At 39.6% G+C, this 144179-nt stretch overlaps 5 protein-coding genes across 9 annotated transcripts in view; all 5 read left to right on the top strand.

Annotated features, from left to right (window-relative positions):
* ssh1a (slingshot protein phosphatase 1a) overlaps positions 1–32199 on the top strand; it is a 65067-nt gene extending 32868 nt beyond the window's left edge. The window contains exons 3-15 of one of the 2 annotated variants that reach the window (XM_036597916.1): positions 4928–5028; positions 13252–13316; positions 14681–14802; positions 17037–17105; positions 18769–18834; positions 21709–21903; positions 22009–22102; positions 22968–23096; positions 23229–23275; positions 23640–23786; positions 24096–24296; positions 25625–26285; positions 26523–32199. In XM_036597916.1, coding sequence (XP_036453809.1) covers positions 4928–5028; positions 13252–13316; positions 14681–14802; positions 17037–17105; positions 18769–18834; positions 21709–21903; positions 22009–22102; positions 22968–23096; positions 23229–23275; positions 23640–23786; positions 24096–24296; positions 25625–26285; positions 26523–27551 — 2926 coding nt within the window. In that variant the 3' untranslated portion in view covers positions 27552–32199. The remainder of the gene's footprint in view (positions 1–4927; positions 5029–13251; positions 13317–14680; positions 14803–17036; positions 17106–18768; positions 18835–21708; positions 21904–22008; positions 22103–22967; positions 23097–23228; positions 23276–23639; positions 23787–24095; positions 24297–25624; positions 26286–26522) is intronic. The other variant, XM_036597917.1, reaches the window with a different exon arrangement.
* A 20553-nt stretch (positions 32200–52752) lies between these two features.
* Positions 52753–58820, top strand: si:ch211-108c6.2 (uncharacterized protein LOC559375 homolog). Its single transcript, XM_036599128.1, has 2 exons — positions 52753–55150; positions 58798–58820. The coding sequence occupies exons 1-2, from the start codon at positions 52894–52896 to the stop codon at positions 58818–58820; spliced, it is 2280 nt and encodes a 759-aa protein (XP_036455021.1). The 5' UTR covers positions 52753–52893.
* coro1ca (coronin, actin binding protein, 1Ca) lies at positions 56797–125182 on the top strand. 2 transcript variants are annotated; one of them, XM_036597933.1, is made up of 11 exons: positions 56797–56946; positions 80951–81150; positions 106362–106484; positions 110550–110679; positions 112165–112346; positions 114382–114501; positions 115942–116046; positions 116699–116844; positions 117380–117437; positions 118361–118609; positions 121336–125182. In XM_036597933.1, exons 2-11 carry the CDS (start codon positions 80953–80955, stop codon positions 121453–121455), a joined length of 1431 nt encoding a protein of 476 aa, XP_036453826.1. In that variant the 5' UTR covers positions 56797–56946; positions 80951–80952; the 3' UTR covers positions 121456–125182. The 2 variants fall into 2 exon arrangements, with proteins under 2 accessions (XP_036453826.1, XP_036453825.1); XM_036597932.1 differs by lacking the exon at positions 56797–56946 and adding an exon at positions 80158–80234.
* Positions 125183–125358: 176 nt separating this feature from the next.
* On the top strand, positions 125359–131622 carry selplg (selectin P ligand). 2 transcript variants are annotated; one of them, XM_036597957.1, is made up of 2 exons: positions 125359–125491; positions 126000–131622. In XM_036597957.1, the coding sequence occupies exon 2, from the start codon at positions 126000–126002 to the stop codon at positions 126930–126932; it is 933 nt and encodes a 310-aa protein (XP_036453850.1). In that variant the 5' UTR covers positions 125359–125491; the 3' UTR covers positions 126933–131622. The 2 variants fall into 2 exon arrangements, with proteins under 2 accessions (XP_036453850.1, XP_036453849.1); XM_036597956.1 differs by having other exon boundaries at positions 125359–125495.
* Positions 131623–134213: 2591 nt separating this feature from the next.
* Positions 134214–142207, top strand: tmem119a (transmembrane protein 119a). 2 transcript variants are annotated; one of them, XM_036597968.1, is made up of 2 exons: positions 134214–134779; positions 141303–142207. In XM_036597968.1, the coding sequence occupies exon 2, from the start codon at positions 141318–141320 to the stop codon at positions 142005–142007; it is 690 nt and encodes a 229-aa protein (XP_036453861.1). In that variant the 5' UTR covers positions 134214–134779; positions 141303–141317; the 3' UTR covers positions 142008–142207. The 2 variants fall into 2 exon arrangements, with proteins under 2 accessions (XP_036453861.1, XP_036453860.1); XM_036597967.1 differs by having other exon boundaries at positions 134227–134779; positions 141309–142207.
* Positions 142208–144179: the final 1972 nt, after the last annotated feature.

The following is a 144179-nucleotide window of genomic DNA, read 5'->3' as shown; positions in this document are numbered from 1 at the left end:
AGCCTGATAAAATTGAGTCTGAGTTTTACTGTAGCCTCACAAATTCTGTCTGAACTCATCTGTAGCCCAACAGTATTCTGTCCAAATATGACTTTTTCCATGGTCAACCTATAGTGACGGGCTGACTTTGACTAATTGTTGCATCACTAGATTGGTGCATATTGAAAAAAAACTGTGTAGTCTACAATTTCTGCTACTTCAAGCCAAGGCAGATAGTGACTGAAAAAAGCCTAGAGCATGAGAAAGAAAGACTGAAAGGAACCAAAGCTCAAAAGGGGAACTCCTCTGGACTGCACTAAATAGTGACATTATGATACAAATAGCACAAGTTTACAATTAAGATTTAACAGAGGCACTGGTATCATTCAGAAGAAAGATCTGTGATGATCAGAAATCTGATTGTGTACCTGCAGGATGTTAGATATGAGAATATGGCGAGTGAGGAGTTCAACACAAGTGTAAGGCAGGATTACAACTTTCAGAAAAAGATTGAGTTCACGCAGGGGTGGGTCAGTCATGAACCTTATCACAAATCATCACAGAAATTGAACAGTGATGTGATGCTGCATGACTCTGTTACTCTCTGGAGCGTCCAGGTGGGACTTTTCATCACAGCAGGAGGTTGAATGACATGCAAATGGCTCCAAGGTGGTCAAGCAGGTTTAGGGGGCAGGAGAACCATAGCAGAAACACTGGTTGTTCATGTATGCTTCAGGTCCCAACAGAAGGCTTACTGACAACACTCACACAAAACAACAGATGCATACCCCTCACCTAGAGGAAAAAATATCTGTCTGTGACCGTATTAACTCTTCAAACCATACCAAGCATAAACTATGGCTGTGCAAAACTTGCCCATTTGAAGATTTCCCAACTACTCCAGAGTGAACAGGGATGGATGGAATACTGCCACAGCTCTCTCTGTAATGGAAAGCCTCATCTGGACGCTTTAGAAAATAACAAATACAAATCAAAAAGCTGATTTATGATGACCATAATGGCCTCCAACCACTCCATGAATCCATTTATTCAAGTTGTAAAGCTGTCTTACACTTATTCTAGAGTCGTATTCATCATGCTTTCATAGCTAATAGGGATGAGTCCAAACTTGACATTTTTAAAATAAAGTCAAATAGTAAATTAGGCTTTTTGACAACCAAATGATCTCCTTGCTGACGTTCATCATTCTGCAACAGGACTCATTCTAAACTGACTTTGCTCTTGACTGCACCCGGAGCATGTCCACATGTTACCCAGGGTTTATTGATATGTTTGCTTTAATAAAATATTTGTAGTCTTATGAAAAAGAGTTATAGGCAATAAGTATTGTAACTGCACTGTACAGTCACTCAGTTCCTTCCATTGTGGTCTGTAGACTCACCTCTTCAGGTTATGCCTAGGTTAAAACCTTATTGCGCTCATTCATACTTCATTTCTGAATCACGTGTCACTTCTCTCCAGTCCTCTGCACTTTACCTCTGTGTTTTAGAGTTCACTTAATTCATTATCCTCCGTGTCTACACTGTATTTATTCATCTAGATTAAGGTTTTTGTGTTTTTGGTAATAGATTTCTGCAGTGGCTTGAGGTACTTTGTACAGAGGGGGTTCGGTAACATTTTTCAAGAAAAAAAGAAAAAAAAGGCCAAAAATTGTTTTCTGTTCCTACAGCACAGGCACTCTAGAATTCAGCCATAGTTGCCTTTTGGAATCTAATAAATATTGCATTCAAAATTTTACAACTTTTAAAGGTGTAACCTACAATTTTTTCTTGTATTTTATTTATTTCTTTCCTTGAGGTCTACTTATGACATAATTAATTCCAAATGACCATTTTCCAACTTCTCTAAACAGGCTGTGCTGATGTATGTTAATAAGCTCTGTTCCTATTGGCTGCCCTCATATATAGGCAGTCCAGGCTCCTTATAACTTCGGCCTGAATGGGTGGAGATTAACTACTGTGGGGATACAAGGTTTTCTTCCGACAGCAGTGATATTCATTTTGCTGCTTCGCTAGTAAAAACTCGACTGACCGTTTTTTAGCAGGTTGACATCAGATGCCTCAACTACCATCTACGTCAGGGGTGTCCAGTCTTATCCGCAAAGGGCCGATGTGGCTGCAGGTTTTCACTCCAACAAGGTGGTGCACACCTGACGTCACTTGTTTAATCAGTTGGTCTTAGTCTTAAAATGCTTCATCAGGTGACCTCCTGCTTTGTTGGAGTGAAAGTCTGGAGCCATACCGGCCCTTTACACATAAGATTGGACACCCCGAGTGATTACTAAAGGGTAGAATATGTATGCTTGCTATGCTTTCTGTTAGTGAACTCGGAGCTAATCCTGGGGGCTCACTGCAGACAAAAGCCCCTTTCACTCATACTGTTGCTTCCGTAAGCCTCGCTACGAAACCCCACACCTCAGGATGTGTGCAGTCTGTTTGATTTACCTCTCTCTCTTTTTTCTCTCTCTTCTGTGGTTTCTCCTCATATTCATCACTCACTTTCTTTCTTTTGTTCTCAGATAGACACCTTTACCCCTTAGGCCTGGGGTAGATTGCTGGCAGGGTGGACAGAGAGAAAGAAAGAGAGTGAAAGAGGGAGAGAGAAATAGAAGAAAAGAGAAGTGAAACAAAAGCCCATGTAATCTGCAGACACCCCCGCATCCTTTACACAGCTTAACTTTGTCTTTGGAGCAGAAGACAGAGAGAGAGGCGGGGGGTGAGAGAGATAGGGACAGAGAGGGGGTGAGAGAGAAAGAGGGAGAGAAAGTGAGATGTAGATAAAGAGAGAAGGAGTGGGGGGACAGAGAAGAGAGAGAGGAGGAAGGACAAAGCCACTTCTGTTGTTGTCTCTTTATCGTTTTCTGGTGGGTGTGGCCTTGAGTTCCTCAGGACACTGGACACAGGAAGTCCAGTCAGAGCGAGACAATGCCCTAAAAATTGAGTCAGCACAGGGTCATGACCCCAGCTGGGCAAGAAAAAAACGCAACCCTGAAGTTTTTCAGCTACTTCTTTGCCTTTCCTCCTTCTCTTCTTCTGCAAGGCAGCTTGAGTCATGTGTGCTGTCACATGTTCTGGTCACATGGTGTGTTGTTACTTTTTACTTTTTTATAAATACATTCCAGTTACTTTTTAAGATTTGTGCATAATTCAATGGTTGAGATATAAATTAACGTCATTCAGAGTTGTTTGATATGAAATGTTGTGTTTCTATCACCACCATTTTGAAAATTGTTTGAAATTGTGGAGATAGAAACCAGACGTCTGACGAGTTTAATGCGTGTAAAAACTCCCTCACAAAACATAAAACATGACATGGTTACATATACAGCACCTGACGTCCGAGACATTATTTGACATTATATGCTGGACAGAATAGTACTCAAAAACCCCTTTTTTAGACTATTATCAACATTATGAACAAAAACTCAAAACATGCATGTAGATTCACTGGTGGTTTTAAATAGTCAATAAAATGGCTGTTTTTGCATTGTAGACATTGTAACTCCTGGTTCCTGTCACCACCACTGTAAAGAAATCTGTTAGTTTCTCTGTAATTTGCCATTTCACATTAAACCACTCTTAGTGACATTGTTTCCATTTTGATAATTGTTTTCCTCATTGAGATACATTGTGGTAATGAGTTATAGCAGTTGTTACCAATCCTCCTCTTGGAGATCCTCCTGCACATTTCACCTCCGGTCGAAATCCTAGCAAAGTTGATTCAGTCGAAGTCACACACTTCACATTGGTTGGATCAGGTGTGGTGGATAAGGTTTGGAGCTAAAACCTGCAAGAAGGAGTTTGATTGGTGACCACTGGATTAAGGAATCCTCTATATGTTAGTGTTCAAATCATCGTCTTTGATAAAATGGAATTTAGGGTTCTGATGGTTGGTTTTAATTTTCCTCCTTTTGTTTTGCTTTGTTCACTGTGAGCTAATGGCTCAAATGATTAAAGAGCACATTATTTCTGAGAACTTTCCGAGAAAACGAATGAGGCCTTGTTGCTTAGTTTGAAGTCCATTGAGCTTGACATGATTGGCCATTACCCCACCTGTTTTTGTTTTTGTTAGAGAGTCAAACGTTGTTGGAAATTAACAACGTCATCCTACTTGAACACAGAAGCCCAGAGAAGCTGTCATGAGCACGCAGAACAGCGCAGGTGAGACAGCTTGCGTAACCATCCCCAAGCCTCACGGCCACTCTGGCTCCTGAGACTGGCTCCTGTTCAGGATCACTCTCCCAAACCAGCATGGCTTACAGGAGACAATTAAACTCAGCTCAGAGTGCTCACCAAACACTGAGTCACAGCACAGGATTTTCCCCATCTCAAGGTTTGGTAAGCAAGTTTGTAGGAGACTAACAGGATTCATCCTTCTGTTTAGCATATTGGACCTTTTTGAGAGTGACTAGAGCCGGTGTGGTGCTTTTGTATGTTGGACTTTTTTGCCAGTTACAGCAACTGGTGTTTTGCTGTGTGTGTTGGATTTTTTTCACCATTTACTGAAACTTGTGTGGTGCTTACATGCATTGGATCTTTTTGGCATTCATTGGAGCAGTTATGGAGTTGATGTTGTGTAATATGCATTGGACCTTTTCCAAGTCAAGGAAGCTGTTGCTGTGCTATGTGTGTTGGATCTTTTTGCCAGTTACTGGAACTGGTGTGGTGGTATGTGTGTTGGACTGTTTTACCAGTTACTTTAGCTGGTGTTGTGCTGTGTGCATTGGACCTTTTTGCCAGTTGTTTTAGCCGGTGTTGTGCTGTGTGCATTGGACCTTTTTGCTGGTTTTGTCCCCAGGGAGGTGCTGGTTCTTAGCAGTGCTGATCTAGCGTGAATGGCACTCTGATAAGAAAATAATCAGAAATATTTGATATTTGACAAGACGGTGCCAAAATACTGAATCTCTCTCTTTCTCTCTCTGTTGCAGTCTGAGTGAGAGCTTTTTAATGGTGAAGGGGGCGGCGTTGTTCCTACAGCAGGGCAGCAGTGCACAGGGTCAGAAGCCACACCCCCATCACAAACATGCAGGTGAGTGCATGCGCACAAAACACAAACTAGAGCGTAGTTTGAGTGTGGAGTTTATCCCCACCACAAACGTGCAGGTGAGAATTTACTCACCTCATGACTCACCCTCTTTTACACTAAGCGTTCCTGTCTGTCTGTGTCTTTTAAAGAAAAATATGTCTGAATCGCATCATCATAATGAAAATTATACAAGTGATTCAGTTTTTTTTTCAGTTTTAGAATATTTTAGATTTGTTTGTTATTTATTACGTTAGTTGTACATTTTTCAGTGTCAGAAAAAAGCAACAAATGGATATTTAATTAAAAATGACCCAAAAGCCTAGGTATAAAATATAAGCAGTATAAAATCAAATCTATCAGTATTTAATTTGTCCAGTCTTTACTTTTGCCACTTCTTTTATCATTCCAATCTTAAACCCAACCAGTTCCAGCTGTGTCCTCCCAACAAAAGCTGCTCCCAAAGAGCTCATTGACATGATGTTTCCTTTCAAACAGACATGAACATTCACACAACAGCTACCCAAAGTCACCTCAGCTGCCTTCACATTTCTTTCCTGTGTGTTTCTACAATTGAGATATTCCTGAGGACATTAGATATAAGATAAACCATTTGCATAAAGAAGGAGAAAGCTGAAAGAAAATAAGTGAAAAAAACAGATTTCAGAACTGGAGATCAACAAAGGATTAAATCTCTTAGAGAAAATGCAACTCCTAACAACGGCGCAAGATCCAGTAGACCACCAAAATTGTCCCCATCAGGTAAACACTACTTAAAGCTTTGAGACAGAGGAGATGAATGAAGCTTCACTGTTGCTTCAAATCTCCAAAAAAGTCCACAGGTGTTTCTGTCCATCCTTCTACTGTGAGAAGACTCAGTGCTATGGTTCTGAAATGATGTGTTGCTGTTAAGAAGACTTTACCAAGAAAAGGAAGTAGACATGAAGAAAATTTGCACTAGAACCCTGAAGCTAGACATCTGAGTAAGGTTTTATAGACTGATGAGTCTAAACTTGCTTGAATGCTGATAAGCAGAAAATGCAACCAACTTCTAAGACTGATCTTTGGAGGTGTGGAAAAATATCTGTGCAGATTTCTTAGAAAAACTGAAAGTAAGCGTCAAGAAAAGAATGGAAGCCGTAATAAGGGCAAAAGGTGGATACACTAAATACTGAAAAAAATGATATTATATAATTTTCTGTTAAATGTTTTTTTCCAGACATGAAAAACTGCTTTGACAGGCAAATAAATACATGAAGGGAGGTCTCTGACTTTTGCACAGTATTGTATGTGTGAAAATATAAGTCTCTGGTGATTTTTACATGTAAAAGTTCCTGCATTATTTTTTTATTTATTACCTATATTCCACCCCTGTGTCAGTAGTTCTTCCAGTCACATTAATGTCTTTTTTCACGTTTGTCTTTGCTCTTTCTGCTTGCATAATTCCTCACTTCACATTTTCTCCATAAATCTCCCAGTCAACCTCACCGCGCACTCCCTTTTTTCTGCCTGTGCTCTGCCTCCGATGCTCTGCCAGTAACCTTCAGCTGGTGCTGTAGAAGTATGTATGTGTTCTGGGGCAGTGTGAGGACAGCAGATGCTGCACAGCACCTGCAAAGACTCAGAACACTCTCAGGGCCTGCACTGAACGTCAACACACACTGCACACTGCTGGTTAAGCGTGTCCCAGACAAGTGCGGCCTGTGAGCGTGTGTGTGTTTATGTGGATTAGCCGGATTAGCGGTTTAGTGCAGCATATTAGAGATGTGAGCGCAGCACTTCTGCTCTGATGTGCAGGTGAGGTGTAGGACAGGGGATAGTACAAGTTCTATAGAACTGTAACTAACCACATTGTATTCTACAAACTTGGTAGAAACCACCTCCTGTGTACTTCCACTCACTGACCGCTTTATAAACTCCACCTATCTTGTAAGTCCACTATATAGGTGTACAGTTGCAGACTGTAGCCAGTCTGTTTGCTGCACAGTGTATCTGCTCCGCTCTACCCCATTTGTCATTGGTCAGTTTCTGACCACAGGACTGCTTTTGTCCAGATATTGTTTGGGTGTTGGATCATTCTCTAAGTGACACTGACAGTACCTGGGACGATTGTCCCACTGACAAAGTGGCCAGTAAGTTAATGTTTTGTATCTCTAGTTACCTTCATTTTGGGTTGTTTCATTGGACCACACTGGACTGTATTTGTCATCCTCTAGTTGTTCTTCAGTGGTCAGTTTGTAACCACAGAGCTGCTCTTGGCTGGCAGGTGGACTGTAGAGTGCAGTGCAAAAATCAGAGAGCACCCTTCATTTATTTCATTTCTGTTTAATACGGCCATAAAGTACAAACTATTCATTTAACTTCCAGGAAACATAGAACAGAAAATTACACAGAAACCTCAACAACTAAATAATATTTTTTTTTCCAGCTTTTAATGTGTCCACTATTTACCTTTATTACAGCTTTCATTCTTTTCTGGACACTTGCTTTCAGTTCAAGAAATCTGCAGGGATATTTTTTACACACCTCCAAAGTTTGGTCTTAAAAGTTGGCTTGTCATCTTCTGCTTCTGATGATTTGTATTCCTAAACGCTTCCAATGATGTTGAAGTCTGGACTCTGGGATGGCCAGTCCACTATTCAGAGAACTCATGGTCTCAGTAAGGGCTACATGTGAGCTTCACATTCTTTCAGACTCATAGTGTTGAGTTGTCTTCTTACAGTGGAAGGATGGACAGAAAAACCTGTGGATTTTTTCAGATCTGAAGCAAGAGTGGGGCTTGATTTTCTCCTCTGTCTCAAAGATGAAACCTTTAAGTACTGTTTATTTGATAGGGAGAGTTTCGGTGGTCTACCAAGTCTTGCACAGTTGCTAGGAATCCCATTTTCTCTTTATCATTTTTTGAAGTTGTTTTCGCACTTATTTTTCTTTGACTTTCTCCTTCCTTATGCAATAAGATTATCTTGTATCTAATCTTCTGAAAAGTATGTATACTTTGTAATGTGTAAAAGGATAACTTGTACTCAATGGCCGTTTTGACTGGAAATGAAATAAATGAAGGCTGGTCTGTACTTTTAATGTTTTCTTGCAACTGGTTCTCTGAGCTGACTGAAGCTGCTTGCTCTCACTGCTCCGTTCACAAGCCCAAGTACATGTGCTAACGTTGTTCCACCACCCAGAGGTGTGAATAATGAGGTAAATTAAGAGATCCTGAATGGCATGTTCTTGTTTAAACAAATAGCATTAGGTTGCCTGTTGTTCTACTTGCAATCAATACGACTTGAACTGCACAGTGACAGTAGAGTCTGTCTGCTTGGGGTAAATAAACTCCCACTTCTCTTTGGAAGGCCCATCCCACCGTTTGGCATCAAATTTGTTCTACTTTTTTTGTTAAATGTTCTTCTCTTTTTTAACCCACTTAGCTCATCTGATGTTATCTCAGTGCTGTTGTTTCAGCTGCTCTTGGTCATGCTGTTGACGACTTGCGGGATGTTAAGTTTCGATTTTACATGTTGTTTTTGAATACATCATCAAGTCTGAGAACACAGAGATGTCTCCCTTTTTGTCAGAGTTCAGTGGCAGGGTGTGAGATGGCAAGAGATAGAGAGAGTTGTGTGTAAAGGATGTCAAAAGAATGATTGTGTATTTCTTTAAGAGAATATTCAGCCAACTTGTGCTGGGTGTTCCTGTACACATGCATGTTAATACCACTCTTTTATCTCTAAACTCTTGTCTTTCTGTGGTTGTCACAACTTGCAACCATGATTCATTCCATTGTTGGAACAAGCAGGTTGGCAATTGGACATTAACTACATCACCGTATTACACTGGAGGTATTGTGAAAATACTTATTATTTATGTATTATTTTGTGATGTGGCTTTTTGTAAGTCCGTGTTAGCCAAAGAAAAGTCACAATAGTTATCTAATTTTTTATCAGTTTATAATATGTTCACAATATTGCATTCATTTTTCAAATGTTTGTAATGTCATTAGCACACAAAGAGCACCCCCATGTTTTGTTGATCTTCTAAGTGAAAATAAGTCCTTTACAGAGAACACATTGAAATATTATTCGTACATTTTAGTGTACAATTTCTATTCATTTGCTGAATTTAACATAGTGGAAAAAAAACATTAAATCGTAAACCTTTGCCCTGGCCAAAATATGTTTTATATTTCTCCAAAATGTTTAATTCAGCAAATAAACATAATTGTAGAGTCACTGTAGAGAGTATGTTAACTTATTTTCCCTCAGAAAATCAACTTATTTGACCATGAAGGTCCAAACATTTGCATATGACTGTGGATCTGAATGTCATTTTTAAATAACATTATATGTGTGCAATGTTTATAATAAAAAACTGCCCACATAATGGCACACACTGGGTTCAATTCTACATGGCTGAAGTCTACACACAGATTTTGGGCAAACAAACCTTGTAACAGACATTCAGGGATTTTTATTTATTTTTTTTTATTCTTTGTATGTTCCAGTTTTACAGTAAATTATTCCATAAATATTAAAATTTAAGGCCTAACTCTGAATATTACTGAATTCGTCTGTTAGCCCATTAGCAGTCTGCCAAGCTGCATATTAAGCAAAACCAGATGTTAGAATGTCCACAAATAAAGTACCATGTATGTTAAATCTCACAGCGCATCGAATTACCAAATGGTAGCACGTCAATTTGGGATGATACAAATATTATGATCACTTCATATAAACTCTGTATAAACACTGTCCTAAACAACTCCATATAAATGCCCATGGTTTTGAAATGGAATGTCCAACAAGCTCATATAGGTGTGATGGTTGTGTGTCCACATACTTTTGGTCATATAATTTATCATATTGCAGGTTGAGAAGGGTCGGTCTGAAAAGCGTGATCATAGATCATTATAAATTACGAGTTAGATAGACGTCAGTGCCGTCTCTGTAGTGTTGATGGAAGCTAACTAGTGAGGTATGTTGTCAAGAAATTGGATCTTTCTGTGAAACATGCGTGTACAGTTGTGTCTATATCTATATGAGGGGCCCAACAAAGATTTTAGGGAGCCCAGTTGTTGTGGGTCCCCCTGCACCATGGGCTCCAGTGCATTTGCCCTAGTAGTTACGCCACCGTGTGGGTGCAAATGCAGCTTTCTCAGCAGCTGCTGCTGAGTGCTGCCCTTTGGCACTGACCTGAGGTCAGTTTCTCTCCTGGAGGGTTAGTGAAGGGTAGGTGGGACTGAGGTTGCGCCTGTTTTCTTCACACAGGGAAATGCAGTGCGGTATAGCAACTCAAGCATGCTTTTTTAAAGGTCAAAGAAAGTTCAACCGAAAGTGGATACAGACTTGAGAGTACTGATCTAGGATCAGCTTCCCTCTTGCGTGCATAATTTGTTAAGGTGCACAGGAGCAATAACTGAACCTGGAACAACATTCTTATTTTGAAAGTAGACCAGTGTCATCAAAAACCTGAAACTAGACAAAATAGATGGGTTTGTTCTTTCACATAAATCCTGTTTCCAGACAGGTTTTATTCAGATGTGGGCCTTAGTCAACCCCCTTTTCCGATCACCATGCCAACCATGGGGGGTGACTCACGATTGATGGATGGAACACTAGTTATCTGCAATGTTGCCAAAAAAGTACAGAAAATCTTAACAAGAACAGTAATGTCCCAGCATCTTTGGTGCTTGGACCCCCTTGAAAATGAAAAAGAGCCAGACAGGCTGGGTGTAAAATGGCATCTGATCGGAACCCAAACTGTTATTTAAGGCTGATGATGGTTGAGATTTATGAGCTTGTCTGGCTGCCACGTGATATTCACCCTGTGTTGCTGAGAATGCACAGAGTCATGCCAGGCCGGCCTGGGAATGAGATGCATACAAATGAGCGTACAGTTTGTCTTTGTCTGGAGAACTGGTTTTCTGGTGCAAGGTTTTGTTTCACAGGTCCTGAAGACTCAGTGTTTGTAGGGGAGTGTGTAATTTTTTTAACTGACCCCAGATCTGATTGGTAGTTTATCAGTTCAAGCTCACTTGCTGACCAAACACAGCTGACGCTCTGCTCATACGTACACAAAGCATCAGAAGTTTGACTTTCAAGGCTAAACTCAGCTGAAGTTCACCTTGAAAACTATGTAGAAAACATGACAGGATATGATCATTTCAATGCAGGGACATATGCATCTTGTCCACAAAGGGCAGGTTGTTTGACTGAAACCAACTGATTGAACCAGTAGGCGTAAAAGTGCTTCAGCTTGTGTGGAATGAAAATGATTCATTTTGCATGGAAGGTGACGAGCTAGGAAGCATTATGTCCTTGGGACATCACTGTAGGGAGGAAACCCAAGAACTAGCCTATGTCATTGTAATTACCAGTGAGAAAATTCAGTTTTGAACAAACACAATTAATGAACTCACAGTTATTAAAGGTGGCATGATTATTAGAGCATTCAACATTATAAGAGCAATATTTGAAATGAATTTGAAATTCGTTAGTGTGCAGATCTAATGCTCTAGACACAAGCTGATATGTTAACTCCAAGCTCACATACGAACCACAAGCTAATAAGCTAGGTACAATACAACTTTGACCACCCTGTAGCTACACCTTTGGGGCTATGAGGAGTCATACAGTACCAGTTGTGTGTTTGGACACATCTAATTGTATGTTTTTCATAATCTTAGGCATTTTTTGAAACATTCTGAAAGACTTGTGCTTAAATGCTTGTGGTTAGTTTATAAGACCAAGTGTTTAATTTAAAAATAAATGCCTCATTTAGACCTTGTTGGCTGCTGAAAACAAGTTGTTCAGCAGCCAACAAGGTCTCAGAAATTGTGGAGCTTCTTAAGACAGTTGGCTCTCAGGTGGTTCCTCATGTGGCTTCTTGAGAGAATGCCAAGAGTGGGGGCTACTTTAACAAACCTACATATAAAATGATTGTTTAATGTTTTTCTTAATCACTAAAAACTGTTCATGCTAATTTAAATCCCAGATAACCATAAAAGGAGAGTACCAAGTTATATGATGCCACAATGGGAATGCATTTGGACATCAGTTGTGGCCAAACCTGAAAGGGAAGTTGTTTTGGGTGGGATCTCACTTCACACCTCATCATGCCAAAGAATAGGAGTCTTAGGTGACAAGAAGCGAAGACATTTTTTGCGTTATTACACTACACTAGCACAGTGTCAGGTGTAGCTCAGAAGAGGATAGTTTTCCCTTTTGAGTGTTTGTTCCTCTCAGTGTTTCTTGCCCATGCTCTTAGAGAGTTTCTTCTTTTGAGTCTTTGGTTTCTTCCTCATGCTCTAGGGAAGTTTTCCTGCCGCTGTCTCCATCAGTGATACTTATTAGTGGCCTAGGCATAGATTTTTTTGAAAGCTGCTTTGGGACAATGATTGTTATGAAAATTGCTTTTTCAAATACAGTTGAATTGAAGAGAGAACAGAATAACTAGTGGATAGTGCTACCAACAAGCTGTTACAGTGTATAAATCCAGTCGCATTAGATTGTCTTGCTATTTTCCTTGCAAAAAATAAGGGTATTAGGTGGTTCTAGGTCAACAAACAGCTAATGATAGCAAACTTTGTGGTTTGTGAGTGACAAGTGACTGATTTTTTTAATACGATGTGAAGCACCACATGGAGCTAGTTCATGACTAACTCACTTGCATTTAGCAGCCTGAAGATTCGCCTCAAGAAGTCACTATTAGTTAAGTAGCTTTTTGGTGCTTCTGAAGAGTGGTGCTTCACATCAGTGATACTGTTATCAGAAAGAAGAGACCACAGCAGGCTTTGTTTTCTATTAGCTCACACAATGTTCGCAAATTTGTAGCATAAAGTTTACCTAATTCAGTTTGTGTGTATGTATGTGTTTGTGTGTGGCTAAAGTCACTGCTAGTATAAGGCAGTAAATTGAACATGAGGTGTGTTGCAAGTACTTTTCAAAAGTTTGGGTGCCAGGCCAGCACCCCAGACATGGTTGTTTTTTTTTTCCCCCCCCCAAATGTTAGCCTGTTGCCTTCTCACTCATCAAGGTGTGAATCATTCATGCCTGTCTTTTCCTGTTTGGCCTCACCTCTGTAAATCCTGTTTTTCATTTTTTATTGCTGCTGTGTTGGTCTAATATACAGAGTATGTCATGCTGTTGAGCAATGCTGCTGTGTTAAAGAGGTTGAGTTGTCAATGTCTTGTTTCGTTTTAACAGTGTGTTTTTTCTCTCGCTCTCTGTGTCTCTGTAGGAGATTTACCTCAGCACTTGCAGGTAATGATCAACATTCTTCGCTCGGAGGACCGAATCAAATTGGTGAGCACACCCTCAAACACCCATACTCACTCATGCCTGGCCGCATTTTATTGCCTGCCAGAGGCTATGTGTGTTTCGTTGTGTTCATTAACGGATGAGAACATGCTTCGGTGTACATGCGTTATTGTGGAGTGTTTCCATGTGCAAGTATGAGGCGCTGAGTGAAATTGGAACTGTGGCCAAATCCACTTGCCAAATGCACTTGTCTGCACCCTGTGTTCAGTGGGCAAATTTTCACAAGTTCACATGTCTCCCACATCACTCTTATGTCACTTTATTTGATCAATGTAAAGGAATGATTTGGCTAAAACGACGCCCCAGTTGTAGTTGATTTTGATCTAGTTTTCTCCCCATTTAATTGCCAGTCCGACCTAATAACTAGATCTCCCCCAGTCACACAGTGCTACCAAGCTAGGAGGGTGAAGGCTAGTCTTGTGGGGCCAGATGTGATCTTGTGACAAGTACGTCTAGGGACAACATCTGAAATTTGGGGCTAAATGTGGATGAGGTAGACTCATTAGAGAGGAAACAAAATGAGTGTGAAATTTCTAAACCAATCGTGAAGGTGGAACTCAAAGTTGGGCACCTATTAACATTGTCTAATGACCAACAAACCTGTCATTAACCCCTGAATTTAATGTTAGCCTGGCTGAAAAGTCCCCCCCCAAAAATCAATATGCAATAAGTATGTAGATGTTTGATGCTTGAGCAGGAAAGAACATTTTGTTTGCTAATGTTTCCCTAGCTAGCTTGCTATGTTTGTGTTATTGCTTGCTCATTAAAAGAGCACAGACTAGAGGAATTTGGGAGTTTTACAGGGGCTGTAAATTAAAAGACCTTAAATGACCAGGGCCCACTGACCAGTCCACATTTTTACTCTAACCTATGAAGAATTCATCCAGTTTGCATTGTAGTCCAGGTATACTCTTAAAAATTGCTTCTTTAAACGTTCTTTAGAAAGAAAATAGTTCTGTATAGAACCATGAACACTCAAAGAGAATTAAATGATTAAAGGGTTCTTTGCATCATGGAATGGTGCTTCAGACTGATGGAGAATGTGTTGCATCTGTTTCTATGTAGAACCTTTTTGAAATGGGTTCTATATAACACCAAAGAGGGTTCTTCTACTGTTATGATGTCAAGCTTGAATCAATAGAAAAACTCTTTTTGGTGCTATATAGAGCGCTTTTCTAAAAGGATATAGAACTATATATAGCACATTCTTCATCAAGCTGAAGAACCCTTTCATGATGCAAAGAACGCTTTAATCATGCAAAGGGTTCTTTGAGTGTTCATGGTTCTATAGTGTTTTGAGTGTTCATGGTTCTGATCATTAGTATTGGTTATTTATGTGTGTTTATCAGGCAGTGCGGTTGGAGAGTGCTTGGTCAGACCGAGTACGGTACATGGTGGTTGTTTACACCAGCGGCAGACAGGACACAGAGGAGAACATTTTGCTGGGGATGGACTTTAGCAACAAAGACAGGTGAGCTCACTTGCACATCAATTTAGAGTCACGCTTCAGGAAAGATAGCATGAGCAGTTAATTTCTAGCTGCTTGAGCATTTTTGCTAGTTCTGTGAAAACTGTAATTTACACAGGTTTGTACTGGAGCTATGAGGCTAATGTAACTAACAAGTAATAGACTTTAAACACTGCTAGTTATGCTGTGGCAATACACAACAGGTCTCGTTTATTTTCTATGGGAAGTGTTACATTCGTCATAAGTGTTCTGATTGCTGTCAAGACAATGACTGCAGTCTTTTAAGTCACTGTTAGCTCTTAGACAAGCCTTTCGTTCTTAGATAGCGCTGCTGCTACCACAGCAAGACTGACCACCTGAGCTTTGCTACAGTACATTAATCCCTGTGGTTATGTGGTCATCAAATGCACGCTGTCTGACACTGTGGTTGAACACACTCAGACAGTCTTAGTCAGCATGGTGAGAACGTTGATCTGGAACAGCTGCAATAACAGACCAGTAGCAGCACTTCATTTGAAGTGATTCACTTCAGATGAAGTTGTAGGAGTCATCACTGATTTGGATGTGCATTACTTTGATATGCCTTTTCGTTACCATGACTGGATTTGGCACTAATTCTCTGTGATGGGAGTATCACTATCAACTAGGGAGATTCTCACAAAAAAAAGGTTTTCTTCCTGAGATTTGAGTCTTTATTCTCTAAACTTGCGTCAGTGAAGCTTCACGTTGCTAAAATTGAGCTTGTGTGATGGGGTTTGAAACTATAGCAGGCTAAGCTACTGCTACCTGTAAAAACAAACAAAAAAAAAAACCTTAGATGGAGCAGAAACAAAAATGAACTCCCGCTGTAACATTAATAATCAGAAAATGAACTAGGGAGATTTTCATTTTATCAACAATTAATCCATTAATTGAACAGTGCCAAGGAAAGTACAGTGGAGCTAATTATGCTTGTGCTAGCTTAGCAGTCTCATAGCTCAACACACCGAAGAAAAGTGTACGTTCTGTCTTTCACTTCACTGTGACTCCAGTACTACTTGCTCAGATTTGAGGCTTTATGCTCCAAGACTTGCCAAGTGAGCATCTGAGAGCCAAAATTGAACCTGTTTTGTGGGGTGTGAAGCTGTTATAGCTAGCCCACTAAGCTAACTCTCCAGCTTCTACCCTGCTGAAAAAAAACAGCACAGACTAGCATGTATTCCATGCTGTTTTTTCTGGCAGGGTAGTACTAACTAGGAAGGATAGTGGAGCATGACTAGCTTAGATGACAGCTCCTCACACAAAACAAACAACGATTTGCTCCCTCAGATTTGAGTCTTTGTCCTCTAAACTTGCATCAGGGAAGCTTCACTGAGCTGGAATCAAACTTGGGCGTAAGGGTTTGACACTGTAGCATGCTAAGCTACTGCTACCTGCTCCTAGAATAGCTCTACACATGGAATTTCAGTGTATTAGAAAAATGTGTAAGAAATTTGACAGAATTGGTTTCCTGTCGCCACATGTTTAATCCTTTCAGTAGCATATTTTAGTATGTTGGACCAGTTTATGTGTAACGTACAAAAACAAAGCTACATAGTGCCTCACAAATTGTTTTTTTAAACCAAATTACTGAGAAGGCCTGTGCTTTCAGTGGAAAAATGTGAACTCTGGGCTATGGCAACACATTTGACACAAATATCAACCTGTATAATCATAATAAGCCATCCAAAAAAACACATTTTTGAGTGCATATAATGTTAATAAAGAGCACATAATACATAATAATAAAAGGGCATCTGGTGCTTTAAAATGGTGGTTATAAAATTAAAACAAGCTTTGATTGCAACAACAGTTTCATAGTATCAATGTAAAATGATATGTTGCAAAAGACATTTTACATTTTGATACTTAATATTTGCCTGTGGTTTTATTATTTTGTTTTAAAAATTTAGCACAGCATTAACTCCATAGGAACGAGATCAGTTGAGTCAAAGTGTGAAAAAAAAACAAGGTGGAAAATTGCACTTTGCCTCAGCAATAATGGTTGCTGGAAGAAAACATCTGATTAGCTCTCGAAATCTATTCCTCCAAGCCAAATTCCAGTAGTGTCACTATTCGTCCAGGCAGTATGGTGGCCTGGCAAGATTCTTAAAAGTGTGCTAAGTTTAGGAGGGAATATTTGGAGAGTGAAATCAGGATCTCTGCTCTTTATCACTGATTTAACCTCTTTTGTAACTGTGTGACGTTTTTCTCCACAGTAAGAGCTGCTCTATAGGGATGGTACTGCCTCTCTGGAGCGACACGAAGATCCATTTGGATGGAGACGGGTGAGTGAGCTCTGTTGTATTGCCCCCTAATGGTCAAAGACAGCAAATGCAGCTTCAGGGTGTCAGAACATTCTAGCATCTCAGAGGACTATATAGACTGTACATCAACCCTGAGGCTGATATTTTTGTATTGGAAACACTTTAAAGGAATGATTCATCAATAAAATCAAATGTACACTGTTTTGTAACTCGCTCCAAATGTAGTTGATAAGCCAAGACATTTTTAGCGTCTGAAGTTACAAGGAGCTACAAGGCTAATGTAGCTAACAAACTCCATTTGGGTGACATTTTATATTAACCTTGTAGCTCAGTGCAGAACTAAAGAAGCAAACTTCAGACACCATAGATGTCTTTGCTGATTGACTACGAAGGGTAACCGTTATGCCGTAACATTAATATATGTGATATATGAATAATATATCACATATATTACACTATAAATTAGACATTGGTAGGCAATATGATATGTGATGACATCACAGTATGTCTTTCTGAGTATATTATGGGTATGTCAGTACTTCTAAAACCCTAAACAACTGCATGCATCATAAAAAGACATATTTAGAGCAATTAAAAAAAGTGTTAACAAACATGGAGGAGAACACTCTGAAATTCTGTTAGGTCCCAAAAACTATACAGCTGGATCGTTTGAGGCTGGACTGATAGCCAGTAGGAAAAGCAGAGTCAATTTTTCAAAGCCAAAGTTTCTGATACATTGTACCATGGAATAACAGCCATAGAGAGCCCATAAACAACAACAAACTGCATTACCTGCATAGTAACAAAGAGCTCGTTGCATGTTGGCCAGTTTCATTTGTTTTATTTTTACCAGTTTTGGTGTTTTTCCCCTCCTTTTCCCTTGTAAATTGTTATTTCATGAACATTGAGTTAAAAAGAAATGTACTTTTAGCCATATTTAAATGTGGCACTACTCTTTTGCTTGTTTTAACTTGTTTGCAGACTTTAATACTGTAATACATATGTTTCATTTTGAAAATATGTTCAAGTATTATGATTAGGGCTGGGTACTCAAATTTGATGCATTTATGGTACCCTCTGAATTACTTCAATGCTACGGAGTACAAAAAAAAAAAACTGAATTCAAGTTGCTGGTCTTAGCATTTGTGACCCATCTAGACTGCTGATTGGCTGCTGGTCGGCAGTTCAGTATATTCTGTATGCATGTTATTGACATCAGTGCCTCTTGATTAGTCTGCGGTCCATTCCGATTAATATACCTTCCTGCACATTACACTCATTTCTGGTTTAAGCCACACCCACTTTTGGTTTATATTTAAAAAGAGGGTAATGAATGAAGTAACTATCAGGAACTGGTATTGAACTGAAGGTATCAGTATTGGTTATTAAATATTTAACGATACCCAGTCGTATTCATGATATTGTATTTCTGCCATATTACCCATTTATAAATTAAATTGATTTATATGTAGCATTCAAGTTGGATATGAGGTACAATAGGATGTAGAAGACTACATAAACAATGACATGAGCTCATAAAATCAGAAATGTTTCTTACATTGTTTAGAAGCCTTTTGTCCTGATAATTAGCAGGGAAACAAGCTTAATGGCGGTGTAATGAATGTCTTAATTTGAACCGTGGGGTGGAGATGACCTAGGTTGACCTCTCTGTTCTTTTCTCCAGGGGTTTCAGCGTGAACACAGCAGGTCGCACACACATCTTTAAACCTGTGTCTGTACAGGCCATGTGGTAAGAGAGCTAAACACACCACACACACACGTGTGTATATATATATATATATATATATACACACATACACTGCAACTCAATAATGTCTTCTGGGTTTGTCAGACACTAGAGGGGGTCCAAGATGAATGGGTTCCTATGGAGCTTTTGTGCAAAATTGTAGTTTATAAAGCTCAATTTTACAGAAAAATGCACCAACTTTCTAAACACATCAGTATTTTAACTCTGCTTTTATGTTTTTTGAGTGATTTTGAACTCCAGATATAGGGCTGTCTGACAGTGTCTCATGTACGTTCATGATGTCCACCACTCAGCCAATGAGCTGATCAGCTCACCAACCAATCAGCACTCAGTAGCAGTAATGTTGACCAATCAGCACTCAGTACTCAGTAGTAGTAATGCTGCCTTCATACTGGCCAAAACCTGTTAGCAGTAGAAAAACGTAAAGATTCTGGTAGGTTTTTTGTCAGTTTCTTTAAAGAATACATCCTTCTACTTTCCAGAATCCACATCTCCCTTAAAAAGTTCCGTAAGAGTAAAAAGTTAAACTTTGGGTTGGTCACTTAAATACATTTCTAATTTTCTGTCAAATTTAATGGCCTCACATGAGGTGACTGTCTTCTTTTCTACATTTCATCATGTTCATCATTAGTTTGCTCCCCCTTAAGTAAACTGTAAATCTGCCCAGCCTGAACTCACAACGTACAACCAAACCATATTGCTCCGGTTTTAAACTGGAAAAGCTTAAAGCTTGAGTGCATTTCAAACTGCTGAGGAACTTTAGATACCTTTGACTTTTAGTTAGTAGTTCACCTTGTAGACCCTCCCTAAGGCCTCTACCGCAATTCAAACCTTGGATGGCCCTCCCTCTCCTTCATTGCTTAGCACAGCGCCAGCGGACGTCTGTTAGGTGACATAATTCTTCTCCAAGCGCATTGAGTTGTCCAGTGCTGTTGCGTTAGCGGCAGTTTAAAAAAGATGCAGCGTCTCAGAGGAAAGCTCATGCTAGCCTTCACCTTTCCAGTAATAAAATATATCTTCTGCTTACAAAAACAAATGTTTCAGTGAGCTATGAGTACTTGTGCATACAATGAATACATTTGATTTCGTAAGGCTAAAACAGGTAGAAACCAGACCTAGATTAGCATTCATGTTTCATAGAGGCCTATGTGTTCATGCTCAGATTGAATGTGGTTTTATTTATTACAACATGAAAGGCAAAACCTCTTCTTAGCACAGCTTTCTCACTCAGAGGAGCTTGGGTTTCATGTTTGTCTGTCTCTGTCGCTCTCTGTTTGGCCAAACAGTGAGGGGTTTCATTTGAACATAAAGAGGCAAACAATAATAGTAGATGAGAAGCAAAATTGCTTTCATACAAGTTATTGTGCTCGTTCAGAAGCCTTTGTTTGGGTGGCTGGGTGTGCCTGTGTCCTCTGAGCTTTATTTGCGAATGAATGGCAAACTGAAGCTCCTCTGGGGTCTGGAGTGGTGTGAACACACTGTTGTTCAAATGCTGTGAGGACCTGTGGGAGACTGGCTGAGAATGATGAACCTAGTTTTTCTGCTGCCATCTGCTGGTGAAGTTGTGTAATTGCTGTTTTGTATAAATGTAAAGGCCTTTGCTCCTTATGTGCTTTTCTTGGTCCTATTTGGCATTCATCATCTGAGCGGGAAAAAAACTAATTTTTTTCCTGAGAAAGGACAATCTTTGCAAATAGCCAGTGGCAGTAGTTGTAGTCAAAGGGGAATTCCACTGATTTTTAAAAATTTGCATGATTGAATGGTTAAGATGTAAACAAAGTCATCCATAGTGGTTTGACGTGAAATGTGGCGTTGTGGAAAATTATTCACAGTGGTGGTGATGGGAACCCAACATCTGAAGTGCTTAATGCCTCTTAAAACTCCCACAGAAAGTTATTACTTATTAAATGCCTACTAATACGCTGCCTAATGACTGAGTCAGTGGCGGAGGAGAGAATGTCTTTTCAAATTTCACACTATCTTACCATCATCAGCATTACATGTAACTCAGAAGACAAAAGTTTGCATGCCCCTGGTGAAATGATATGTTTTGTTCATTTTCTAAGTGAACATAAATAGAATAAATTTTGCACATTTAAATGCAGAATTACTGCTTATTTGCCGAGTGTAACATGGGAGAAAAAACATGTTATGGGCCATTTTATATTTTTTGTTTCATGTTTTCCAATAAATAATTCCAATAAATGTAGGTTCTTCTCTAAAAATGGCGTATATTATGTCGTCTTCTTTGAGTCCACCCACCGTGGAAGTATGCTTTAGGATGAGTAGGTTTAGGTTTTTAACTTTACTTTAAACTTAACTTTTTGTTTTTTCCTTGTATTTGCACACCTCAGCTGAGATTTTATCTCAGTGATGTCTTCTTCATGGGTTTGTCAGTGTGCCTTGCTTTATAGTAAAGGGTGTTGCAGGGTTGGTTGGGTGTATCCAGTATTCTGGTTGATTGCTATTGTTTTTTTATCACCGCAGAGTGGAAGTGTTGGAATAGGTAGGGTGATGAATGCACTTGTCAGGTGAAGATATTAGCTTGCTGTAATTACACTGCAGCACATTAGCACATTTAGTAATTGAAAAAAGTAATTGAAGAAAAAATTGGTCTGAAGCACATCTGACATTGCAGAATGTTCAAAATGTTTAGTGCAAATACACATTTTCACCAGAGAAGTCTTCAAATCCCCCAAATCTTATATAGTGCAACTTTAACCTTAAATATGAGCAAAACAGTCACACTTATTATCATTATCGTATTATTATTCAGTCATCAGTTTTGAAGGGTATTATTTGGTAATTACTATACATTATTATAGTTAAACCTGAGCTGATGTCCTCTTTCCTCAGGTCGGCCCTGCAGGTGCTGCACAAGGCATGTGAGGTTTCACGCAGATATAACTATTTCCCTGGCGGGATGTCTCTGACCTGGACAGGCTACTATGAGAGCTGCATCTCCTCAGAGCAGAGCTGCATCAATGAGTGGAACGCCATGCAGGACCTTGAAACAATGCGACCAGACTCACCTGCCATGTTCAATGACAAGTTAGTTCTCTTCTCTTCTCTTCTCTTCTCTTCTCATTTAGGGAAAATCCCACTCGTCCTGTGTGTTTTAACTGCTCTCTGGTGTTCTCCATGTTCCTCCTCCAGGCCCACAGAAAGAGAGCGAACTGAATGCCTCATTAAAACCAAACTCAGAAGTATCATGATGTTCCAGGACCTGGAGAACGTGACATCCAAAGAGGTGAACAAAAACACCCACATTGTAAAAAAAAACAACATATGTAACCACATTTCTGGCGTTAACTTCATAAAATCTGGATTAATTCACATATCATCTGCATTTCATACATTAACAATTGTCATCAACAGTGTCAGTAATGAATTGTGTTGTAACTAATTGTTATCTAATTACCAAAATATGTTGATAAAAAGATTTACTATAATAACTACTTTGTAGATATAATATGTACAATAATAACAATAAAAAACAATAAGTATATTATTCATAATGTGTGCATTTTAAAGTAATATTTTAGTAAAGTTATATTTTATACTATATTTTATACAGTATTATAGTTTTCACCATATTATTTAACACTAAATAATACAGTAAATACATAGTAATAGTAATAATAGTAATAAGAATTCATTATTCTTATTTTTTCATGCTTCTACTATAATAATAGTAATGATAATAATAATGATTGTTATTATTATTATCATTATACAGTGCACTTATTCCCAAGCTATTAATTAACTAATTAATTCACATAATTTTAAAGAAATAAATACATTTAATTTATCTATTTATCTGTCTATCTTTCATGTTGTTATTGTTATTAATAAGAAGAATTGATCAGATCTAATGCTTAATTTAATGCTCAGTTTACTTTGAAATGCGCATTATATCATGTACTACTATCTAGAATAGTAAGCATATATTTCACATATTATAGTAACCAGTTAATATTAGAAATGTTGTTATTATATTAATATCTTGTCTGCCAGTTGTTGCAAATCCTGAGTGGAGTTTGGAGTCTGGTTGGAGTGTTGATGATGTATCTGAAGTGTTGTGCACTGTGTGGTGTTCTTTTTTTCTCTGTTAGATCCGTAATGAGTTAGAGCAGCACATGAACTGCAACCTGAAAGAGTACAAAGAGTTCATTGACAATGAGATGCTGCTGATTTTGGGGCAGATGGATAAAGCCACGCTTATATTCGACCACCTCTACCTGGTCAGTGGATGCATATTTAAGCTCTTTTTGCTTGTCAATAATTGTTACTAAACCTGTGAAACTGTGAGACTTAATTTTGATGATTTTAATGTGTTTAACTGATGAAATCCAAAATATTTGTAATTCCTTTAGGGCTCTGAATGGAACGCTTCCAATCTAGAGGAGCTGCAGGAGACCGGGTGAGGTTCCATTACATCTGTAAAGAGGAAAAGTCTCTTATTAATATGTCACTTCCAATATGTCATCTTTCTAAATTTAAATTTCAGTTCTTTCCTCAAATGCAACAGTTTATATATTTGCTCAAACATAATTTAAGGTCAGTATAAAAGTGGTTTGCATCTTGTTTAAACAGAATATTCTAGTAAGGTTAATCAAGCCTGTAACAGCAAAACATTCAGGTTAACATACATTACCAGTAGTACTTTTGGCCAGTAATGAAACAAATACATACAAGTGTTCTCTTTTCTAGTTCTGCCATGCTCATAAATTGCTAAGAAGCCCCCTTAGATAAGGTGAACATACTTCATTTTGCTTTATTTTTAGGGTGGGCTACATCCTAAACGTTACACGAGAAATCGACAACTTTTTCCCTGGGACATTTTGCTACCACAACGTCCGAGTATATGACGACGAAACCACGGATCTGTTGGCCCACTGGAATGACACGTACAACTTCATTGTCAAAGCAAAGTAAGGGACACGCTCAGAGGAGTTAGAACTACGTTCAGCATGCTTTCATTTTTTGGAACACAGCTTATACAGTTGTATGTAAAAGTTACACAGGCTATATTACATGTTTTACTTCTTTTTGGTTAAATTCAGCAAATAAACCATAATTGTGCATTTAAATGTGCAGAAGTTTGTTATCTGTAATGTAATTTGAGCAGGTTACCCAAAATCTATCTTTTTATCTATCTATCTATCTATCTATCTATCTATTAATCTATCTATTACAATAAAACTTGTTTTTTTTTCACATCCTTCTCTCTGATTTCACAGGAAGAACCAGTCAAAATGTCTGGTCCACTGTAAGATGGGCGTGAGCCGTTCAGCGTCCACAGTCATTGCCTATGCTATGAAAGAGTATGGCTGGTCTCTGGAGAAGGCCTACAACTTTGTCAAACAGAAACGCAGCATCACGCGGCCCAACGACAACTTCATGCGACAGCTGGCTGAATATGAGGGCATTCTGGATGCCAGGTGACCACTTGCTCCTTTGAAGGAGAGAATTATTTCAGTGTAGAGGGAATCGGTGCATTCACTCACAATTAAAAGACATGTACTGGGTTTTACTGGTGTTTTATTGAAACTTACTATGCATTACAAATGTCTGCGTATGTTTGATAGCCTGTTTTGTAGTGTTGTAGTCAAGACCAAGACCTGGACACATCAAGTCCGAGTCAAAACCTTTGTATTAGTCGAGACTGAGGCCAGATTAAATTTTTTCAGTATAGAAAAATAAAGAGAAGAAAGGGAGAAAATCTGAAATTAGTTTGTGGTCCATTGTAAATTCCTTATTATTTATTATCTGTGATATATAATAATAAATAGTATTATATTTTACAGTATATTTTGTAAAACATAAAAATCCATAATATGTTGCCTAAAACATTATTAATTATTATTACATTGTAATCTTAGGCCAGCTATACATTGTAGCTTTTGGAAGTAAATGATAGTGAGGCTGTTCTCTGTATCTTCTAATCTAATACTTATTCAGAATCATCACCTAAAGTCAACTAAACATAAACCAAAAATATGTATTCAGTTTGCTTAGTTTATTAATAAATGAAAGCATAGTTATAAAAACATTCTGATTTGCCCTCAGAGGATGTTTGAGCTTTGGAACCAATGAACATTAACAAACAACTGTTCCAGTTAGGCTATCATGGAATGATCAGTTAGATCCTCACCTGGCAGTGAACAGATTTAAACATGTAGAGAAAGGATGGTTTTATTTTGTTTAAAGGTATTGATCATATTCAATAGTAGTGGAAAAAACATCTTTTTAAAAGTTTTCAGTTGCTTACAGTGGCTGATCTCAAGAGCAGTTTCTGAGTCCACCTTACCTCAACACCGAGACAAGACCAAGCCCAAATTATGTTGACATTGAGACAAGACCGAGACCGGACTCAGTAACAGTAACAGTAGTAATACCCAGCACTGACACAGATTGATACAGTTTACCTGACAATGACATACTGTTATCTAAGAAAAAGTACTTTGCAAAGTATTAGCATTGTATGTTTGTCCACTTTCAGATACGCAATGCTTTGCGCAACATAATTGATGGAGTGTAAGCGTCCATTACATCATCAGCCTCGTAGCTCCAGTGCAAAAGTAAAGAAGTTAACTTCAGAGGTTGACCATGTCTCAAATACCTTTAGGGTCAGGGGAAAATTGTGTAAATTAGATTTTTTACCAAAATATCGCTTTAACCAATCCAAATGTGAAATGTTGTAAAAAAAAAACAAAAATGTGTGTCTGTGTTTTGTAGCTGAACTGTGCACTCTGCATTTCTTCTTTAGCAAGCAGCGTCACAACCGCCTGTGGCGCCCAGACGCTGAGTGTGACCACCCAGACTGCCAGCAGGCTGCCGCGTCCTGCTGCAGCGACCCTGAGGGCGTGACCCCCGGCACAACCCCATGTTGCGAGGCTGCAGCCCACTCTTCCCCACTCGCCCTGGAGCTGGACCCCGCTAACCCCCAAAACTACAACTACTACTTCCGCCGGCTGTCTGACTCTGCACTGGACAGTGATCCCTCCACTCCGGTCCGTGCTCCTCCACTTCTGGACGTGGATCGTGTCTTTATTGAAATTGAAGATGTTGAGCGGGACGCCCTCCTGGATGATGAGACATTTGAAGGGCGGGATGGCCTCCCCCTGCCTCGCTTCGCTGTACCCGGGGAGGGCACAGCGGCCCAGACCTGCTCGCGGGGAGCAGAGCCTCTGGAGGAGCTTCGGCTGCGTCTGGAGTTCAGTACGGTGGAGGAGGAGGATGAAGAGGAGGCACAGAAAGAGCAGGAGGAGATGGAGGCGTTGGCCGAGGGGGGGAGGAGAGGTGGAGTAGGAGCAAAAGAGAAGGAGGAAGAGTGTGAGGAGAGCGGAATTGATCTGGGAACCATGAATCACCTCTGCAATGAAAACTCCAACAACAACAATCACCTCAGAACACGGAACAGTCTTGCTGTGAGTTCAGCAATCATTTACCTCTAAAGTGTTTTATTTACTTGTTAAAGTTGTTGAACTCTGGCTTTTTTATGTCCTGAAGTTCAGTCTTAGCAGTTTAGCAGTTAGATGGGACAATCAGGTCAAATATGTTTAGAAACAAATTTTAGGGCTATTTTTAATTTAATGAAAATATAGAAGTGCACTGTGACTGTGTTTACTCTTGATTGATCTTTCTGTTCTCCTGTTCCTTTTTAGGAAAGTATCCTTAAGAAGCAGATGGGCAAACCCAGCTCCCTCCCCACTCCTAAGCCCAGCCAGAGCACTCTCTCTGATTCTGGTGGACAAGTCCTTGCTCCTTCACCCCTCCGGAATGTGCCCAGCATCTCTGTTGAGGTGCCAGCCTGTGTCAATGTGCCAGTCATGCCTGTAGTGCCCAGTCTGCTGAGGGCTTGTGGCCCTTGCTGTGACTGTGCTAAGTGCAGCAAGGCAGCCTCCAATCCGTGCCTTGATTCGGCCATCCTGGACATTCAAGAGAGCCAATCACAAAAGCTTCACCAGGGGGGAGAGGACAGAGCATTGCAGCAGGCAGTCGAGGGGACTGAAGGTTTAAAAGTGAGAGACAGGGCTGGGGAGAGGTCCACAGGCATAGCCAGAGATGGGGGCTCGACCCTGGGGTCAGAGAGGGTGACAGTACCCAGCCACCCACCACAGCAGGAGGCTCTAGCACACCTCCAGAAGTCCGGCCTGGTCCGTCGGCGAGCTGAGCGCTTGGAGAAACTCTCGGGTCTGTTTCAGGATCGCTCAAGAGATCACCCTTTGATGAGACCAGATCATCCTTACGCCGAACCTTTCGGGGCACAAGCGGATTTATCCACAGATGGCGCAGCTGTCCCACTCACGAACGAGGCCTTGTTAGCTGTCCTGGGATCAGGAGGCTTGACACCGGTGTCTTCACCGCACGGCTCCACGCTCACACGCAGTTCCAGCAGCGACAGTATCCGGAGCGTGCGGGGCAAGCCGGGCCTAGTGCGTCAGCGGGCCCTGGAGATTGAGGCTCGCATACGGCTTGCCGGTCTCACGGTACCCTCGCGCCTCAAGCGCTCCAACTCACTGGCCAAGCTGGGCAGCCTCACCTTCTCTTCAGAGGATTTATGCTCTTCAGCATGCTCCTCGGATGCCGGGACCCTGCTGCTCCTCTCACTGTCGCCAGAGCCAGGGCACGCCATGAGCCCGGACTGGCTCTTCAGTCCAGGGGGGACAGGCCTGGCTGAGCCCAGAAGCTGACTACAAGGCTTAAGGATTCCTGTGAGATGATGCCTGGGGAGAGTTTTGCAGCACAAGGATTTCCTTTATGGAACATTTTCCTCTGAAAAGTCCTCAGAGGGAACATGTTCTCACAGCTGTGGGAGGAGGACGGTACTGTACATGAACTGAAAAATACAAAAAGACGTTTAAAAATGCTATGAATATGCTATTCAAAGAAAAAAAAGAAATAGCCAAATATTTCGAGAGCGCCCTCTTGGTTGCAAGCGGTGGTTCCTCTGGTCCTGGAGGACCCCTGTGCTGCATATTTTGGGGAATTCTCTGTTGTAATACCCCATATTCAACTAATCCACCAATTACCAAACTCGCCCTGAGCTGGCGAAGGAGGAAAATGCTGAAATACGCAGAGCAGAGGTACTCCCAGACCAGCATTGGGAACCACTGGATCAAAGGCTTTTGTTGCATGGAGCAGAAGCTGAATGTGTGTGACAAAAAAATATGTAGAGCACTTGCCGCTCATTGGCCAAACCCCCAAGGAGATCATCGCTTTGGCTCAACCCCGCTTCCCTTCCTACTAAAACTGATCTGCCATGTCTGAGGCAGAACCAAGCAGCCATATTTCCCAAGGCCACTGCCCGATGAGGCAGGAGAGATTGTTACCTGTTTTTTCCATTCATCCACCCATCTATGTCCTGTCTCAGTGTGGATCACATATTCCTGCTGACTTTGAACAACAACTTTGAATCACACTCCTTCCGGACAGCCAAAGGAAAAGGACGTCCGGATCATTGCCGGTCACTCTTTCTGTGCTGTGAGGCTTCTAGAATGTTGGGGAGGGAAAAATAGACAATTCTGTTTCAATCTCTGTGCTGTTCTCTCAGTCTGCCCGGTACATCCGCAGAAGTCGCTGGAGATGCTTGGCTGTATTTTGCTCTGGTCTGCAACCCATAGTCCATTTAGTACTGAATTTTAACACTGCACGCACGATAATGGTTAGGCTTTATTGGAATATTATGTCAAAAACACTAGGGTGGGTAAGTGTGTCTGTGTGTGAAGATTTACAACCTTCCTCAAGATGTTTTGGAGAGCCGTTGATTGACTTGGACCCTTTGTTTTGGTTCCTCGTGGTGCTCTTATTTGCTTCAATGTGAAAAACCATCGCTGGGGATGTGTTTCCCAAAACAAGAAACATAGCACAAAGATCTTTATTAGCTAACAGTACATTTCACTTCACAACTAATGATGAGAAATAAGGTAATCTGAACACTATACTTTGAGGCTAGAGCTTTGAGGCTCTGGCAAGCAAAGAATCCAGAAACATTCTCCGCTCATTATTTGGCAACAGTTCTCCGTTTTCTTTGGAGAGAGAGATTACAGCCATAGAAAGCCATACTCCAGTTAGCCATTAATTTCAAGGCTGGTTCTCGAACATGATGGATGACTGGTTCCGTTGTCTCATTTGATATTTATGCATTGGTATAGTTGGAAAGAGCTGAAGGAGAACCAACTTTCTTCCGTTGACCAGGAACGTTAGTTGGGTTTTAGGGTATACTCATTAGCTTCCATATTGAATTTCACGTTAAAGCTGATTCAAATCTTGGAATAAAGAGAGAGGTTGATTCTCGAAAGAGTTACTTCAAGGAAGATTTAGACTTTTTCAAGTGAAAGCTGAAAAAGTCTGGTGCACAAACACTGTTAAGTTTGTGACCTTGGTAGTGTCCCTCCATTTCACCTCTCTTGTCCCTTTCACGACCCACATTTGTCAAGTGGTTTAAAAGAAAGAAATAGTTTAGCAAAAATTCCAATTTACACCATTTGTCCCTCGTAAAATTATGATGTAGTTGATCAGCCGAGACGTGCCTGGTGTCCAAATTTTTCTTTTTTTAAGTTTAGTGCTGGAGTTAGGAGGTTAAAATTGCCAAATAACAACAAATCTTTGCAAATACATCCCCAACATTTTGCTCAACTCACTCCAACTGCATGAAGGTCTTCATTAAGGTAGGATGGACTTGTCAACATGGTTTAGGACACAGTGTAACTTAATCTGAACTATAAAAAATGAACAAAACTTCACCGTGTAACTGAACACATGCATTTTAAACAATGGATGTTGACTACTCTTCGCGTGCAAGCACGTCATGCAAGCATATGGACCTTAGATTATGTTGTGTCTGTTAATAAACATATTTTTTTTATTTTTAAAATGATAATCAGTGATTAGTAAAAAAGAAAGAAAAATACATGATTTGCATGCATGTAAAGGGAAATCAGACCTCTAAAATGGCTGCGTTCAGTTACGTGATAAAATTTCATTCAGTTTTATAGTTCACAGTAAGGCACACTGTGTCCTAAACCACAGACAGGTCTGCGAAAACTTACTGACATTTTGTATGCAGTTTGAATGTGTTGAGATGTTGAGGATGTGTTGATGAGTTGTAGGAATATATTTGCAGAAAAGACTTAGGTGACTATTGACTTCTAAAGCTTTAGCCTCATAGCTGTAGCACTAAAGTAAAGAAGCACAATTTAGACAAAACATATCTTAACCGATCCACTACATCTGGGATAAGTGGAAAATTGTGTAGATTTTTTGCCAAACCATTCCTTTAACAGTAGTGGTGTCTTACCGCAGAGTTCCATTTATCCGGGAATGAGTTTGGAAGTTGTTGATGTTGGTCAAGATCACACATGACCTGGATCCATCATGTGCTTGCGTGGGTATGTGTGCATATCCTGAGGGTCCCATCTCTGAAGGTCTGCCGCTTATCACCCCCCTCTACAGTATAGTAATGCATTTTCTCACTCCCACTAACGTATGCATTACCAATCTATATTATGCTGGTTCTTTCAAGTGAATTCAGCAGGTTCGTTCCCTTTATTTCCAGATCAGTCGGCCAATTGCGACTCACGTTGAATTACTTGAGGTTGTTTTTTATTATGCAACACGTTTCAACTTTTACTTACTTTTTTTAAACTCTTATTTTGTACATTCAACTATGCTGTTACTGTGTCAGCCGTGTGCTTCTGAAATGTGAACTGTGTGTGCGTGTCTTGTATACAAGTGTGCATATGAGCGTGAGCGGCATCTGTGCGATTACTGTGAAATATTTATGAGAAATCGAGGAAAAAGTCCTTCAGAGTGTGTGAGTGCGCTAGTATTTAGCGATGAGGTCATGAGCAGGCTCATAGAACACAAACATCCTCCACTGTAATGCACACGCATGGCAATGCACTGTACATAAAGAATAGAGATATATGTATACAGTCCTCTTTAAAAGTTAAAACATCTAACTTGTCTTTAATATATGAGTATGTTTTCTTTGTAGGGTTGTATTAACGTAGTGTAGACTAAGCAAGTATACTATGAGGAAAAGAATATCATATATGCAAATATGCAAAAAAATTACTGTATAGGCTCAGCCATCTAAGCATTGACCCTATTATCAGGAGATAATGAGTTTGATCCCTTGTGATGCCACAGCCATCTGTAGTCAGGAAACCAATAGAGCCTAACTGGCCTCGCTTTCTCTGGGTGGGTAGAATGGTACTCCTTCTCTCCCCATCACTCAGTGTGATGCTAGCAATGCGAGCGTCTGTTAGCTGATGTAATTCTTATTTAGCACTCTCCTTGGTCCAATGATAGTTTGAAAAGATGCAGCAGCACTTTTTGTGTCTCTCAGCAGGTATGTGCTAGCCTTCACCCTACCAGCTTGGTAGTACCATGTGAGGGAGAGACCTAGCTAGCTGGTGGAACTGGCTACAAGTAAACTTGGTAGAAAATTTAGGTTAAAAAAAGACTATATAAAGCAGTGGAGCAGTTTTTTAGTTATTATATATCAGAAATATTTTTGGGATGATTATCATTTTTTTTAAATTCGAGTAGTCATGAAAGATTAAAAAAAAGTAATAGTAAATTAGGATTTTTAACACGCAAATTAGCTTTTCTCCAACATTATATGTTGTCTTGTTAACAAAGTATGATATGCCTCTATATTCCACCAGAGGGCAGTGTAGCGCCGTTCTAATCTGTTTCGTCCACAGACGGAAGCATAGAAAGACTACTGCAGATGTCTAAAGGCTACCACACACTGTATCTCTGGTGCTTGGTAGCAGACAGTACAAAGCACAGCTTCAGCACACCGGAAGTGGTGTGGAAAAGCACCGAAAAACAAGAAGCTCAAGCTCACTTTACACTCATAGATTTAACGTAATAAAACTCGCATTCTTTACAGAATTTATCATGTTTGATATCAGCAAACTAACTTTTCACAAACTAAGTTTTCAGGCTAAAAGTTATGGAGTGGCCAGGCTAGTGATGCTGTCTGAGGTAACAGGTAGTTTGCATTTGTCTGTTTTAATACAGGTGTCTTAAAGACTTTAGCTTGACACCTTTCTTGTCAAGTCACCTACATTGGATTTGTGGTCTGAGTTTTAAAAAGTACAGCAATCTAATTTTGATTGAACTGCCCTTCACTGGGATATTTATACATGATATTAATGTCTTCAAAGCAAATATGTTTAGTCTTTAATAAGTAAATTTATTACAAACTGACAAAGAAAACATGCTCATTTATTAACAAGTTAGGAAAAGCTAAACTTTTGATGAGTGTAGGTTCCGAAATGGCAGAGGTCAACTGACAATACCTGTGTCCTGATGACGACTTCAAAACAGGAGGCATTTGGATTCCCTCAGTATTCAGCTGAGTCGGGTCACCTCTTGACTTGAATTAACTCCTCTTCATGTTTGCTGATGTGTCCATACATATCATGCGCTCTCTGGCCTGAAGAAGCGCTACTGTACGCCTGTATGGTGATTTAATTGAATCTTCCTACTGGTCCCCAAAAAGACATTAAGGAGCAGTGTTGTATGTTTTCTTTGGGGCAGCAGTTCACACACTGTTTTTGGGCAGGTAACGACAGATTATCACCAGAATTCTGGTTGACACTACAAAGCTAATTCTTTTGTTTCCACACAACGTCTGAGAAATCTGTTGTCGGTTGGAGTTTACAAGTTTTCTTTTCCATGCTCACGATGTGGAATTGTGTTTTGGGCATTTGGGCATTTTGGTGATTTTTTTTTTTCCCCCCTAAAAGTGCACTGACTCCTAATGTAATCAAGGACACGCAGCTGATCGATGAGTTTACCTGTTGTTTACAGTTTTGCATGCTATAGGATCACAGAAGACTCTTGACAAAAGCTGTTATAAATGCTTCCACTAAGAATGAATGAGTTCTGACTGATGAGAAGAATAAGCCCTTACTTTCTTTCCGTAGACCAGTGGTTCTCAAACCAGTCCTCAGGGACCCCCGTACAGTACACATTTTTGCTCTATGCATACATGTTGTAAGTTAGGTTGAAGGAGAAATCTGGAACATCCCGCCGGGGGGGGGAGTCCCTGAGGTCCATTTTCAGAACCACTGCCATAGACCCCTCGGCAAGTCAAGTCCATGACACATAACCATGTTTAGCTGTCTTTCAGGGGTCCTTCAGGAGTAAAAAGAGAAGAGTTCTCTTTATACACTCACCAGCCACTTTATTAGAAACCCGTACCTTACAGGTTCATCTAGCTGGTGTACACTTAAGGCATTTATCCACAGGGCAGTGCAATACGGTACAATACAGTCATTAATCTATCCATACTGTCCGTACCCTGATCAGATACTTGTGTCTGTTTCCTTTCATACAAGAGAACCATGAAAGTAGGCAAGATTCTACGGTGGTTGTGTCCAGAGGTCACTTGATTCTCACACGACGCTAGTGCAAACAGTAAACACAAACAATAGCAACGGAGCTTCAAGTTCCATTGAAAGATTTACCTTTTACTCTGCACTTGTTTTCAAGTGCACAGTCACAGACAGCAATTCTGGCAAGTTAATATTTTTAGAAATGGTAGTCGTCTCAGTTTTCCTCCTGTGATGATGTAACAACTCTGTGATGATTGCGTTTGACCAATTGAAAGGTCTCCATTATTTCTAGCTCCACAGGTTCTGGCTTGTTACCCTGCCTTATACCAAGAAGGGTAACTACGGGTATTCAGGTACAGTATGGGTCACCGGGCAGTGGACGACAAAGGCTGTGATCACAGATTGTAATGTGCAACACTGCCCAGTGAGGCCTCGCACAATATGTGTTCCTCATATGTGACCCTTCATCAGTGGTCAGTACTGGTCCTGTGGTCAGAAACTCACCAGTGATGAATAGGGTAGAGGAGGTCAACAGATGTGCTACAGTCTGTACTTATGTACCTATATAGTGGACATATGAGGTAGGTGGACCTCATAGTGTAAGTGCAAGGCAGATGTTTCTAACAAAGTGGATGTTGAGTCTAGATTCAAAAGTGGTCAGTTAAAAACTGTCTGAAACACTGTGCATTGTGCACCTTCATAAGATGGACTGTTGGTTGGAACAAGTACGTGAGGGCTTTTGGTTGGAATCAAGTCTGACTTTGAGGCTGTTGTCACTGGTTGATGCGTAGTTTTCAGTATGTAGCTGGATGTCCTGGGGCAAGCCTGGGCCATTGCTGCCTGGACAGCTGTGCTGCCCCCTAGTGCTCAAACGTTTGTGTTTTAATGTGCTTGCCAATCCCGTTCCACTGAGCTTTAGTTCACGCCAAGAGCATTTTCAAGTGTTGTGTCCCTGAACTCCCTCCTCCCCTCCGACCGGACCTTTGCCGTCTTGCCTGTGTTGCCACGTCAAGGTCCATAGGTCATACAGAGAGAGAGTAGCTGGTCCAGGTCAGCTGTGTTTCGTGTCACGTTATCAGTGTAAAAGTGCCTTACCCAAAGACACTAGAGGCAGTTTCCTACACATCTTCCCTCCGATCACGTTGCCAAGCAGGCCAAGAGAGAGAGATGATGGTTAGACAGGCAGTTTCGTTATATAAAGCTGGCAGACATTTTACGTCTCGGCTGCCCCAGTTCGATATCGCTGTGCTCTTAAATTCAACTTAGTTTTTTATACCTCTTAGATTAGCTTGAAGGAGAATCCAAGTGTTTGACTTTTGAGAAATTTGCGAGGAGGGGAGGGACCAGTATGCTTCAAATAGACATTATAGAGTTGCCAAGTTTTTGTGTTGACTTCTTCATTCCAAAAAAAAGAAAAGAGGCTTTTTAAGTAGAGTGTGGCTCGGCCATGACCAAAGTCATACTTTAAAGAAAAACGTTAAAACGCCACAGTATAGAATTTGTTTCCTGAGTAACCACTGTCGCTCCCACGTTCTTTAGCTGATGCCACTTTTATTGCACCTTTAGGAAGGATGGTTACAGTGACCGAGAGAGAGGTCTTCACATTATTAATCTGACACCAGGCTACAGCAGGCCTGGGCCTAAATCAGTGACCGATAAAGCAGCCATATTAGCAGAGGTCATAACGTGACAAAGTTCACTCTGACAAGCAATTCTCTCGATTCACCTCTCTCTTCCTCTCTGTCACCACTGTTACCATTTTTGTTCTGTTTTTGTTTGTTTTATATTTAAGTATGCAGTAATTTTGTCTTTTGTACTGCGAAGTTGCTGTAGTTTTCGATGCATATTGCACTTTGTACATTTTGTGGAAATGATGTACTGTGTGTATATTATGGGAATAAACTTTTTTTTTCATTCAGTTCCATTCAGGTTTCTTTTTTTTAGTTCATTCAAATGACAAAATAGACAAATTAATAAATAAAAGTAAAAATGAAGTTGGTTACAACTGTCGTGAGCTGATGTCCTTAACATCAGGAATAAAATGCTTGTACTTTTACTCAATTACATTTCCAATTCATTAGACCTTCAAAGTACTCGCTATGAATCTCTAAGATCTGTAGCCAACTGCACCAGCTAAACGTAAGTTCCATCATTTGTTAGGGTGCAAAGCCTAAACCAGTTAAAAACTAGTGATGTACGGAATTTCCCAGAATTTCGGATGCAGGATGTTTAAAGTGCAACATAACAAGTACCGCAAGTGACTTTAGATTAAAGCATCTACTAATGGTTTAAGTTATAACTTAAGCATATGTTAAAACTGCTAATTGCAGCTGTTTAATTTTTAGTAAATATAGTAGTAATATGTTTGTAGCACTGCCTGGGCTACCCCGGGTACAGAAGGGACACTGGAGGCCGGAGAAATGTCTGCAGCAGCCATTTCTTTATTTCCTCTCCAAACAAACAAAACACAAATGAAACTGAAACAAAACCAAAGCTGGCCACTTTTCAGTGGCTTCAAAGCCAGAGTTTTCAGTCCTTTCTCACTTGAGCTTTTAAGCTGTTCAAACTAGGCTGCCACTGAAGCTTTTTCTCTTATTCTCTTGCCAAACAGTTGAGTTTTTTGAGTGTTTTTATTAAAACATCCGATCAAATTCATATCAGTGTAAAACGCAATTTCCTACAAATGTGCTAATTCATCTTGGTGCTAGAACCACAACCACCAATTACTCGCCCCACGACACTCCCCACAAAGACAACTTCAAAACATTAACACGTATTTACTTTTCTATACGTAAGTATGTTTAATTGGTGATACTTTTTGACTTTCAATCACACATTTTTTGCTCCATGCTTCCATTTTTACAAAGTACTTATACCTCACTTAAGTGTATTGGTATATAGAAGAAATTCATAATCGACAGTCAACCCAAAAAGTAATGGATTATTTTCTATATCAAGACTTAATTATTTTTTTTATTTATTGCATCACAACAAATAGAAATGAAGCTAAAGTTTACAGTGAAGGAAAACAGGTATTCACACACTTTTGTTTTTGTTATTTAATATACTTCCAGTGTATATATCCAATTCAAATTAACACGCATGATGTATTTTGACTTTGTACTTATACAAACAAAAAAGTATATATTCAGAGGTATAATCAAAGATGCATTTAAAAACTAAACTGATACGAAAAACAGAATTCAGGCACTAAAAATATATACACAATCTAGGCATTTCATTATGACAACCTCTTTGTTTCTACACTTATTGTCCATTTTATCAGCTCCACTTACTATATAGGTGCACTTGTAGTTCAACTATTTGAGACTATTGTCCATCTCTTTCTCTGCATACTTTGTTAGCCAACGTTCACCCCGTTCATCAACGGTCATGACCCCAACACAACCACCACAGAGCAGGTATTATTTGGGTGGTGAATTGTTCTCAGCACTGCAGTGACACTGACGTGGTGGTGTGTTAGTGTGTGTTGCACTGGTGCGAGTAGATCAGACACCACAGAATTCTTTCTGTGGTGAAGAAAAACCTCTTCACAACATCTAAGCAAGTCAAGGACATTTTAGAGGTTAGTGTATCATTGTGAAAGTCTCCAATGAAGAGATGCCTTCATGAATGTAAATATGGAGGGTTTACCTCAAGATGCAAACCACTGGTAACACTGAAGAACAGAAAGGCCAGATTTGACTTTGCAAAAAAAAACCATAAAAAAGCCTGTCCAGGTCTGGAACAAGATTCTTTGGACATATGAAACCAAGATTAACTTGTAGCAGGATGATGGGAAGAGATGAGCATAGAGAAGGAAAGGAAGGGCTCATGATTTGAAGCATACCACATTATCTGTCAAACATGGTGGAGAGTTTTATTGCATGGGCATGTACAGCTGTCAATGGAACTGGGTCACCTGACCTCAACCCAATTGGGCATGATTTTCACTTACCGAAGACAAAACTGAGGGCAGAAAGATAAACAGCAACTGAAGGTGACTGGCAAAGCATCTCAAGGGAGGAAACTCAGCATTTGGTGATATCCATGGGTTCCAGACTTCAGGCAGTCATTACTGCAAAGGACTTGAACCAAATATTAAAAATAACTCTTGTATTTATAATTGTTATTTTGTCTAATTACTTTTGAGCCTGTGAAAATGGAGGGCGATGTAAAAAAATGTTGTAAACAATTATGCCTAAACAATTAATGCAATATTTTTGTTAAACTACTTGAATTAAAGCTAATCGCTTCATTTCAAATCCATTGTGGTGTAGTATTCTACACAGAGTATTCTATATAGTATTGCTGCAAAAATAAAATGCAGCTGTGCAAATTGCCTGGTGTCATTATAAAAGATGTTGCTATTTTTGCGTAGACTTCATGCAACAAAAAGTCATCATGGTGAAGGTGAAGGAGCTTCCTGAAGTTCTCAGGGACAGTTCTCTGTATTAACCCTCTATTGCACAATGTTGCCTCAGAGCAACAAACTCATTTTCCTCACTTTACAATAACATTATACATATTAAAAGACAATGATAGGGTTAACAATAAAGGGAGAAGTTTGAGTAAGTCAATACAAAGCATGTATTTTGTCACACTGGGCACATTTAAAACCATTTAAATAATTTTTCAACATTCAGTATAGAATTTGCAGAAATATGTTTGGACCCCCGCACACATTTTTTAAAATATGTTTTTAATTTAATAATCAGGTCAGAAAAAATAAATCAAGGACCTTTTTATGCAAGAAAAGTGAATTAAACATATATATATTTTTAATTCCTCTCATAATGCGTGCAGTAGAGGGTTAAACAACACGCAAATGGAAAAATCCCGAAGATCTTAAACATCTCTGTCAGTACAACTGGTCTAATCATATTCAAGATTTCTCTCAGACTAATGATAAGCAAAGTAAGAGAGAAGCCAGCGGTCGACCTGAGAACGACCTAATAGCAGCAGGAAAAACAGTTACACAGAGAACAATAAGCTCTGTTCCTACACGTCACACATCAAACCTCGGCGAAAAAGAAGCAAACAAGCATTTAGACAAATCAGAACTCTAGTGAAACAATGTATTCCAATCAGTTGGAACAAAAACTCTTTGGCAATAATTCACCTTGTCATCTTGTGAGAAAATGTTTGTGTGTATGATCCCAAAAACAGCCACAGTGAAGTATGGTGGTGTGAGCATCACGAAATGTGGCTGTTTCTATGGGAAACATGGATAAAGCATTGTACTGTAACATGTTAGAGCAGTGTTTCTTAACCTGATGCAACTAATCAGCTCATTAACAGCCCACTGTTGAGTTAAAATGGCTGTGTTAAAGCGGGAAAAGCACTAAAACGTGCAAGACGGTGGAGAAACACTGTATTAGAGGATGATTTAGTCTCATTGGCCAAGGAACTGAATCTGGAGAAAAGATGGATGTTTCAACAAAACTCTAAACATACAGTCAAATTAACTCAAGAATGGCTTCTGAAAAAGGTGAAGGTGCTTGCATGGCTTAGCCAATATCCTGACTTTAATCCCATTGAACATTTATAGAAGATTTTAAGATTTTTAATTGCAATTTCACCAGAGGCACCCTCATAACCTTGGAAAACTGAAGATGGTTTTCCAAGACGAATGGGCCAAGATTGATCCACATTGCTGCAAAAATTTAATTACTTCTTACTGTAGATGTCTCAAAGCTGTAAATGTCAACAGCTTTACAACAAAGTACAATCATTATTCATTTTTTCCCTTATTATTTTCTTCTTTTAAACAGGTCTTTGTTTATACTTTTTTTTCATATTTATGAGTACAAAGACATCATGTGTGTAAATTTGGAGTGGATATATACACTGGATTTTTATTAACAACAACACCAAAAGTGTCTGAATACTTGTTTGCCCTCAGTGTATATAGAGAACTCTGCAAGTACCTGCCTGGCTACATGTAACCTGTTCTCGGCTCTGATTGGCTGGCTGCATCTTTATTGACGTCATCCAGCAGCTGTGACATCATGGGGTTCCATCTGCCTGCTTTGGCAAGGCGGGACAGTTAGAGCAGATTATACAACCGCTGGACACTCACGCCAACATCTGGCCTGACTTCAGCATAGAAGAGCTGTTCATTCAGCTTAGTGCTGCCTTAAAGTCAGATTAATGATCAACGACTTCTTAGATGGAATGATGGACGACAGTCTTTTAGTTACACTAATATGTGCCTTACAGTGAGGAGCAGTTGGGGTCGGGGTCAGCCTCAGGTGGTGTCACAGCATCCTGCAAAAATAGCTCATATGAAAATGAAAATGATAAATTATAGTCATGTAATAAATGTTATTTAATAAAATTAAATTAATTAAATTTTGCACAGACAATATAATTGTTTTAGATAATAGGCTGCACATTTTTTATACATTTTCATAAATATATATCAATAAAAACATTATAATTAAATCATTTAATTCTGTAATATTATAAGACATAAAACTATGTAAAAATGAAACTACACTAGATGTGGAGACCGTGGAAGAGTCTTTTTGAATTTAGTGTGCAATGTGCATTGGTGTGTGTGCAGTGTGATAACACGTCAAGAGACCATCAGTGTGTTCTGCTTCCGTGATGATGAGAGAATCCACCAGAAAACAGGAAATAAAGCACTTACTGTTTTTCCTTTTGTCATCTTTGGCACAAGGATATAACTGAACTGTCTCTCTCCTGCATTGTCTCTCTCTATTTCTCGCTCATTCTTTCTTTATTTCTTGGTAACTTTCTCTCTGTCTCTTGCCCAGTATATATATATATAATGATATATATATATATCATTTATCTCTCTCTCTCTCTCTGTCTCTCTGTCTTTCACCCTCTATCTGTCTCTCAGTCAGTCTATCTCTCTCGCTCAGTCTCCCTCTCTCTCAATCTCTCAGTCTCTCTGTCTTTAACTCTTTATTTCTCTCTCCGTCTCTCAATCAGTCTAGCTCTTTCTTGCTCAGTCTCTCTCTCAGTCTTTCAGTCTCTGTCCCGCTCTCTCTGTCTCTTGCTCAGCCTTCATCTCGCTCTATTTCTGTCTTTTTCTCTCTCTCAAACTCTCACTCAGTCCTTCTCTTTCTCACTCTCTCTCTCGCTCTCAGTATCTCGCTCAGTCTTCCACTCTATCTGTTTCTCTCTCACTCTGTCTCTTAGTCCCTCTCTCTCTCTCTCTCTCTCTCTCTCCCTCCCTCCTCCCCCTAATGGACTCTCAAAGTATACTGAGGCTGGTATGCTGTGTGGCTTGTGCATCTCATTACCATGTCATTAAAATGCTTATGAATTAATTAAGCAAGCTGCAGCAATCTATAAAAATTACAGACAGGTGACGAATCAAAGGGAAGCTGATGCATCTGTTATGGTAAATGTGGGTGGGGCTTTGAGTGTGAAAGTGCCAGTACAGAGAGGTATACGGCAGGGTTGTCCCTTGTCGGCTCAGTTATACAGCGTTGTGATTGAACCCTTACTATGTAGGCTGAGACGAGACCTACCTGTAATGAGAGACCCCCATGAGAGTTGTGTTTCTCTGTCTGCTCACGCGGACGATGTTTTGGTTACTGCTCAGGGAGGTTTGGAGATTTATGAAAAAGCATCTTCTGCAAAAGTGAATTGGGCTTAATGTGAAGGATACCTGATTGGTCACTGGGCAGACCCAGAAGTTCCTCAGCTTCCAGGAGGGCTAATATGGGGAAGAGATGGCTTGAAGGATTTAGGTGTATTTAAGGGAATAGTTTATTTCAGCAGAAAAACTGGGAGAGTGTGTTGGAGAAGGTATCAGCCTGGTTGTCTACATGGAATTGTCTATTAGCACGGTTGTCGTACAGGGGGAGAGTGCTGGTAGTGAATAACTTAGCTGCCTCCACTTTGTGGCACAGGATGATAGTTTTGGAGCCCCCTGACGAGCTGATTGGAAGGCTACAGAAGAAAATGGTAGATTTTTTTGGAGTGGATGACAATGGACACGGCTGTGCTTTTTCTGCCAGTAGAGGAAGGAGGACAAGGCCTTTTGGACATATAGAGCTGACTGAGGGCCTTTTGGCTGCAATCAGCAAAAAGGCTGCTCTACCAGAGAGATCTACCATGGACTCAGAAAGCCACTAAGATCCTGCATAGAGCAGGGAGTATCTCTCACTGCTTTTTAACGATTACTTCTCCAGGTCTGCAAGATGGTTTGTGAGGTGTCCGGAGATGTCTGTAAAATCAGTCCTTTCTGGGTGTTATAGAGAGCTGGTGGCAAGAGGAGGAATACGAAGACAGCAAACAAGAGGACTTTCTGCTCCAGGCACAGAGGTCAAATTGGCAATTCACATGGAACCAGATGAGAAGAGGTTTCCAGCAGGGACATTGTTACATATTCTTGAGCTGGGACAGTTTCAAGTGGTCTCAAAGAAGGCTTTGTACTATGCCTGTGTCAAAGTAGCACACTAGACTGATCTGAGGCGTCAGAGATTTTTGAGGTGGCTGGAGTTGTTCGGACCAGACTTCCCCCTGAGGCACAAGTGGAGATCCCTGTGTAAACCCCCTATAGAGAAGCGTTCAGCCGATCTACAGTGGAGGATTATTTACAGGGCAATAGCTACAGGCAGACATGTGGCCCACCTGAATCCATCGGTGGGGGGACAGTGTAGATTTTGTGAACAGGAGGAATGGATTGATCATCTGTTTTTGTGCTGTGATAGGTTGAGCAGTTTGTTTTCAGCAGTCAAGGCCCCAATTCAACAAATAACACAAAAAGTATATAGTTTTTCACTCATTTTTGAACTAAGTGATCTAAAATTAAATGTCTTTGTATGTGAACAAATATATGTGAACCTGTGCTTTTAGGAACTGGTACAGCAGCAGTGACTTCAACCAAATGGCTCCTGTAACTGTTGATCAGCCCTGCAGATTGACTTGGAGGAATCTTGGCCCATTTCTCCTTACAGAACTGCTTCAATACTGTTATGTTGGTGGGCTTTTCTTGCATGAACTCTGCATCTTAGGTTTTGCCTCAATATTTCTGTTGAATGAAGGTCTGGACTAAATCATTCCAAAATGCATCATTTCTTCTGCTTCAACCATTTTTTGTAAACTAACCAGTGTTTCTCTTTCAGCAGGACCCACCTTCTGTTGAAGGGTGGATGCCTTTACACTCTTCTGGAGAATTTCTTGATACATTCTAAAATTCATAGCTCCACTATATGATGGCTAGCTGTCCTGGTCCAATGGTGGCAAAGCAGCCCAAAACTGGGATACTGCCACTGCCATGTTTTAAAGTTGGAATTAGGTTCTTATCGCTGTTGTCGGAAGAAAACCTTGTATTTCCATTTTTGATGTTTTTCAGTTTTTTACATAATGTGAAAGTGCATGTTGCCCTTTACAGTGTGTGTAAATTTCATGAAGAATGGACCAAATGAAATGGCCCAAAATGACTTGGAAAAAAGTCTGGTTTCATTGACTTACATTAGAAGTAAAATAGGTTTTTTCCTTCTCCTGTAAAGTTATCATTTTGGAGAGACAAGGTTTTCCTCCGACAACAGCATTATGCTAGAATAATATCTCTCATTTAAGCCTTAAAGATATATTTTTGCCTCATTTATCCACATAACATTTTTCCAGTAGTCTTCTGGCTCATCCAGATGGTATTTAGAAAACTTTAAACAGACAGTCCACCTGGAGAGCCGTGGCTTTCTCCATGCTATCACTGCATACATACTATTTTTGTTGTGTTTACCTCATCATAGACTCATGAACACTGACATTAGCTAGTATAAGAGAGGCCTGCAGATTCTGAGATGTTACCCTGGGGTTTCTTGTGATCATCCAAAATAGTCTGCCCCTTAGTCTTGGAGTCATTTTGTTGAATGACCACTCCTTGGAAGGGTAACAGTTTCCTCCATTTGTACACTGGCTGGCAGTGCATTGGTGAAGTCCAAACTTGTCAGAAGTTGTTGTGGAACCTCTTAAATCTAATGAGCATTGGCAAATAATTTTCTGGGGTCCTCAAAGATCTCATTTGACTGAGGCATGCACTAACAAATGTTTGTGGTAATATCCAGTTAACTGAATATAGGTATGAAGGTAGCCATGTTTCTCTCAGTTGGACAGTGTCCACTCAGCTACCGGTCTCTGACTTGGATGAGGAGGCGTATCCTGTTTGGCCATTACTATGGTGACCAAGAGGAAAAACAGGGTGATTTCACAGCCATTGTTTCAGCCATGCTGCAATTTTCGCAGCTTGTCTCTCTTTCTCTCTCCCTCTCAGTCATCTCTCTCTCTCTCTCTCTCTCTCTCTCTCTCTCCCTTTCTCTCTCACCAGTGTGGCGTGGCAACCATGCTGGACTGTGCTTGTTTCTATCAGATCAACTCTTGCAATAAAAATGACATCATTTCCTGCAAAAGCTGTAGTTGTTTTGGTTTATGGCTAAAAATAGGTGAGTTTTGACATTTTATTGACATATTATTTTTATTATTTATTCTTTCAGTGAAACAGTTCCACAAGAGATCATGTTTTTCTACCATATAGAATTGTTTCCCTATGGGATGGCATACAGAGCAGTTTCCATGTAGAAAGGCTGTAGTCTTTTCTGGAGCTTCTCTGAGCTGAAAAGCAGCAGCATTCCTTTTAAAAATGGTTCTGTCTCCTCCTCAGTCCAGCTACACCTCTCTGCCATGCTGTTGGTGTTTGTGTTTGCTGTAGGAGGCATGTGATCTGTGACACCAAATGTATGCATTTTTTTTTGAAAAATGTTTCCAACAAGGTTTTTGTGCAAATACTGTTTAACCCTAGAGCTGAAACCAATTTGGTCAACATTCATAAAATATTACACAAAAATACAGTTTCTATCAACAAACTTTTAGAAGCATTAAAATGTTTTTTAGGGTTTTTTTGGATGGAAACTCACATTCATTTTCATGCATATGTATTAAAGTTAGTAAGAATGTGTTTGCTAAAGTGCTGCCATATAGTTACCTAACATCATTCCAGATGAAGACTATAAACCTGGGCATATTTTATTCATTTTATATGGGGATAATCAAAAGTTCCAGGCAGCGTGTTTCCCCTTTGTGGTGAACCGTGATTATTAGAGCTAGGCTTGAAATCATGAAAGTAGAGAGTATGTCCTATGAGGGAGTTTCAAATGCATCAGTTGGTGATTAGGATTTTTTATGCCTTAAAAATGTTTCTCCAAGCCACCTCCCAGTCAGCAGCCTCTGCTTCAATTACCAAATCCTTTTCCCATTAACTGCAGCATCATTTAAGGTGCAACAGAAAATTAATTTACATAGTCCCTCCTCCTCCTATTTCACTTCTACCCCCTGTTTATTTACTAGTCTGGAAGACATGTTGCGAGTTTAACATCTAACTTGTCCTTTACTCGTCAAGAGCTGTCTTCAGCGGTGCTAATGTCACCTCTTTTTGTTTGCTGCTGAACATAATTTCTTGCTGGGAGGGGGTGGGCTACTATACAATATTATTTTAACATGCTTGCAATCGTCAGATTCATCCACTTTGGTGAAGGGTCAGAAGCACAACCAACTTTCAAAATGTTCTGCGTGCAATTACACATTTCCACCAGAGAGAACTCCAAATCACCAACATGTACATAGTTAAACTTCAAGCAAAAAGAAATTAAGAACAGTTGTACACTATTGCTGCAGACATTTAGTCATGTACTCAAACCTCTTGCTGCTGTTATTAAACAAATTTCTGTCTGTTACCTCTTAAAAATTGTTATTTTTACAAAATTAGCATGATTTGTAGTTTACTCCAGAGTGTCTGATCTGCAGAGTCGATTTGGAAAGAACTGAAAGAGTCATTGCTTCACTATATACTTCAACAGCCTCAGTGGATTGTTTATTAGTTTTGGTCTAACCATAATAAAATTAGTCATACACCCCAGGGCACGGCTCATGGGTAAATAGATGGATAGCTTTCAAAGGGTGTTTGACCAGGAATAGAAATGCTGTTGATACAGTGAGGCTAATGATTTAGACACTAGATTAGTAATACTGTAGCCCCTGGGCCCAAAAAGGGGTTATGGGCTTTTTGCATTACAGTTTGGTGACATCATATCTTAGCATGGGGCACTGAGAAGGTCATTATACTACACTAGCACAGCAAAGACTGCATACACAGGCTTTTTAACCAAAAAAAAAAATTCAATATAAGCAGTTCGTCCAAAGATTTTTAACATTTCAGGAAAGGAAAGGAAAGGAAATTAAAAACGTTTTTCCAAAAAGCATCACAGACCAGGAATAATTGCTGCATGGCAGAGTATTATTGAAGTAAATGTGAGCAATCTGTCTAACACAGAATATTTGGTATATTGCAAAATATTTGGTACTGAAGGTACTTGGTCTTAGGCCCCATTGAAGGCTTCAATATTAAAGGGTTCATGCAATGGCACTCATTCCCACAAACCCACAAATCATTATCCAAAATGAATGTGGCGTGTTCTTTGTTAGCCATGTTAGCCATGATAGTATTTTTCTATTAATTCCCAACAGCGGGGAACCCATCCTCCTCTGATTGGGTCATTGAGTCTTACATGTAGGGATTCTCTTTTTCGATCCAAAGGATTCACAACAGTGTCATGCATCCCTTCCTGTAATAAACCTGATGCAACTCCTGAAAAGCTTGATAATGAATGAGTTGAATCGTGTGTTTTACAACTGGAAAAGCTAAAAAAACAGTTAATCCTTGTTGTATAGTGATACAGCATAAGAACTACCTCACCATCTAATTCTGCATGCATCCAGCATACTGTGCCTGATACCCTAGTACACACTACCATGCTAGTATCATGTGATTGTCAATGCTTTGCTGTCTCAATGTAAAAGTGTAAATGAGTAATGAGTAAATGAGTAAGTAAAAGTGTCAAAGATACAGTAATTATCCAAATAAGGTAGAGTAGAGTAGAGCAAACTAGACAGTATTTATTACCTTTCTTCAAATACAAACTGATTCAGTAATTCCTAATGACTTAAATTGCACAGACTGTGGAGGAGGCTGGTCGTAGACCAGCGCTTACACTTTGAGACACTGGACGAGGGACTCTTTGCCCTTATCACTGTCCAGCTCTGATCAGCTGTGCAAATTCACAGTGGAAGAGGAGTAACTTATTGCATTAGGCAAATAAGGCTGTGACATCACAGCACAGGAGAGCAATAAAAAGCCCTGCCAATGACACAGTAGAGTAGGAGAAGAACAGTGCAAGAAGCTTCGACTGTCCGTCCAACAAAGAGCCGCCTTGTCCCGGTGGACTGAACAGCTCGGTTTCGGAAATTCCCCAGGATTGCCGGTGAGTGAGAAATACACACACACAGTGACATTTAAAATGCATTGTTACTTCATTGAGGTATCTGTTCTCAAAGCAGGCCTTGACTTCTATAGCGTTTGATTCAAACTCACTTTAACTCTTACAGTCAGAAGAACCATTTCCAGAAGTATGTTGTGTGTGCAGGGGAAAGACAGGCGAGCACAAGGCGATCAAGTGATTCGCCTTAAGCCTGGCTAAAAACAACAGGACAATAAGGCAGTTGTGGCAGGCCCAGGATGGGATGGAGGTCTTGCTGCAGACTGCAGGCTGATCTGGGATTCATTTTGGCCTTTCATGTTTTAACAAATGAAATTACTTGGATTGGGGAGAGCCTTTTTATCACAAGCACTCCTACTATGTGTTGCTTGTAGAAGTTTCTGGGCTGTCCAGGGGCCTTAAAGGGGCTCTGTGGCCATAATTAAAAATGTAACTGTCACTATATCTGTTGTAAATACAGTGATGCTGCAGTAGAGATTGAGTTTTTCAGTTTTAAAGTCTAGAAAAACCACCTTCTGATCGTGCATCTTGAAGGTGGGAAGAGCCTTTGAAAAACTAGAACTGCAGGCTGTAATGCAAAAGGAAAGGTTAGCTGGATAGCTAACCTTACTGCTAGGAAGCTGACTATCTTATTGCAACCGTATACCTTCATATGTCTTCAAATCATCATTGTAGTGGAGAGAACGGATTACTCAGATCACAGAAATGATCAGTTAGGTGACACAAACAAGTCAAAAGCTAAAGTTTTTGGCTTCTTTTCTTTGGCTGACAGGGTAAAGAACTTGTCTCTATGCTGAATAAGGATAAATTGTCTGTTTTCTTTGCAATTGTGTTCCACAAAGCTAAGAGCTGCACTGATGCTAGCTTGGTTGTATTATTAACCTGGAGATCAGTGGCTAAGCTAGCAGGATTGGTTGACATCACAGGGATTCCAAATGCTTATATCATGTATTTATGTTATGTATGCTGGGTATTGCAGTGAAAAAACACTGATGAAGGAAACCACAATGTAAAATCATGAATTCTGTCAAACTAATGAGCTGAGGGATGTAATGCTGAATGCACTACTGAATACTGGTTTAGCATCATAAATAGTGTGTTAAAGACTAATTTTAAGGCATAATGACTGTTTAAAGTAATATTTAACTTCAAAATGTTAGCATACTAGCATTGTTATCAATGAATGAAAGCTAGTAGAGGCCAGTTATGCTGCCTTGAAGTCCACCTTGGAAGTTCCTACTTACGCCTTCAGAGGTCGTAAGTACAACTTGTCTTGTGTTCAAGTGGTTTTGGTTGGAAATAAGTGGAAATAATGTTTTTGGTTTACTTTTATTTTTCTGTTATTATAGAGAGTCTGTGTATATATCATATATCTGTATTTCCATGTGTGGATTTGGCCTGCAGTGTTAATGTTATGGCTGATGAATAACTGAAATACGGCCAGTTTATCAGCAGCTATAACTGGTTTTCTGTTGACACACCCCCCAACTCAGAAACTCGGGACTCATTGAAAAATCAGAGTAAATACTACATTGTGGTGCCGTTCATGTGCATCCATCTTGTAAATATGATATTTCTGACACAATTTGAAGGCAGCATTAGCATGATGCAAACTAGATTGCTGACGTTTACCATTGGCTTGTTTCAAAGATCAAGATTAATGCTAAATTTAGACACCTAGACAAATAAGAAATTTCAGTGATGAACCACCACTGACATAACAATTTAGTCCAGGTCTAGGCGTAAAAGGGAATTCCACGCTTTTTAAATTTCAATATAATTCAGTTGTTGTGTAAACAAAGTCATTCAGAGTGATTTGATGTAAAATTGTGCATAGTAGAGAAAGTTACCAGCCATTTGTTTACAGTGATAGTTATAGGAACCATATAATCACAAGAAAATAGTAATAATAAAATAGTAGTAATTAAAAGAAGTTTTCTTTGGGTACTATTTTTTTCTCACAGTACCCTGTATGGACATCTCCGCCATGAACGAATTTTAATAAATATGTTTTTGTCATCAAAAACATGGCAATATAGCCATTTTGCGTAAAAGTTTTCTGCACTGTAGCTTTTACTTTTACAGATATCAGACATTTGGTTCCTATCACTGGGGCTGTGAACCATTCTGACTTGTTGAGTTTCTCTACAATGGTGCATTTCACATTAAACCACTCTGAATAACTTCCTAACCACTTCATTGTACAGATGTTTTGGAAAATCAGTGGAATTTCCTTTTATGCTCTGGAAACTGGGTCTATATTTTCACTGGGTGGACTATATCATTACATACTATTTTCAATTCAGTCCTACATGAGAAGGACATTGCCTTACTGATGTTGGCTTCCAGGTAAAAACCTGGCTTGACCCTGCCATGTTAGCATTTGTGAGTGAAGTATTCCTTTAAAGGAGATGTTGTCTTGACTTGACAGCAGGTCGCATGGCTTTTCTGAACCTAATTTCTTAGTAACTATTTTTATCCAGTGAATTCAGCCGTAATAGGCAGTGTTCCTGCTGTTTGTCTCTAAGGTAGAGTTGAGATTTCTAGATGTTGCACATACAGTGTAAAAACAGGGATGAACTTGTGAGACTCACGATACAATATTGATTTTTTTTTACCTTTTATGGAAACTCTCATAAGCTTGCCACCCAGAATTGTTCTGAACTGGTTGATATGTGTATAGAGAGAGGCTCAGGGACAGGAAACACATTGCCACTGTAGAACCCTGACTATTGTATGAGTCATTCCCCCTGTAGTCTCTCTCTTTCTCACACATGCATCATATGCACACATACGACTGCTCATTACATGAGTGCATGAAATCTTAACTCAGATTTCAACCAAGAAATGAAACGGTATCTGTTAAAAACATATCGCTACTGATGTGACACCTAGACCCTTAGCACTTGTTAGCATTAATGATCCTTCCTGTAGAAGGGATGACACCGAGATAACACAGATGATGGATGTGTTCCTGTTTCGCAGGTTAGGAGGAGCTGATAAAGAAATTGAAAGACATCATTCAGATGAGTTAGAGTCTTTAGGGATGTGATACCAGCCAGAGAGCAAAGATTTCAAAAGACTGCACAAATAAGATGTGTGGGGGCAGGATTAAAGTCAGTCAGGAAATTAAACTGCCTTTATACATGACTTTTCATCCTCAGGGCAGTTTCTAGCGATACGCTATAAACACTCACTTAGGACCCCAAAGAAGGAGCCTAATCAGTATGTTGTTTATTTGCATTGGGTTTTGCATGTTTTGTTGGTTTTCTGAGTCAAAATAAGTTGGAAATAAATAGAACATTTTTGAACACTCCTTATGGAATTAGATTCATGCCATCAGATGTTTGAATTTAAATGCAAAAATCTGAATTTAAATGTTATTCTGAATCTGTGTCATACCGTCTGAAGTTGAATTCTGAACTAAAATTGAATTTTAAGGTTTATAAGAGAGCAAAATAAAAAATCTGTGACTGAATTTTATGGTTGATGATGTACAATTGAATGTTTGAGTTTCAGTTTCTAAAAAACATTCAGTTTTTCTTTTAATTCACATTTTTAAATTCAAAACAACATCTGGGTGTCTTGCAGGCAAAAGCAGTTGAGCACTGCATCTCGTCAGCGGCGTAATGTAAAAATGCTTGTTTTATAACAGAAGTGGCAGAACAGCCACTGAAAGCAATACATTTTAAAACCAGACTTGAGGGTAAAACGTAACATGAATGTATTTTGTCCAGTAGCAGGCCTGTGAACCCCAGCAATGCAGGTGTGCCTTATACACTCTATTTAGTGTAGCTGCTGCGCTGAGTGGAACATCACCCAGATCGTCTGGTCAGTGGTGGTCCCTTTCCACTGATGGATGCGGTAGAGAGAGAGAGGGGTTTGATAAACTGCAGCGACAGATGCACTACAGTCAGTATTTTCAAATGTACCTATGTTAGGTGTTTCTGATAAAATGTAGGCACAGCGAGGAGTAGGGAGAGTGGGGAAAATATGGGTTGTTCAATTGCTTTTGCCTGCAAGACACTGGGATGTTACTTTCACAGCCAATCTGAAAATGAATAAATAGAAAAATGAATGTTTGTTAGAAGCTGAATTTCAGTTTACATTTCACTTTGCTTTATTACAAACCTTAAAATTCAATTTCAGTTTAGAATTCAACCTCAGATGGTTATGATTTGATTCAAAATAAAAATAACATTCAAATTTAGATTTTTACATTCAAATTCAAATACATGCATTCTTTACAGACAACAGAAAACTTATTGTGCTATTTCTCTTCAAATTTTGATGCACAATTTGTAATTATTTGCTGAAGTTAGCATGGTGGAAAAAATAAAATATAATGTTAAAAGTGCCATAACTTCTGCACGGGCCACAATTTATGTTTTTTGTTTCTTTCCAGTATGTTAAATTTAGCAAATAAACAGTAAATGTGCATTAAATATGCAGAAGTGTGTTCTCTATAGAGGGTGTGTCAACTTATTTTCACTTAGAAAATCAACAAAACATGTCATTTGACCAGGGGTGCCCAAACTTTTACATATGACTGTATATGTATAATATACTGATATTGGCAGGAAAAAGTATTTTATGAAGACATCATTGCTGATTGTTTATAGTAGTTTAAACATACTTGTTTTATTCTGTTTAGTTAACTTTTTTCCTTTTTTCCTGTGAAATTTTCATTCTTTCTTATTTTGTATATTATGTATAATATGATTGGGAAATATAGTAATATTGAGAAATTTCTTTTTATAAGCATTAGTAGAGGCTCGTTGAGAGTCTAGAGCTTTGTGTCTGCAAAAGTAAACTACAATTAAATAAGATGAAATCAAGATTTCAGTTATAAAATTGATCTTATATGACCTGAGCCTGATAGGATCTGACAAAACATCTGGGCCCAGACCAAGTTCAGGCCAATTTTTTACATACAACATTGGCCCCGAGCCCGATGGGCCTGACAAAAGTTGGGTCAGGTATCAAAAGTATGGGTCAGGTTCAGGCTTCAGTTTTATGTCTATACAGACTTACAGTATTTTCTACCTCAGGGATATACAGTACAGAGCACAGGGCAATACAGACCGATAGCAGGCTGTGTACAAGATCCCTGACAAATCCAGTCAGTGTATTAGAAGTCACAAATGGCACGTTCTGAATGGCAGCTGATAGAAAGAGCCCGGAAAACAGTCCCTACACTCTAGTTCTTATATAACACCATGACACCACTTGGCCTGCAGCTGTAGTCAGTGTGTCTGACTGTGTCATTAACAGCTGAAGTGAGGGAATGAGAGAAAGCGATTCACTGGTAAGATCTCCAGCAAAACCTTGTGACTCTAATTCCCGCTTTCCTGCTGATGATGTGGTCCACGTAACGAGAGCAGCATGAACGATCAATGGGTGTTCAGAAATGCCTCAGTCACAAGACACTGAGGGAAAACACACAGTTTTCACAAAAGGTCAAAGTTTGCAACATCACTACTGTTTAGAGGACAACGTACATTTTTACTGGCTTATGGTGAGACGGGAAATAGTTGTGGAGTAAATTAACTATTGGAAAACAAACTGAAGAATAATAAAGAGAGGACAGAGACAGAAAACAGAGTGATAAGGAGCGCTAAAATGAACAACAGCACTATTACGTTACAGCAGGGTCTGTCAATAACTGTGGGAATGATGAACACATCCTAAGAGCAGAGAAGCATGAAATTGATATGGTTAGCAAACGTCACAGAGCTACAGATATGAAGAGAACGGGGAGTGAATATGAAGGAGTGGGGGAAGCTCAGCCTTGTGCAAGATAAGTCCTGGCATTGCCTGCATGCCAGACCCATGGCATCATGCGTAACATGCAGCGGTTGGCCCACTGCCATGGTACTCTAGCAATAACAGAATATTTCTTTCCACAGAATGCAATGGGCCAGAACCAAGGCAGCGTGAGGGAACAGGAGGGCGGTCCAGCAGGCCTGGAGGAAAACGGACCCAGCCCAGAGCCAGGGGGGGCCAAGGAGGAAGGAAACCCCAGCGAGGCAACCTGCGGAGAAGAGGAGGATCAATTGGAAACGGGCAGTGAAAGGCTGGACTTGGTCCCAGGCATGGAGCCAGCATTACCTACCCTGGAGCTGGACACACATTCTCACACAAAACGGAGCCCTCCCAGAGACCGGGTACAGACAGGGTGGGATGGAGAGGGAGAGAGAGGAAGGGAAAAAGGAGGAGGAGAGGGAGGCAGGGCTGGACTTTGGGTTTCACAGCAGCCACATGATATCAGAATCTTTGAGACAGGCACGTTGAGCACTGAGGTAGCCAGCTCTTCAGAACCTTTTCCAGAGTGCACAGCTGTGGCAGAAAGGGACAACAGAATGGACGCAGAGAGTTCAGTGAATGATGATCAGGAATGGATGCCTGTTCCACATCATCAGGAGAACATCCAGGGCCTTGGGAGGGACTCACTTGGCAAGGATGAGGATTTTCAGGAAGCACTGATTATTGAGGAGAAGAATGAGGTCACTCTAAGGGTGAAAATGACCATGGGAATTGACCAGGAACAAACAGACATCCTTAATAAACAAGAAGAAAACACCACAAAGGACTGCATTTTGCCTTCTTCAAACTTCAAGGCCTTCAGAGTGACGGAGGACATCTCTGATACTGATTTTACAGATGGAATGCAAGTGCAGAAGCCTGAGGCATCGTTCAGAGCCCCAGAAAAGAAGGACAACCTAGAACAACTGAAGGCCACATCACCAGGCCAAGATGGACCTGATGCTACAGTAGTGGCTCCTGACCTAGGCTTGTCTGATCCAGAGACAAGGTCTTCAGTTTCCACTAGTTTCAGAGAAAACCTGCCATCAATGTGGACGTCAACCAAATTTAAATCTCAAGAGAAGAGAAGGACTAATGAGATGATGTTACCAAGAAGTCCAGGAGTACAGCAGCAGATTTCAACATTAGAACATGAATACAACACTGAAGTGCCATCTGTTGCCCCAGCAGATAGACCAGAGCTTAAAACAACAGAGCCAGCTACAGAGATGTCTGAAATCCTAAACTCTCTAAAGGGTATCGCCACAGAGGAGAGAGAAACCAGGGAGAACTTTGGAGAAGATAAAGTGCTCCCTAACAGTCACAAACTTCTAACCGAGTCAAGGCTGGAAAAGCATCAGAAAGAGGAGAATCATCCAGCTATATCAGACTTGGACTATCTGAAGGAAAACAGAAAACTTGACACTTCATGCATTAGGTCACCAGCTGGAGGAGTCTGTGAGGAGCGGGAGCCATTTTCAAAGATCTTCGCTCGCTTTCGTGAAACGAAACCCCAGAATATACCCTCGTCTCCACAAATGGAAGAGGCATCTGTTGCAACCTCTGGGTCTGCCAATGATTTTGCACTATGCCAAAACAAACCTACATTGCAAAGCAAAGAAGACAAGAATGATATCATATCCTCTACAAGCGTAACAGACAGCAACCTGTCTCCTAAAAGTCCCGAGAGAAAAGATGAGGATTGCCCTCTAGCAGAAACAGCGAATGTCCAAACTGAGGAGATGCCTGAGAGGTTTGTGGCAGTGGTAAGTGCAAAGCCAGAGATGCTGTCACTCCCTGGCATTGCACATGGCGCTATGGGCGAATTGGATCCCCAGTTGGCCTTATATGCAGTAATGGAATCAAAAGGAACTCCAATCAGGGAGACAGAAATGAGGGATGGAGGTGAGGTTTCTGCCGAAGCATTTGAAGATGCTGGGGACTTGTCAGGCAAGATGCCATCATTACTCAAAGACAAGCCTTTTGGCAAGAACATGGCATTAGACGTGGACCATTTGACATCAGTAGACAGAGTCTTGGACAAGCTAATGTCAAAGAAAGATAGAGACAAACCCTTGGGTGTGATGACATCATCAGAGAGAGACAGAGTGAACCAGTACACTGAGAAAACTATTCTGCAGGAAACATCTGCATCCAGTTCTACCTCTGAGCCCATCCCTGACTCTGGGATCACCACAGGTCATGGAAAGGACAGGCCAGAAAAGAAGCTACTGCCTTCACATGTAGAATCAATGACTGTGGCTTTGGTTACTTCTCTACCTGTGGAAAGACAAATAATGAATGTGACAAATGAGAAGGAAGGCCCTCTAAAAGCATTGAAGGACAGCTGTGAGTCTTCTGAGGCAGCTGGGGTAATGCAGAAACCCAGGACAGCTCTTCTAGATGTGAAAAATTCCCCTCCAGTATGTAATGTACAGCACAAGACAGGACAGAACAAGCCTGCTCCAGAAGCAAGTGGACAGACTTTCACTTCTGACCCTGATATTACAAAGTCTAGCCAAACAGATCAAAACAAAGCAAAGAATGAACAGACTGCTCCAGCTACACAGAGTGGTGTCACAGTAAGGGAAAAGGCACAAAACGCTTCGAAAGGCAGGCCTGTATCTGACCTGATAAAAGAGACCATCCAGCTGCATGAGAAGATGAAGGAGTGGACCAAACCGGCAGAATCCAAAGCTGAGGTGGCTTTAGGCACTGCACAGTCAGTCAAAGTGGCACAGATGAAGGCAGCATTTGACCCGCCGAAAAAATCACCAGATAAAGCGCTTGAGAGGAAGTCATCGACAAGGAAAGGTAAGACATGGCATACAGGGCTGTGCTACGCTGCATTTCCATTAAACTGCAGGCTTTTTCAGCAAATTCAGTTATCTTAAAAGAGAATGTTTAAAACTGAGATGTAAACAAGGTTATTCAGAGTGGTTAGATGTAAAATGTTTTTCAAGCGAAACTTATCAACTCTGATTTCTTAACAGTGGTGGTGATAGAAACCTGGAGTCACAACATCTCTTAATGGTTTAATTATGTCGGCATTAAGTATATTATTCAGCAACCTCTATGAAACTAATATATACATTACTGGAGTGAGGAATTGAAGTGTGGGCCCTTGCAGTTTGAAAGGGCATTCTGGCCTGAAACTAGCATTTAATGTTATTTGTTATGTTATGTAATATTCTGTAATGCGGCACTGCATCCCTCAGGCTCATTACTTTTTGTACATCAATGTTCTCTCAGTACAGTACCCAGCATGAATTTTGCAAATATGTCATTCAATCATTGGGAATCCCTCAATGGCAGCAAATAAATTCTGACTACTAGCATAGCCACTAATGCAGAAGTTAATAAACACAGATGTGGTGTTCTGCTTACAGAAATGTTAGATGTCTGGCTTCCTGCTGCATTAACCAGCTAGAAAGAAAAAAAAACATTTCAAACAGCCCGCTCTCAAATATGTGCCCCATAGTGCTTGTAGTTTTTCAAAAGTTTCTTCTATCTTCAAGATACATCCTCAGAAGGTGGGTTTCCTGGTCTTTAAACTAGAAAATCTCTCTCTAGAGACCCCTGTGACCACTGTTGGAGGAGAGTAGACATGTTTACAGTAGATGTGGTAATAGTAACATTTTTAGTTTTGGCCAGAGTTCCCCTTTAAGGCCTTAAGGAGTTTATTTTTCAAAGTGTTAAAGGCGTTTTTGTCTTGATCTTGACATCAGAGTTGTTCTGTTTGTTATTATAAACTAGCCGCTTTAGTTGGCAGATTCAAAGAGAGGGAGGTATTATTGTGCTAAGTCTGTGGGATACAATTAAACATGTTAAGGCTTTGATGAGAGCTAAATCAAATCAGGGCCAGTATTTGTAATGCATCTGAAGGTAAGACTACTGATCTCGGATCGGTTATAGGCAACCAACTGTCCATAAATCTGAATTATTAGGACATGAGAAGCAGAACCTGATCCTAGTCCAACAGTCTCTGGTATGCAGTCCCTGAACCCTTTCACCTCGGAAACTGCATTATAGTGCCATCTTGTGGGGAAAGAGTCCAACGATCATGTACTTTTCCAAAAAGGAAGCCTAAATATAGACGCCATGAAACAGACGCAATACAAAGAAGAATGTTTAATTGTACTCTTTGTCTGGGTCTAAAATATTGTTTGGAATCCTCAAAAACTTATTTTTTGTTGAAGTTGTCTATATGTATTACCTCCCTGGGTATAACAGAGAAAACCTGAATCTCTAGACCTAAAACCTACGTGGCTATTATTACTAAAATTTGAAGTCTTTTGGCGAGATTGTCTTTATTTACCTGTTTACAATGTTAACGTGGGCGGGGCTCTTGGCAGCACGTCTTATGATTGGTCGGTTCTGCTGCCACTGAACGGTTGACTTTTCCAAATAGGGCTAAAAAAGGCGGAGAGGGGCGTGTCCACCGGCGCCGGTGCCAGAAGGGCTGGGAAGGCGAGTCCGCCTCACTGAGGGCAGCGAACATTCAAAACGCTCTGGGGCCGCTGGATAAAAAAAGAATCTAGCCATACCTCCATATCTTATATTACAAAATTACCCCCGGTCAAAGGATTTTTCCCGCTTTAGCTGAGAAGGTAAGACATGTTCAGATATTGCTCTTTTGCTTTTGGCTTCGTGTGAAGCCTTTCACATTCATAGAACTTCGCTCTGTTTTAAAGGCTGCTATGCGGAATAACGTTAACGTTAGCCAGCTAGCTCGTTGACGTTAGCTATAACTTGCTAACCGGAGGCGCTGCAAACTTAGCTGGCTACTTTCTCTCATATTTTAATGGGTTATAGAGTTTTTTCCAGATTAAAGCGTCTTCATAAGCGAACTGGTCTTCGACAAAACTCAGATTTGCAACCCGGTGGCTGCATTTAAACGACTGAACGGCACAGCAGCGTTCGGCGGGCTCTATGGAGTCATTTCTGAATTTCTGAGGCGTGATCCGCACAAAGTTGTCTGAGCTAACAGCCACAGCTGGGTCAATTGTGACTTTCAAGCAAAAATAAAGTGTACGATGGCATTTCGAGTATCATAGCCGTTCTGAACAGTTAGTTTTAACCGAAATGATTCCGTTTCATTTGCAGTGGTTCAAAACGTTTGGCTCCAAATTCGGCCGTATTTACCGAAATCCCGGACCAAATCTCCAGCGGACTGCGCAAATCGTTAGCTTTAGGTTAGCATTCATTCATAGGCCAGTGCTGAACAGCTGGATAAATGTTTTTTATATATCTTATGAACCCCAATAACTTACTAATTTTGATTATAGGCAGTAAGTTAGTTAAGAATAACGTTTTGTGAACGTTATTTTTAAATAGTAACGATAGTGCTTTTGCTTCTTATGCAACCGAACATGAAGAAACATGTACTAGTTTTTCCAGTTGGTGTAGTTAAGGGGCGGAGGAGCAGCTGCTATTCCCTTTTTTTTTGCTCTATCCGCATATTCGTGCTCTTGTAGTCTTATTTGAATGTTCGTTGACTGTAATATTCACCCTTAGATATGTCGGTGCAGTCAGCTGTAAGATCGCTGTGTCCCGGTGCTCTAAAAGAGTCTACGTTTTGAATATCAAAGCCTTGGGTAACATTCAGTTAAAACCCTTATAATGGAAAAATGGAAGCTTGTTTTTTTTAAATAAAAGAGTAAAATGTATTATGTAAACATGGTAAAGGTACAAGACATGCATTTCGCTCTCCAATATATGCAGTCATTATATGGAAACTGCTGTAAAAAAGCCATCTAAATCACAGAAAATCGCTTTTTCTCTGGAACTGATCGACTTGAGCAGACGTTGTAAAAATAGCCTTACATAATTGGCTGGAAAGCCAGAGGTTCCTCGTTTCGCTGCTGAGGCTCGTGTACTGCCTTCGATTGAAGAATAGGAGACTGATCACGAATGAATGGAGCGTTTAATGTAGGGTGATAATGGGGCACTCACTGCATGGTGGACTGTGGAGGGAAGTGAATGAGAAAGGGAGACAAATTGATAGGAGAAAGGGGGAAAGGGAGAAAGAGTGCGAGTGGGGGACAAGGCTTGCATCTGAATAGTTAAGTTACATTTCCTTTCCTGTCTGTTTTCCTTGATTTTTGCCTGATCTAGTAGCCATGTGGATCCTGATGCTAGTCAGCTCAGCCGGAAAATTTACAGATAGGAAAGGAAGTTTTTAATCAACTGGGTTAATTGGAGAGATGAAGATAATTTCTGCACCTCATTTTCCAGTATTATCATTGCACTTAAATACAAGGGTTTGCAAGGTAGTCCACACTCCAGCACAGGTTCATGTGTTCCTGACCCAACGTCTCTTTTTGATTTTGAGCTGACTAGAAAAGTCCATTGGTTTGTAACAGTAAAAACAAGGTATATTGACTGCATTATAGAGTTTGATTTTTGCAGTATCAACTGTGTTTGTGACCTGGTGTGTATGATCTCTGTTCTGATTTCAGCCTTGCTGGCTGCTGCACCCTGACTCCGGAGGTGTGTGTGCACGTCTTAATACGCTAGCTTAGGTCTTTCTTGTCAGTGTGGTTGCAAGTAAGGGGTCACAGTGTGTGGGTTAAGAGGTGAGGAGGTAATGAAACGTGTTGATATGAAACAGGTTGTTCATACCAAGCTGATGTCTCAATGTGTCAGAGTGGAATGGAATGGGCTTGAAATAAATGGCTTGCTATGTGCATTAGACCTGGGAGATATCTAAAAAGATAAAGTTTTGTCAGCATTATTGTCATGGGTGGGTTTCTTTTCTTTTAATTACACACACAAAAGTACTTGTTCATAGCTCCACCTTATGGAGAGACTTCAGGCTGCTAAACATGCATGAGTAAATAAGGAAACCGTGTCCATGTGCTATACATATTTAGAAAACAAGGCATTTTCCATTATTGTAGCAATTTGGAATTCAGCTATAGATGCTTGTAGGAAACTATGAATCATTTTGTTTTCATGATTTCACAACTGAAAAGTTAACATGCTGAAAATTTTCCTTAACTGTAACCATATGACTTAATACCTTGTAATAATCATAATAATCTGTTTTAACAGTAAAAGTGAGTATGACATATACATATACATATTATTTAGCAAAGTTCTCTTGGTTTGTCTTTCCCAACGTGGTGATCATTACCTTTGCCACATCATTAACTAACTTACTCAGTAAGCACTGATATCTGATTAAATCACCCAGTTGTCGAGGCCTAACCTGCGCTGCATCCCGTCTTGGTCCCAAAGCTTAGCTGAACTAATAATGAAAATCCCACATGAAACGTCATTATAAAATATAGAAATAGATTACAGAAAGCCTTTGTCTTGTCACATGTATTTATGTTCTAGAATCTGCATTGTAGGCTTTTGTTTCAGTTCATGAACCCCTACTGGTCCATGATTCTGTTAGTGATTAATACTAATAGCGGTCTGTGAGACATGGAGATGATTCTAGATTTGGTCTTGTTGAGGCTGAATGGCTGCACACATCAGTGTGGGTCATGAGCCTTTTTGTGTTGTGGGTGCACAGTGTCTCAGACTCGTGTGTCGTTGTGCTTGGCGGGAAATGGGTCTGAGTGCTGGTTAAATTAGGCAAAGGATGTAAAGCTGGAAAGGATGCAGTTTAGGAAGTGTGTGTGAGTGTGAGAGAGACTGAGACTGAATGAGTAAAATATTTTTCAAGATTGTTGCCATGTGAAATGAAATGCTTGGCATTTGACGTTGAGCTTAAATAAAGGACATTTATTACTACAGAATTTGGCATGCTGCCTTCACTTTTAGTTTCATTTTGAGTCTGTGTCTTTCCAACTTTGGCACCATGATGATGGACCAGATGACATTCACACTCTCATTCTTCTTACGTGGCAGTTGCTTTGGTCCTAACACCATCATCGTAAATGTTCCCGCATGTTCTCAATACTGCTCCATCCCAGTAATTCTAAAAATGTTTTGGTCTTTGTAACGTATGCATAAGAGAACAGTAAAGAGTAAAAGGGACAATGTCTGCCATTGATAAGAGAAGCTTAGGAGGATAATTCTGTTGTGGCTATCAGTAACAGAAAGCTGACATTATTGGTGTCACTTGCTTTGAGTATATGTTAGTGGAGTTACAGTTGTCTGATTTAAATAATACTTGCTTAAGTTACTCTTTCTGCAGATTCTGTGACTTTATGTATAAGCATTCTTTCCAGAATATATATATCTGATCTGCACCAATCTGTGTGAAATCAGCACAACTAAAACACACTACAGACTTCACTGAGTGGATAATCTGGCTGATCTGTCTGCTCTGCTAAAGTGCTAGGCTCACTCCATCTTACGCTACACCCTGTTCTGTCAACCTCGCTACTTCTTCCTCACGCGTGCCTGAAGCGAACCCTTCTGATTAAAAATTAATCCCATTTTACTGTCATTAGCATGGCGTGTGAGTGGTGGTGTGCTTAAACGGGGGCTGCTGATGTTCTGTCTCATGACATCCTCCCTTTGTTTGATTTGGCTCTGTATGAGGAGCAGTCAGTGGGCTAGTACAGTCAGGACTTACTATTTGGTGTATGACAGCATACACCAACAGATACACTGATAATACCAGTATCTGTACCAGTTTCATACTGGTACTTAAGTATTTGATTACAGTCCCCAATCAGTGTTGATTAATACTATTTCTACTGGGGTAACTTCCCCAGAAGTATAGAGTGAAATATTAAAAATAGTTGTATGGTATTAAACTTGAGTGTTTATATTTAGACCTTTGAGTATCATGATATTTTACCTGACAGTTAATTCCCAAAAAAATAAACGGAACTGGGGAGTTATATTCTAATGAGCACGTCTGATTGTTTATGCTCGCCAAGTGAGCTTTTGCTTGCTGGTTCAATGAGAGAGAGCATGCAGAACGCGTAGTGTTTAAGTTGTGTGAGTGGAACAAGCCACAACTTGCCTTGTGATTGGTGAAGTTTTATGCAAGTTTTCCTCAAGATTTAGACAAGTTTACACCGAAAGCGGAGAAATTCTTAAAAAAAATACGTTGGACATTTATTAGACATAGGAAAATGATTCATGGGACAAACATTTCAAGTTGTGTATGCACATAAGCAAGGTTACCCTAATAAAAGGAAAATAATTTTATTCAGCTTTATGAAATGGACTGACTTGAGCATAGACATTTATAAAAATGACAATAATAATAAAATAAAATAATAAATATAATAAAATCGACCTCCACATTTTGTGGAATTTTTTTTGTGTCCACAGCAGTAGTCGATGTTGCTGTTGGTACTGCGTGTGACCAGGTGCTTGGTTTTGCATCATTTGAGATTATTTGGTGCATATCCCAAGTTTTTAAATCCTTATTCCTTTTTCAGGCAAGGTTCACGTTCATGATGTGAGGCTCAGGAATGAGATCTCCAAAATTTACAAGTACAAAGATAAGTCAAACAGTAGGATATCTCTAGGAACTCTCTTTAGATAAGGTCGTCTTTTTGAGGAAAGTTAGCCCAGGTTACTTTATATGGAAATGGAGTGTAAAATCCTGGGTGCGTTTTACCTTAGCAAGTTAAGATCTTGGCAATTCAAATTACAAACAAAATGTGTGAATTTGGCTCTGCCATCCAGCTGCCTTCAGCCATATCCCAATGGGAATTTCACTGGGAGCAGCACCAGGAAACTGCATCTTATCTTGCTTCTCAGAAAGGCTGTGTTTTAGCTGGAATTCCATAGCGTTCTTTTACAAGGGATTTAGGTGACATCATCGTCTTCGTATTCCCAGTGATAAAAGACAGAGCTTTGGACTTTGGTGTATTTAGACTAATGCTGCAAGCAAGTGACATTAATTGACAAATTCACAAATCAACTAAAATTAGTTTTGTGCACTTTGGATAAACTGTTGCTTTTTCACATTTCAGACTGTGACTCTGGATTTTTGGATCGTTATATGCTGTATTCAGAAACATAACTTGGCTTTAGTAACAGTAAAGTATCTGCTTTAACAGTTTACTATATAACTATATAGTGATTGTGGACTATATAGTGATTGTGGATTCTGGAAGTGGGTTGGTCTGTATACTTATAACCTCAGAACTACAAAAATTAGTAATACACTGTCGTTAAGCTGATTACTCAAGGCCATGTAAAAATGACCGCAAGTAGAGCTGGCCAAAAATGTTATCACGATAAACAAAATTCATATTGTTCAATATTGATACATACCGTGATAAATGTCAAATCATTATTTCTTTCAAGTTTGAAGGCTGATTTTTGCTCCTGGGTGGTTAATTGCTGTTTTAAACTATCCTTTATGGTCGGAACACGACAAACACTCGCCAAACAGTGGAACATTTCACAGATCTGTCATGAAAGAGTGGGAGAAAGTGTCTGGTGAGCTGTTTTTACCAGCTGGAAAGGCATGGCTATTTTGTAATAGTCATAATCTAAGAAAGAAAACAGATTATTTTTAGCTGGTGACGAGCGCTCGGCTACCCCGTTACAAATGACATCACAGTATTCAGACACCAGCTAGCGACGACTGGATTTCTCTATACTAACAAAGTAGTTTAAGTGGTGAACTGCAAAATATCTAACACCAGACAGAGAGAGTCCTCTTTTTAGGTACGTTTAAACTGAAAGCAGTACTGACGGAGCGCTGCTTCAAGTTAGCCAGCTGCTAAAAACAGCTATCCTGGAAAGCTAGCGCTCTCCCGCTCTCCAGTGCCTCACAGCTTCCTCAGTTTACTTTTGTTTAAATCAGGGCTGTAATTTACATGAACCCACTTCTTTCTTTCACTTTCTTTCACTTTCGTTGCTTGGGAATGCACTAATACTTAAATATGACTGTCCGAGCGCTGTAACAGCTCTTTAGTTGTGAGGATTGTGATTGTGATTTAACGCTGCCAAAGCTGGTTAGGATGTACAGAAAGAGGTGAGTTCGCTGTAGGACAGTACAGTTACACCACTGACCTCGTCACTCACACTCGGTCACTGGAGAGCAGATCACTGGTCGCTCCACTCAAACAGGGAATGTATAACTCCGCGTTTCAGCTGTTGCTAAAGACTCATCTTACTCGTGGCCCCCTCCCTCTCTAATCATGTAGAAAAACTCGGAAGTGCGCCCTCTCCTTTATCGAACATGTCGTATTGCTCTATCGAGAAAAAGTTATATCACGATAATTATTGTTATCGTTTTATCGCCCAGCCGCAAGCTAATGCATTTTAGCTTAATGGTGTATGAGAAAAGAGTCACGCAAAAAACCTGACAATTCCTCAGGAGTGGTAACAGGAATAAAGAATATCTGTCAACAAAACATGATTTACTCAAAACCGATCCTCCTATTTTACCCACAGGCATATTTCTCTAAAGCAGAGCTGAATAAAAGCTTATATCGTTCCTTGCTAAATATGTGAGAACATTGTGAATATTATCTTTTTGACCTGTATGTGTTGAAGGAGTTAGTAACCATATGAGAGGAAACATGAAAAATCTAAACTTATGATATATAAGATAATGGTGGTTTTTAGTGGGCCTGATACTGTTACATAATCTGTGGTTACAGGCTTGTCAGTTTAGGAGAAAGACTGGCTGTCTTGAATGTGCAAGTCATGCTAAATGATTGGTGTCTGATATGATTGCAAAAAACAAACCCTACGTTAGTGAGTTCATGTTGGTGCTGGCCTTATGTACAGAGATTTAACCGGATCTGTGAGCATTTTAAAATTTCACAAAAAGATGAACCTTTTCTTGCCTTGGTTAATGTTAAACTGAAAACTAGTAGCTAGCTTATTAATAAAGATTCTAATAATGTGAGGCTTGGGCCTCTTTTTTTGGTCATCAGTAGGATTTAAGTTGAACGTAATGGTAACATTTTCTGGCTTAGCTTATAAGGAGCCACAGAGCAGAACTGATTCCAGTTCTATGGTCTTTATAGTAGTTGAAACTCTATGGTGCAAGTGTAAGAGCAACAAGGTAATTGAAATGGTTGAACATAACCATGTATGGTGTTTAAAGTGTCCAAGTTGAGAGTGAAATTAAGGAAGACTTTCTGGCTTTCCGTGAATGCATGCTTCTTTTTTTTTCTCTCTCTCTCTCTCCCTCTCTCTCTCTCCTCATTGCTCTCTCTCTCACACTGAGTTATGTCAGAGCAGAACAATGTGCCTGGGTTTTTATAGCACTCCTGACCCAACACATGGTGACCAGCGATATCTTAAACAAAGCATAGGTCTTTGGCACAATGCGAGAGAGAACCCTACTATTTGGTACTCTGTTTTACCCCAAGTATATTCATATCTCTTTTGCACATTTGCGGCCAGGCCATCCAATGCCTGACTCGTTCTCAGCTCCCATTGTTGACTTTTTATATACACTGTTAAAAAAAGATGGTTCTTCAAGGGTTCTTTAGTAAAGAAAATGGTTCTGTATAGAACCATGAACTCAAAGAACACTTCGCATGATTAAAGGGTTCTTTGAGTGTTCTTGGTTCTATATAGAATCGTTTTCTTTACTAAAGAATCCTACTAAAGAAAGCATTTTTAAAGTGTGTAGGGTAGAGCTGGGCGATATGGCCAAAAACGTCATTGGATGAACAAAATTCATATCGTTCGATATCGATACATATCGCGATAAATGTCATCATGATTTCTTTCACGTTTGAAGGCTGATTTTGCTCCTGGGTGGTTAATTGTGGTTTTAAACTATCACTTATGGTCCGATCATGACAAACACTCGGCAAACAGTGGAACATTCACTAATCTGTCATGGAAGAGTGGGAGAAAGTTTCTGAGCTGTTTTTATCAGCTTGAAAAGCACAGCAATTTTTGTAATAGTCATGATTTAAGAAAGAAAACATTATTTTTAGCTGTCTGGTGACGAGCGCTCGGCTACCCCGTAACAAATGCTAAACAAGTGGCCAACAACAGTGCTAAACTCTTTAGTTTCTCAACAATGTCAACTCGGTTCGGTAGGTCACTGCTGTCACTCCTACCACATCCATGTCAGAGCAGATCACAGTATTCAGACACCAGCTAGCGACGGCTGGATTTCTCTATGCTATCACAGTAGTTTAAGGGGTGAACCGCAGTATATCTGACGTTCGCTGTGTAAAAGCATTGTCTGCAGTGTGAATCTCTCACACCAGTCAAACAGAGTCCTCCTTTTAGGCATGTTTAAACTGAAAGCGGTGATTTTGTGTCTTGTTTGATCTACTGTATCATCAATTCACTGTGTTTTGCCGGAGCGCTGCTTCAAGTTAGCCAGCAGCTAAAAACAGCTAGCCTGGAAAGACAGCGCTCTCCAGTGCCTCACAGCTTCCTCAGTTTACTTTCGAACATGAACCCACTTCTTTCTTTCACTTTCGTTGCCCGAGAATGCACTAATACTAAAATATGACGGTTTGGCGCTGTAACACGGTACTGTAGACGTGATTTAACACCGCTGAAGTTGTTAGGATGCACAGAAAGAGGTGAGTTCACTGTAGGACAGTACAGTTACACCACTGACCTCGTCACTCACACTCGGTCACAGGAGAACAGATCGCCGATAACATCCACTCAGACAGGGAATGTATAACTCTGCGTTTCAGCCGTTGCTAAAGTATATTTGCCGACCCTTTTTTTACTCGTGGCCCCCTCCCTCTCTAATCAATTCGAAAAATTCGGAAGTGCGCCCTCTCCTGGCGACAACAGAGTAGTGTCGCTTTCCTTGCAGTAGAAAACGCCACCAGGGCTTTCGCTAAAACGTGGAAGTGTGAGAATGGTGTATTATATCGAACATTTATCTAACCTGTCTTATCGCTCTATCGAGGAAAAGTTATATCGCGATACTTAACGTTATCGTTTTATCGCCCAGCCCTAGTGTAGGGAGTTTTATCAAAAAGGAAAAATGAATGAACACTAGCAGTAATCATGCCGACTGCCCTCTTTGGTCTTTTTTCATTTTAGCTACACCAGAATTTTTGGTCAATATTCTTACTGTAAGTAAAATTGCAGAACTCATTGTGGATGATTTGTCAAACAGACAGTGTACTACCAACACTTCTGCTCTTCTGCCTCCCCGTGGACCTCCAGGTCAGTGATGCTACAGGCCTTACAAAGCTTCCTTTGTGCACCGCTGAATTCAGGAACTGAAGAGATCACCACACATACTGGTTGTGGAGGCGGCAACAGTCTCTCTGATTCATTGCCCAGGGAAGAGAAAGTTGGCTGAAGTAAAAAGAGTCCAGCAAGCAACTTAGATCTTTCTCTTGATGATGAAGTGGAAGGTTAAACTAAGGTTTCAAGTTAAGTCTTATTTCCTTTCATGAGCTGTGGTTATGTAAAACATTATTACAATATGACAGCCACCTGATCTGTTTTTCTGATGGGTAATGTCTCCAGATTTGCCTTCATATACCAAATCTTTTTTTATTCCACTTCTTAACATTCGTATGCTGCTTCACAACCTTTGATGGCCTGCATGAAGTGTGCTGGATGCTGAAAAAGAATGAGAATGTAGACGGTCAAATGATCTTCAGGGACTGGAAAAGAAAGCAGTGTTGGATCAATAATGAAGATTCCTTGTATGAGGAAGTCTGGAGTAGCACAACTTTTTAACCACTAAAAATGCAGAGGCTGTGCCCTTAGTGGCCACATGCCTTAGATAATATTTTTTTTCCTATTAACAAACTACCAGACCAGTTGAATTGTCATGCATTCACATGTCCACCAACAAGACAACTACTTTCCACCCTCCTGTGTGAGGTCCAGAGTCTCAGATATTACTGGAATAACCACCACCATGTGACTGGAATGTTCCTAACTATATCAAGTTTTTCATAAGTATTTTCTTTCTCAAGGCAACACCTGACTGTTTTTGGTACTGAAGCATTTACCACTGCTGCTACAGCACAGCTGATTCAACTTGTTGGCTAATTAGCAAACATTTCATCAGTAGCGCTAGCTTACGCAGGGCTGTGGCCTTTAAGTTCTCTAAGTTTACACCCCTTTCATGTAGCTTTGTCTTGGGAATTTGTGTAGCACAGCATGTGAACTAGTGCTGTTATTGCAGTGGGAGGGGAGTTATCCTCAGCAATCCATGGCCAAATCCACACTAAGCTGTCAAAATCGGTCACTGTCAAATTGAAAAACAATATGGTGGCCTGATTTTGGTTTTGTGTTTTTTTTCTGAGATTAAAAGTCTACTTACAGTTGGTTAGGTTAAATTTTAGTCTGGTCCAAGATTTAACACAGTTTGCATTTAGACTGTGTTTTTTAATGCCACTGTGATATGTGAACTTTAATAGTTGGCAGGGTGTTCCAAGGTTGTCTTGTTGAACTTCCTAAATCCCAGTTTGCTTATGCTGAGTATCACTCGGTATATTTGGAGAGAGGAAGGTAAATGTGTGAAAATTACACCTTTTGTGGTGCCTCTATCTAGTGGTTATCCTGCCTCTTTGACCTCGTTTTTGTGGCACACGCATATGTTTGGAACATGCCTTGCCCCTCTGCCCCATACTGTCTTGAAGGCCACCTGTCTTAATGTGGGCTGACAACCAAACAGACGCTGGAAAACATGGGAAGAAAATGATGATCATGTGGCCCAGTTTGGGTATCTGTGTGGCTCTTTGTTTGGTAACAGAATGACTCCTTTTGACCAGACAGTTTAACCAGACAGTCAGCCTTGACCAGACAACAACATTTGTGTGCTAAGAGATTTACAGGAAACAGGAAGCTTATAAATCATCCCTTATTTGCAGGTGAGGTTACAATAAACTTGCACCAAGTTGAACAGCCTTCAGGGTAGCCGAAACCATTTTCATGCACTCGCTTGGATATGAACTTCTGTTTCTTTGTGTTTTTGTGGAATGTTGATTACGATGTCCCGAATCTACATTGATTACAGTATTCTGAAGTTATTGCAGCACTTGTCTCCTGCCGTGAAAGCTCTACTAAAGACCTGCCAGGCAAGCAGTAGGAAATTCTTTTTCCACCATTAGCTGACATAAGGCCCAGAGGTAGGGAACGGTGTAATTTTTTGCAGAAACCAAGGCTGTCTCTACATGCTGAAGTCATCTACACCAGCTTGGTTTTCAGGCAAGTTTTGACCTCTGGTACGATACTCAAAGGCAGCTACTCATGACTTGTAACAAGTTTCTTCAGAGACATGTCACTCACAGGGTGCTTGTTGGGAATCTTTAAGACTGGTAGAATCAATGAAAGGGGCAACTGAGCTAATAGTACATGGTTAGTTGTGCAGCACTGTTTACTATTTGCAGTAAGAATTTTTAGTACTGCTTGTCTCAAATATTGCCTACTTTAGTTAAGCATCACGCAATAGTGTGCGTTAGAACTTACTTCATTGTATTGGTATTCTCTACTACTGATACAAATTTAAGTGCCAGTATCAGAGCCGATTATGGTATTATTTTATTGTTGCGGTATTATTATTATTTTATTTTCCCCTCCTACTCCTATTTATGCAGAACAATTTTCTTACACAATCCATTCTTTTCTGTGCCTGGACCAAGTGGTGATTAGACGAGTGTTCTGTCACCCGGCTAGGAATTGATATTGTGCGGCTTGGAACTAAATCCACGCAGTTGTGCTTTTTTTGTCATGGCTCTGCAAAGTCTCCATTGTTGCCTTTTAAAAGGACGTTTTCATACCATTCACCATCTCACTGTGCGAAGTTCTTCAGTGTTTCCAGTAAACATAATGCATGGCCTTGTAGCAGAATTAGCCTTTGTGGTTGAATTGCATTGAGAGATTTATTTTTGATGCCTGGAGTTACACAAGTAACTTATACCTTTCTTGTCTCACAGAAGTGTCAGTAATGCCTATATCTCGTTAACTACCGCAGCAGTTTGTGTTTTAAATTCAGACATCAGCAGTTATTGCAGTCATCCTTCTGGTCCCCACTGCGCCTTTGGTGAGAAACATTTGATGAAAGCTTGAATTGCATTTTATTGAAATGATGGAAGAAAGTTGAGGAACTTCAGGAATTTGTTCTTACTGTATTTACTATGCACGTAACAGGTAATTTGTCCTGTGAACTTGGTTGCTGCTTCAACCGGGTGCATAGTTATGCACATACATCCCAAGAGGAAGTTCATTAGGTGTAATTTCCTAGCAGGTTTTTTGTTCCTACATAGTGGTCTGAGTTCCTCCCACATATCTCTCTCTTACCAAAAAGTCCACTAATAGAAAGTGGGCAAACCACCCGCTGTACTTTCCGAGACGGCTGTTTAAAGCCAGCAGTGTCTCTTCTGAGCGTTTTTGTACATAAAAGGTCAGATTTGATTCGCTGCTTGGTTCATTTTTTCGCAAGTAGTGCCTGCCGGGCTATTTGGTGGAGGTTGCTAGGCAGCATGAGAGTGTTGGTAAACACTGGCTGGAGCACTGCGTGTGTCTTGGCGTGGCTGTTCTGCTCCATGTCTCCAGCATCAGGCTTCAGTGAGTCACTCGCTGCCAGCAGCCAGCCACTGTGCAGTCTCTGTACCGCTGACCTGCAGTCTAGCCTGACCTGAATGGAGTCTGCGCATCTGCCAAGAACTGTGGACACACCACTTCTCTATTAGAAAGCATATGCTTGTCTCTCTGTCTGTCTCTCTCCCGCTCTTTTACAACACTCCCTGTTTTATTTGACGTACTGCTGCACTTGTGACCCTGTGCTGACCCTGTGCTCAGCAGACTGAGGCTAGTAACATGGTATCCCAGCATGCCTTGTTTTCTGCTCGGATGAATTGTCATGTGACTTGGCGCAGTCAGCTGGTTGTGTATGTAAACTCAAGGTTTACACAGTAACCCAATCTCAGTCCTGAAGTGGCCTCCACACCTCCTTACCTCTGAGGAGCGGAGTGTGTGTGTGTGCGTGTGACTGTAATGTGGGTGAAACTTTAGAATATGGAAGTAACTCCTTTTGAATATTAGAGTAAATAATGAAATGTTCATACAGGGGAGTCTGAGAGGGATCCGTACAGGGGTTGACAGATATATAAAGATTTGCACTGGTCCCTCAGGCTGCCGATAATATAACTGTGTGGCCACAATAATAGAAACGTTATACACATTTTACTTAAAGTCAATAAGCTATGTGTGTGCACCAAGTGACAGTATTCTAATACTGAAATCACCATACAGAGATTTTTTTTTTGTATTTCACCATGGAAAAAAACTGACAAAATGTACAGACCAACAGTTCAATAAGATTTCATGTTTTAATGGAACTGTAAAACTTTCGCTTGTATTAACGAGTAAACCCATTCTTTAATGCTTTGCAGCTCTAAAACATGAGGGTCGCTAAATAGGCTGGGCTAATATTAGTTAGGTCCAGAAATGTTTGTGTCTGTGGCAAACTGACATCTTGACACATCATCCACTGAAGAGGAAAAAAAATAGATGATTCTTCATCAGCATCCACTGTTGTACCAATTAGCTGAGGTTTTCCCTTGACTATTTTTGAATAATAAAATGTGTTTTGAAAAGGATTCCTCTTATTGATGCTGTAATTGTAGAAAAAATACTTTTTTATTTATTTTTATTTTATTATTTGTTTTTTTTTTCCTTCTGCTGTTAACTGAAAATTCATTCATGACCACTTAGGGATATGTGAATATCAAAATTAGTTGGAATGCACATCCCTATAACATGCTTCAAGACCAAGAAACTTGTCAGGTTTTGCTTTAAAAGAAAAGTATGTTACCGTTCTGGTGAATGTGGTGCCCCGCTGTTCATCTGGTCTACACTAATGTCATCTGGTGACTAGGGTATTTCATTGTGTACTGCTTAGTTACTGCAGTGATAGCCTGTTGTTGGAACGGTGGTTTAATAAGCACCTTGTTTTATTTAAGACCTTGCTGTATGGAGTCATATTAGTGAACTCCATTTGGTCTGTGACACCAGGTGGACAAGCTTGGCAAGGCGGACCCCTCACTTCACCACAGCATCAGCATAATTTGGAGCGATTGGTTCCTTGTCTGACCAAACAGGTTTGTTAAAAGGGAAAATAATGTGGGAAAAAAAAAAAAAGTGGCCATTCAGGCCACTGACTTTGCATATTATTGTTCAAAATGTGAACTGCTGTGGCCAGAGGCATTGGGCAGTAGGCAATGTCTACCCCAGAATCCATGGATGAAAGTTAACTGGTGTTTGCGCCTTCTTGTCATTCAATTTCTTTGCTTCATTTTCATGGTGAATTTAGTTCACTTTCTTTCAACATCATACATACTATGTTGTTACAAGTTGTTTGCATGTCAGATTCTTTATGAAACATACAGGATAGGACAATAGATTGGCCAGTGCTCTGCTTATTAGACTGGCCTTAATGGTTCAGGTGACCACCTTACTGGAGTTTATGCATAGTTTAGGGGTAGGTGAGGTATAGTGCTCTCTGTTCTGTAAAGGTCTGCACTTTACGTCATTCAAAATTGTTGCAATTAAAGCCAGCCTTTATACCCACATCCCACTTGCTTCGTGAGAATGGACCTCTCATGCAATTCTTCCCTTTAGGCTTCCCCTGTTGGAAGTCTGAAATCTGCACGTTCAGCCAACAACCCAGACAGTTCCCTTGCTTGTAGCCAGCATTAGCTTGGCAAGTGTGTGTGTGGTGCCAGGAGACTTTGCCATTAGCCATTTGCTTTAATTGAACACTTTTGAGGTGTCTGCTGGAGAGGTCCACTCAGTTAGCCACTTCACTTGCATGAAAGCTGCCAAATAGCCATTTATCTCCACAAACCTATCGCTTCCCCTTTATTTAACATTGATGGTGTGCTTGTCGTATTATAATTTAGTTTCACAATGAGTAATTCTCATCATGTTCTGAGATTGGGAAACCATAGCCATTTGTAGTACTTAAAACATAAGTATCTGACTTGTACTCCTTGTGCGGCTTTGATCCACCATTAATTTCTCTTTGAATGACATGTTTGATCCACATCTTTGCTTTTATCTTGCTGTAGTGAAAGTGAGGGATTTCATGAAGTACACCTGCTCTGAGCTACCATGAATCATGACTTTGGAATAGCCAGATAGCTACAGGCTTTTTCAGGAAGAATTTCACTCAGGGTGTTTTAAAAGCACAAGCCTCAACGATGTTCTTTGCTTGGGTTCAGTGTTTGTACAGGAGGAAAGGTGGATATTTTATAGAAGCCTTTTTAAAGAGGACACCTGAGATTAATGGGTACTTTTAATGGTTAAAGGTTTGGCACGACTAAACAAAATTGTATGTTCACAACCTCAGAGAAATGAAAATGTTCTATACGTCGCTTATTTGCACAAAAGACGTTTTGACATCCCTGTCGCTGAATTAGGTGTTTGTCCTGTGTCCTGAAGAACCTTTATCTCTGCCCATGTGAATCTTTCTGTTCCTGTTGAGTAGGCTTTACACATGCAGCTTAACAGAGACCATCTTCTGTGCCATTTTTTGAGCTTGATGTGCAACTCATAAGCATTTAAGTCCTTCTTGACCTGAGCCTAGAGGAAATGAGTTCACAAAAGGGGTCAGAATTAAGAAGTGACACTCTTTTCATTTGCTTGGAGTGTGTGGTATTTAGACTTCCTGACTTGAACCGCTGGTTTTGTATGACATTTTAGCATAAGGGAACTCTTATAGAAGAACCCTTGTGGCGGGCAGACAGGGAAGCACCTAGAATAAAGCCCCTACAGTGCACTTGGCTTGTGTTTGTTTTTCTTTAATAGACCAGTAATCTCATTGAAGCTGAAAGTGCCTACCTTTGGCCACTCAGTGATGTCATGATTAATTAAAAAAAATCATCTAAATTTGAGATGTTTGTAATGGGTGGTGGACTAAAGGTTAAATTCAAGGTATTTTCAGTTCAAGGTCCTGATATTCTTTTTCGTATTAAATGGAGAAATGTATAAAATAATCAAATTGATTAATTGATGAGATTTTATATTGGATACTGAAGATATTTTGAAATAAAATGGGTTTAATTGGAACTTTGCTTTCTGTGACATTGCAACCTAAATGATTTGTCCCACTCCTGCAATCAGACCTTTTATAACTGGTTTCCATCTGTGTTAGTCATGAGTGAAAATGTCTACTCTAGGTTAGACTGGCCTTAGTAAGCTTTAGTGTATTCGCCTTTATTAAAAGCCCTTTCCTCAGCTGTGGCCATATGATTGTCTTAAGGCTTCGTCTTTTCTGTAGCCATCAAGAAAGCATGTTGTGAATGTTCATGTGATTGGTTACTTCTGTTTAGAACTAGTTTAGAGCTTTTAAAAACACTCTGCAATTTCATTCCATAGAGGAATGTGCATAATAGTGCCCTAAAACACAAATGGGGCCGAACAAATAGAGACATCATTACATCCCACTTCAGTTCTCAGTGTGAGTACATGGGACGAATGTAGACACTTGCTAGCGATCAGTAAAATGTTGAAGTGAGACTTGAGCAGCAGAGGCAGCAGCTTGGCATGTGACCACATGTGAAGGTTTATCAGGAGACAAAGTCCACATTATCTGCTTGAGTCACACTGGTCACCACGCCCATTGGCAGGAAAAACTTCTTTTCCCCCTTCCTTTTGCCAGCGGAACCCCTAAGAGTCTGTTTGCTCAGCTATACTTGGGATTGTCGATGGCAAACCGCAGTGCAGTCATCAGAAGTTCATTTCAGACTCAAATGGGTTATTGCCTTCCAACTTATGCAGCGAGGAAAATGTTTGCGGTTTGAGGAGTTGGTCATACCTGTTTTCTGCAAAATGGAATGACAGGCTGCTTTTTGACATTTCATTTTATTTTCACAACAGAAAAAAAGGTCTGATGCTTGTTTGATGATGCATTGATTCCAGCAACTATGTTCCTCCCAAGATGTCTGGACTTCATGAATGGACTGTCAGTGTGGGTGTGGTCGGAATTCATTTAATACACTGAAAATCCTGCAACATGCGTGTTTCTGTTTCTGCTTGGATTTGATGACCGTTACACTGTGTAAACATTTTATGACTGGTAGTCCAAAGTTACTTGGAATTAAATCTTGCAGTCCAATTACAGGCCTGTTTTTGCAAAGGCTTGAAGCTCCTGCTATTGCACATGATTGCTGGTGACTGTGGTTGCTTACACTGTCACAGGCAAGGCTTGCAGTTTTTTTTTTTGTTGCACTTTGTAAAGCTTTAAGCATGTTCAGCCAAGAAGTTCCCAAGTTGTTGTGGTTGGCTGTCAGTTGTTTACATTGGGAGGTGTCACATTCTCTCTGCTCCAAGCTGAAATTATGTTCTACCTCAGATTTGTTTTAGAAGTGAAGCTAGACGCTTGGGTGAGAAATAGGATGAAAAGGTAGGTGCTGAAGTTTATATGGACACAGCTTTTTTGCTTTCATGGGTGTAATGCACCGAATGAGGGTTTATTTTCCATAGCTTTGCTATTTTGATTTCATGACTCTACCTGGACGGTTGCTGCCAAATTGAGCTTGAACTCTGCAGCTGCTCCCTTTAAAATGGATTTCATCATGTTGGTTTGCTTTGACCCATGTAACACAAAAGAAAGACTTTGATAGGTGGATGGTCCGTCATTATGCTTGTGCATTAACATGTCATATTCCTCTGTTGCACAATCACTGTGTTAGCTGTACCATCTTAGACTGAGCTTTGATAAAAGGGTGCCATCTTGACCTGCATTTTTGTAAATTTATGTTAGGTTTGGGCTTGCTTTGCCGTACCTAGGGTGGATTTGATTGGACCTCAGCTTCATGTAGCTTCTGTGTTAAGCTGCTTTCACATTGAAAATGAAAAATTCCTTGCTGTTATTTTCAATAGGGTGTGCAGCACAAAGCGGACACCCCCAGCAGGGTCATTTAAAGTTCAAATGTTTTCAATTTTTGCGTGATGCTCTACAGGCCCAGCACTCTCTGTTAGCAGAGTAGGCGTGTGTCTGGTAGTTCCCTTCAACATGAATTAATTCTTATTTTTAGCAGTCCATGAGCATATTTACACATGCCAAGGTATCTCTAAAATTATGAATTAAATTATGACCTGTCTCAGGAACTTTAGCATGGAAGCTAGTGTCAACCCATGTTGGCCTTTCAGGTTTGTAGTTAATAGCATTTGGGCTAGCTGAGAAAAGGTAACCTCAGAAATAAAGTAAATGGGACACGAGCTGCTGATGTGTGTCAAGATAAAGCACATGCTGTGGGTAATAACAGGCTAGTCAGATACATGGTCTTTTTAGAGTCACAGTTTAATCTTCAGTGGTTAAGCTACAACTAAAGATCCTGCCTCACATTGGGGTTCAATTGGTGGTTATTTTTGGTGGGGATTTAAAAAATAGTGTCAATACAGGGAGGGCTAGATATCAGTGTTTTGGGATTTAATAATGAATGTTAGTCAGATAGATGTATTTCTGTTTTAATCCAGAAGAAGCCACTGTTCTGTTCAGATCAAGTTTTCTGTTACGTCAGTTGAGATTAGGGACGGTTGGGTAGTGAAGTAGATTGCATGCTTAACCTGCAGGAAAGCAGGGTTCAATCCGACTCTTCAGGCTCAAATCAGAAACTGTGCAATAAAACTCACTGGGTGAGACTCCTAGCATTATGTTCACCTGCCGTTTTGAGTTGCATTGGATAAAAACATTGTTAAACATGAAAGGATAAAGTGTATGTTAAATGTTGATTCTGTTTTGCTTCAATAAAAAAGATTGCAAAGAGATGAACAAAGTGTACGCCTCATTTGATAAAACGGTGTTCTTAAAAGTAAAAATTAATAAACCTATGTTAAACCTGTGCTGTGTATCATTACTGTGGTTTTGGCCAACAGTATAAAGATGAGTACAATTTTTTTTGAAAAATCCTGACCAGCCTCAAATGATCCTAATAAGCATTACACATTCATATGACCTGACAAATACAATAAATTTTATTCAAAATAAAAATTCTTGAAAGGTGTTGATCTGTTTTTAATATGTTGCCTGGCATGTCACAGCTGTGGTCTATAGCAGTATTACATTGTGATGTTTTGTCTAGAGATGCATTGATACACATACAGGTATTGGCCTGATATTGTGCTCATTTATTCATACTGGTTGCACCAATACCTGCATTAGATTCCACCTAATACCATGTGACGTAAGCTGAATGTACACTTCTGTGCTAATGAACAAACGACTCAAGCTAGCAATTGAAAGAGGGTCTGCTTACACAGCAAAATGCTGCCAGTGCCGTGGCAGTCAGACACAGTGATTGGTAGGGGTGCGGGAAAAACTCGATTCTTAGATGCATTGCGATGCGGACGTGAACGATTCTGAATCGATTCATTCAACGTCAAAAATCGATTTTCTAAATATTTAATTTATAACGTAATGTTGACGGAACGCAAAAGGCTGAACTGGAAGTGGGAAAGTGCAGCGCCCGGACAGTCTGTGGCGGCACATAACAAAAACACTACTGGAGGAGCGAGAAATTCAACCGGCTCCCTCTGCATTAAAAGCCAGGTTAGGTCAGGAGTCACAACACAAATGATAAGAAGAGCCATTTTGCCTTTCAACGAAGTCAAACCACCTTGGGAGCCACAACATTTAATGTCCAGTATGTCTCAGTATGTGCTGATGTACTAGTATGGGCTAAAAATATAAACGAGAGCGCAGATTTACTTCGCTCTGCTTTAAGCTTTAGCTTTAGCCGCTTTCCTTCCATTTCCACCAGAAAACTTTTCTTCAAAACTAGAAGAGTTTCTTGTAAAATGTCTCAGCATCCGGCTGTTTTACGAGGCTGAAGTCGCTTCTCATTCACCAGCTTCTCGTTCTAATTTTCCTGTTCCAACTAACTGCAGTTACTACAGTAACTGCTGCACCATTTAAGGTGGAACGGGAAAATACAAAAGAGAAGCGAGTTCGTTTTCGCAACTTTTTAGAGAAAGACAGTCTCTCAGCAGATTTAACCAACCGCGCTGCTTATAAATGCGAATAAGTCCTCCAAATGTTCGTCTTAAACTGTTTTTTCATTCGCCACTGGCGAGGCCAGACTTCGGGGCTATGTGACCTGCTGTCTGTTCTCAGTCGTTGAGAACCAGGGCTTTTGCGTTATGCTGCACACTTTGGAGCCGAGATTCAGCATCCAGTCTCGAAAATACCCCCCCACTCTCTACAACGAGACCAAAAGGGTGGCTGTAATGTACTGCGTGGACACCCATTGCCACTGGATCTTATTTCAGGGCAACAGCGCGCTTTATCGCAGATGAGTGGCAGCAGCGTCTCTGAATGAGAGCCCTCTAGTTCACTTGCCACATCACTTCCATTTTATTTATTAATAATAGATATTTTAGATATTTAAAGCAAAGTATTTGTAATGATCCGTAATGCATTTACATTATGGATCATTACAAATACTTTGCTTAAAAACTACCAAGTCCTCAGACAGTTGGAAGATAGAAATCATGTATAGAGAAAAAAGATGCATCGAGATGCATCGATAACCGTTTTATAATCGCATCGCAGCCCTCTGAATTGTAATCGAATCGAATCGTGAGGTGCCTAAAGATTCCCACCCCTGGTGATTGGTCACTTTAAACACTCTTCCTTGGCATATTCTTGCCAGGTATGCACTGAGTGATTTTAGCGTGTTTCTAAACATACAGAAACACAATCACAACCAACTCCCCAGTACATGTGGAGACACGTAAACTTGCAAAATGGAGGCACAAAACTTGACGTTTGTTACCAAAGTCTGTCTATGCCGACTTTGGTCTGTCTGGACAGAATTGTTTGGTTTAAATGTTAATACTAGTGATGCACTCATACTGACCTTGTTAAACAAGTTGGATATTGTCTCTGATGCTGTAAAAATCCGAATGAAATCCAACGTGTCGGCCGATATTCTCTTCAGAAATACGTAATATGAACAACGCTTTTCCCCAACATTTGTTATGTGTAGTTCTTTAAAAGTTCTCCAGGATAATATGGCAATGCAGTTTAAAAAAAATAAACTTGCCATTTTATGGTTTTTACACTGTAGTGTTGAAAACACAAATAAACATCTGTCCTTTTATGTGGGCTGAAAAGCTATAGGTGAATTAAATTTGAATAATGTGGTTAAATATAACATGAATAATAAGCATGATTCATTTAAAAAAAATCCTCGATTTAAACATCAGCTAACAAGACAAGTGACACAACACATGCTGGCTAATAACAAACGTCTGCGATTTGAGATTTTACGCTTCACAAAGGTGTTAGTAGCACAGCAACTTGTAATACTTGGAAAGCTAAAGTTTTGAGGGTAAAACTCGCATTTTCTTTGAATGTTTAGATTTTACAAATTTATTGTTGCACTGAAAAGTTCACACTGGAATTAATAATTAATGTTTATTTTGCTGTTGCATTATCCAGAAGCGTGATAACAGTAACATAATAAAATGTTTTTTTATACTGCCTTCTTTTTTGCTTTTCAGTCTCATTAATTTTAATTTTTTAATCTCTTGCTTTAGTTAGAGCCCCGTGTTAAACACATAAAGGTGTACAGAATTGCAATAAATCTTTTTTTTTAAAGCACTGACCCAGAGTTCGGGTATCAGAATCAGTATTGGAAGAGAAAAACTGGGATTGGTATTAGGTTAATGCAGTGAGGTTTTATTGTAAATTCAGATATTTGTTTCTTAACACCATATACATATTAGAAAATAATTACTGAAAACGTGAAAAGACTGCAAACTATGTAGTACTGAATTCCAGAGTTGGACTGTTAAATTGTTTTTCATCATTTTTTGTGTTCAGGAAATTTTTTTTTGGTTTTGTTTTTTTTGGTGGACCTGCAATTGAGGCTTGATGACGCACTGGGGCCATACTTAGCCTGACCCCTCCCATAGCACTATAACATGTAAAAACTAGAGCACATTAGCATTAGTGATTCTCCCAGCCTAACTTTACTTGGCTAGGTTATGCTAGTCTGTAATCCCTTTTGCTAACTTGCATAATTGGAAGGAAAAAAAATGACCATTCAGATGCAGAACGAGGCTTACTTTCAACCCAGGAGACACTTTGCTGCTTAACCTAGTGAGCTAATGGATATGCTAATGTTAGCCCGAAGCTGAAGTCTGGTTACTATTCGCCTGCTTCTTGTTCGAGTTTTCCCGTTCCACCTGAAGTGGTGCAGCAGTTACATTCTGGTGATCACGAAGCTGAAAAGAGGCTGCACCTTTCCTGCAAATGGCTGTAGTTTCAACGCCTTCAGCAGATACTCCCCCAGTTTTTAGAGAAGAGCATACTGCTCAATTTCTTTTTTTTTATATATACTTTATATACTTGCCTTTTTTGTTTTTTTTTTCTTTAAATCTTTCAAATGTGGCTGGGTGGTTAATAATGCATTTTTCTGTGGTGAGACAAACTCAGAATGCAAATTGATTCTTACTTTACACAAATATTAAATTGTCTTTGTAAAGCAGTAGAGAGACCGTATCATCCTACTCATGTACGTCATTGCCTGCTTTTTGTTTCAGTGCATAGTGTGGTACAAGTTAGCAAAGCTGCTGTAGCACAGTTTCTCAGACCGTTTGTGTTTCACAAAGCATGTCAATCGGGCTGAGCGTTTTCGTGTAGTATGAGCGTATAAATTGTAGGCTTTGTCTGCACACAATGGTCTGTTTAACTGTACAGTGTGAGTTGTCACTAAAGAACAATATTTCTGAAATTGCACAGTGGACATTAAACAACAGCTTATACCTGGCACACGCTACAGGATAATCGATTTGCTCCTGATATCAGGGTGCTCTTAAACGATGATATTCTCAGATTATCCTGTAGTGTGGGGTGTCTGTAACCCAATCTTTACTCCTTCGATCTGCTCTCAGTCCAGCCTAACGTCATGCCTGAAAGACCAATGAGAGTCGAGCTAAGATGAACTTTAGTCAGTGTGTACTGAAGACATTGTAAACATGGCGGCTAAATGGAGAACTAGTCACCTCATGTATATGCATGTATGCACCTCAAGCTCGCGTTTCAGTATGTATAAGCCTTCTTGACCCCTTCTTGTCAGCCGTGGCTCCATCCACATTGTTTTCTTCTGCTTGGCATTTTCTGTGCAGAAAGCCTGCACTGCCAACATGAGAATAGCTGTGTTGTCAGCCGCCCTATTTGTTTAGGTCTAAAGTGCTGTTAGTTTGAGAAAAAATCCCACAAGGTTTCAAGGCCTTGGAACCATTGGTCGGGACTCTTGTTCATGTGCATAATCTGAAAGTATGTGGTGTTACATTCAGGGCAGATTGTCATGTGGGGACTTTGACTAACAATGATCAAGGACAGATAAATCGGTAGAAAATATCATTATGTGTGGGCTCTTTCACTCATGGATATCAGTTAACTCATTCATTTGGAATGCTGTCTGTTGCTTGACAATCCAGTGTGAATAATTCTGGCTATTAAAGTGGTGACATGGTTAGTAATTCTGACAGGCCCCAGCTGTCATGACTTCAGTACTGTTTCACTGTGGAACTGAATAGAGCCACTCTAGTTGCATGAAAGAAGGCATTTGCAAACCACCACATCATGTCTTTGGTGGTTATTTGGTTGTTGTGTTTGGCACATTCCAAAATGTGGGGTGAGGCTAATTTTTGCTGAACTTTGAACTTTGATTCTGCTGTTTCAGGCATCGTTGCTGCATAGAAAATAAGTATAAGCAGCCTCATTTTCTCTCTCTCTCTTGCTCCGTGTCTCTGCAGATATGTTCAGACGGGTGGTGCGGCAGAGTAAGTTCCGGCACGTGTTCGGCCAGGCAGTAAAGAACGACCAGTGCTATGATGACATCAGGGTGTCTCGGGTCACATGGGACAGCGCCTTCTGCGCAGTCAACCCCAAATTCGTCGCCATAATCGTAGAGGCCAGTGGCGGTGGAGCCTTCCTCGTTCTGCCCCTTCATAAGGTAAGAAAAGCACTAATATCCTGGGAATCCAGGATATACTTACTTAGTGTTTACATACTTAGTGTTTTGTTGCTTTTGTGCAGTGGAGCTCAGTGCTTTTTAAACCACAGCACTGCAATGTAAAGGGTTTAGCCATAGCGAGGTGTCTGTAGACTACAGGCTGTCCCCAGCACACAAGCCCAGAGTGCAGTCGTAAGCAGACAGTGCTTTTTGAGGTTTTGGCTGTTGTTCGCTGGGTTTGACCTGTGCCCTACGCTCAGCTGGATTTACTGCAAGGAGAGATGCTCAGATGCTTCAAATTGCACATTACCCAGACACCACTTCACCCACAGGACATGGGAAGATCTCTCTCTTTTCTGTACTATTTTTTCTGTCTTGTTTTCTCTTCTCTCATGTTTTGTTCCCGAGAGACAAAGTCTAGCTTATCTTAGGATTCTTTACAAGTTTGTTTTGCACTTCAAGTAGAAAAAAGTTTTTAGGGTTATTCTCCTTTAAGATCACTCTACTCTCAAAGCCTCCAATCTCAACCCCTGGTCACCCCTAGTCTTGATTTGTTATTATTGACTTTGTCCAAATCTCTAGCGCCTCCTGAGTGCCACAGTAATGACTTTTTAGCTCAATCAAGTTCCCACCTCTGCAGCGATAGGGTAACGTCTGTCACTTGGTTAGCAGATCATGTTTATTGATTTTCACCAGAGAGAGAAAAAATGGATTTCCTAAGTAACGCCACACTTGGGCCAGTCTGCTATTGGATACAAATGATGATCCAGTAGCAACCCCAGAGCTTAATGCACTGGCCTCACTGACATACTAGGAAATCCTCCATTACAACATTAAAACAAAGATGTGCTTATAGCTGCACCTGTTGTGTATCTGGCTTTTCTGCTTTTGTAGTGTAAACACTATGCCTGTATTTGCACTTGTGGTTCCTCATATGATTGGAAGTTTCTTTTTATGTTGATCTAGCCAGATTCTGATCACAGCAGTTGTGCAACAGTACCTGAGAGGGAGTGCTATGCCATGGATCAGCACGCCAGTGCCAGTATCTCATGTAATATTGTGATTATACCACGGTTTCATTGAGTTTTATTAGATTTTGAGGCAATTATAACACATGAACTAACAAAGTTTATTTATACTCTACAAAGAAAAATAGCTCATATTGTGTGCTGCTGCACATACATGCTATTAAATGTATTGCAACACAAAACCTTCAAGACGACTAGCATAAGAGCGATAATAGAGGTGGAACGTCAGCGTGATGCGATGTAATGTGTTAAATATATAAATGGGTCAACCGTCAAAAACGGAACACTTGCTGTCATTACTTAAAATAAAGTCACTGGTACTTTTTTAACTGAGGATTATTGTTGCTAAGTTACAGATGGAAAAGCCTTATCTCTTAAAGATAGAGATGCACCGATACCACTTTTTCCCTTGTGATGCTGATACCTGATCCTTTAATATCGGCTGATGCTAACTCTATCTAAACTAACCTAGAAGTCCTGATATTCATACAATTACGTTTTTAAAATTCTATTTTGGTAACATCTGTGTTCTGAACAGTATACAGATAGACCTGTGGTCTTTACACATCAGCACACAGCAGCTTCTCTGGCTCAAAAACAGAACTGAATGTTGAATTGTTTCACATTCAAATTTCATTTGTCTCATATGTGCGTCTTGTTCACTCGTACTGCTTCTCTGAGCATCAGTTCAGTAAATACCACCGTCGTTCATGCTGTCGGTATTTAAGACTTTCACTGTTTTTTCTGGCTTGGATGAAGCGACGGGCCGCGAGACCCTGCTGCTGAGTGATGCAGCTGACCAGCGGAGGCCCAGTAGACCCAGCTAGTGGGCTGCTATGCTAAATCTAGACTCAGTGGAGGCTAAGGCTATCAATATGCAAAGTGTCCGACGTTTCCTTCCGCTCTCTCAATAACATTAACTCCGACTGTAAAAGAGCACACAGCGGCAGACGAATAGTCACCGAAAGAAGCAGTTCAGCCGCTCAGGTAAGTGGCTCGGTTAGTGTTCTTAACACCAAAACGTGCCGTTACAGGTTCCGCCATGAGCAATTTTACTGCTGCTTTTACGCTGGATATATCAGAAACTGCTTCATGGTAACGGTCACAGGTATCTGTATCCCCATCACCGGTAATGATACTGCGTTTAAGTGCTGGTATCGGCGCAACACTACTTAAAGAGATTCATTTGTAGTGCCATTTTTGAAAAATATTGCCTCTCAGACAATCACATTGCGAGATCTGTCGGGACAGTGGCAAAATGGCTGGTATAACTGGACAGAAAGTGTGTCCAACATCCAAATTTCAAGAGAGACTGTTTTTGTGAGGTACTAATGCTAACAGTTTGAATGAGGCATAACATAACAGAAGACGTGGTTTGATCGGTGCTTGTGTGAACCACACAGCAATTTAAAGACTGCAGCGTTTAGTTCAAAAAGCACATAATTTGAGACAGTAAGGAAACTGAACTGTCTGTGGAGTAAGACAAACTATGAAGCTTCTCTTAGTGGAGAAACAGCTTTTGCTCAGTGTCTTGGATTCTTGTTTATATATAGCACAATTAGTTTAGCAGCTAGCTGGAGGGATGTCTTCCCTTACAAATGAAATATCATTTCTGTAGCAGTGTTTTTGTTGGTTAACTCAAAACTTTAATAGCCACGGCTTAGCCTGATGTGGGTTGTAAGCGTCCACATGCTAACAGCTCAGCTTGGTCCTTATGCTGCCAGAGAGCCCTGGAGGGTAGTTTTTCTTGAACAAACACATCTTACACTATCAACAAGGTGTGGACGAACTAAAGCATACATGCACAGAATTGTAATGAGGGTGATCTGTGTTTTTCAAGGGGAGCAGGAGACCACATTTTGGGGAAAAAAACTGAAAAATTGTGTTTACACAATTTTCCCCTTACTCAGTGTAATCAGTCAGCTGACACGTTTTATATATGAGATTTGCTCCTTTATTTTTGCACTAGAGATTAAACCCCAACAATTAGCATCATGCAAACAGCATGACTAACTCATCAGTCACCTGCCTCAAATCATGCCCAAAACAGAGTTATTAAAGGGACCATTTGCTGCATTGTTCTTAAATTTGAACTCTTGACCCACTCTTGTGGATTTATTTACCAAAAAACAGATGTAATTCATTTTAACTTGACTAATTTACAATCTCTGTTTATTCGTTTGAATTAAACAGGCATTTATTTTTTTTTTCAATGTGCCTTTAAGACTGAAGTATGTAAATCCTCTGTTCTGATTGGCTGCCCTATATTGAAAAAGCAGTCCAGGCTGAAACACACTGTATAACTTTTATTCAGTTGGTTAGAGCTAGACTGCTAGGAGCTGAATAGCTGGATATATCATTGTTTACAAAACAAAACTTTGTGTCTCCTTTTTTGTTGGTGTTGATTTTTAATGCAGTCATTATAAAATGGACCAATAGACAATGTCCAACATGACTTAGAATCGGATGTTGTTGAACTTTCGTTAAACGTTAAAGATGCTCTTTTTTTTTTTCTCTTTTGGTGGTATGAGGTTTTGTTCCTGAAAGGGACAGTATGTTGTTTTTGTGAGGTAGCACAAAAAGTTTCCATGAAAGGAAGTGAAGGTAAAATTTGAAATTACATACTGCATCAACTCTCTTAATTAGAAAATTAGTTTTCCATGATATGTAATTTCCAGCAGACTTGCTCATGCGGTTTCTAACACTGTATGTTGTGTTGCTGCCTATAAAAATGTAAAAACCTTTAAACAAGCTAAACTTGTATTTCTAGTGCAAAACTAAAGAAGCAAACTTTGGACGACAAACGTGTCTTGGCTGATCAACTACATTTCTTTGCGTCTCATTCAGCACTCCAGCCGTCTCCGGTGGTGATGGGGTGTGATTTACCGGGACTGGTTAGAGTTGCTGTTGCAGTGCTGACAAGCAACTTCAGCCATTGATTAGAGGGTACTGGAATATGACCATGACATATGAGACATATTTGGCACCTGGCTAGTGTACTGAGGCCTGTCATCAACATCTCACACACTCTGGCACACGTGCTTCTCAAACATGAGAGAAACAAGAAACAAATTGAGCTTTCTGCTATAATCCTCTAAAAGTAGAGTGTATTTTATTTAGCCAAGGAAGTCCATTTGCTGAATAAAAGAAAAAGCTGTTGATGTCTTTATGTGCAAGACCCTTTTGATGTGTCCTTGAAGGTTTTTGGTACTCTGGTGAAATTGCTGCGTCTTTGTGCTTATCTGTCCGATTGAGCCTGGTCCATCTGTCCGCTCTTCTGACGCAGGCTGAGGTGATAAACTGGGCCTGTTGGTCTGGATTGAAAAATGCGTCATCAGTGTGCTTTGAAGTGTTGTGCTTCACTTTTTGTTTCTGATCATTAAGTCGTCTGCATGTTTTCCTCTATTTTTCTTTTTACACAAGATGTGTCTGCGGCAACATCACATTACTATTGGTCGTCACACCTTGACTGAGTGTATATGTGTGTAAGGTTATGAGGGGTTTTTCGGTGCCTGTTAGGGGCGAGTGATGTGGCAAAAGAGCACAATACTTAAAGAAATATTCATGATACTCTATTAGTGTTGCACCAATATAGGAAAGTTGATACGCCTGTATCCGATATTTTTTTTATGTACATATCTGCTGAAGGCAATGCATAAGCATAGGGGTGTGCAATATGCAAAAATATGTCATAATACAAAATATGTATCTCAATATTTTGGCACACACACACAGTGCGCTTGTAGTACCACATTTAAAAATTGCTATCAAAAACTATACATACAATGATGTGTAATATACTGCTCTGCACTAAATCCAGTTAAACAGGACAGATGTTCTACTTTTAATGAAACATGCAGTTGGTCAGTGTTCTTTAAGTTCTGACAAAATCCGCCGTATATGTTCTTTATCACCACAATAAAATTGATTAGAATAATGATAAAATATTGTTATATTGCTCATCTCTACATAAGCATTTGCGTATCCAGTTCCAAAAAAGTTGGAATCGTAGGTAAAATGCAAATGAAACAGAAAACGGTTCTTTATGAATTTACTTTGAGCTGCGATTTTAAAAAAAAACAGTACAATGTCTAGACATTTAATGTTTTATTTTATTAGCTTCATTGTTTTTTTTTTTTTTTTTAAATATATACTCACTCTAAAGCTGATGCTTACAACATGTTCCAAAAAAGTTTGGATGAGGGTATTTTAGTCATGGTCTTTTATGAGCAAGGATGGGTTGAGGCTCACAATTTCACCATCAGCAAATAAAACCCAGCAGTTCTAAATATAATGTTCTTCAGCCAGGGATTGCATGAATTTTAGGCATTTCACCCTTTACAGTCCACAGTATCAACAGATTCAAGGAATCTAGAGAAATCTCTACATGTGCGTAAAGGAAAAGGGAGAAAACTTTAAAACAGGCATTCTTCTGTGATTAGTATCACTGCATGGGAATACTTTGAAAAAATGTTGTCAATAAACACCACAGTCGCTGCATCCACAAATGCAAGTAAAGATTGTAACATTTCATTGGCTCCATATGTCAATAGTGACCAGCTTCTCTGGGCTCAAGCTCATCTTAGTGCGTCAATAGTGACCAGCTTCTCTGCGCTCAAGCTCATCTTAGTGGACTGATGCACACTGGAAATGTGTATTGTGCTCTGATGAGTCCACCTAACAGATTGTTTGTTTATGGAAAAAAATGGGTGGTGTTCTCCAGGCCAAAGAAGTAAAGGACCACCTGGATTGTTACCAGCGTAAAGTTCCAAAGCCAGGGTCTGTTATGGTACTTGCACATCTACAGAAGCACCTTTAACACTTTATTAGCATTTCACATACTGTCCCAAGTTTTTTAGAACTGGGGTTGTATAACTTAGAAATTAGGAGTCACATTACAGAGAAATGTACCATCGGTTCATAGAAGATTACACAAAGTCAAATGCATAAAATGCAGGAATTTTAACACTGTAGCCCACCGCCACTTAAACGTTACTTCTAAAAGCTACCTCACTTATTTATCGCACAAGTTGGTTGCATGAACCCTGCTTGATGCCTGAGGCATTGCTTTATGAGAAGCTTTTTGGCCTAAAATATATAATTTATTTTATTTTTTTAAATCAATTCATTGCCAAAAGGTACATGCAGGATTTAAAAAAAGAAGTTACTTGTTCAGACTTATCACCCTCGTACCATTTATCAGCATTATGGTTTCTTTTTAAGCACTGATAGTATCCATTATATTTTGAGAAACTTGTTTGCTCAGAAAAGTAGTACTGATAGCAACATATCATATTGCTTATCCCTAATGTTAATGTGGTGCGGGGTTTTTCTGTTGGGGTATTTTTTTTTGTTTTTTTCTTTTGGCCTGGCTTTCTGCTACCCCTGACTCTCGCCATCTCTACTGCACGTTCTCTAAGCACATGCACACTCGCTTTCCCATTCCCTCACCCCTCAGTGTGTCTGAGCAGCTGTCTCTACCCCATCTGGCCACGCTGTCCCATTCCCTCCAGCCTGTCTGCTGGACCTCAGGGGAGGTTTTTTGTCCTTGTGTGCATCCAGGCCCTGCCCAGGCCTTTGTCTGCTGAGAGCTCCCCTGAGGTTCTCCAGAAACTCTCTGGGAGCTCATGCCTGTGCCCCCTGCAAGCTCTGCCGCTGTAAGCCTCAGTCATGGCTTTAGAGATGACTGTCTAAAGTATTCAAGCAGACTTGCTTTGCTTTGTTTTTATTTTTCCCAGTAACAAGGAAGCTAGCCAAGCGTCCGGATGGTGGTAGTTGTGGAATGGTTCGCTGAGCCCCAGTCATCTCTGTTTGTACAGAAAGTCACACATTGAACGCTTCTGTACTTCTGATATTTAATCAGCCTTTACAGAGCAGCTAAAACTGTAGTCGGAAGTTAAAACATGGCCTGTCAGCTGATAGCTAGCTCTGTTTTAGCAAAAAGAATAGAATAAGCAGTGTTTTCTGAAGGGATGAGCTGCCTTTTTGTCTAAACTGCATGGGTATCTTATATTCATTTGTTATCAGAATTGTTCAAGGGCTAAAGCACAAGTCTTCTCATGTATACGGGTATCTTAAGAAAATATAGTTTGTGGGATTTTTTTGTTTTTTGTTTTGTTTTTTTATTTTTATCTTCTCAGTTTGTGTGTTGTGTGGCCGCCACCCTCACAAAGTTTTAAGTCACTGAAAACAAAGCTTTTGGAAAATACTTTGTGAGGTGAAAATACGTTAAAACACTTCTGCAGTTTTTAATGCATAATTATTCTTTATTTGCTGAATTTGGCATACTTAAAAAAAATAATATTCTTTGCAAAAGTGATAGGACATCATTGTTTTGTTAAGCAGCTTGTGCACTAAAATTTACAGAAAAATGCAGTTTGTTTCCTGTAGAGCATGTAACTTATTTTCATTTATAAAATTAACAAAACATGTAATCTGATGAGGGTTTTAAATTTTTTACGTATTTGATAGAGCAATGTACAATAGGAGAAATAACCCTTGTACTTTGATATATGTAATAATACGTAGAACCGATTAATAGATTTTGGAAATCATTCGTTTGTTTCAGCCCTATGAAAATTCCTTCTCTTCTATTTACAAACTCAAATGTGCCTTCAAATGAACCACATGAATCCACAGTTTTGATAGAATGCACTACTAAGTGAGGCATTACGTGTAAAATTGGCATTTTTTGTTCTTGATGGGTTAAATCACTTAAGCTGAGCTACATAAAGCACTAATTTGTTACTAAACATTTTGCCAGCGTGAAGCTGTTTCTCACAGAGATATTCTTGGCTGTTTTTTGGCCTAGGGCTAAGCCTTACATCACCACACTGCACTACTAGTGTTGGTCCTTGTAGGCTGTGCCTGGCTGTAGTCATTTTCTCAATCAGCAGCATATGCCTACCCAGCGGTGCCTTTCCAGGGGGATTCTAGGCTCGGACATGCCTGCTTTTGTGAGTGTCTGCGTTTTCCTATTTGCGTGGGAGGCTGACTGGCATGACTCAGCTGCCGATTGTTTTTCCCACTTTTCAAGAGTCTGAGACCATCAGTTGTCTAGTCACATGCTGCACACATGCTGCACCCCTCCTCCTCCCCCTTTTCCTCTGCCCCTCTTAATTTATCTGTTTTTTTCTGAAGCAGAATAATATATTCTGTCATTATCATATGAAAAAAAGACAGAAGATGGATCGTGGCTAACAGCAGCACCAGTCTCCACGCTCACGTTCTTGCTGTTTGTTCAAACTCTGTCCAGCCTGAATGAAGCAGTGAGGAGAAAAAACTAGAGTCTGGTCGATATATATTGTTTGGACGATAAAATCGGCTGATGTTGAGCTTTTAACATGTGAGGGAAAACTTTTAATTTCCTGAAGTTTTAATTGGTTTCATGATCTTATGCTAGTCTTTAGAGACTTTCAGCCTGGCAGTTTCTCAGTTCTCAGTAACTCTGAAGTCGTAAAGTTGAACACAAAAACATCATGGTTAAGATTACGAAAATGTGAAATACAACTTTTGGCATGGGGATAACATGTTACAACAAACCTTTGGTGAACAAAAAAATATTTTTCTTGTTGAATAACAAGAAAAATCAGAGCTCACTGATGAACAAAACCAATAGGAAATCTAGAAAGCTTGATGCCCCATGCTACAGTATTTATATCAATTATAAGATTTTAAGTTTCTCCTTTTTTGAGTTTAAGACTTGAAAATATTACAATGAATTGTTTCAAGACCTCCTTGCCGTATTGTTCAATACAATATTTTGTAATATTTGAAAGGCTTCACATTTTGTATATTATTGTTCTGTTTTGTGCATTTTTACAAAAAAGGAACTGTTTGATTAACTGTCAAAAGAATTGGTTGATTACTCGATCATTAATATTGATAGTGTCAGACTTATATTAGTCAGTAAAACTCTTTCACTAAAACTTGTTTTTGGCTTTTTTCTGTTATATAATGTTTACGAGTTTCGTTGGCACTTGTGTTGATTCTTCTCATACATTATCTTTTGAGCAATGTGTACTCTATCAGTAAAAACACCTAGCTTATTCATTGCTGTAGGTTTGTTTTCCGCAGTATGTAACAGCGGTGGTCTCTTTTTGAACTGGAGAAGTTAGAGGCAGGATTCCAGCATTTGCTGAGTGGAGCAGTGACCCACATAGCGACCTTGTTTGCTTCCTGCCTGACCGGCAGACGCAGAAAGAGAGGAAGAGAGAGGGACGGAAAGAGGAAGAGAGGAATAGGAAGAATGAGGCAGAGAGGGAGAGGATGAGAGAACTGGGAGAGGATGTGAGACTCCGGTTTGTGCACTGTGTCTTCCGTATATCCTGTTTTAAAACTTTACCGTACAAGAACTTGCACGTAGGTGAATATAGTGTGTGGGTGTGTATAAGTACATGAAGTCAAGAAAACCTTAATAAATATTTCTGCTAGAGAGCAAATATCGGGACGTTTTCTCTGAGCGTATATGTTAGAGTCTGACTGACATGAAAATTATCACCAATATCGAAACCTATGATAAGGAGCTAATATTGTTGATAACTAATAACCAGTACAATTTTGTGTAATCAAAAATTAAATGATTATTAAAAGACAGTTCTTTACTGATGTTTTCAGATATGATTGTCATTTCAGTCATAATTTGCAGGGCTGCTTGATACATCATATTTTTTTATCATTATCACAATAAGAATTTCCATGATAAACACATCGTTAAGAACTGTGATGGCAGAACAGATCAAATTGCCTCATACACACAACACCGGACAGACTAATGTCATATCACCGACACAAACTGTGAGAAGCTTAATGGGTGTTTCTCTGCTCTCCCACATTGATGCCCACCATGTCTTTCTCTAACTGATTTCCTCATGCTGCCGTTCCTCAGGCTTTCTCTCTGAGCACATGGACGAAATGGTCATGTCTTTTTTGCTTGTGGGTGTTTGCTTTCGATATGGGATGTTGTTTTCATTATGCTATGGTTTTTTCGAAAAGTAGTCCGGAATACCAATTTTTAGCTGTGTGCTTCATTTCGTAGTAGGCCTATATAGGCCCGTATAAGTCTACTGTGCCCTCACATGTAAAACAATTCTAAAACATACCTCAACTTGAACAAAAGACCTGCTACAATAAACTAAAGAACAAACTTCATTTATTATCATTTATTGTAGGGATGAAACGGTTATCCGTGTCACAGTAACCACAATAAAATTCTTGACGGTTAGTGTTACTGTTTCAAAATTAGTATCATTAAAACTGTGGTTGATTACCACCCTTTCATGTTAAATACTGTCCAGCATCAACCAAAGTTAGTCTGCCAGACGCAAGTGCAGCATGCGATGTGGGTTTGTTTTGTGTCAGTGGAAATGCAGTGGAAGGTGATGATGGCACTCCGAAAATGTTTTCAGCCTTCTAGGAAAGTTGTATTTTGTTTTTTCTAAGAGTGCAGAGAGAAACTTGATTGAAGATGTTCACCCTCTCTGCGTAGCGCATATCTATAGGTAGCTCCGTACATAAAACTCTAGGTAGGATGTTTTGATAGTTTAAATCTCTATTAAAGAAAACACTACTAGCTTTAAAACTATGACGCTAAGGTCAGCTTCTTATTCGCCAGCTTCGTATTTGAATTTTCCCATTCCACCTTAAACGTGCACCATGAAAATTCAAACAAGAAGCTGGAGAATGTCCTTATCAGAAAATCCCACCAGGCTTAAAAGAATAATTTTAATATTTTTTGATAGCCTAAATCGACTTAACAGACGGAAGCAGTAATGTTAAGCTGAGTCTGTACTGAATTAACATTAAGAACGCAAAACGTTTAAAACACAGAGTTACTATGCTGTACTAATGATACGCACATGCTCGGTAGGGCCGCTAGATGGATGGGATAAGTTGTACAGACACTTTTTTTTTTTTCTTTTTTCTTTTTCTTTTTCTTTAGTATTATTTTTGCCACAGCCTCAGAGCTAGCTTAATGCCCATTAAGAATGAATTCCATGTATGTTTGCATTAGCATATATTTAAAACAGAACACTGTTTAGACCACTTTATTTCCTTCTTCTCTATGGATTTTCCAGCATAACTGCGAAGTGACAATATAATTTGTACTTGTCTGAAGTTCGGTAAATAGTTGAAATGACCTGTAAATTAGCCAAAATTATACCAAGACTTCTAGAAAACATGAACAAGTACATGTAACTTTTCCCTTTGCACTTAGTGTGTGATGAATAACTCATCCTTAGCATCCTCACATGGAAATTCACACCTTCCTTACAAGCTTATTTAAGTACCTTCAGCGATGCATGGGAATGTTGGACCAGATAGCTTAACTTTTGCATTTAAAAATGCTCATTTTATCTAATTTTTGCTCATTTAATTTGTGGTTTTCAATTTAAAACTTGGTGAAATTATTTCAGTTTGTGTATCAGTACTTTTGTAACATTTTGAGCACAGCAATGCTGCAATAATATTGATAACCATGATAATTTTTGGTCAGTGTAATCATGAAATTTTCATACCATTTCATCTCTAGTTTACTGTAAATGACATTTAAAATGTTTAGGTACTTAATATGTGGGATTTTCATCACTAGTAAGGATCCCCATAAAACTAGAACCTTGTTGGGCAGTTCTGTTCATCTGTCGGTATATCAATTGGGTCCGAATATACATATTGTTAGTGCATTTATTAAAGGTTTATGCTTCTGAATAGAACTTGACTAGTATTTCTGTTGAAGAGCAAATATTGGGAAGCCATCTCACCTGCGTGCCTGTGTGTGTGTGTGTGTGTGTGTGTGTGTTTGACTGCACGTGTCATTGTCATTCCCAATCTGTATTCCAGGAGCCCCTTCCTGCTAGCTCTGCACTGGCCCTGCTCTGGAGGCTGCTGTTTGCAGATTTTACCATATATGGTCATCCTCAGCACCCCGCCTGTCAGCCTTCCAGCCTTGCTTCCTCCTGCCTCCCCATTGGCTGCGTTGCAGGACCAGTGCCCAATAGATTTTCTGATAGTGGGATAAGGGGGTGTGGAGCGAGAATTCTTCCCCCACCACCCCACCACCCCACCCCTTTTCTTTGAGTCAAGTGCCTCGCTGTATTCAGCACTAGCTCTGCCCACTCTGAATGCAGGTCAATGGGAGATGAACACTGCAAATTCTTGCGCACTCATTCAGGGGTGTGGTAATGGCGGTTTGGATTTTGCAGATGTAGGCAGTTGAACATGTGTGATCTGAATGTATGAATTGAATATGCACAGATTCCACTTACAAAATTCCTCTCATTACTTGTCTGGAGGAAAGCTGTTTGCCCCCCCCCCAAAGCCCCCCTTGTTGTTGCATTAAGATCTCCCTTGAAAAATAGGATCTGACCCCAATAAGACTGTGTGGTTCACCTGCCAGCCCTGAGCTACACTCTCATTTTCTCCTACCTGACTGGCTACTCGCATGACTCATGTAAATCAGCCTGATTTCTAATTGGTTGTCCTCAGGAGCTCCTCAGCCTTGTACCAGCTGATTGGCTGTTGCCATGGATAATGTAAAACAGCCTGAAGTCTGACTGGCTGGCTTTTGGCATGCTTGGGCTGGGGCGCAGCTGTAGCCTTCTGGGTCGACATGGACGGAAACAGGAAATGGAAATTTCCACTGCCTAGATATGATAGAAGCCTCCATGTGGAGGGTGTGCAGCTCACTTACTACTTCTGATTCCTCTGTGAAGGAATGTAGGGCACCAGACGAGACATGAGCTAATGATATTTGTCGGTGTAGAACACAATCTGAAACAGGCTGGACTGAGAATAACTACCATACATCTCCTCTTTTTGTGCTTTATTTCCATCTTCACCTCATCCTCTCTGTAGGAACACAGAATCAAATGGCCCAGGGTGAATGGTCATAAGACAGGATGTTTTTCAATTGAAATGCATTCACTACTAGCACTATTGAAAAGACTCATACACTCAGTCTGTTTGGTAGAGAATGTAGGTAACCATGTCTGAAATAGAATTTTATTTTCAGGGCAATTTTTCAGTTTTGTGTGGTAATTTTTACACAATATGTATATAAAATGTGTGTGTGTGTGTGTGTGTGTGTGTGTGTGTGTGTGTATATGTATATGGTATATGTGTATATATATATATATATATATATATATGTATATATATGTATATGTGTGTGTGTATATATATATGTATATATGTGTGTGTGTGTATATATATGTGTATATGTGTGTGTGTGTGTGTATATATATATATATATATATATATATATATATACACACACACACACATTAGGGGTGGGAATCTCTAAGCATCTCACAATTCGATTACGATTCAGAGGGCTGCGATGAACGATTATCGATACATCTCAATGCATCTTTTTTTTCTATATAGCATTTATATTTTGTCACTGTGTGAGCTCAAGTTTATTTGTCACTTGCACAACATGTCAGGACATTTATGCATTGAAATGCTTGTGGTGAAGCACAGGTAATCACTCTACAGAAAGTAAATAAGTAAAAATAAAAATACAACAAAAACCAACTGAAATATATTAAATATACACAAAATATATACAGAATGTAGAGACAATATACATTTTAAAGTGACTAAGTAACTTGGTGTTATTGTTATTTAAAGTGACTTGGTACTTTTAAAGCAAAGTATTTGTAATGATCCATAATGAATTTACTTCCAATATCTTTTTTAATAAAACAAATGAAAGTGATGTGGCAAGTGAACTAGAAGGCTCTCATTCAGTGCTCTTGTTTGGAGCACGAGAAGCTGCTGCTACTCATCTGCGATAAAATGTGCAGTGATGCGTTATTCGCATTTATAAGCACCGCAGTTGGTTTCCTGGTACGTTAAATCTGCAAAACAGTCGTAAAACAGTCGAACGTTGAGAGATATTTAACTGATCTACTTCTGAGGAAAAGTTTTCTGGCAGAGATGGGAGGAAAGCTAAAGCTTAAAGCACAGCAAAGTAAATCTGCGTTTTCGTTTATATTGTTTAGCCTATACTAGGACATCAGCACATACTGACACATACTGGACATTAAATGTTGCGGCTCCCAAGGTGGTTTGTTTTTTGTTGAAAGGACAAAATGTTAACATTTATGTTACGACTCCTGACCTAACCTGGCTTTTAATGCAGAGGGAGCCGGTCAGATTTCTCACTTATCCGGTTGTGTTTTTGTTATGTGCCGCCGCAGATTGTCCGGGCACTGCACTTCCGCACTTCCAAGTTCTGCCTTTTGCGTTCCATCAACATTGTTATAAATTAAATATTTCGAAAATCGATTTTTGACGTTTGCGATGCATCTAAGAATCGATTTTTTTTCCCGCACCCCTAATATATATATATATATATATATATATATATATATATATATATATATATATATATATATATATATATATATATACACACACACACTGAATGGACAAAAGTATTGGGACACACCTCTTAAAACCGCTACCACAGGTGTATAAAACCAAGCACCTAGCTGGACAGTCTGCCTTTACACACATTTGTGAACAAATGGGTCGTTCAAAAGAGCTCACTGATTATACTAGGATGCCACTGTTGCAGCAAGTCAGTTTGCAAGATTTCTTCCTCCTACACATTCCATGATCAACTGTGAATGAGTATTATTATAGTGAGTATTATTGAAAAGTAGAAGTGTTTAGGGCAGTGTTAATCCAGGATCACTGTTCCTCCAACAGTCTTTGCCCGAAGCCAGTCACAGTGTGAATCACATTGGTGTTTGTGCAGCCACAAACTGTTCTTGTTGGTCAAGATTCACTCCCACAGAAAAATAATTTTGACAGAATTTTTCTCATTTCTATAAACATTCTGGATTTGACTTTTTAAGAATAGTGTAGTTTTCAGTTTTGGGTTATGAGTCCTTTACCTTCCTTTATTTCTCTCACTACAGGACTCTTTATGTGCCCTTGTGTTGAACTCTTATAGAGACGCAATGTTTTCTTTTCTCGCCCCAGGACCCGGTCTCCAAGAATTTCTCGAGTTTTAATGGCCGTGTTTTCAGATCGTTAAATGTCAGGGTGACACCCCCCCCCCATTCTCGGGCTAAACTTAGCAAGCGGAATGTCGGACCATGGTGATGTCGCTCTAGTTGCTATGCAACAGGTCTAAAAGGCTTAAATTTGTCTGCTGATGTGCTGCTTCTTGACATGGTAGAAAATAACCTGTGCTGGATGCACTGATCTTTCTTTTAAAATTTGATGAAAAATTGAATTTATGCTTCTTTTAGTTTTGCAATAGGAGCTCAGATTTTAATATTAACACGCTAATGTAGCCAACAAGCAATGGAAGCTTATGCCCCACATTTTAGCATTTTACAGACCACATGCCTAAATTAGCACACGTCTCACTCAATATGTTAAGTAATCTCAAGTACGTTTTTTGGTTTCTTGTTTTCCATCAGAATGATTAAATAAAAAACAAAAAACAAAACGCTACACTGAAGCGTGTAAACACAGCAGTGCAGATCGCAAATGGCAGCTGACAAGATTCCAATATTTGTGGCTGTGTTAGTGGTCCATATCCCTCGAGGGCATAATATCTGAGTTGGAGACTAATATGAGACTACATAACAACTTGACACAGTTTGAGGCAAGTGTAATGTAAATCAGGCATACACCACATTTTTCTTAGCTTGATTTCATCTCCGATTTACCTCTTTCCACAGATATTCACGAGCTTTTAGGTCAGAAGCAACTGGTGCTTGAAATGATTCATGAGTCCTATAGTGAGAGATGGTCAGCGACATAAATTAACAACTTGTGCAGACAGTAGGCAATAAGAGAGGAAAAAAAGATGTCTGCAGAAAACAGGCAATGGAGGACTGTTTGTTAAACATTGGCAAATGTGTGATTGCTTTTAAAACTTTAAGGCACTTTCTTTATAATTTCATGCAGCAATGGCTCCAATTCAATATCAGTAAAATTAATCAGATCCAATCCTGTAACAAATCGGTCCTGAAATAGCCCCTACTGCTAATTACAGTTACTGTTAGGGATGCAATTAAACCCGGTCTGGTCATTATCTGTTGAGCATGAAGTGTTTATTGTGCTTATTACCTGTTGTCTACATTTAGCCTAATCTTTAGTACAAAAATAAAGAAGCAAACTTGAGGCTTTTTTTTATGGCTGAATGAATGAAGCGTTATAGGAGTCTTTTAATGCGGAAACAACGCACATCAGGCAAGAGTACAGCGGCCAAGTCCTTCTAAGCCGCCAGCAATGGAGTGGACACACACTGTGGTCATCCGTCAGAAGTTTTTCTTCTCTGTGTGTGTGTGTGTGTGTGTGTGTGTGTGTGTGTGTGTGTGTGTGTGTGTGTGTGTGTGTTCTCAACAGCTGATCAGTTTCTGCTGTTTTCTGTTCCAGCATGAGACTGTTTCCACACATCATTGCAGAAATCAGGATGACTGGTGTCAACAGTGTAATTAATGTACTGGATAAACTGTCATCCTGATGACCCATGCTACGGTTACAGGTCACCCCTCCTGACCTTCCTCTCAGATTTCAGAGACACATAAAACCAGACCAAACCTAAAAAGGTCAGGAAAGCTATACAGTGGCCCGAATCGAAGCTTTTAGCGCTAGATTATTAAGTGTATTTAGTATGTCTTCCGGGAATATACTCAGGGGAACGGCTGCACTACGTAGCTGTACACACACATAGATTTTCTGGAAGCTTTGGCTGTTTATTTGGTCTTAGCCGTAGTGTAGGACTGTCAGTTACTTGGGTTAAAAATTAATTGTTTAAAAACGTACCTTTTTTGATTAAAATATCACTTGCCACAGTGTAAAGCAGCATTCATACTATTGTGGCAAATGCAAGATTAAACTTCTTCAGGACTCAGGCAGCAAACCACCTAGGAACTCAGACTGTGTTTTTTTTTGAAGTCACAGTCAACTTTGTCATTCCTTCTCGCCACAGATGTGTTGAGTAAGGAACAAAATATAGTTTCTGCAGGACACGGTGCTGCGTTAAAAAAGAAGAGCAGAAGATAGTGCACGTCATAATAATTCAAGACCGACAATAAACTGTACAAACACTACAAAAAACTTTTTGTTTGTTTTCAGAGTTGTAAAGAACAGCGGCATTAAAAATGAGTGGCTGTTTTAGGATTAGGCCTGAAACGCACTTCATGCAAGCATACAAACATGGGTGCTTCGAGCTACGCATACAAGGTTTTATGTGTATTTGTGTTCAAAAATGTGTCATGATGCATTTCATAATGCAATGCAAGCGCAAGCTATATTCTGAGCATTACAGCAAGGGCCACTATAACATCAGACAAGCTTGATCAAGCGGTCTTGTACCACCAGTATGCTTTCTCAACTGCCATAGCAGACAAGCAGTTGAGCAGCTAAAGTGCCTTATGTAGACATCAACATATGATATCGCCTTTTCATTTCAACAAAACAGGTAAGGCGGCTCGCTCACCTCTGCTTGTCTATGTTTAGTTATTGAGGCTATTGGAATGACAATCTATCCTGCTCTCCCCTTTGAGTACTGTGTGTTTTAACCACCACAGTAATGTTAGAAAGCATGCAGCGTTTGAGCGTTTGCAATGCATTGACTGAACGTTGTCATTTGCGTTCACATACTTGTGTTGAGTATGTTTCTTAGGGTTCATTAGGGCCTTATGGTTAGGATATAGTCAGTTTTAGTTGTTTTGATTTGGCCTTTCATTGATTACTTGATTGGAAAATTAGATCAAAAAGATAACATGAAAATATGATGGTAATATACACACTATAGTGTGTACTTAATGTGCACTGTTTTTTCAACAGTGTGCGTGCAATGCTTTTCCCGCTCCATTTTTATAGAGAAACGTATGTTAAGTTGTGTCAGAAATCACATAATCTGTTTGATTTAGCCTTAGTGCCTTTAGAGCAAAACTAAAATGTATTGGCTGATTGAGGTAAAGGGGGGAAACTTGAATTTTCACTGAGCTATCGCTTTATGGGCACCTTAAACTAACAGTAATAAAAAAGGAATTGGGGACTGTTGAGATTGTAACAGAAGCTGCCACTGCTCTACATGAGAAATGGCTGCATCATCACATTTTCTTTACCTCTCTTCATGACTTTCAGTGATTGTGCTCCATTTAATTGGTAGGTTTAGAACGTTTGGAGGGTTGCCCTGACCTCCTTGTGGCATGTGCTTCTGTGTCTAATCCCCCCCCATAGTAATTGTATGAACACACACACACACACACACACACACACAATCACGATCTCTCACTTTCATGCTTTCTATCTCTCTCTCGAATCCAAGAAACAGTAGCCTTTTTATGTAGAGATACTTGTTTGTCCCTCAGTCTTATTTTCAGAATAATGCTGATTGGGGTCTGTGTCGCTTTATGCACCTTCCTAGACTCCAAACCAACCGTATTTCTTTCAATTCCCAGGGAACATATTGTAAAACTTAAATGTTAAAAATGTTTGTGTGATACTAAATTTGAGTGTTTTTGTATTAAGCACTGAGCAAAATTTGAATGACAAAAAACTGAGTAGAAATTTAATAAAATATAGCTTAAAACCACTGATCAGACCTATCTGAGAACTGCCTGGGCATAATGTTCTGATGAGTATGCATGACTGACATTGTTCAGTCCGAGACTCTTTCTGCTACACTAGTGTTTCCCAACCGTGGTACTGGAGGCCAACTGCCCTGTGCATTTTAGTGCTTTCCCTGTTTTAATACAACAGGTTCAGCTCTGTAAGGGTTTGTTAGTGAGCTGATTCATTGGATCAGGTGTATTGGGAACGAGGAAAACACTAAAGTGTGCAGGGCAGTGGACCTCCTGAACCAGGGTTGGGAAACACTGTGCTACACCACTGAAGCAGAACTAAACACAACAGTGTTAGTTCCGCTTGTGAAGTAAAGCAGGGAGAAATTAGTGAAATGGGCCATACACAGGTGGTGTTGTTGGTCTCTCTGTGTTCACTCACTAAAAACATTCAGATTTTATGTGGCAACGTCTTGAAAAGGGTAAGGTTCTTATTCACATATTCTGCTCTAAGATATTCAGATTCTTTTTCTGCTCTAAGTGCAGTCAGGGCATTCTGGTGCGGTTGAATGAACAGATGGACAGGCCAGCGAATGAATGGACAAATGACAGATGAGCTTGAAAGTTCTATTATGCTTTCTAGGTTGGCTTTAGCTTGGTTATTAGCTTTCACGTCATAAGTTTCTCTGATTCAAACACAGACACTGAACATAGTTTTGTCAAAACTGTGCATGGGACAAGCCACACTCAGCCTTGGGATTGTGGAGGATACTAATGGAGATTAGGCCCAGTTTACATCAAAAGATGAGATATTGGCCAAAATACACTGGCCATTTTGTAAAGATTGGAAAGTTATTCACAGGGCCTACTTTGCACATATATGTTGTTTGCCACAAGACCAAGATTAACCTACTTAGAAGGAAAACATTTATGTTCCCTGGGGCTTTAAAACAACATTGTCAGCTGTGAATTCTGTTTATATGTAGTAGCACTTTTGTAAAGCTACATCACGCTGCCCAGACATTCTTGCGTGCAAGCTCAAATTGGCATGAGTTTGTGTTTGTATACATTTGTGTGGATGCTGTTTTTTACAGCAGTACATGCTGTGTTTTAAATAGAGCTGGATTTGGTGTTTTTCCAGTGATGTCATCACCCAGCAGGCTTAGCATGTGTCCAGCAGTGGGAACCAGCGTCCACAAAGCAGCAGCATGATCCCCTGCTTACACACACGTTCTTCTTTAGCGGCCAAGCTCCTAATCACCTGCTCACGCGCTCTTTTTCATTCATTGTTTTGCAAGAGGCCAAAGGTCACGACCTGGCACACCCAGAGGGCGCTGATGTCATCAGGAAGTCAGCTGGTGGGAGCAAATCCACAGGCTTCCTTTCATTTAGCGCCCTTTGTATGAGTGTGAGAGAAAGTGGGCAAAGAAAGCACACTGGTGTAATTATTATTGGTCGTTAGGTCTGATAGAGCTGCTTGATATGGACAGAATACTAGTATTACAGTTATATTTCTGCAAAGGATTCACTGAAATTTTCCACATGGAACTGTTTTATGGTTTCAATGAGGGACATTAGACAAGCGATATATAATATCTGTTCATATATCAAGAGGAGAGGGTATGACACTCAAAAACTCACAGGTTTGGTAACACTTGAAAACGACATCTTGCTCAGTATGTAGATGTGCAAATCATTTAAACCCTATATTTAAATTGAAAATAAAACAAAATGTCGGATGTTGACACTGAAAAATCATACTGTTTTTTGAAAAATATATGCCCATTTTTAATTTGTTGCCAGCAATACTTCAAAATAGTTGGGGCAGTGGCAGGGAAGTTGTGTAATGCTAAAAAAAAAAAAACAAACAACTGATGGAACATCTCACAACTAATTAGGTAAATAGGCAGCAGGTCAATGTTAGGTTGGGTCTTTCAGAAATAAAGATGGGGAGGAGTTCCAACACTATGTGTGGAAAATAGTGCAAAAATTCAAGAATAATGGACTTGGGGATTTCAGCATTTACGGTACATAATATCACTAAAAGACTAAAAGAGAATCCAGAGAAATCGCTGTATGCAAGGGACCGAAAACCACTATTGGATAGCTGTGATCTTTGGGCCCTAAGGCGGCACTGCAGTAAAAACTGGTGGAAATTTCAGCATGAAATTCAGTAACTCTTGTGAAAGCCATTGTCTGTAAACACACTTTATGGCTGTATACACAAATGCAAATTAAAACTCCTACAATGCAAAGAAGAAACTGTAAATAAACAGGACCCAGAAATGCTGCTGCCTTTTCTGGTCCCCAGCTCATTTATGATGGACTGAGACGAAGTAGAAAAGTGTCCTGTGGTCTGATGAATCAGAATTTGAAATTCTTGTTGGAAATCGTGAACGCCGTGTCCTCCTGGCTAAAGAGGAGAGAGACCATCCAGCTTGTTATCAACGCACAGTTCAAAAGTCAGCATCTGTCATGGTATGGGGGTGCAATAGTGCACATTGCACGGGTGACTTGCCCATCTGTGAAGGCACCACTAATCCTGAACGATATATACAGGTTTTGGAGCACCATATGCTGCCATCAGGGACGGCCTTGCTTATTTCGGCATGACAATGCCAAACAACATTCTACCTGTATTACAACAGTATGGCTTCATAGTAGAAGATTCTGGGTGCTAAATTGGCCTGCCTGCAGTCCAGACCTGCCATACAATGAAGATATTGGTACATAATTTAACAAAAAAAATGACCAAAGAGGCCCTGAACTGTTGAACAGCCTAAATCCTATACCAAGCAAGAACGGAAAACATTTTACTTTCAAAACTACAGCTGTTGGTCTCCTCCCAAATGCTTACAGTATTGCTAAAAGAAGAGACAGTCCAACACAGCGTTAAACATGCTTCTGTCCCAGCTTTTTTAAATGTGTTGCTGGCGTCAAATTCAAAATGACTTTATATTAAAATAAATTAAAAATAAATTCTTGATTTCATTTGATAGACTGTCTTTGTGCTGTTTTGCGTTTACACACAAAGATATCTAAAATATCTATTATTAATAAATAAAATGGAAGTGATGTGGCAAGTGAACTAGAAGGCTCTCATTCACAGACGCTGCTGCTACTCATCTGTGATAAAATGCGTTGTTGCCCTGAAATAAGATTCAGTGGTAATGGGTGTCCACGCAGCAGGTTACAGCCGTCCTACCCGTTTTCTTTAGTGATCGTTGTAGAGAGTGTTTGTGTGGGGGGGGAGTGGTTGGATTTTCGAGACTGGACGCTGAATCTCGTCTCCAAAATGTGCAGCATAACGCAGAAGCCCTGGTTCTCAACGACTGAGAACAGACAGCAGACAGCAGGTCACATAGCACCGAAGTCTGGCCTCGCCAGTAACGAACGAAAAAACAGAGATTAAGATGAACATTTGGAAGACTTATTCGCATTTATAAGCAGCGCGGTTGGTTAAATCTGCAATGAAAGACTTTCTTTCTCTAAAAAGTTGCGAAAATTAAGTCGCTTCTCTTTCGAACGAGAAGCGAATGAGAAACGACTTCAGCCTCGTAAAACAGCCGGATGCTGAGACATTTTACAAGAAACTCTTCTAGTTTTGAAGAAACTCTTCTAGTTTTGAAGAAAAGCGGAGATGGGAGGAAAGCGGCTATTGCTAAAGCTTAAAGCAGAGCGAAGTAAATCTGCGCTCTCGTTTATGTTTTTAGCCCATACTAGGACATTAACACATACTGAAACATACTGGACATTAAATGTTGTGGCTCCCAAGGTGGTTTGACTTTGTTGAAAGGCACAATGGGTCTTCTGAACATTTGGGTTGTGACTCCTGATCTAACCTGGCTTTAATGCAGAGGGAGCCTGTCGGATTTCTCGCTCATCTGGTTGTGTTTTTGTTATGTGCCGCCAGAAACTGTCCGGGCGCTGCACTTATCCACTTCCAGTTCCGCCTTTTGCGTTCCGTCAACATTACGTTATAAATTAAATATTTAGAAAATCGATTTTTGACGTTTATGAATCGATTCAGAATCGTTCACGTCCGCATCGTGATGCATCTAAGAATCGATTTTTTTCCCGCACCCCTATTATGTACTATATATAAATTCACATTAAAAAGAGACACAAATGTTTTTCCTACAAACGTTTAAGTACTTTTACTTGCCTTACTTAAGCTTTTAATGAATTACCAGGATTGTTTTGAGTTTCCTTTAGTAAACATGGTCGTTGTTGCTAGTTCATATACATTTTTATGTGAGCACTTTGTGTTAAAACATACGTTAATACTTTTTGACTTTCACTCATGCTTCCACTTTTAATTTTGACAAAGTACTCATACTGTCACTTAAGTACAGTTTTTTCTGTACTTTTTCCATCCCTGGCTGTGCTTGCTTAAGATGCTTACAGTACAAAACATTGTCAACTCTAAAAGCCAGTGTTGGGATAATTGTTAAATGATATATTGTGCAGCATCAGTCAATGAATTATATAACTCAATTACATGAGGGAGTCAGCAAGGAGAACTGGTAGTACAGTGCTTAATTTCACACATACATGCACATATACATCAGAATGTCAATACATTTCCTAGGAGAATCTTGCATTTTCCCATGTGCAGTCACTTACACATGCCCTCCTGTAGCACTAATTTACATGGTATGGAGGAATTTGAGCATTAGCTCACTCCAGAAGAATGCCCAGTTACCCTGTGCCAGGCCCGTCATGCGGTTCTGTGATTCAAATGCTGTAAAACCCAAAGGACGAAAAAATGACGCTGAGACAAACATCCGAATTTGGCCCACACACGTTATGGTCATAAAAGGTCACACTTTATTTTCAAGCAGGCTGCCAAAGCTCTGGGTGCTTAGATTTTTTGCAGTCTGAGCTGTTTTGCTGTATTCTGAGTGGAAACTTCTCTGGGCTGTAATTTCTGAAGAGTTTTTGTCTGTCTGACTGAACAGATTCACTTCCATTTTAATCATTGTTTCAGACCATCCGAGTCTGTGTGGAGACACGCCTTTTTCATTCTGCCACTGTGTGGAGGCTACAACTTTTTATCTGACAGTAGCAGGGGTAAAAACTTGTGGTTGTGATTTTGTCACAATAAACAAATCTGCTGTTTGCCTTGCTATGATTCAGACTTTCTGGAAAATAATTGAATTAGAATGGTAGAAAACAGATGATATTCCTGTCTGAAGCAATTAGTTGAGTCAGAGGCAGCGTCGATTATATGCACAGTTTCTTGCACTTCACATACAGGGCATTCAGATGATTCATCCTGCTAAAATAAAAAAGCAGGACACGCTTCTTAAGGGTGCAGGTTAACACTTTTTGGCGAGTGGGTAAACATAAAGTGATTTGAGTGGGATTAAGCAGTGATAAACATTTCGAAATTGACTGAAAATAAATATAAATTATTATTTCACATTTAGTTTGTGTTAATCTTTGTGCCGAGTACCGCTCTGGATGTTTGAAAACAGCCAAAAACAGCTTGTCCTCCGTTGGTCACCATTGTGGAGGCGTCCTCGATATTAATTGGTACGCTGTGATGACGTATGGGGCTTGTTTTAAACTGTGAAGCGCTTTGTGCAGCCTGGAGTCCTTTTCAGTCTCTGTTCATGTTGCTCCATAGATGACAATGAAAAGGAGTGCTTCAGAGAGTTTGTCTGAACAGCTCCTTAGGCTGTGTTTACGTTAACATGTTACGTAATGTTACGTTGGCTGTGAATTTGAGGAAAAATGACATACTGAGACTGTCCCGCTTGATTAAATCAGCAGTAGAATACCTTGCTTGTTATTTTTACAATTAGTCCAGTAAGATAACCGTCAAAGCTTTTGCTAAAAATGGACGACAATAAAATCAAAACAATAAAAATAGGCTAAATTAGGGATGCACAATCATATTGGTGTCAGCAGATAATAGTTAGGTGACGTTGGGCTACTGTGGCTAAATGTTTGTAGTTTATTAATTTTACTGCGTTTGTTACCCGCTACAAATATCTGTTTAATTCTAATCCAAGTGTATTTGGTTCCAGTTTCTACATTTTTAGAAATTTTTATGAATGAACATCAGCATCAACAAATAAATATGTTAAAAATATCAAATATCCGTATCTGCCCAGAGTTCCGATTTTGGAGCAACACTGAGTGTTCACAAGATTCCATAAATCGATAAATCAGCAAGCATTTAAAACGGCCATGTGGCACTGAAATGCATGTGAATGGGTGTGTCAGTCAAACTTACTGTAAGCCAGGTAAATCTCTGCCAATTCATTAAGAACGTAAATTTTATTTAGAGAGTGTACATGTGTTCCAGCCTTAATGCACAAGCATGTGCGTGTAAGTAAACATAGACACACTAACAAAAGCTGTGCTGGTGTTCTCTCTGGTGGGGCTGAATGGCAGGAAGTGCCATTGTTGAGGAATGTGGAAAAAGGATCCTTTGCTTTTTCCATTTATCTGTCCCTTTTTTGGGTTTCTTGTGTGTTCAGATGTGTTTTCAGTGAATGTTGATTAGATCAGAAGTGTGTTATGATATGACGTTATGGTTCTTGGCTGCAGTAGTCTCTTTTCATAGAAGAAAATATCCTGTGCTAATCTGTGTTTGTTTTGTTTTTTTTTTCCTCTCTGTCCTTTCCTGCAGACGGGTCGTATAGACAAGGCCTTCCCTACGGTATGTGGACACACAGGGCCAGTGTTGGATATCGATTGGTGCCCCCACAACGACCAGGTCATTGCCAGTGGGTCGGAGGACTGCACCATCATGGTACGGTTCACCTATTACTTTAGCTCTTGCTGTTTTGTTTGTCTTCTTTAATCTTGTGTGCAATATCCAGTTCTCACATGGTAGAATAGGCATTGGAATTCTGCATTGGAACAGCAGGTTTGCCACAATTTTCAAGACTCAGTCTGTGTTCTCAATGTGCTCCACTTCAAAGCCTGTTCATTGCATAGCATAGCATAGCTTCAAACCATATTGATTGGAATGTTTTTTTAATAAAAAAAAAAAATTGAGTGGTTGTCACTCTTTCTGAATTAGAGATCAAGCCCTATTTGATGGTGTCAGTTTTGGAGTCCCATTTTTTGTCTTTTTTAATTATTTTCTTCTGTTTTTGAAACCCCTGTTTTTTCCACTTACTTTCTTTTGATGTCTTCCTTCCTTATGGACGTGGATTATCTTCTATCCGATCTCAGGAACATTTCCTGAAAAGGGGAAAGTACTTAATGGCTGTTTTGACTGGAAATGAAGTAAATGAAGTGTGCTTTCTGCTTTTGCACAGTGTTGTATCAGTGTCTTCTCTAGCAGCCAGAAGACATACATTTGTAAAAATGCACGAACATACTTACATGGGTAACTCCCACTCAGTTCTTCACTCTTGAATTGGCAGTAGCCATGTAGTCGTGACTCATTAAAATAGCAGCAGATTAGACGACTACAGCAGTGATGGGCTTCCCATGTGTGACTTTAGATTCGCGTAAGCTCAGCCAAATAGCAGTCGCGTCAGCTGTGATGCTGCTCAACTGAAAATCTTAAATATATTTAGACATCCATTTTCAATGTGTTAATATAATGTTTTATGGAGGTAGGTTTTAACCTGGGTGAATGTTCCTAAGAGCGAGCTAGTGAATCTACCTGGTTCAGTTCAGTGTTTTAAGGTAGCCTTGTCAATATAGATTACGTTTGTAGTTGAGTGGTCTTCTAATTATTTTGATAATTAATTGGGTAGTGTTTTGAAGTCTTTGATTTTGCCCAAATGAGAGAATCAGGAGGCCAGGATACTGAAACATGGTTATATGGATATAGCAAAAATTCAGTATCATGATACTTAGACATTTTCATGACACACGATATGTCAAAATATTTATCAGCCGGAACAGGCCAAAAAAAAAGGAGAAAAAAAAACAGTAGTGCCATGTAAAAAAAAGATGAAAAAATACAGTCAAAAAATTAGTGCCATGATCTTTATTCAATATTTTACATACTGTGCTGCACTAAATTAAAACAGGATTGGTTATGCTCTCTTTGTAAAGAAAAATGCAGTTGGTCAGTACTGACTACATTCACTGTATGATTTAAAAATAGTGTGTTATATGGTATTGTAATTTATCACGTTATTGATATTGTCATATTGCCCTGCCCTATGTTTACAACATGTGCTGTGGTGTTCCTGAATAAATTAACCTCTGTCCAAACATGAAAAAAGCTTCACAAAACAGCCTCTGAGACATCAAAATTATGGACACTTCCACCTTCTGTATTTTTTGAAAGCAGTTCCTGAAGAAATCATTAAATAATTTAGTAAACAGCTGTAAAAATAGATTATTTTTAGGAATTCATTTCAAATTTTACAAATGCTTTCATATATTATGAAAGAGTATTTCTCTTTACTAATTTCTTTCTAGTTAGACATTGGAATGAAATTATAGTGTAATTTGATTGTAATAGTTTATTACAATTATTTTTTTTATATTTTTTTTTTTTATACGTTTCTCAAAATCCTGCCTAGGTCTTTTTTAAAATGCCATCAATAATGCATGCAAATTGTAAACATTTGAAAATGCAGTCAAATTTTACTATGGTGTTAAAACCACTGGAAATAACTACTCAAAGGATTAAACAGTAGTCATCAGTTAAATGTGTCTTTTCAGTGATTAGTTGGTAATTTGCATTTGTAAACGCAGCACGAGAACAGTAGGAAAGATGACTTTTTTGAGAGAGTAAATTGTAATTGTGTAATTGAATTCAAGTAATTGCTGTCAGCTCTGGTCTTGAGCTGAATGTAACCCAAAGCCACTAAAACATCAGCCTTATGTTAGCTTGCTAACACCAGAATCTTACTTTGTAGTATGTCATCCAGGCCACTTTAAGTTCTGTAGCAGGAAACTTGCTGAGCCTGCTGTCTCCCCGATTGTTGATTACAGTTACGCTCCTTATTTGGCTGTGTGTGTTATGCCATGTGTGGTATGCTGTACTGCTCTCACTTCCTCTCTGGAGCTTGTAGACTTCCTCCAGTTTGGCACAGGTAGCTTTTATTATCTCATGACACGGATTTTCTCTTGGAGACAAAATAATGATGGAAACGGCTAATATATGAATGTCAGTTTTGAGCTGTTGGTCCTCAGGACCACGTTGGCCTTTTTCGCATTATTGATGTTTGTTTAAAAGTTGACAGAAGGACCCTAAGGCTTCCTTTTGGCTGTGGCCGAAAAGACAAAAGATACACTTGGTATTGCTACCTTTTGGCACTGCTCAAAGGCCCATAGTTTCATAGTCTCTAGTCTTCCTCTGGCTGCTGGCACTGTGCCTTTCAGCAAATTTCTTAACCCCATGGGTTCTGTCCCATCACCTTTCTGCAGTGCAGTGACCTTGCACAAGAGCAAGAAGTGCTCAGTATATCTGCTGTGGATGATTTAATGCCAAAAATAATTTTAATATAAAATTGGCCACCAGATTTAAATAATTGCTTTGCAAACCCGATGACAGGATAATGTGAAAATACCTGTTGCCAAAATTTTGAGTCAAAATTTCATGATGAATGGACAAATAGAAACAGCCCAGAATTACTTGGACAAATGTCTGGTTCCATTGACTCACATTAAAAATAAAGTATGTTTTTTCCTTCTCCTGTAAAGCTACCATTTTGCTGATAGGAGTTTTTGTTCTGACAGCAGCGATATATTACATAATGTATGTAGTAAGAGCATTAGTATGGCTGCATCATAACAGAACAAGTATTTTTAAATGTATTGAATATTCTCTCCAATGATCAGGCATCTCACTGTATAGAGAATATTTAGATGGCCACAGTTGCCAACTAAGTTCTTAGTTATTCTAACAAATTGGATCAAACCAAGACATTTTCATGAACTGTATATTAAAAAATAGTCTACTTATACTTCTGTTTACCCGCATGTTGGCATAATCTAAAACTGAGTCAAACTTCAGTCCTGGAAGGCTGGAGTCCAGCAAAGTTTGGGAATTTTACTACTCAGATGCTCTTGATTCAGCCCAGCAGTTAATAGCCAGGTTTAGTTGGAGGGGCCACAGTTCACCACCCCTAGATGAAACACACTCCTTTTTGTCACGCATGTTTGCACTGCTCTAAAGTATCGTGAAAAATGTGTGAGTCAGTGGAGCCCTCTAAATGTTTTAATCGCCAGATCCATTTTGAATAATCTCTCCAGTATTGGCCTGGACATCATTTTCTAATTCATAGACCTTAGACGAACTGTGCTTTTTACATGATCATATCTTAGTTAGACTAGCAGTCCTAGTCATACTAATATCAAACCATTGGTGTGCAAGTACCAGGCACCAGGTAGTTACTGAAATGTAATACCAGGCAGAGAGAAATGTGTACTGGACTGGCAACACTGACTAATGCTTGAATAATGTAGGGGGAAATGTGGTTTTGTGTGGCATGGCTGAAAGAAAAATAGACATTCATTTATGTTTGATTTAGTGATTATGTACTTTAGTCCGAGCTGGTGTTGGAGATATATGACACTTGGAGAACAGATCTAAGTGCAGTTCTTGTGACCTCAGTCAGAATAAACAGAGAAAGATGAGCTTCACTAGATCAGCAGTGCAGATCTTATGTTGTTGCAATACTTACACTCTGCTGCCCCCTTCAGGCTGGTAAGTACAGTGTGTATGTTCCCAGCACACGTGAACATGGATCTGGTTTATAAAATCAATTGAGAAGTCCCATCTAAATTACATTGACACTTCTTGAAAAACTGTGCCCTGGAATATACAGCGCTATTTTAAATTGTGATGAAAAAGTTGATTCATTTAAAAGTGTGTACTTTTTATTGTGTCGTGTTTTAGGTGTGGCAGATTCCTGAGAATGGCCTGGTGACCTCCATGTCGGAACCTGTGGTGGTGCTGGAGGGTCATTCCAAAAGAGTGGGCATCATTACCTGGCATCCTACTGCCCGCAATGTTCTCCTCAGCGCAGGTGACCAAAAATACCTGCTCCCACATGCTCACACGACTAAGTTTAGGGATATTTTGCCTTCTGTTGAAATTTTCTGAATAACATTTGATAATTTTAATTTTATAACTACCAACAGATTATCACTATTAAGAAACTACATATACGTAGATGTGATCGTATGTAGTGCTTTTTTCATTCTTCATGTGATAATGTTGTAAACTGTGATAAAAGGATAGGTAATTATGGAGCTATTCAATTTTTTTATATCAGTGCAAGCCTGTTCTCAACACACCTGCTCTAACAAATACTGTTGTCTCATTAGACCTTTTTAATTGCTCACTGTACATTCTGGATTAATTAAAGGGGAGTTCCACCTATTTTCAGAATGTCTGCATAGTTTGAGTGGTGAACAGTGTCACAGAGTGGTTTGATGTGCAATGGTTCATTTGTAGAAAAACTTGCTGACTTAGATTTCTTTAGTTATTGACTGATGCAAGGAGGAGATCGTAGAAACCAGGGGTCACAATGTCTACAGTACAAATATGACCATTTTATTTACTATCTAAACCGCCAGTTGAACCTTCACATGTCTTGAGTTTTTATATGTAATGTCAATGATGGTAAAATAGTGTTATCAGTGGTGAAGCTGAAAAAAGGTTTTCTTTGGGAGCTGTTGTTGTCATACAACACCCTACTTGTGCTTTTCCATCATGAATGGATTTCATATAATACGTTTAGGACTAAAACTTTATTGTAAAACATCTGGTTCCTATCAGCACCACTGTGAACAATTCTGACTCAGTCAGTTTCTCTAGAACTGAGTATTTCACATTGTTCACACCTTATTCAGTAGCAGTTAGGGTTAGATGTATCCAAATTTGATATTAAAAATTTATAAGGCATCACTCAAAAAACATTTAAAAATTCTATGTTCATTATTCTATATTGTGTTTCCTATTCTATAACCTCCTTGTCTATTTTTCTCTTATTGAAAAAGCTTATGTTGCATCATAATTTGACCCAGAAATATACTCATTGCTAATAATACTGCATTCACATTTATCCTCTGTAGATTTCCTAATATGATTTCCGTTGCTCTTAGCTCAGTCAGTCAAAGGAAGAGTTGTTAGAAAAAGTTATTCTTCACTGACAAATTACTATTCCCTTAGTGAGATCATGCTAGCTGGTCTCCACAACTTAAATTTATTGTTAGCTTCATTAGCATTTTTACATGTTGCTCAAACCGTGATAGGAGGCTTTGTTTCAGTGCCTGAGGCTTGAGCATTATTTTAGTTTTGTTTACTTTTTTACTTATTTTGCTAAATAAGCCTGTATTTAAACTCTAGATGTAAACAGAGCTACACTGTATTATGAGAGAATTGTGATTCATGCAGTTTCTCAACCAGAGCAAGAAGAAGCATGCACCCTGCTGACGTTGAGTACTGTTGAGTGTCTGTCCAGGGCTTGTTTGTCTTGTGTATTTTAATTTCCCCCTCTGCTGTGCAGGTTGTGATAACATGATTATGATCTGGAACGTGGGTACGGGTGAGGCTCTGATCACTCTGGAGGACATGCACCCGGACGTAATCTACAGCGCCTGCTGGAACCGCAACGGCAGCCTCATCTGCACCGCCTGCAAGGACAAGAAGGTTCGAGTCATCGACCCACGCAAGGAGGAGATCATAGCGGTATGGATTTCATAATGGCATCTGGCACGACCCTTGTGCATGTTTGTTTTCGTACCTTATGAGGAATTGGGAAAGTAGGAATATAAATGATTAACTGATCAGCTGTTAACCAACAAATAAATTATTATTCAGCCAGTCTTATCGGTTAAGAAAACTTTGAATTAACTTTGATTTCTAATAAACCTTTCCTTTTTGAGTTGGCATTCAAATTGAGAAATAATTTTAAATCGTAGGCATAAGGGTGCAAGAGGCCGTTGTTTCAGCTAGACACACCTACTAATAATGAAGCATACAGCAGAGGTGGGCGATATGGCAAAAATACAATATTGCAATACTTTTTTCATGATACATGATATGTCACAAATATTTTTTCAGACGTCAGAAGCTTGACAGGGTCTGTCTCATGGCCTGAAAAAAACTTAGGGAAACACTAGAGATACAGGGTCACCCCATACAAACACACACACTAAATGGACAAAAGTATTGGGACACTTACACATTACACCTGCAGGAGCTTTTATGACATCCCATTCTAAATCCTTAGGAATTAATATGGAGTTGGTCCCTCATTTGCAGCTATAACAGCATCCACTCTTCTGGGAAGCTTTCTACAAGATTTTGGAGTGTGTCTCTGGGAATTTTTGCCCATTCATCCAGAGGAGTATTAGTGAGGTCAGACACTGATGAGAGGGCCTGGTACGCAATCTCTGTTCTATTTCATCCCAAAGGTGCTCGATGGGGTTGAGGTCAGGGTTCTGTGAGGGCCAGTCAAGTTCTTCCACACAAGATTCACCCAGCTATGTGTTTATGGACCTTGCTTTGTGCACTGGGACAGTCATGCTGGAACAGAAAAGGGCCTTCCTCAAACTGTTCCCACAAAATTGGAAGCATACAATTGTCCACAATGTTGTGGTCTGCTGAAAACAACCTGTGGCCCCGATGATGACGGCCGCGAGAGCCAGCAGGAAGACGGGCCCCAAACACCCAGCGGCGACGAACCTTGACGAGGACGGCAGGGAGAGAGCCGTGAGTGGGGAGGGGGCTGAGCGCAAAGCCCGAGCTACGCTGAGGGACGCCAGTCACGCGAGTAATGGCGGGAGGAGGAGGAGGAGGAGGAGGAGGACGAGGACGAGGACGAGGACGATAGTGCCGGCCACAAGAGGCACCAGGGCATGGAGCGAGTCCCGAGCTGCAAGCTGGGGGCGGTGACGGGGAGGCGGAGCAGCGAGCTCTCGTTCCCTCTCAGCTCGGGTGAGAGCCAGCTGATGCTGATCTGGGTGGCAGCGTGAGCCCCTTATAAAAAGAGCTGAGAGAACAGAGCGGGAGAGAGAGGGACAAGCAGCATCCACAAGAGCGACTGAGTGAAGAGCTGAAAAGCTTGAGTAAAAAGACTAAAAAGTAACACTCCTCCACCAAACTTCACAGCTGGCACAATGCAGTCAGGCAGGTAACGTTCTCCTGGCATTCGCCAAAACCCAGACTCATCCATCAGACTGCCCGATAGAGAAATGTGATTTGTCACGCCACAGAATTAGTTTCCACTGCTCCAGAGTCCAGTGACAGCGTGCTTTACACCACTCCATCCGACACATGGCATGGTGCTTGGTGATGTAAGGCTTGCAGGCAACTGCTCGGGTGTGCCATGAAGCTCCTAGCGCACAGCAACTCTTCAGTTATTGAGTCAGCAGAGCGTTGGTGACCTTTATGCACTATGCATCTCAGCACTCAGTGACCCCACTCTGCAACTTAGTGATCTGTCACTTCGTGACTGTCCTGCTGTGGTTCCTAAACGCTTCCACTTGGAATATCTAGGAAGGAGGAAGTTTCACGAACTGACTTGTTGCAATGGTGGCATCCTATTGCAAGCTGGGGGCTTGATTTTATACACCTGTGGCAATGGGACTGAATGAAACACCTGAATTCAATGATTTAGACGCGTGTCCCAATACCTTTGTCCATATAGTGTATTTCTAAAGGTCTGCTCCAGCTTCAGCAGAGTTTAGAAGGCTTATAAGTCTTTGTGTGTGTCTGGCAGGAGAAGGATAAAGCCCATGAAGGAGCGAGGCCCATGAGAGCCATCTTTCTTGCCGATGGAAATGTTTTCACCACTGGCTTCAGCCGCATGAGCGAGAGACAGCTCGCACTCTGGAACCCGGTGAGTTGCCGTTCACACAAACAGCAGACCGCCCGCACACACTTTTTATTTATTTATTTATTTATTTATTTATTATTTTTTTTTAAATACGTAAATACTTTAGACATGGAATTATTGATTGACTAATAAATTTAAGCGTGTACAGTTAGGCCTAGAATGATTTTTTGACAGAGAACTTCCAGTGACATTGCAGTTTGGTGGCTAAAAATATTGTCCTTCATTCATTAAAAAGCTAATGTTAAAATTATGATGATTGGGGAAAAAAAACCTGAAAATGTTAAAGTGTTGCTGTTTTTCCCCCAGATGGTAGAGTGATGTGACTGCATGATTATTTTTACACTGGCTGCTTGAGTGATATTACGGTATATAAGGATACTGCTCTACTATATAAGTGAAATAGTTATGTGCACACTGATAAACAAATGCTCTATGTTCCCTTTAAATATGTTCCATATTATAGCTTCACACTAACAGCGCTACAAATGCTAGGGATGCTAGCTGAAATTAACATAAATAATATAAAGCAAAAGTCTTTAAATGGAACATATATTTGCAGCATTTGTTTGTATTAGTATAAAAACAAGTACATCCTCATTTAGGTTGCTGTGTGCATAGATATTGTTATTATGGTTATAATTTTTACTGTTATTGCTCATGTTGATATTGATCATTTTTTTTATGTTTAACTGCAAATTGAAATCTTACTCATTTACAGGCACTTTTATCGGACATAGTCATACATTTACGCCAAATGTCAGAATTATTACACAATTTCCTAATTGCAATTACTTGAGATATGATTCTGTGTAACTGTGTCAAACATACAAACAGTTTTAGCTACTAAGTATACGTAACAAGTAAGATGGCTAATAAGCAAATTTGGCCCTTTTAGGCTTGTTTTAATAGCTGCAAGCAATAAACACAAAGACAAATTGTTAATCAAAATTATTTAGTTGACAATTTATCATCAGCTGAAATTTCATGATCATGACAGGCCTAATCCCAAAGATGGTAATGAATAACAAAACCGTCTGTGAAATTTGCTCCTTTCTGATCAGATTAGATTTTAGTGAATAAAGATCAGTGTGTTTATTGAATAGACAGTGGTATGCTTCTCATTTTCAAAAATAAAAAGCAAAGAAACTTCAGTTTCAGGAAAAAAAACTGTGTTTAATGTAGCCATTGGTGTAGGTCACCTGGTCCAGTGCTGGAAGAGTAGAGTCTTGCACAGTTTTTTGATTAGCATTTAGTCTTAGTACTACTAATACCACTAAAACTGATGAGTTGAATCAGGTGTGAGGAGATATCACCTTATCCACTGTGCTGGACCAAAAAGTGACTAGAAGTGAATACCTCTGATTTTGAGTCTTTGTGTAGAATTTGTGTATTACAGCGCACTTCTGCTTGTCCTGTTTATAACTCTGATGATTTCCTATCTAGCAAAACATGGAGGAGCCCATCTCAGTCCACGAGATGGATACCAGTAATGGAGTCCTCCTGCCCTTCTATGACCCTGACACCAATGTGGTCTACCTGTGCGGAAAGGTAAACACCATGCGTGGCTTTCTCATAGCTTCACACACCATTACATTACTCCAATACTTTTGCCTGAAAAGGAGTTCCCAGGGCTTCCCAAGATTTTGTGTCAGCTATATGCCTTCAGCCTAAATTATTTGTGTCAAGTACCCCTTGAGATAATAAGCAGACTAATATTAAATTAAACAGATTTTTGTTAAATGTGGCCAAGTTTGCATGCTTAGTTTCCAGATGTCTTTTCAAGAAAGCTGGCTTCATACCTTGATTAGTAATCTGCCCTCATACATACAAGAGTGCAACATATTGGTTTGATTTAAAATGCTAGCTATTAAAGGTAATCCATGTTAAAATGTCATGTGTATACAACATTTACTACATGACGTGATCCATTCACTAATTGTTGATTGGACAATAACCTTTCCATCACAGTCTCACAACCCCCCTGCAATGCCACAATGAACCTCTCAAGATTTGCTAACTCCTAATTGAGAAAACCTCCAGTTATTTGTTGTTATACTCGCCATGCTCACCTTTTGAATACTGTTCCTTTCGTAAATGCTTGTATTGACTGTATGCGTTTTTCCCTTGTGTAGTTGTTGCTCATTTTTTCAGTGATTTCAAATGGAGTCAGTCACTTTTTGGTTGTTACCTGTGTTGCCAGGGCGACAGCAGCATCCGTTATTTTGAGATCACGGATGAGGCTCCCTACGTGCATTACCTCAACACTTTCACCACCAAGGAGCCTCAGAGGGGCATGGGCTACATGACCAAGAGGGGCCTGGACGTCAACAAGTGTGAAATCGCCAGGTGAGGCGGGAGAGGTCTGATTACCTGTGGAGTTTAGTCTGCTAATGGTCTCACCTTCTTCCAATATAGATCTACACTTCACAAATGTGATCATTTTTCAGGTCCTTTAGGGGGCAGTATGGAGGCTTAGTTTAGAACCACATTTAAACTGAAAATCTTGCTTTTGCCTTTTGCCCTTTTGTTTTTTTAGTGTTAAGTACCTTATGACCCTAACTCATGACTCGCATTCGTGGTTAGCTGGCTCAGTAAATTAGTGCAGTAAATCAGAACTGCATAATATTGGGCTGGCTATTCAGACTGGCTCATTCACTTCTCATACACTCCTGAACCAGTTGCAAAAGCCTCTTACATCAGTATAGCCTTGATAACAAAACTATGTATTATGTGTTCAGTAAGGATATATAAGGCTCATTGACAAAAAAAAGAATGTGCCCAAGGCTGCTATAGAACAGTCATGCATTGCATTTGTGACCGTATAGACTCTACATTGCTGTGGACATGAATGTCTTACTAAAACATTTAACTCTATGTTCAGGTTTTACAAACTGCATGAGAGGAAGTGTGAGCCTATCATCATGACTGTGCCAAGAAAAGTGAGTCTTTTTTACCCACTTTGTAGTGATTGCTTTTAGAGTCATTGAACACCAGAGGGCACTTAGCTATTACTTTGTTTACCCAAACCATCTGTCTTGCTGTCTTAAGTGAATGCACTGGGTCACTTTCTCTGTAATTTTTACATCTGAATTTGAAGGAGGACAGTACATAGCTTGATTTTAGCCACAGAGAACACAAGTAAATGGGCCTTGCTTGAGCACTTTCTTTCTTAAGAAACTCCTTTTGAAAAAGAAACGATACTATTTTAATCAACGTATCGATTTGGGTGGGATTTATGTAACCTGAGGTCATTTTTATGGCTCGTTTTATGGAAGGTAACTGGCACTGGAATCTTTACTTAAGCAGTAACATGCAGGCTGTAAAAGTGACTGACGTGGTGCATTTGGACAGAACTAAAATCACTGAGAAACACCGGTTAAAAAATGACATTACCCTAATCCTGTCTGAATAGAGTTTTTTATAAAATTTTGGCCGTGTTTTCTCACCTTTCCGAGAATGTGAGATAAATAGAAATTTTGCTGAAACAGTGGGTTCAAATAATACCAGGTCTGTAGGAACGGCATTTTTGACGAAGTTACTGGTTCTAAATTTTAGCATTGTGTCACTTTTGCATATTTTATTGCTATAGCACAGCTGATTTCATTTGCTAATTAGGTGTTTCAGGTTAAGCTGAATTGTAATAGATATTATAGAATAGTGAGGATTCTACGCTGTGCATTGCAATATTGAGGGCAAGAGTGACACCTGTTTCTAACTCTGTCTTGATCTGAGGTATGTAGTTAACACTGTTGCATAGACTAGTGGCTAAGTATTGGGGTTGAGTTTAACTGACTACTTATGAGCATCTACTTCTCTTGCAATGTCCCATAATGAATGCTGTAACTTTCCCGGCTCTCTGCAGTCTGACCTATTCCAGGATGACCTGTATCCAGACACGGCTGGTCCCGACCCTGCTCTGGAGGCCGAGGAATGGTTTGAGGGCAAGAACGGCGAGCCCATCTTGATCTCGCTCAAACACGGCTACATTCCTGGCAAGAACCGTGACCTCAAGGTGGTCAAGAAGAACATTCTGGACAACAAGCCCAAGATGAGCAAGAATACAGAGAACACCAACCCCGCCACCAAAACAGCCACCTCAGCCCCGTCTATTGTGAGTGCTTCAGAATGTTCCACTGTCTTCCCTTCTTCTGCGTGCTGTTTCACTGTCTTCCCTTCTTCTGTGTGCTCTTTATGTTCATTCTGTTTTCTCACTTCTCATATACGTCATTTCCTTGTAACAGATATTTGCGTCTGTATAAGACGCTCACAAATGCTGACACTTCCTGACTGTTGGTGCTGTGATCTTGCCTGTAAACATATGCAAGGTTGAACCTGAAACATACATATGCTAGGCTGAATTATTTTATAGTGAAGGCATAGCAATCATAGCCACTTGAAATGGTAATTAAATCTTGCACCTGCAGATATGCCTGTGTACAGAGGGCACCCCTCATATAGCATAAGAGGGTTTTTCTCCTGAGAAGATTATTCCTTATTTAGAACATGACAGTGACCTCAAAGTAGGTCTGCCCACCACTGTCCAGATCAAATCTTTAATCATGAGAGCTACTATACTACCATGCAAATTTAGAGTTCCATGCTCACATACACTCTCATGCGCACAGCAGCAAAAAGTGAAAGCGCACACATTCATTTAGAAGTACTGTTGTATACAAAAGTTTGTACACCCTTTCAAATGACACATTTCATAGAAGTTAACAGATCTACAGGGAACAGATTTCTGCACGTTTTCATGCACAATTACTGTTTATTTGCTGAATTTAATATATTTGGGGGAAAAAAAGAATTTATGTTAAACAAATTAACAGAAGTTGTGCCTAATTTATGTTTGTGAATGCGTTAACTTATTTACACTTTAAAAAAAAATAATAATAAAATCGACAAAACATGTAATTTTGCCAGAACTTTTGCATGCAACTGTATAATCCGCTGACCCGAAACACACACAGGCATGTTTATGCTCTTGAAATGATTTTAGTAGTCTGCACTGTTAATAAACATGTTTGCCTTTGACACTCTTGAGGTTTAATGTACTAAAATTGACTTTCACAGGAAGGTGCAGTACATGAGCATTTCATTTCCTGAAGGCTGGTGATTTTGCTAACTATGACAGAAGTGCTAATAATCACAGTCAAATACTCTGCAAAGCTTTTACTTGCCTTCTGCTTGTTCAGGGTAAAATCCTAGAACACAGAGATTGCTGCAATTTGCAGTATTTTGTACTCAGCAATTGAACAACTGTAAGTATACCAACATTAGAAGACTCTAGCAGCAAGAGGTTCAATGTGTACAGTACTGTGCAAAAGTCAGACAGCACCCTTTCATACATTTAATTTCCAGTCAAACTGGCCATTGAGTAAAAGTTAGTTGTTTTAGCGTAAGAAAAAAAGGGGAAAACATACATTTAATAGGAAATTACACAGAAGTATCAATAACTAAATATATTTTTTGCCCTTATTGTAGCTTTCATTCTTTTCACTAGACTTGCTTTCAGTTTTTCAAAGAATTCTGAAGGAATATCTTTCCACACCTCCAAAGTTCAATCAAAAGGACTGGAAGTTAAATAAACAAAAGCTTGGTCCCTAACTTTCATGAAAGACTGTGGCCCTATCTCCATTGCATACACATCACCACAAACAAGGTCAGAAAAGTCATAATTACAGTCCATGTCCAACATGAAATACTCTCTATCTTTGAGAGGAGACTGTGGGTCATTTTTGTATGAAGAGTTGAGTCATTAAGTCTGCTGTTGGACCACCCAGCTGAGCGCTATTCACCAACCGGCCACTTCATTAAGTACACATTGTATTTACACTTTTTGTCCATTTCATGAGCTCCATTTACTATATAGGTGCACTTTGTTGTTCTACAATTACAGACTGTAGTCCATCTGTTTCTCTGTAACCTTGTTCCCCTCCTTTTTACCCTGTTCCTGAAGGGTCAGGGCCCCCACAGGACCACCACAGAGCACATATTATTTGCGTGGTGGATCATTCTCAGCACTGCAGTGACACTGTAGTGGTGGTGGTGTATTGGTGTGTGTTGTGCTGGTATAATAAGAAACAGCAGTGCTGCTGGAGTTTTTAAACACCTCAGTGTCACTCCTAGACTGAGAATAGTCCACCAACCAAAATGTCCAGCCAACAGCATCCTGTGACCACCAAGGACTAGAGAATGACACAAACACTAACAGTGCAGCAACAGATGGCCTATCGTTTCTGACTTTACACTTTACATCTGTGAGGTGGACCAAGAAGGTAGCTGTGTCTAATAGAGTGGACTGTACTGGGTGGTCCAAAAGCAGCCTTATATTATCACTGTTGACTTTGCAGTAATACTATAAATGGTATTTTGTCATTATTGTGATAAATTTGCTCACAGTATGCTTTTCTGTGTTTTCTGGATAGTGTCAGTACTTAAAGGACATGGACCAACTGCAGTTTATTTTTACAAATACAGAATAATTTGTTCTGTTTGATTGGGTTTTGTACAGAGCAGCACGTGAAATAAAAATTGCTGCACTCAGTTTTTGATAGCAGCATTATGTCTGATACATTTTTGTCATATCACCCATCCCTACATACCTCATGCTATTTTGCTATCAGTCAGAGCATTTGACAACGACATTTAGAATATTCTAGCAGTAAGAGGGCCAACATGTACAGTACAGTGCATAAGTCAAAATGCCCAGGGTCTTAGCAGTTGAAAGCATTTTCTGCTTGTTAAATGTTGAAGTGGTTGGGTGCCTCCAGTTGTTTTTTAATGCTTTTTTTTGAATGTTTGTTGGCCTCTTATGTGTTACATTTTCTGTTGCAGAAAGGCGAAGCAAAGCTGGATGAGGTGCTAAAAGAAATCAAATCTCTCCGAGAGCTGGTCAGCAGTCAGGAAAAGCGAATCGCCAAACTCGAGGAGCAGTTGTCCCAGATGGACATCTAAAGGACCCAAATCCCCTTCCACCCAGCTACTGATCAGGATGTTCCTTTGGCCAGGTGGGCGGGACCCGTCACTGCCAATCACCACGACAGCGTTCCGTCTGAAGCCTGCCTAGCAACGATCCCGACCAACATTCCAAGATGAACTTTTAAATCCCATTTCTAACCACCAAACCCATTTTGTCTGCAAAATGAGAGAGAGAGGGAGAGAGACAAAGCATAGGTCTCTCACCAAATTTATGAATTCAACCTTACTCCAAATCCCTCAGTGGCACTTGTTTTATTGGGTGTTTTTTTTTTTCCAAAGGTCATAATATTGTTTCCTTTTCTTATTGTCAAACATCGTGACCAAGGTTCTAGTGATGCATTCACATAATTTGTGATGTGCTGAGATGTTGAAATAGCATCAGTATTGCATTCCTCCCTCTTCCTCTTTTCCCCTTTTCTTTGTTGCCAAATTTTTTTTTTAGAGGAGACATGTTTATGCACCTCCTTGACAGTATTTGACCATAGCTTTTCGTTTGTCTTACTCAGACTTTGTACTAATAAGGGACAATGCAATAGGCCGGTAATGCAATGGAGGGGGAATTATTTAAATCATATATTACAGTGGACAAAAAAGTAAACTTTTCAAGCTGATTTTAACCAACCAGGCAAAAGTATACAGTTGGAGCGAATGTACAGATCAACAGAGTAAAACAGCATCCACCTGCTGAAAGAATCTTAAGTCTTATGTTTAGTTTGATCAATATTCAGGTGCCCATTTAAAACTTATTTTGAGCATTCTTTGTACTGAAATGTTTTGTATCAGCAGATGATTCTCCAGTCTGGTTCTTCCAGTCTGGTTTGTCGTGCTTCATTTGCCATGGACACAGCCATTGAGATTTCCTATCATTCCCTACAACTTGCCTCTCTCCCAGAACATCCTCTCATTATGCTAAAATCATGCAATAAAGTTTTCTTTTTCTAATTAAAAATCTGATTTTTACATTCCTGGGTTGCCCCTCCCACTCTCATTTTTTGTGTTTAGTTTAAACCCAATGGATCTGTCTCATAGTATACCTATACCATTTTATAGCTTTCTGACTGTACTTATCACACTTCTCAGATGGCTGATTAGACATTAGTTCTTACTTTGTACATCTAATGAATTGCGTTGCAGGGGCTCTAGATGAAATATATAGATCAGGATTCCTAATCTGAGAAGTTGGATTAACATGGATAAAATATTGGTGCTTAGCTTCACATTCTGACAGTGGAACAAAGCACATTAAGCAGGTCTTTAGTTAATGTGCTTCATGATACATAAATGGGAACTTGTACAGGAGCATTTAAAGCGGTAGTTCTGTCAGTCTGTTAGGGTGGCCAGCAATGAACAAAAATTTACCATTGTTTCCAGTTAAGCCCACACTTCCAATTCTGCACTTTCACAGAACTTGCAAAATAGTTTTGTAATATTTACCCAGTGTTTCATAGTAGATACTGAGTTGAATAAAGTCTGCAGTTTGAGGTTAATAAGCCAGACTAGCCATTTCAACATTTTCAGTAAAATATGCCTTTAGGTTCAGAACATTGCAACCCCAGCTTATTTCTTCTCTAAACTTAGAAGGGAATTTTAATGATTTTTCAACATTTCTTCATAATCAAATCAAATTGATAAGACATAAACATTCACGGTTGTGGAGTTAGTTCTGGGGAAAAAGAATCGTTCCCAGTGGTGGTAATAGGAGCCAGACAACTGAAACGTTTAATGGTTCAAAAGTTCCCTCACAAAAAGCTATTGCATGGTCTAATTAGAATACATGGTCTAATGCCTGAGATACTGTTCTACAATAGCTTTAAGATTTGGCCTAAAATGTTGTTTTTTTTGTTTTTTTTTTTCTTCATGACGGAGAGGTTCATGCTGGGTGCGCTAAGACAAAATAGTTCCATAAGAAAACCTATTTTTTCAGGTATAGGTATAATTTGCCATCAGCATTACATGAAAACTCAGGACACGTGTAGGTTCACTGGTTGTTTTGGATTGTAATTAAAAAGGCTATATTTGTGTACATATTGTTACCTTTGCTTCCTATCACCACCACTGTAAAGAAATCCGAGTAAGTTTCTCTACATCAGACCACTCTGAATCCCTTAGTTTGCATCTCAATAATTGAATCATGCAGAAATTTTGAAAAATCATTAAAATTTCTCTTTAAATCATTTCCCTTTCTGGCCAAAGCCTTGAGATTGTTGCTCTGTCGTCAGGTCTGAACCTCATAAAACCTCAGGAGTTTGCCCCTATTTTTCATCAATGTTTTGACCTTATGTCATCAGTGTTGGCATAGACTGCCACAATCATTCCATGCTTGACGTCCTGTTTCCGCTGCGAATAGAAAAACTGCCCTGCTCTACTAGCCATGTGAAACCAGCTCTCTAGGGCTCTAGCTTTGTCTAGACTATACAAACCATGACTTTGACACAAGCCATGGCTCACTTGTGAACTGGTGTCAGTAGAATATGCAACTTTTCTGAGGTGGTCCATGAGGAAACCTAACTTTTCCTTTGTGCAAATGCCATTTATGAACTAATATGTGAACATGTTTCCAATGTGCTTTGTCCAAGTGTTTGTTGCCACAGTTTCCCCTGCACCCTTTGCTAAACTTGTCTTCATGTAGTTCATTCCAGGAACTGAGATGATCGCAGGTGTTTTGCATCCTCTTTTTTTCAATCACCCACCCACAGAGACAATACGGTACCTCTGCTGGTGTGCACAGTTTAGATCAAATGGTTTTCATGGGATTTCCTGCCAAGGAAGTCTCTATCCAAAAGTGCTGATTAACAAAGAAAAGCTAGTGGAGTAGAAGTATAGAAGAAAGATATCGGTGCCATTCTGTAGTGGTTCCAGTAGGTCCTATGCATTACTAGCAAGGTTACTTTTTTGGGAGAAGTAGAAATGTAAGAGTTGATATGCACAGATGGCTTTAGGGAGTGTTTGAGAGATAGGAGAGATACAATGTTCATGTGAATTGGTAGATTAGCATGAAAGGATTATCGAACAAATGCCTTTACCTTAGTAGAATTTATGGCCTTGACAGGGGATTTTAGTCCTTTAAACCACCTAAATCCATGCAGTTGGGCAAGTGACTGAACTATCTTAAAGAACAAAGCCATCTCAATGGTCCCTGGGCTTTTGGCATGTGAATTTTCCACAATCAGGTGAATAAAACTTATGATCCAACAGCTGTCTTAGTGGTTTTGCATATACCAGTAAGGCCTTTATAGGGGAACCTCTGCTTTGTTTGTTGGTGTTGGTGGAATAAGCCCTTATCCACTGGTTCTAGTCTACTTCACTTAACCGTCTTAAGATGGTTCAGGTTGGCATTTGTGAAAGACAGCGTTATTTATGTATCAGAGTGAAAGTGCTTATGTTGGAATGGAGTATTGTAGGTGGTAAGGAATAAAGATTTAAAGTGGTTTCTGTAGGTTGAATAGAATCTAGAAAGCTTAGTGTATGGGATTCCATTTAATGCTGTAAATAACTTTTAATTATTATTTCAAAAATTTCTTCCTGCCCCACCCCCCGCCAGACTACATAAGAAAATGCATCAAAGACCAAACAGTAAAATATTCAGAATTTAAAAGAAATAAATTGTTTTGTGGGTATTTGTACTGTTTTCTTTCCCATTCATTCTGTTTCAAGCATCAGAGAATCTCAATGGCTATCAGAAAAATAAATATTAACTGTTAAACTCCCTTGTATCTTTTGTTCTTTCCAACATAGGGCCCACCTTCAAGCAGGAGGCTCTGTGGTTTGCTTTAGCGTCGCTGTCATTTGCTTGTAATGTGTCGAATTAGGGAACTGAAGCCTGCGTGTGCTTTTTAAAACAGACTTCCATTTGCTCACTTGATGCTTGCGTCAGTTTGAAACCTCAGAATGGTCTGACGCTGAGACAACTTCCTGAACTTAAATTTAAACGGTGAAAGGATTTTGACGCAGTTCAAGCTGTTCGAAAGAAGGGCCTGCAACCCAGCTTCGGTTTGGCACTAAGACGTTCAGAGTCAGTACGTATACAGATCTTTATTTTTTGCTTAATTGCTTTTACTACTGTATTATCTGTAATGAATGTGTGGAGTGCTTGAAACTTTTAGCTAACATACTGTTGCACTCTGGAATGACAGAAAATGGCAAATGGTCATCAAATGTGAGGTTGCAAGGTAGTGAATAGAGGTTGAAACTTTAACAATCTCTCTCTGAAGGTAGTTTGAAGCTGGCATTAGTTGAGGATGCTGTGATCCACATGAAGTCTCAGTGATGTGCTCATAGCATGTGAGATGAGAAAACTCAAAATGACGTTAAAGCCATATTTAACAATATAAATCCTCGACTGAAAGCTTCTGTTTGTGTTGATGACTGCTCAAGTTTATTTTCATTTCAAAATTAGCCCAGCTGAACCCAATGTGTTTTGACTGTAAGATGTCTGTGTTTTGAAGATAGAGACTGACAATGTGTCAGACAATGCAATTCTGGTCCTCTTCTCCAAGTTCTGCTTTCTTTTTATGCTACAGATGATGGCCATGACTAACAGACCTGTGCTAAGGCTACTTCTTTTTTCACTACTGGCCGTGAGCAGCTTGGTCTCCTCTAGCCAGGATGAACTTAAACATTCGAACTCCACAAAGTCAAATGACACAACCGGACCTGAAATTCAATCTACTATAGTTCCAAAGGTCCCTGTAACCCAGACGGCAGAGGGGAATGAAGAGAACTTTGGTAGAAATGTTACAACAGCTCATCATGCTTCAGAAATGACCACCAGTCAAAGCTCAAAGGGAAACGAAACCTTTGAAGGCTTCCATTCCAGTGAAAGAACAGAGAGCAACACCACCAAGGTGGCAGGTATTGAAAGTCCTGCAGGTAACGAAAGCTCTAATCAGACTGAGTCTCCTGTGAGAAACAGCAGCTCTGGCCCCATGTCATTACCAGGAAGTTCTGCTCTTACAGTGGAGCCCAGAGTGGTAACCAACAAGCAGGCCACGCATTCAGCTGTTGCTGTAGCAACAACCACAAGTAGATCCCCCACGCTGAGAACTGTTTTCCCGCCTTCTACCACCAAGAAACAAACACCAACCAAGGGCACAACCACCAGCAGTGAAGTCATAAATGATCATATTTGTCCCACCGAAGCCTCAAAAAGAGAAGGCCTTGTAGGTCGTTGCCTCATCGCCATCGCCTTGCTGGCCGCCCTGGTGACCATCTTCATCATGTCCACTATCATTTTAGCTACAAAGCTGGCGGCCAGCAGATACAGGAACAGGGAGGGTCTCCTCCAGGAGACGGAGATGGTCTGCATTTCGGCCCTCATGAACGACACAGAACACCCCATTCCCAAGCCGAGACACCCCAAAAGCAATGGCGCCTTGATCCCTAACACTGAGGACGAAGATGGGGATGATCTCACCCTCAACAGCTTCCTGCCTGACACAGAAGGTGTAGCGTAGAGGTTGCCACAGGTGCTTTCTGTATTAGGCTTCTGTCTGTAGTTTGGTAAATGGACATGATTTTCCTCTTACCCCAAACGCAAGTCGATCAGCCCAGACATGTTTGGTGTCTGAAGTTTGCTTCTTCAGTTTAGCTACAAGGATAATGTAGCTAACAGGTAAAGGAAGCTTATATCTCAAAAATTAGTCCATCCTTATGTTCAAGAAGATCTCTGTTGGAGCTGGGCTAGTTTTACCTGGGGAGGTGCTGTAATTTGAGTGAAGGAGATTCATTATCTTCGATTAATCCAGTATGAATGTCCAGTGTCTGTTATTTTTACAGTCTGCTAAGTGTTAATTATGGAGAGAATTACTTTTAGAATTCACTGAACCTGGAGCTCATCGTCATCAGGAAATAGAATAGAAAGCACTGCCTCCATTTTTATTTTCTATTTTGCCACCTGAAGATGAGCCTAACTCCTAAAATGGAGCTTGACTTCACCCAGTTCCTTAATCTGAAATGAGGCGTGAAGTCTCCTCCTTCGTCCAGTGTTGCATTCTGGCTTTTTATTTTTTACTTTTGTGGTGCCATAGTTGCCATTTAGCTGCACACCGTGTTTGGAAGCATGGCATATGTTGCATAACAGACATGAACGTCCATACAAGTCTGGAATGTTTGGGGTCATTTGGTAAAATTACAGAAATTCCTGACAAATTCAGTTAAATTGTGCACAGATTACATTACTGGACCTCCTCTGGTAAAACAAATCCTGCTTGAATGGGGCTGAAGTGTGTTTGAGACTGCTTAACAATGAGATGATTTGCCGTAAGTGTGATGTTTTAGTTATGCAGTTTGCGCAGTGCTAATTTATCAGGTACAAGCTTCCATGACTTGTTAGGTACATTGCAACCCATTAGCCAGTTGCTTATTTCAGGCATTATTTCATGTATACAGGCTGAATAATTTTACAACAATCCCACAGTGAGAAATACTAGATGTATTGAGGAGACTTAAGGTGGTTTCGTTTGCCAAGATATCGTTTTTTGAAGTGTGCAAAAACTAAAGATGCACTCCAAACATGTCTTGGAAAATTGAGTAACTTAGGTTTTCTACCAAACTATTGGTTTGATTCTGTTTGTAAAAACCTGCAAAACAAGGGTTTGGGTCCCTGGGAATAGGGAACCCTTGGAAATTGTTGTGGCTCCTTGTTTATCCAATCACTCAAGACAGTGCCTGATTGAATGAGGAAGATAATGTTGCACTTTTTCCATCTTCCACCCCTCCATCAGCACAAGTTGGTGGATATTTCTTTAAACCTGCCCAAAGGAGTCTGTGCACCCTCAAACTTGAAAGTGCTTCTCAGAAATGCTTCACCCATATTGCAGAAATTCCAAAACGTCAACTGAGTGTAGGATCTGCAGGCGGGCAGTGCAATGCCAAAAGCTAAAATGTGTTGGCGCACCAGAAGATCCGAAACTGTGCTACACCTACTTTTTACTCATTTCCTTTTCACTGGTTCATATGACTCGTCGTTTCCTTTCCTGAACGTTTATAAAGGCTTCGGCCCACATGAGCGTGGGGTGTAGAGTCAGCCACAGGAAGCATCTGAGAGCATGCTGTACTGATGAGAGGAAGAGGAAGTTGTCTTCTTTAAACAATATTTAGTGCATGGTTGTGTATGAAGTGAAAACCTGCCTAGCAACTGTTACCATTAACTGTCCTGCTCTTCTCAAAAGCCTGACCAGATTAGAATGTCTTAGTAATACAGTACTGTTACGTGATGTACTTCATAAATGCACAGTTTATGCTTTTATGAATTTAGAATGGACTGTTTATAGTCAAGTCATACACTGATCAGCCTCACTATTACATCATAACTGCGCTGTACCTAACAGGCTGCCTTACAGGCAGTCATAAATTGTAATAATCTCTGTTGCGCTGAAATGTTAATTAGGCAGTGTTTCCAGTTGCCTTTTTTAAAAGACACGGCAGATGCTGCGTTCATATCATGTGTATGTGTATATAAACATACAATCACTTGAAAATGTACAGTACTGTGCACCCTTCGTTTATGACGTTTCCAATCAAAATGGACATTAAGTACAAGTTATTAATTGTTCAGTGTCCAGAAAAAAAATGATTGTTTTTAAAACAGAAAATGACAGAAGGGCGTGAACAGCTAAATGTGTATTATCTTATATCTGTTTTCCTCAAAATATTTTGTGAACAAATGAATAACTTGTACTTCATGATGGTTTTGACTGGAAATTAAATCTCTGACTGGTGGTCTCTGACTTTTGCACAGTACTATATATGTATTTATAGCTATAGCATGCAGTGCATCTGAATTTGGTGTGTTGCACATATTGACGAGTTAGCTAGAGGAAGTTTAATTCAATCCTGTTTTCATCAAAATGTGTTGGCTATAATTTTGAAGAAACAGTATTATCAAGTATTATCAAGGGAGACACTACAGGCGATTAAACCATCAGTATCACAGTAAATCACTGGCTATTGAGTACTGATATTCTTACCAGTGCTTTTTGAATTTTAAGTTTTCCACGCATTGAAAATGTAGATATGCAAATCAGATGTTACCTAATTATATATGTATGAACATCCAAAATTCTAGCTTTTGGCATTTTCTTGATGCTAGTATTTTACAGAGCAGATTATTGGAATCTCATTGTTTTATGGTTAATCGAGAAAACATTATGCACTGACATTATTAAACATTTTTCAAGCTATTTTGCAGGACAAAATCCCAGGCCTTCTGGCCTTCTGCAAAGAACTACAAAATCCTTTTATAATATCCTTTAGAATAACGTTAGGAATGAACACGTAAAATGTCTTGAATGCAGGTGTCCTTGAAGTTGAGATTTTTGGTTCTGAATGTACAGGAAAACTGGTTTTACGAACAGGCCTCTGAACCACATTAGCCAGTGAGCTTTCAGAAAACATGCACCATTTGTGGAAAAGAAATAGGTATATTTGGTTATTATCGAAACATGCTTTTCAGTGATATATTGTTGTACACAAAAGTTTGTGCACCCTTGGTCAAATGGCATTTTTTTCTAAGTGAAAATATGTTTGTATCCTCCACAGAACACTTAAATACAACATTTTTTTCAGCAAATCTTAATGCTGTTTATTTGCTGAATTTAACATATTGGGGGGAATAAAACTCAAAATGTTGCCGTGCACAAGTTGTGACATTTTATATTTGAGGTTTTCTTTTTTTCCCTACCATTTTAAACTCAACAGTAGTAGAAATTGTGCATTCAGATTTGCAGAAAAAATGTATATTTAAATGCGTTCTCTGTAGAGGATGTTTTATTTCCACTTAGAAAATCAACAAACCATGTCATTTTAATGGGGGTGTTCAAACTGTTAGTCTACGATCACATTACCAGGCTGAAGTGGCACAAATCGAGTTTTTGCCATAATGTAACACTGATCTGATTTCTTTAGAGCTGTGTGGACACAAATCTGATCTTTTTGAAATCAGATCTGAGCCACTTTCATATGTGCTCTTAGATTCGATACATACCTGATTCGTGGCCATGCGATCTTAATGAGAACGTTCAGATCGGAACCTTTTTTTTCACTGCGTATGCGACGTTGTTCAGCGCTAACAAGGCAGCAGCATGTAATCAGTAAACGGTAAATCCAGTGAACGCTGGCTTTTCGGCCTTTGTCTCACACTAATAATAAACAACTGAGAGCTGTTTAGAATGGAGAATTAAGCAAAGAGGCCAGTAACATGAACGTGGCGTTAAGTACGACTATATGTAGCGTGGAAGGTGGAGGCAGATTCCCAAAACACATTGAAATAAATGCATTTCTACTGACATTTTTATGATTACACTTTTGAGGAAAGAGATGCGATTTATTTTTAAAAATTAAAACACGACTGATGGTCCCAAAATCGTCATTTCTGCCTGTAGTGTCTTACCTTAAAAACGTTCAGCTAATGCTGCATTCAGGTGCTCATCGGAAGTTTGTAGGTACCAGCTGATAAGCTAGTAAATACAACTTCACCCTGTTTGGGTGCTTGTTCATAGATATGCCCACCACATGGAAAAAAGAAAGCACAGAGGTCTGGAGAATAAAATCCTGCTTTTTCTTTGCCATGTTAAAAAGATCTAACAGATCTAACAGAAGTGGATCAGGTATATATATTTGTTCACATTCACAATTTTGCCATTTTTCACACATAGAAAAGGTGAAAGTATGCGTTATGCATCACACCTTGTAAACTTGTGTGTCATCTACAATCCCGAGTTTACCAGTTGTTGACTCGTTGGCTGTTCAGATGCAGTTTACAAGTGGGAAAATTTATATTTCCTAGTTTCTGACACCACTTAAATGCAGCATAACACCTGCCATTTGGTCAAAACCAGGTTAATTCTAAAAGCGGACTAGAAAGACTGATACAATCTAAACAGGTTACTGGCTTCTAAGTGCAACAGTGATGCTCAAATGGGCAGATTAAATTCACAACTGACTATAAAATGTATGGCGGCCTATTAGGTGCAGCAAGCAATCGTACATAACAAAGTGGTCTGAATGTATATGCAGTCATGTGCAAACGTTTGGGCGGCCCTGTTCAAATTACATGCCTTGTTGATTGGAAAACGAGTACTTATCCTCTAAATAGAAGACACTTCTTACTGTTTATTTGTTAGAAAAAAATCAAACACAAAATGTGGCCTGTGCAAAAGTTATTTCATATTTTGTGTTTATCATCTGTGTTCTCTGTAGAGTTCACTTATTTTCCAAAAATATGTCATTTTACTGGGATGATTAAAACTTTGCATTAGAGTTAATATTTTAAATTACTTATGACAGGGATGGTCCATCTTCTTTGCTTTGCAGATGCTTAATAATAATAATTCAGTTACATTCAATTAAGCATTTATCATCTTGACTATTAAGCCCAAGCCTAATACTCTTGCTTGCTCTCTAACCTTAACTCCAAACCTAAACCTCACTCTAAACTCTAATGGTTTTGATGATCAAATGTTTTTCCAGATGGTTTGTTAAAAAACGTGAGCATCTGTAGATCATATGTAGAGGACCACTCAAAACCATGTTAATTTTTCTTATACTTGCTTAAATGCTTTAAATACAGCTGTTCACACTGACACTGTTCTGTTTCTAACTGATAAAGTGAGTAAGCTGGGCATGTTCTATTCCCTCCTGCGGTGAAAGCAGCCCTATATAATTTACTCCAGCGGAGGGAGGTTGGTACTGTGGGATGTCCCAAGTGCAGCTCCTTCTTACTGCAGCTGCAGATGTATTATATGCACATCTGTAGTATTACCGACAGGCTTCTGATTGTGAATTATAGCCGGAAAATTTAGCACCTTTTCACATGTATAATTACAAGATTTCATACTTTCTACAAACTCCTTCAAAGACTTTGTTCACAAGATGTTACTCAACTGTGACTTTCTACAAGTCTTTCTGTGTAGATATTTGTGTTGTATGAATATTTAACTCCACGCTGTCACTTCTTTTCTCTCCTTCCTTGCTGTAAAAAGCCCTGTATCTACTGTAGGCCGCAGAAGGCCTGTGTATTTATGCTGTAGACGTACAGTTTATTTAAAGCCTGTACATACCCGACGTGTGTGTGCGACTGAGTTTGTGGGTCGACAGGCTGTAATAGCAGAGGACTGATGAGAGAGGGCAGAAAGTGGGTTCAGAAAAAATAACTACACCCAGTGGCCACAGAGCCTCACCCATGGGCGGACTAGAAAAACCTCTGAGCAAGCCTACAGCAGACGTTTGGTAAGATAAAGAATTTTGGGGGAAAGTAAAGTAGAAAACTTTATAAATGTTGGTTGACAAAAACTGTATAACATGCATTTAAGAGAAAATGGTACAAAAGCCTGCAACACTAAGTTTATTATCAGATCTATCAGTTTTCATTTGTCCATTCTTTACTTTTGTGCACTCTTTTGCCACTTTAAATCTTCCATCCTTCCAATCTTAAACCCAACCAGTTCCAGCTGTGTCCTCCCAGAGAGCTCAGTGACATTATGTTCCCCTTCAAACAGACATTCACACAAGCAGCTACCCAAACTCACCTCAGCTGCCTTTTCATTCTCATGTGCATCTAAAATGGCTAAAGGAAATCAGATACAAGATAATTCATTGCATAAGAAAAGAGAAAGTCAAAGGAAAATTAAGTGAAAAAGCAGAAACTTGAGTTTACAAAATGATTGAAAAAGATACAGAGAAAATGGAGCTCCTAACAACATTACTAGACCTGGTGGTCCACCAAAACTGTCACAATCAGATAAACAGCATTTCAAATTCCATCTAGCGTCAGATCTGAAAAAAATCTGCGTTTCTGTCCATGCTTCCACTGTAAGGAGACAACTCAGTACTGTGAGTCTGAGAGGATGTGTAGCTTTCAAGAAGCCCTTACTGAGAAAAGGAAACGGATAAAAAAGAGATCTGAGGTTTGCAGTAAGGTTTTATTGAACTGATGTGTCTTAATTCAAAATTAAGTATACTTAAATCATGACAAGCAGAAAATGCAACCAATTTGTAAGACTGAACTTTGTAGATGTGGAAAAATATCCCAATATAGTTCTGTGAAAAACTGAAAGCAAATGTATAGAAAAGAATGGAAGGCTTGGTAACGGTAAGAGATGGACAGACTAAATACTGAACAATCTGATGTTTAGTTGTTAAGGCTTCTGTGTAAATTTCTGTTTTCTGATTTTTTTTTTTTCACTGAAAAATTAGTAACTTGCAAAAGATTTTTTGCTGGAAATTAAATGCATTAAAGGGTGCTCTCTGACTTTTGCACAGCACTGTATAAATACAATTGGTAAGTTAAAATCTAAAAACCAAAATAAAGATCAAAAGTGACTGAATAATTGAATTTAGTATTCACAAAACATAAATAAAATAAATTAGTTTTTATGTGTCAGTATGAGTATGAGATATGGAAATCCACACATTTTGTACAGTCGAGGTGTTTGAATAGTTGAAATAAACAGGGTTCTGTTTTTTTCTAGTAACCAAGCATGTTGTCTTGGTTAGTTTGCAGTACCTTAACATATTAAACACTGTAGATCTTGATCATATTCTTTGCAAAAACTGATGGAACAACTGAGAACAGTTCTATTTTGGGGATAAAGCCAGAGGCTACACATTTTATCTCCTTGTTTTGATGTCAGATCTCATCTGTACTCAAACCTTTCAGCTATTTAAACCACTTTTTGACCAAAAGAGTTTCAATATGTGCATTTAACAAGAGAAAATAAAACAAATCATTATTTAGGTAAAAATAGCTTTTCATGGCAAGGAAGATATTTTGATGAACACAAAGCTGAATGTAGTTAAAGATACCCAAAGGATTAGCTAGTAGTTTCTTTATGACTTGTGAGTCCACACAAGCACATAAACCGTGCTAGATCTGTTTTGAAGTACTTGATAAGTACGCAAAGTGTTCTCAAACATTTGATGGACAGTGTCTGATTTTGGTGTTTTTGGGAAACATTAGCGACCAAAGCTCAGATCACCTGTGGACCTGTACCTGATAAATGAACCCTCCCTGCCCTACCGTCTCTCTGAATAGAGGAGGAGAAAGAGATTGAGAGAAGATGGAGAAGAAGAAGGGGCGGGAGATGCTCACCACTCCAAATTTTTTTTGAGGGGGAAAACTTACTCCTAGGCATAAACCACTGTGTGATTCTCAAGGCACTGCAGAGGCGGCTGGTCAACCTGTGATTTGCCTTCCTCTAGTTCTTTCTTGCTTTTTTTCCTTTGCTCCCCTGTGCACTGAGGAGAGTGCCGGGATCTCCAGGAATCACAGAGAAGAACAAGAGAAGAATAAAGTCAACATACAGTAAGTATTTTTTACTGTTGAATGGGTGCACATATGTTCATGACAAAATTTTTAAATATGCTTAGAAAAGATACTAGTCCCGAAATAATGACACCAGGAGGAAAACAAAGGGATCAATAAGAATGAAATAAAGCACTACAGAACATTGTAGCGTACCATCAGATCTGTTGTATGGTACAGAGTAAATGCATTCGAGCTGTGCTGGTATTCTTCATTTATTATTGCTATGTTTTTAGTGCTTTTTGCATGTTACATCGAGTATTGCTAAAATGTTATCTAAATCTCAGTTATACCATGCAGTGTTGCTTCACTGTAGGTCTGCTTTTGTTTCTTCTGAGTGAACTAATTTCTTCTCTCTTGGGGTAAGTGCAAGTTCTGGAAGAATTTGTATTTTTTGTAATTCCAGAGTAACTGTACATAAGTGCTGACAGGAATGGTTTGAAATCTCATTTACTCAATTTTCCACTTACCCTAGATGAAGCTAATCGCCCAAGACATGTTTGGTGTCTCAGTTTTGCTTCTTTAGCTTAGGAGTTATTGGGCTAATGTTGCTAACAAACACTAGAAGTCAATAGGTTTGAGGCAGCCATTTTAGACAACAGATTTTGTGTGAAATTCTGACTTCTTTTCACATGCACGCACATCACGCAGACATATGGATGCTACAAACTATGTTTGTGATTTTTGTTTTTTCTTTTTATGACAAACTGCTAAACTTGCATTTTTAAGCACAGTTTATAAATAAAAACACAGATATCCACCTATACAGACATATGTTGAAATTTATGTCCTTTGAGGTTGAAGTTGTGAGGAGTTTTTCGGCCTGGACTGCTTTTTGAATGATACAGAGCAGCCGATCAGAACAGAGATGAATTATGTGAATGTATGGTACACAAAACTTAAAACTCCTTCAAAAATGAACCTCTGGGGGGAAACATATAGTACAAGAAAATGTAAGATATAGGCCCTTTACTAACTTAAGAGTCAGTACATCTGTTTTTATTGTTTTTTTTACATTGAACTTAATGTTAATACTGGGTACAAGCTGTTTTGTTCTTGACTGACAAGAGAAACATAAAAGGTACAAATACTTAAATATGTTAAATTTACACATTAGCACAAGTGTTGCTCAGCTAAAACAAGTACCTCACTGTCTTCAAGCACAGGCTAAAGAGACTTTTTGAAAAGCTCTTAAATGAACACAAATCCTTTACTTATTAAAATGCTTTATCTCTTTATTGTGTATTTTTGTATGTAGGTATCAGAACTGATTGGCAGTATGTTCGCTAAAGGCTATTTTAGACTTCAGCCTGAACTAGCACTACGAGCTAAAAATACTTGAAAAGAACGTCTCCTAAATGCTATGAATGTAAAAGTTTGGTGTCTGAATTAAATAGTTGAATTTGCTAAGTAGTCATATCCATTTTTATAAGTGGTGAACCATGACTACTTTGCTAGGCCTTCATTTCGCACCATAAATGCCAAAACTGTCAAAACATGAGGGGAAAAAACCCACTTCAACAATAATGCTAACTTTTTCTACCATCCCTATGGAAACCTAGTAATTTGTTAGCACTTAAGCGAATAGTCATTTGTATGAACACTTTCTAACAAGGCAGAAGTTAGCTTCTTATTCAAATTTTCCGTTCTACTTTAAACTGCAGCAGTTACATTCTGCATTTAGCCTAATTAGGCTAACAAATTAGCCTGCCTAACTTACAGGCAGTGACATTTGTTGGACTTCCAGAAGGACTAGAGTAACATTTTTTCTCATGACATTGGTCCCATTTATTGAAAATGAAACCTGATTGGTTGAGTCCACTGTCACTTTGTAATTATGCTGATAAGATAGGACTTCTATTCAGCTCTTGAAGTCCTAACCAATAGGAAAGCTTGCTTAGCCATTTCTACCTAGATACCACTAGATTGGCCAGTTTTTCGCTCGGCATTTCAGGAATTCAACTCTTTCCAAAACTTTATAATTGAGCATGAGCTGTAATATAATACTTGCAGAGTTTAAATACAATCATCATTCTTCTAAATAAAAATTAACAAAAAATTACAGACATGCATTTTTTAGTTCCCAGAAATCATTAGGCTTTCCCTGAGGTTTTCCTTCTGATTTTTATAGATAACAGTTTCAAACAGTGTCAGAAACCACATAATCGAGTCTTTTTGAGATTACTTAACAATTTGACTTGGTGTGAGGCAAGTACGTGATGATAAGCATGCAGTTAGCATGATGCTAACTGTTAAATATAAGTTTGCATTACTTGTCAGCTACATTAGCTACATTTGCTGCAGGGCAAAACTAAAGAAGTAAACTTCAAACACCAAATATGTGTAGACAGATCAACTACATTTGTGTAATATTTTTTGTTGCTTGGCCGTCACTTTAACCAAATAAGTTAGAAGCTAATGGCTAAGACCTTTTCTGCACTGTGTTACCCTGCCACGTTTCAGATTGGACTGACACAAAGGCTCTAATGAAGTGCATTTCAGCGTACACTCTTCTCTTCAGTCTGCATATTCTACAGATTGAATGACAGAGTTAAACTTTTCAGGATGTAATTTAACCTGCTTATTTTGACATTTTTGGGCTGTGCCATCTTCTACATGCAGGAGCCACCCAAACATTAGATTCGGCTGAGGAGCTCACAGCAAACCTTTCATTAGATGTGCTTTACATGCAGCACGTCTTTCAGCTAATTTGCAGACTAGAGGGGCCCACCTAAAGATCAAATGCTGGTTATATATGAGATCTAATCAGGCTGGTTATATATGTAGATGCCTTTCGTTTATTAGAAACAGCGTCAGGGCAAAGTGCCTTAAGTCTCGATTTCATTGTGATTTAAAGTAAAAGCTTTTGAAATAATCTTTATTGGGCTTTTTCTTTACTCACATACCTCTTGGGATGTTAAATGGTACTTGTGGGTGGTGATCCACTCACAACCCAGTAGTGAAACTGACATGTATGCTGCTGTGTCTGATACATACCAGGAGTAACAGCACCACACACACTACCATGTTACTGCTGTGCTGGGAATGATCCACCACCCACATAATATCTGGACAACAACGGACCTGTGGTCAGAAACTAACCAATGATGAAGGTGGTAGATGGGAGTTGATAAACTGTGCTGCAAACAAATGGGCTACAGTCTCTGTTCGCCTATGCAATGGCCCTATAAGGTGGTATATATAAGGTGGCCCTATAGTGTGTGGAAAGACAAGATAGGTGTTTCTGATAAAGTGGCCAGTGTGTGGAAGGACAAGGTAGGTGTTTCCGATAAAGTGGCCAATTAATGGAAGAACAGGGTAGGTGTTTCTAATAAACTGGCCAATTAATGGAAATACAAGTTAGGTGTTTCTAGTCAAGTGGCCAATTAATGGAAGTACAAGGTAGATATTTCCAGTAAAGTGGCCAAATAATGGAAGTACAAGGTAGGTGCTTCCAGTAAAGTGGACAAATAATAGAAGTACAAGGTAGGTGTTTCTAATAAACTGGCCAATTAATGGAAGTACATGGTAGGTGTTTCCAGTAAAGTGGCCAATTAATGGAAGTACAAGATAGAGGTTTCCAATAATGTAGATGGTGAATCAGAACAGAATGACGTAAGTTAAGTGTATGTGCATACTGTCTGCACTGAGCTGTTTAGATTGTACTGAAACTTACACTGCACAAGTTTTTAACTCCAGTGCAGAAATAGCCCCTCAGCCTGGTTAGCTGCAGAAATAGCATGTAAGTACAGGGTAAATCCAAGACTCTACCACCCCCCCCCAGTCCCGCGTCTCTCTCTCTCTTTCTTTCTCTGCAACAGATGGTTCACTCCTCTCTCTTTGCTGTGGTAAGCTGGTGGTAGCGAAATTACAAACTGTTCCTCGCCTCCTTCTGTCCCCACCCCAATTAAGTAATGACCTGCAGAAACCAGAATAGATTTAACACAGACAGCGACAGCAAAAATGCAGTGAACATTTACTGTAACATGGTTGAGGACAGACATTTCAGATTTTTATTTGCTTTATGTTATTCCCTTAATATCACCCTTCACCTCAATAATTGCTGGTATTTCGTAGCAGATATAGTAAGGCTATGAGTGGTTTCTTTTAACACCCAAAAGTGCAACTAGCAAAATCTTAAACAAGAGAGTTTACAAACCATAAAAGACGACTTTATCATCAAGCAAAATTGCTTGATGTTGAAGCTTATGTCATCAGCTCAGTGCACTATGCCAGACTATTCCTGCAATATGCAAATTAGCCCACTAACCAATCACAATGTTTTGAATTGTGTGCTCTCAGCTTCTTGACCAGTCCCAGTTCCAGATAAGTGTTTCTATGGGTGTTTTGATAAATTAAGGTATTCATATAATCCAGTAATGGTAAATTGTCTTTAACCATGTCACATTATTGATTCACCAGTACCACTCTGTCAATTGCAATATGCAGAAGTATAAGTGCAATTCTGTATTCAGTCTGGTGCAATACATAGCAGTATAATCACAATAGTAGCATTTTGTCCATTGTAAAATGCTGCAGTATATTCTGCCCATCGCAATACGTAGCAGTGCAATTGCAAAACCAGTATTCTATCTTATGCAATATGTAGTAGTATATTCACAAAGCTAGTATTCTGTCTGTTTCAACATGAAGCAGTTAATCACAATACTAGTATTTTGTCTTTTGCAATATGTTGCAGTATAATGGCAATTCCAGCAGTTTATTTATATTGTTCAGGTCAAACTTGAATGGTGTGTTGCTTTGTACAGAGAGGACTGGTGGTTTGGTGGATCTTTTATTCCCCTCAGAGATTCTCAGAAACAGATAAATAGATCTCAGATGATAGACTTCCTTCCTCTGTATGTAAAGTTTCTGAGCGCGCGCAGTGCTTAAGAAAAGTTAAGATACTAATCAGGCTTAGAAGTTGTATGAGAAAATCACAGCAAATATCGCAAACAGAAATGTTGATGTTTGAAGCTTGTTGCAACATATTAACAACAGAATCCTTTTAAATGTGTGATGTCTCATTTAGATGTGTTCGTATGTTCCTAAAACTAATATTCAGCTTTTCTATAGGGACAAGGAAGCATAACAGCACACTATTGTTCATACATCCCCCTTTCTCACTGAGGCAAAGCTCTCTATATGCTGATGATAAGAATCTGCTGAGAGCTTCTCTATGCCAAAGCCAACCGTGTGGCCAGTGAGTTTCAAATCACAGCATAGTAACTGCTGAACATTAAGACAGGATGAGCCAGTCCAAAATGCTTTTTTCTATTGATTCTATTTAGCCTTAATTCTATATATCTCTAGTCACCACCAGTCTGAAAATTTGGAGTTACTGTTCAAAAGTTTGGAATCAATATTTTCAATAAAATATTAAATATCAGTTTAATTGAAGAAAATATATAAAAAGACTCTGCTAGTCCTGTAACTTCACAGCTTTAAAATAATTAGTGGAAAAATCTGTACAAAATTACAGTATGCTTTAGATAAATTCAGGATAATGAACAAAGCTATAGATGATACTACTGACTCAGTATGCTGTAGCATCAAGAATGATGGCAACTCCATATTAATGCCCATGGTTTTGAAATGGGATGTCCATGGTGTTTGGTCAGGTGTTTGTATATTTTTGCCCATACAATGTATATTTATACAGCGTTATGCAATATATAAATATATATATCTGACCAGTCGTGGGTTGGAGGTTATAGAACCTGCCTTGCAACCGGGAGGTTGCTGCTTCGGTCCCCAGAGCTGATGGGACATGACTGAAGTGCCGTTGAGCAAGGCATTTAATCCCCAACTGCTCCCTGGGCTCTGTGGACAGGGCTGCCTACTGCTCTGGGCAAGTGCGCTCACTGCACCTAGTGTGTGTGCATTCTCTAGTGTGTATGTGGGGGTTTCACTGCACAGATGAGTTAAATGCGGAGGTGAATTTTGTGGGATTAATAAAAGATAACTTACTATTATTATTAACTTTTATATATATATATATATATATATATATATATATATATATATATATATATATATATATATTCATTTATTTAAGTATGTTCTTTGTAGAGGATGTGTTAAAGTATTTTCACTTGGAATTTTCACAGGTGTTCAAACTGATAAAAACATGAAATATATAGACTCTATACATATACATATGTGGGAATTGTGACCTTAACAACCAACAAAGTAATATATTATTGAATAAAATAATAATTGTCTACTCATAAAAATGTAATGTCTATTTGGGTTTAAGAAAATTTCAGATCTATAACGTTTTTAAGGAGCAATGCAAAGTAAATATGTGAACAATTTGTTTTTTGTTAAATTTCTATTGTTCCATTCAAGAAATATTCACGCAGTATAAAGTGCAGCTGGTGTTTCCAAACAAAAAGCTTGGAAAAAAGTTTAAAAAAGGAGTTATGCTGTATTATCTTATGATAATAATTGTTTTTATCAACGCATTGTATTCGTTTTATACTGAGGATATCTAATTGTGATTTTATCTTACTCCTATTGGGTGTAGAACCTCGCCATGTCATTGCCAGTGTTTCCACGCCTTGCCTGCGTCGTCCTCCTGGCCATCTGGGGCTGGAGCTGTTCCAGCACAGCCTTCCCCTTCAACATGTCCATGGAAGGTAGCGGGAATGAGCCGGAGCCGATTTTCCCCACATCCCACAGCACCCAAGTCCCACCTGCATCGCTACCATCCCCTTCTCCTCCACCCAGCATCACCACCACCTTCATCCGAATCAAGGACTTCCTGTTCAACCGCGTGGTGGACTTCCTGCAGGACAACCTGCTCCTCATCATTGTGGTGACGTCTCTGCTGGTCGTCATCGTCTTCATCGTGTGCTGTGCCTCGGCCATGAGCCACAAGCGCAAGCTCGAGGCCTACTACCCGCCCAAGAAGTATGTACCTCGGAAGTACGTGACGAACCAAGGGGCAGAAAGGCCTCAGCAACAGCAAGCCCAGCCAGACATTAAGCCCCAGGGCACCACAAGCTACCTGCGCACCCCATCCAAGGCCCTGGTGGGTGAGAAGGAGGGCAAGGACCCCAGGCCTAAGCCGCAAGAAGCGGCAAAACCAGCTGAGGAGGTGGAGGAGGTGGAGGTGCCGAAAGAAGAGGAGAAGAAAAGGAAGGAGGAGTCCAAGCCCAGCACTTCAGCAGCCGGAAATGGTCAAGTAATGGTGTGCACCTGTCACCTGAAGAAGGGCCACTGATCGGAGACCTGGATGGCTGGGGAATGGCTTTTGAGGTCTTGTGCATTTGCTGGGAATGACACATTTGATTCCGTCTAACCTTCAAAGTTCAGCTGTTCAGACATTTCTGTCTGGGAAACTCTTCGTTGGGTAAATCAAGTTATAGTTTTGAGGCCCTCTGCCTTTGGAACACGTACTAAACAATTTGAAAGAAAATTCTCTGCACAAATTCATTATATGTTTAGCTGAATCATGTGTATTTTTCCCCAGATAAAGCAAAAGTCTTGTTCCACCGTTTCCACTACTGTGGACAACCTAAAGCTGTATTCACCAGCTGGATATACCTGGAGATGTTCATACATCTCACCTTACTGTGCCTTTTTGGGTTGCATTTAGCTTGTATCTGTCAAACCTCTCAGACCAAGACACCAGATCCTGGATCAGTCTTTACTGTGAACCCAGTTCAGTGCTCTTGTTCTGAGATGCTTGACAAATATTGCGTGATTGAACTGTGTATCATTAAATTGAGAAAGTGGCAAAGATGCTTGTTTTCAATATACAGAGCCAGGCAAGTCTTGTTCTTCGTAAGTCTTGTTCATATTAGGTGATTCTTTACAGCAGGGCTGCCCAAGCCTACTTTTTGAGATCTACCCTCCTGCAACATTTTGTTCCAACTATAACTCAACACACGGACAGTACTATGCATCCTATACGTCTATGTTCCTATCAAAACAACCACAGGAAATACAGCCTGTGCCAAAGTTGTGCATTTGGTATTTTATGTTTTTTGTTGTTGTCCAATATTTTAAACTAAATTTGCTTAAAAATGCCAATTAAATTGCATGCCATTTAAGTTTTTTTTCCGTGTAGAGGATGTGTCAACCTAATCAACAAATCAACTAAATTTTGCGTATGCCTTCATGTTGGAGGCTTTTGTGTGATTTTCTGTTAAATATGTTTTCCATGGTTTATGATGTAACAAATGAATAACTTGCACTTAATGCACGTTTTGACTGGAAATTACATAAATGAATTAGTGGGCTCTAATTTTGGACAATACACTTACTCTACCGCTAATGTTCATATTAGATCTAACCTGTCAGATTAGGTCTGGATCTAAACTCCACAGGAGTTTTCCAGGAGCAGAGTTGGGCACTTCTGCTTTACATTCTAGGAGGTGGCTTTAACATAAGCTTGCAAAACTGAAGCCAACTGTGTGTGTTTGTAGTGTAAACTAGACTTGTGATTATTTTACAGCATGAGACCTTCTGATGTGTACTTTGTCTTTCAGTTTCAGTGACTTGAAAAAGATATTTTACTTCTGTCTTTTACAGTGACTTTTCTTTGAGTATTTAGTCTGTTCGAAACTGTATTGTTGTGGAGGCTTTTGGCAACTGATTAAGTTAAATCCATTAATTCAGTTAAAACAGTTCAGTTAACAGTTAATTCTATCTATCTTTATGTTGCTGTTTTGTTATATTAAATCATTTTGTAAGACATGAACTGTTTCCTCTCCTTTTTTTTTCATTCATCACTGTAACTGTACAAATTTCTGGCTAGGGAGAATGTGCGTTATTCTCTAGTCCCTCGTCAATGGTCTGTTTCTGACCTCAGAACAGCTCTTGGCTGGATATTTGCGGGTGACTTTTTACTCCTAACCTTGCAGTGGTACGTAAAGTGACCAGTGTAGGGAAGTATCAGACAGGTGCTCCTAATAAAATGGACTGTGAGTGATATTTGAATAAAACAGAATAATAGAGTGATAAGGTAGCCTGGTTTTGACGTCAGTGAGACATGGCCTATAATCCTGTGGCCCTGGTGAACGTACTGGCACTGTTCATGCTGTTCTCTCCGAAGGCCTTAGAGCAAAGCAGCAGAAAAGGCCCTTTTGTGACACTTGATGTCTGCAATACAGAATTCAATTAATATTTCAGAAGGCCAGTACAAGAGCCCCTGCTCTGTTTTCTGAAAATAGGCCAGGCTAATATTTGATTCAGGCACTTAGATTTGGCCTTGACTGAACTTCTCAGTTCAGCTCAGTTAAACAGAATTGATGTTACAAATTACATTACTGTCACAGCAATCAGCATTAACAATTCCATAAAATCTCTGCATAAATCAATCATTAAAATGTAAACAAAGTCATTCAGAGTGGTGAGCCATAGCGAAACATACAGATACTGATTTCTTTAC

Source organism: Colossoma macropomum, unplaced genomic scaffold (assembly GCF_904425465.1).
Source record: "Colossoma macropomum unplaced genomic scaffold, Colossoma_macropomum, whole genome shotgun sequence".
In the NCBI taxonomy this organism is placed as follows: Eukaryota; Metazoa; Chordata; class Actinopteri; order Characiformes; family Serrasalmidae; genus Colossoma; species Colossoma macropomum.
The sequence above is the reverse complement of the archived record's forward strand: the minus strand, read 5'-3'. Positions and strand labels throughout refer to the sequence as shown.

Bases quoted from the DNA above. Each gene is read 5' to 3' on its own strand.
- tmem119a (XM_036597968.1), top strand. From the start codon at position 141,318: ATGTCATTGCCAGTGTTTCCACGCCTTGCCTGCGTCGTCCTCCTGGCC.
- coro1ca (XM_036597932.1), top strand. From the start codon at position 80,168: ATGGCGGCTAAATGGAGAACTAGTCACCTCATGTATATGCATGTATGC. The intron at 116,845-117,379 runs GTGAGGCGGGAG...CTCTATGTTCAG, and splicing joins AACAAGTGTGAAATCGCCAG to GTTTTACAAACTGCATGAGA. The intron at 117,438-118,360 runs GTGAGTCTTTTT...GGCTCTCTGCAG, and splicing joins TCATGACTGTGCCAAGAAAA to TCTGACCTATTCCAGGATGA.
- si:ch211-108c6.2 (XM_036599128.1), top strand. From the start codon at position 52,894: ATGGACGCAGAGAGTTCAGTGAATGATGATCAGGAATGGATGCCTGTT. The intron at 55,151-58,797 runs GTAAGACATGGC...TTCTGATTTCAG, and splicing joins GAAGTCATCGACAAGGAAAG to CCTTGCTGGCTGCTGCACCC.
- selplg (XM_036597957.1), top strand. From the start codon at position 126,000: ATGATGGCCATGACTAACAGACCTGTGCTAAGGCTACTTCTTTTTTCA.